Below are 144,179 nucleotides of genomic sequence, written 5' to 3' on the forward strand. Positions count from 1 at the left end.
TTGAAGTTAATATCAGCAAAGTCAGTGCTGGTTCACAAGGTGAAACATCTGTCTGTGCCCTACTATACTACTATGGCTGATCCTGTAAAACAACACATTTCATTGCACCTATCCAGTGTGTGACAATACAACATCTATTTTCATTTAGTAGGGAAAAGTGTTAGTTCTTGAAAGTAAAAAAAATACAATTGTGGGGGAGGGAGGGATACTGTTGGAGTTTTAAGATATTCTTTGAAGGGGTAGGGTTTCAGACGTTTTTGGAACATGGGAGGTAGCATAATACAGACATACATACACGTGTACATACAAAGCTTGGTACAATACAGCTGTCACTTTATTAATTAAACTTGTTACACAGAGTCTCTCTCCTTAATGGTGACTTTGAACATCACAACACAAAGATGTCATAATTCTGTCTTTTATATTCACAACAACAAAGTGCTACTCATCTGCTATAGTATGGAGTATGGATAATCTGATTGTCTGTTCTCCATTGCGAGCCCTCTGATTTTGTGTAATTGTGATGATTTCTGCTTTTTTCCCGAATTGGTTTGTAGTTTTCTGTGATGTCTTTTGAAATGCCAGAGTAATGAGGGGTAGAAAATAAAACAGCTTCTGTATTTCAGAGGCATTCGCACTATTTTCAGTCCAAAGAGTTTGCTGCTGGCGATATGTATATTTAATTGGGTGTCAGTTGGCTCCCTGAACACTCACTTGTATATTCTGGGGGCTCCTGGTCTTTAACGACAACAAAAAAAGGCATAAAATGTATCACTGGTTTGCTAAATAGCCCAACTGGGAAAAGATAATGATAATATCTATTTATGCTTTTATACAGGAACCATATTTGAAATAGAGATCCATGGGTTCCAGAGGAATGGAGGAGACTTAACTATTCTTTAAAGCTAGAATTTGTTTGTTGCTACATACATTTTGGGATTTATAAATGTATGATACACTGGTGAAAAAAGTACCCAATTTCTCATACTTAAGTAAAAGTACAAATACCTTTAATAGAAAATGAATCAAGTAAAAGTGAAAGTCACCCAGTAAAATACTACGTGAGTAAAAGTCTAAAAGTATTTGCTTTTAAATATACTTAAGTATCAAAAGTAAATGTATTTTATTGTTTTTTTTAAAGCAATCCAGAAATCACAATTCTCTTTTTATTTATTTATGAATAGCCAGGGTAACACTCCAACAATCAGACATACAAACAAAGCATTTGTGTTTAGTGAGTCCACCAGATCAGTGGGAGTAGGGATGACCAGGGATGTTCTCTTGATAAGTGTGCGAATTGGACCATTTTCTGTCCTGCTAAGCATTCAAAATGTAACAAGTAATTTTGGGCATCACAGAAAATGTATGGAGTAAAAAGTACATAATTATCTTTAGGTTTTGCAGTAAAGTAAAAGTTGTCAAAAATATAAATAGTAAAGTACAGATACTGCAAAAAACAACTTAAGTAGTACTTTAAATGTATTTTTACTTAAGTACTTTACACCACTGATACTGTATACCCATTGATTCTTGAAGAACATAACTTATAAATGCCTCAGGATCTTGGTTCAAATCACACACCCAATCAGAACCCAAAATATAAGATAGTTTTACTCCAATGTTTGTAAACAATGTAAATGTAAACAAACTCTGAATAGTCTCAAAAGTCCTTGCATCAAAAGCTCTGTCTACACATTTGAGAATGGTTACATTTCTCCAAGCCAATCCCACAGTTTTTTACCAAAACTAAGGCGGTGTGGGTGTGTTGTGCAAGACAAGAACAGCAACCTACATCAGTCAGTTGGCTCTATCTATAACTGCAGACTGGTGGGCCCTTACAGCATATCATAATGTTATAGGTACTGCAAGGCCCCATTTGTCAATAATTTCACAATGCTGTGTAAACTCCCCAGTGCCCATTTAAGTCAGTCATCCCCACAGTGCCTAACTCTGCAGATTTGTTTCAATGGAATGAGGGCACAAACACAGAAGGGCTTTACTAAAACATGTTAGTGTGCTAAGGTGTAAGAAGGATGCACTCTCCTAAATGAATGTTACAAATGTGCTATATCCATTTCCATCCTTGAGGAATGGAGATGGCTATAATGTAAAACATATATTATTGTGTATCTTTATCAACTAGGCCTTCCTCAATGTTAATGTCATTGGAAGAAGCCAGGTGATTAAGACAGAAGACTCAAGGTCCTATCAGGAAACAGATAAGTTATTACCCAAACTAGTCAATGCTCCGCCATCTGTCTAACCTTGGCAGACCCATGGCTGTTATAATTATCATTATATGAGGTCAAATATTACCAAATCTCTCAACTTCGTAAAGGTTGAGAGCAGGGCCTAGCCTTGTCGACTTGTCAAACACGAATAGGTCCATGACATTGATGCGTAGTGTACTTCAAGAGACGCGAAGTTGAAATGCCTCGAGGCATGACTCATGTAACTAATCAGACACCAGTTGTTCAATGTTTTTCTATAGATTAAACTTGAAGGCCAACGAGAAATACTTAATAATGTTGACTGACTTCTTTTGACAGAAGCGGCGCAGTAAGGTATGACAGTCTTCCCACTTGATTTCCCTCCGGTGAGACAGCGAGAACATGTTCTCTACAGTTTACACTCTGCCCAGTGTCCAGGCTTTCACCTCACCTTCTGTACAACGTGAGAGAAACCTGGAGCCGAGGCTTCCTTCGTAGAGATAGGTATATGTCATATGTTGTTTCCATGTAAACTAGTCCACTGTAGGCTTGCATCACATGTGCAGCAACATCACCTGGTCTTATAACCTATTGGTGTACCTATATCAACTTTCTTGGTAGGTAAGCCTTTGAACTATGGGTAGCATCATGTGTAGGTCTATACGTTAATTTGGCTAATGATGAATTGATAGGCCAACGGGCTACCTTTCACCCTGCGAAACAACTTTTTTAATTTGAACAAAATGCAGAGATGGCATCTCTGTTGCGCATGTATAGGCCTATCTGATGTGCACACTGTTGTGCCTGCAACTCTGAAACCGAGGGTCTAAATATTAAAAAGATTTCACAAATGTAATAATATGCACATTCTAAGTGGACTGAATAATGCGCCTTTTGTATCGCCTCCTCCCATTCTGCAACTGGCTAAATTCCTCTCCACTCTCTCATCGTGCGTCTGTCTCAGTCTCTGATACACGGCGCTGGGAGCACGAGCCTATCTTCGTTTGCTTGTGTTACAGAGGGAATATTTAACGGGTTAATTTTCTTTGCCTCATGGGCATATTGGATATTCTGAAATAAATGCAAACTCTTATGCCGAAAGTAGAAGTTATATTTCTTTGTAAATACTGGTAACCGTTGGCGTAATTGGGTGGTCCACCAAGGAACAGCAATATGACTGAGACGGTTTTTCAGGAGGCGGATCTTGGTGAAAACGAACTGTTTAATCTTTTTAAAGGCATTTTCGGCTCTATGTGATATGTGTTTCATGTGTTTACGCGCAACAGTGAGGTAGAATTCTCGTCCAAGTTGGACCGCATATCAGAGGGATCCGGAGCTGGGTGATTTATTTGGTGAATGCGGCGGCCAGGGTCGGTGTCTGAGCGCTGCTGGAGCAGCGAGTGGCAGGGCATGATTTCTCAAATGTTTCAGTTCGCGCGGCGCATTTGGATTATTTCTCCAGAGATGCTCCTGCTTCCCATGTTTTGGTTTTTATCTCAGGCTCTTGCAGCACCATCTCTGACGGCCGAACAGATGGATATGGGGGTGGTAAGTGCCTATATTCTTCCGACACTTTACACTGAATATTTGAACATAGGCAACTGCAGTGGACACATTTTTCTTGGCTACGTATAACTAAACTTTTATCCACATAGGCCGACAAAAGGCTGTTGAAATAGGTTCATTATCAGCATATCAAGACGATGCCAACTGTGGTGTGTGATAGTAGTGTAACTCCTGCGCATTCAGTGAACATTGAGAAATCATATAGGTTGCTTTTTATTGTAGCCTTGTGGCTTCAGTCGTTTAGAAACAGAAGACAAAAGGCAGAGTGAATAATTGGGAGTATTGTTTCTGTGCCCTGTAGTCTCCCAGGTGCATTTGCCTAATATATGAAGTTCAATTTTCAGTGAAATCAGTCTGACTTTCAGTAAATATTTTAATGGTAGGCTATCCATAATTATTTATTTGGACATCGGTCATGGGCTACTCTGCCATGTGAGCGACTGCTCCGTCCAACCTGGTCTCAGAGCATTTAGTATTATTCTGTATGAAAATCCGAGACACTCCATTTAGTTACGTTTCGTACAAGCTTGTATGAGAGAAAATACCTCTGCATGATCCTCGATATCACTGTGCAGACCATGTCAATATGTTGTCAGTATTGTATAACATTGTATTTACCATGATTTATCATTTTTCACATGCACAATATGATGTAGGCAACAATTCCCATGACATATTACACATACCGCGGCCACTTTACACGCATGGCACAGAACGATGAAGGAACGCTTTGAACTGTTTGTAAATGCAAATCAGAATCATGTCCGTCATTGCCATGTTCATTGCCATGTTCTTTAAGGGATAAATGAGGACCATTTAGAGAGGAAGAAATTGAAGAACGGTTGAAGAAATGCTACCAAAATGTAAGCAGATTTAAAACGCAATGTCGCTCAAGAGTGTAGGCTAATTGCCCTGTAGGCTATGGAGCTCATGGAGAAGTAACCCCTGAAGGCATGTTTCACTTTGAAATGGCATTTCTGAGTGCCTCAATATTTCTGCTCGCCACAGGAGTCACAGGGTGATGGTGATGCGATGGCAAGGATGCTCGCTCCTCTCAGCGAGTAGACAAAAATTGCTGCTTAAATCATCAGAGAGGTCATTTACACTTTACACAATCATCCAAGCATTAAATTAGTTGAAAGTCGAGAAATTCTATAAATGGTCCTCATTTATCCCTTAAAGAAGTTCTCCAACACCATTTAATTTAGACAGTACCATCAGAGTAAAATAGTTCATTTTTTATGCAGGCTTGCATTCAAGAACCAGTACCCAAGCTTTGTAATGATTTTCCCATTCTATAGAGAAGATTATTGTCCCCAAAATACTTTTGTACAGTATTAAAGTCATCTGTAAAATGAACAGCCCCTACCTTACCCTCCCCACCCAAACTCTCAACACACAATATGCAGATCTTCCTCCCTATGTTTTCAAAGTTCATTCTCTAGCATGAAGGCTATGAGGGTAGGGGGCAGAAGACGATCTTGTCTCACAGCTTGGCCCATAAACAAGGGTCACACAAATGCTTTTTCATGTGCTGACCTCTACATGGCCCCCCTGGAGCGAGTGGTGTAAGGTGCTGTAAGCGTGCACATTTAACGAAGCTGCATCATGTCTCTGTGGAGCTGACACATTCAACACAGTGGACACTCTAATTGCCCGGTGTTACTGTGTGGGCTAGGGCCTGTCTGGCACCATTACTGGGATGTGTCTGTAAAGACGTTGGCCAGCTTAACGGGGTAATAAGTTGGCCAATAACTGAACCTTATTAATGTGGCACAGCAAGGAGGCAGCAGGCTTAGGCGGGATTGTTCTGCACTAGTGGTGCGCAGGTCAGCTGTTCGTTCACCCGCACCCGCCCACAAATGCTAATAACCCATCTGCAACCGCCCTACTAGGCCTATTTTATCTGGTTGAAATGCTATCAGCTTTTATGATGCTGATAAAGATAGCACCTCTACAGACGGTATCTCACTGCACATTCGCATTCTCTCAAGATGTTGGAAGAAAGAAATAATATTTCTCCACTCTTGGTGGTGTATCATTTTGCTGCACGAAATGCTTAATTCTGCAGGGTTAATGTTAAGGCTATGTGAGACGTTAACTTACAATCAGTGTCCAGATGTCAGTTTCCATTTAGTTTCCATTTAACCCAACCCTATTTGAAGTCCCCTTCTTGTGACTGTCGAATTTGTATAGCGCTTCATAATCATCACACATCGTCTTTAGCACTGCAACAAATCTTTCCCAAACATGACTTTTCTGACTCTCCCTTCTCTTTATTTTCAACTCAACATTTTGCAGCTTTTCTGTATTTGAGTTAACCGCAGACATTGTTATTTTTGCCTCTGTGGATTGATGTTAGCTTTTTCTGCCCGTTCCCAAAAGTATTTGGCGATTGGCGTGTAGGCTATATGGCGCGTGTACAGTTAGGCTCTAAAGCTTAGGCTTGCGCACCAATACCAGATTGGTGCGTAAGAAAAACCTCAATGTAGCCTATACATTGTTTTTTCTTAATTTAACCCGCCCGCTCTTCATCCACACAATATTTATTGACCCTAAACTCGGCCGCCCCATGGATATAACCGCGGGGACTGCGGGTTATGAGTCAACCGGCGCATCATTAATCTGCACAATCAGCCCATCCACAACACAGGCTTTACAGCAGAGATGCGATCAGATGATTACAGAGACGATTCAATGCGTGTGCTGGTGCATGTCGGTGTGTACTGGTGCAAGTTGTGTGGGTGTGCATTTGGGTGTGTCCGGCTCAGCTGGGCAGGCTCAGGTGCGTAGAAGTTACCGCTGCGGGGGGCATTGGTCAATACTCAGACAGACAGATGTAAAGACTTCTATCCCCTGGAGTGCCACCCCATCTCACGCCCTTCTTCCCAGCTGGGACTAAAGTAAGGTTTACGTGGGGCAGGTGAGTGTGTTGCTCACTGATTAGGGTGGGAGGCCATTTCCCCTACTCAGCAGGACCATGTCGGAGACTGCTATTCACCAGGGGCTTGGGATAAGCCCCCTTTCAGACAGCCCACCAGAGACACACTAGACACTGTCTCGATGTCTGGGTTATTGTCATTGTACATCACATGCAAAGTCCGATTGGCAATTTTGTAACATTCTAGGAATTGGGATCAAATGGACACATGCAAGCTATAACCAGCACGATATGCTTTCTGCTCAATCATGTCATTTTTCCCCTGTGGATTTCAGTCTGCTGATACTGAGAGCCCTAACTCCCCCCAACTCTCACAGCTCTCAAGCATCTCTTTAGCTGTCATATAGACCAGTTGAGGAAGCACTGAGATTATGTTTTAATCAGCCAGCAAATCACTCCTGTAGAGGACGTGTAGTTGCAGTAGAGAGAAAACAGCATGTTGTGCAAAACTAGAGTTATTATCAGTATAGTATTGCAGTAACGTTAAAGTTTTCTGGCTAGTGTGAGCAAGCTGACTAGAAGGTAAGATGTTAACGTTAAACGGACCCTGACCTCAGCAGTAACAAAAGACAACTAAGTTCTCATCATAACTTTGCTTTACAGAGAGTACTAGCGAGAGAGACAGTGGTGAGGCTGAGGCAGGCTGCGATGCATGCAGGAATAGACAGAGGAGACAAAGAGAGAGAGAGGAAGCAAGCAGAGAAAGAGGATAGTACAGAGGTTCCCAAACTTGGTGTCGGAGCCCCATGTTGTAAAAACGGAACATTTGCTATCTAACAGAGTCTCCTCATTGAAAACATCTGAAGTTGTTCAAAGGTAAATTATTTTATTTGAATGCTTTTATGGTTTTTGTGGAAAATGTTGCATGCTGAATGCTAATGCTAAATGGTACGTTAGCCATCAATACTGTTACACAAATGCTTGTTTTGCAATGGTTGAGAAGCATATTTGAAAATCTGAGATGACAGTGTTGTTAACAAAAGGCTAAGCTTGAGAGCAAATAGATTCATTTAATTTCATTTGCGATTTTCATGAATAGTTAACATTGCGTTATGGTAATGAGCTTGAGGCTGTAGTCACGATACCGGATCCGGGATGGCTCGACGCAAGAAGTTAAAATGCAATCAAACTGCAAACCATACAGTTGTAAAAATGTTAGATGTCTTAGTTTATATCGGTGGTTGTTTGTCTTAACTCGATTGCCTACTGGAGTTTATGGTTTGCCCACTTCTTTTTACCACTACAACACTGGTTATTATCACACCCGAAATGTAGGCACAATGCTTATAAGAAACCGTGTGAAATGATTCCGGCTGAAATGTGTGTAGATACGATGTGCTACTATTTGAGTCCCCCCATTCTGTTTGGAGTCTGGCATGATGGTATCGATCTTACCAGCCCGTCTATATCCTAAAGCGGAGAATCTCATTTTGCTGTAATTTCTTTAATGAGAGCACCATCTGGTCCCATCTCCAGTGGAGTGGAGGCGAGAAGAGGATACCCCCCACACATACCCTTGAATTCGCACCACACAGTCCAGTCGTGTCACTTCCTCTCAGCTCATTCTGTCCCACCTATAGCATTTCTCCTCTGGAACTCTGTAGATAGGATGCATTCCTTCACCGACCGACCCCAGGCTGCTCCAATTACACAGAGAGGCGTCGGGAACAGGTAAATGAAAGAGAGCGGGATTGATTGACGGGGAAAGGGAAATGGGTAGGAGTTAGTGTAGCTCTGAAAGGAGAAATCAAACAGAGATGCACAAAAGAAGCGCACACCAAACAAAAAAAAGCTACCGCACCACTTAGACAAGTGGCAAACATGAAATCAATACCCTCTCTGCGGCTGGGATGGAACTGTCTCTTTGGGCTAATGCTCTGGGGAGAGATTTGCACCTGTGGAGAGGAGAGCGGATACATTTTTACTTAATTGTCCTCGTCAGCTGTAGTCGTGAGTCGTGACTCAATTGTGTCTGAGTTATGGTATGTTACTATGGGCTCTATCCAATCCGTATCGTGGAAGTTAAGCATTACAGCATAATTGAAACTTAAAGGAAATGTTAGCGGAGACTGCATTCATGGTAAACGCTGCATATATCGGCGCAATCGGAAAATACCTTTCCATCGCTTAATAAATCATACAGATTTGAGTAGAGCCCTAGATAAAAGGGACGTGGGATATTAATAATAATGCCATGTCTTCTCTTTCACACACTCCCCTGGTTCCTAGTCCATTTTTAGCACGTCTGTCCTACTTTCAGTTGGCACTTTGGACGCCTGTGACCATGCGTCCATTGCACGGCATGGTTGGGACAGATTCCGGGCAAGGAGATTATTTCAGGAACAATGTCTAGGGAGAGGAGGCCGCAGTGCAGGAGAGAATATATTACTGTACAGAGAAGGAGGGATACCCAGCTAACAACAAACGTTCCCACAGCTTTCTCTTAAGAGTCTCATTAGGTTATTACCTAATATTGTCATAGGAATGTTCCAGTGATGTGCAAGGACTGTTTCCAAGAGACCATTGACCTTATTATCAAACAGAATTTACCCAGAACTTGGTTGCCATGTTCTCCAAATATAATATATTCAGACATAATTCATTCTATACACGTATCATGGGAACGTTGCAAAAGCACCGTATCCAGTTTTCTGTGGGATAGGAGAATATTCCATCAACATCCCACAAACATACACAGAACACGGTTGCTATGTTCTCAGGACATAATATATTAATGTTCTGGACACGTTTCATGGGAACATTGCAAGAACATTTGTGTCCCAAAAATCTTCCTTACACATTATTACACATGAATGTTTCTTTGCCAATCAAGGCCCTGATTGGTGAATCACTTATCCATTCATAGCTCTTTGTCTGTTAGCAAGGTTAAGGATGCTCACACACACAGTTATTTTAACATACAATGTTTTCAACGTACTTATTTGGCATACAGTACCAATCAAATGTTTGAACACACCTACTCATTCCAGGGTTTTTCTATATTTGTATTATCTTCTATATTGTAGAATAGTGAGACATCAAAACTATGAAATAACACATGTAGAATCGTGTAGTAACCAAAAAAGTATTAAACTAAATATATTTTATATTTGAGATTTTTCAAAGTAGCCACCCTTTGCCTTGATGAGAGCTTTGCACACTCTGGGGCTGAGGTCGGGTGATTTTTCTTCGATTTTCGCCTTTATGATAGCCTATTGGAAACGAGCTAGCCTACAGCATGAATATCGTTACCATGAAACAAGGCTTAAAAATATATGCATGTTGGCATGCCTGCTCCCACTCCCCCTCGAGGGCGCCTGGCGGCCCATCATTAGGCCCATCTGTCACCATCGTTACGTGCATCAGAACTTCATGGGACCTACCTGGACTCTTTTACTTTATTGATTCCCTTCCTTATATCTGTCACTTCCTCAGTTTCTTCCCAGTGTCTGCATTAATATTGTTTTGTTCCCCCTGTCCAGACGCTGTTCTTGTTTTGTTGTAGGTCCATTTATCCATTAAATCTTCACTCCCTGTACTTGCTTCTAACCTGGCATCTGTACTCACATATATACAGTATTTGATAAACTACCAACCAGTAAGAATTCCGGCTCTCACAGACCTGTTCGTTTTTCTTTAAGAAGCCCTCCTGTTCTCCACTCATTACCTGTAATTAACTGCACCTGTTTGAACTCGTTACCTGTATAAAAGACCCCTGTCCACACACTCAATCAAACAGACTCCAACCTCTCCACAATGGCCAAGACCAGAGAGCTGTGTAAGGACATCAGGGATAAAATTGTAGACCTGCACAAGGCTGGAATGGGCTACAGGACAATAGGCAAGCAGCTTGGTGAGAAAGCAACAACTGTTGGTGCAATTATTAGAAAATGGAAGAAGTTCAAGATGACGGTCAATCACCCTCGGTCTGGGGCTCCATGCAAGATCTCACCTTGTGGGGCATCAATGATCATGAGGAAGGTGAGGGATAAGCCCAGAACTACACGGCAGGACCTGGTCAATGACCTGAAGAGAGCTGGGACCACAGTCTCAAAGAAAATAATTAGTAACACACTACGCCGTCATGGATTAAAATCCTGCAGCGCACGCAAGGTCCCCCTGCTCAAGCCAGCGCATGTCCAGGCCCGTCTGAAGTTTGCCAGTGACCATCTGGATGATCCAGAGGAGGAATGGGAGAAGGTCATGTGGTCTGATCAGACAAAAATACAGCTTTTTGTCTAAACTCCACTCGCCGTGTTTGGAGGAATAAGAAGGATGAGTACAACCCCAAGAACACCATCCCAACCGTGAGGCATGGAGGTGGAAACATCATTCTTTGGGGATGCTTTTCTGCAAAGGGGACAGGACGACTGCACCGTATTGAGGGGAGGATGGATGGGGCCATGTATCACGAGATCTTGGCCAACAACCTCTTTCCCTCAGTAAGAGCATTGAAGATGGGTCGTGACTGGGTCTTCCAGCATGACAACGACCCGAAACACACAGCCAGGACAACTAAGGAGTGGCTCCGTAAGAAGCATCTCAAGGTCCTGGAGTGGCCTAGCCAGTCCCCAGACCTGAACTCAATAGAAAATCTTTGGAGGGAGCTGAAAGTCCGTATTGCCCAGCGACAGCCCCGAAACCTGAAGTATCTGGAGAAGGTCTGTATGGAGGAGTGGGCCAAAATCCCTGCTGCAGTGTGTGCAAACCTGGTCAAGAACTACAGGAAAAGTATGATCGCTGTAATTGCAAACAAAGGTTTCTGTACCAAATAGTAAGTTCTGCTTTTCTGATGTATCAAATACTTATGTCATGCAATAAAATGCAAATTAATTACTTAAAAATCATACAATGTGATTTTCTGGATTTTTGTTTTAGATTCCGTCTCTCACAGTTGAAGTGTACCTATGATAAAAAAATTACAGACCTCTACATGCTTTGTAAGTAGGAAAACCTGCAAAATCGGCAGTGTATCAAATACTTGTTCTCCCCACTGTATATATAAAACATGCCTGTAGAGATATGCTTCTAAAAGTAATATACAGGTTATGTGAAAAAGTACTGTAAAAACTGTAATATTATTGCAATATTTGAAGAGAGTAAATCGTTAAATTACCACTGTAATACATTATTGTGCCTTCGGAAAGTATTCACACAACTTTACTTTTTACACATTTTATTGTGTTACAGGATAGAATTTAAATGGATCGAATTGTCATTTTTTTGTCAACGATCTAGACAAAATATTCTGTAATGTCAAAGTAGAAGAACAATGTGAACATTTAAAAAAATGTATGGAAAATAAAACAATAATATACACTACATAACCAAAAGTATGTGGACACCTGCTTGATCTCATTCTTAAACCATGGACATTAATATGGAGTTGGTCCCTCCTTTGCCGCTATAACAGCCTCCAATCTTGTGGGAAGGCTTTCCACTAGATGTTGGAACATTGCAGCAGGGACTTGCATCCATTCAGCCGCAAGAGCGTTAGTGAGGTCATCACCCACTGATGTTGGGTGATGAGGCCTGGCTCGCAGTCGGTGTTCCAATTCATCCCAAAGGTGTGCGATTGCGTTGAGGTCAGGGCGGTCCCGTTCTGTGAGCTTGTGTGGCCTACCACTTCGCGGCTGAGCCGTTGTTGCTCCTAGACCTTACCACTTCACAATAACAGCACTTACAGTTGACCGGGGCAGCTCTAGCAGGGCAGAAATTTGACAAACTCTTTCATTTATGTTAGTATATTTATCTAAGCCATTAAACTTTGTAACTGTCTTAAAGTCACCATTGGCCTCATGGTGAAATCGCTGAGCGGTTTCCTTCCTCTCCGGCAACTGAGTTAGGAAGGGTGCCTATATCTTTGTAGTGACTGGGTGTATTGATACCCCATCCAAAGTGTAATTAATAACTCCACCATGCTCAATGTCTGCTTTTAAAAAATGTTTTTTTTTTACTAATAGGTACAGTACCCTTCTTTGCAAACCATTGGAAAACCTCTTTGATCTCTGGTTGAATTTGTGCATAAAATTCACTGGTCGACTGAGGCACCGTACAGATAATTGTATGTCTGGGGTACAGAGATGAGGTAGTCATTTAAAAATCATGATAAACACCATTATTGCGTACAGAGGGAGTCCATGTAATTTATTATGTAACTTGTTACGTTTTTTAATTAATTGTGACCTGTTTCAAGAAGCGAGCAAATGTTCCGTATGTCACTACATCACAGGAGATGCATTTGAATGTTTTTGTTTTTTGGGGGCAGAAATGCCTTCTGGAACATGTGAACTTTTATGTGCCTTAATAACAAACTTGTATGCCATCTGTAAATATGAATACAATTGTTAAATTACAAGCCTAGTTGGTTTAGCCATGCTAGCCATGATTGGTCTAGATAATGTCTGGACTGGACATGCCGAAAGATGAGTTCATATTGATCTGTCATGTAGAATGCTTTTGTCTATAACATGAGCTGCTCAGCATGTGTAGTTAATCCTTTCTACTGCTACTTTTTTTTGAAAGATATCATGAAGAAGTAAAAAAGTTCTGCTACTGCTCTCAACATTGCCTCTCTGAAGTTATCAGGCGCTATCGACAGAGATCAGTGGGAATAAGTTGTGATCGACTATTTTCTGGAGGACGGTTTTGCCATTCTGACTCAGAAAATGAATCTGACAATGAGGAAATCCCTGATGTAGGTAAAACCATTTTCATTGAACCAGACATTGTACAGTAGTGGCCAAAAGTTTTGAGAATGACACAAATATTAATTTTCACAAAGTCTGCTGCCTCAGTTTGTATGATGGCAATTTGCATATACTCCAGCATGTTATGAAGAGTGATCAGATGAATTGCAATTAATTGCAAAGTCCCTCTTTGCCATGCAAATGAACTGAATCCCCCCAAAAAACATTTCCACTGCATTTCAGCCCTGCCACAAAAGGACCCACTGACATCATGTCAGTGATTCTCTCGTTAACACAGGTGTGAGTGTTGATGAGGACAAGGCTGGAGGTCACTCTGTCATGCTGATTGAGTTCGAATAACAGACTGGAAGCTTCAAAAGAAGGGTGGTGCTTGGAATCATTGTTCTTCCTCTGTCAAATATGGTTACATACAAGGAAACACATGCCGTCATCATTGCTATGCACAAAATGGCTTCACAGGCAGGAATATTGCTGCCAGTAAGATTGTACCTAAATCAACCATTTATCATATCATCAAGAACTTCAAGGAGAGCGGTTCAATTGTTGTGAAGAAGGCTTCAAGGTGCCCAAGAAAGTCCAGCAAGCGCCAGGACCGTCTCCTAAAGTTGATTCAGCTGCGGGATCGGGGCACCACCAGTACAGAGCTTGCTCAGGAATGGCAGCAGGCAGGTGTGAGTGCATCTACACGCACAGTGAGGTGAACACTTTTGGAGGATGGCCTGGTGTCAAGAAGGGCAGCAAGGAAGCCACTTCTCTCCAGGAAAAACATCATGGCAGTGGTTCTCAAACTTTTTCACTCGGGCCCACCTTCCATCAAACCTAGCTAAAACACCTTAGCTGACATTAACTAGTTGATCTAGACATTTCTGGCAAATTGTAAATAGCGCTCTAAGGTATGCAGTGACTAAAATGACAAGAGGAAAACTGCTAATGCTCTACCCAATTTCGAAAGTGTACCTTATGCAACTTGTCAGAATAACTATCGAGAGTAGAGTGGGTTCCTTAAAAAAAAATCTGCACCCTGGGGGGTGCACTAGTGATGCATGGGTTGACTCATAAGCCGCAGTCCCCACGGTTATATTCGCGGGGCGGCCGGGTTTAAGGTGATTAATGTGTCGATGAAGGGCAGGTGAGTGGTGGGCGAGTTGAATAAAGAGAAAACAATACCTTAAAGAAATCCATAAATGTATCATTCTTGTGCAATTTATATCTAAACATTTAGGTTTTTCTTTCATTCTTTTGGGCTATCTGGCATTAGTGCATAAGCCTAAGCTTTAGGGCCTAACTGTAAACGAGCCAAATAGCCATCACGCCAATCACCAAATGCTTTTGGGAACCAAAGAGGCAAAAAGGACAATGTCGGAGTTGAATTCAATAAGAGAAAAGCTGTGAAATGAAGAGCTGAAAATAAAGAGAAGGGAGGGCCAGAACAGTAATGTTTGGGAAATATTTGGTGAAGTGGTAAAAGAGGACGATAGCAGTGCCAGCTACTGTATGTTAAGTGTGATGATTGTGAGGCGCTGTACAAATTCGACAGTCACAAAACGGGAACTTCAAATAGGCCTATGGCACGTCAAGGGAACAGTAGTCTACTGTTCAGATGGGTTAAATTGAAACTGAAATCTGGACACTCATAGCCTTAATATTAACTCCTGCCAGTGGCGAGATGTCATTCAGGGCAGGTGGGGCAGAGCTTTAAACAAGTCAGCCATGTCAACTGTGTTTTTTAAAAAGGAAGTAAATTAGGCTGAATTAACTGTTTCCTTGCCAGACAAGGCTCCACCAGGTGTAGCGATGGTAGGGATTCACCCCATGGTGCTGAAAAGAAAGCCCTGCTGTTGGGACAGCTTTATGTAGGACCTAAAAGTTTGTGGGCACCGTTTGTCATCGTTATAATGCAATTCATGTATTTTTTTGTGTTTTATTGTGTTGTGTAGTGGCTTTCTGCCATGCATTAAAAAAAAAGATGTTGATTTTGCTCCACCAAAATGTACGTGCTAAAAGCGCCAATGGTTTCTGCAGAATTAAGCATTTGGTGCAGTAAAATCATTCACCAAATGTGGGCAATTCTTTTACTGGGGAACATAAAATGGAGAAATTAGATTTATTTTTTTCAGTATCTTAAGAGAATGCGAATGCACAGTGAGATACTATCTGTAGAGGTGCTATCTTTATCAGCATCATAAAAGCTGATAGTATTTCAACCACATAAAATATGCATCCAAGCCGAACTGAAATGATCAGACACAGGGTCATTTTCACATCTTTTTTATTTCCTTACAACAAACTGATGTCATATGGACATTTTGCACTGAACATCTTTCCATTATTTTATTTTATCCCTGATCCCTGATCCCTAATCATCTTTGCTCTGCGAAATAAGCTGACTAACAGTTGACTAACAAATAGCCTAATATTGGATATTATAAGCAGCAACATATCTATTTTTTTTTTACCCTTTTTTCTTGGTAGTGTTACGGTCTTGTCCCATCGCTGCAACTCCCGTATGGACTCGGGAGAGGCGAAGGTCGAAAAAATTTAAATTTGTTAGTTTTCTCCCAGACCTAAAAACAATGTCTTCTGATGTGATTTCTCCACGAACAACTGTCATTTTGTGAGTGAAAAAAAAGTATGGAAAAGTAAAACGTTGGTGTTAAAAAACTCAGATTTTATAGAGTTGTTTATTAACCATTATTTTACCAGGTATACTGACAGAAAACATAGTTCACTACTTTCTCTTGTACACTAAGGACCCGGGGAAGAGTTGCAGGGGAGAGGAGAAAAGAAGAATGTGTCCATTTGAAAGATAGAAAAAATGAGTAGCTCGCAACATGTTGCTTTATAACTCTTGTGCTAGAAAATATTGGAGACCCCTGAGTTAGGCCATGTCCAGAAGAAAACCTAACCCCTCCTCCCTAGGCACTTGATAGGTGTAAGCAATAGGGTGAACAAATTCAATCTCAGCTCTGTTAAAAGTAAATTCAATAACAACTTTTATTGATCATAGTGATTCAAGAGTATCATTAAAACAGGTTCATATGCCCCAACAACATTAAACAACTATACAGAAAGCTCTTAAATTGTTTAAATAGTCAAATCAAATCCAATTTTATTTGTCACATACACATGGTTAGCAGATGTTAATGCGAGTGTAGCGAAATGCTTGTGCTTCTAGTTCCGACAATGCAGTGATAACCAACAAGTAATCTAACTAACAATTCCAAAACTACTGTCTTATACACAGTGTAAGGGGATAAAGAATATGTACATAAGGATATATGAATGAGTGATGGTACAGGGCAGCATACAGTAGATGGTATCAATCAATGAGGAGAAATTAGTCAAATTAAGTGATAGCTGGGCCTCTCGGGTGGCGCATTGGTCTTATGCACTGTAGTGCTAGCTGTGCCACCAGAGATTCTGGGTTTGAGCCCAGGCTCTGTCGCAGCCGGTCGTGACCGGGAGGCCCATGGGGCGGTGCACAATTGTGTCGCGCCGGGCACAGTGCATGCTGACCAGGTCGCCAGGTGTAAAGAAGCAGTGCGGCTTGGTTGGGTTGTGTTTCAGAGGACGCACGGCTCTTGACCTTCGCCTCTCCTGAGTCCGTACGGGAGTTGCAGCGATGAGACAAGACTGTAACTACTACCAGTTGGATACCATGAAATTGGGGAGAAAAAAGGAGTAAAAAAAATCTAATCAAATATAACTGATAGCTGACACAGACATGGCGGCGTAGAAGGAAGCGCTGAATGCCGCAAACCGAAAGGTTGTGAGTTCAAATCACAAGTGAGGACATGTTGAATATGAATTACTGTATAAATGAACATGCACAATGTAATCAATTGTTTGGTGGGACATTGCTGGAATATTCTCCTGACCCTCAGAAAACTGGACACAAAAATGTTCTTGCAACATGTCTAGAACATTAATATGGTATATTCTGAGAACACGGCAACCATGTTCTGTGTATGTTGGTGGGCTGTTGATGGAATATTCTCTGATCCCTCAGAAAACTGGACCCATGAATGTTCTTGTAATGTCCCATAAAACTCACACAGAACATTAATGTTGTACTGTATATTCTGAAAACATTTGATCCACGTTCTAGATACGTTCTGCTTGACACTAAGGGAATGTTCTTCTAACTTCCACAACAAAACTAAAGGTTCTTCGGAGGATTTTGCTGACATAGATAGAGTGATCCCCAAACTAACGGGAAATGTTCTTGAGGAGATTGTCAGATTTCCTGAAGGGTTTAAGACAGCCTCAAAGGCCCGATCTGTGAGGTTTTGCAGATCTTGACACATTGGCAGCCGCAGCAGCTCTGCAGTCTGGGATTGCTGCACTGACCTCATCCAGACCCTATCGATCAGCACGAAGACAGGCATATTCAGACCGTTGATAGATCAAATACTCATACTTTGCAGTGAGGTATAAGATGACGAGATGAAGACGTTTGTTTTCCTGAAACAACCACACATGCAGAACAGCCACATAAGCATACATACATAAACTCACACACACCAAATGAGATTACCTCATAATATTCCAAGCAACATTGATTATGATCAGAGTGAAGCTATGGATCATAGCAATGGAACAGGAAACAATACTTCACTGGCCAGAAATCTGCATTTCCAATCTCTACACTTAATTCATGCCATTGTAATGTTGTGTACGTCGAAAAAAGATTCCAAATGCCAGAAAGTATGACTTAAAGTGGTAATGAATCAAATTGTGTGGAAGAGGGAGTGGGAATTATTGTCCTCCGCAACAGAGTTGCAAGCGATCTCCCTCTCTATTGGCTCACACTGATTCCTGCACTCAACTGTTGTTCATGAATGAAGCTGCCCCACTCCACGAAAACCCCAAATCAACTCTAGGTGCTCCCTCCCAGGTCTTATTTTAGCCAAGGAGTCCCCCCTCTCCCCATCTCATCCCAGATTATGAAATAGTCACCATTGCCATCCAAATGACCAAGGAGCTTTTGTAATTACTGTGGTTACTGGTATTTCCTGTCACATCACATCTCAATACAGAGTCCAGACAGCTAATCTGGCGATGCAAAAGCACCATTAAGGAAACCACAAAGCATCAACAGAGCTCTTCTTAAATTGCTTGCAGAAATTTGCGGAAGAATAAAGAAAAAATAGTGTGTGTGTGTGTGTCTGCATGTGATCAGGTTTGTGTGGTATGCATAAAGCATTCGTGTGAGGGCAAGTACGTCAGTAAGGGCAAGTACGTCAGTAAGCTGACAAGCAGTCAGCTCCCACTATGAGTAAGCAGGCAAAATGAATGTAGAAAGCCACCTTGTTACTGATGCAGGTGACAGGCCCCTTTGGCTTTTAGTAAGTTTGTTCATTTTCCAGGTTGTTCTAAGCCACGCAGCAGGTGATGCCGCCGTTTGTCTCTCATTAGCATTTGTCAGTTCTTAACAAGGAAAAAGGAGAGCGGAGCAGTGAAAAAAAATGGAAGCGAAAAAAGCTGCCTCAGAGAAATCATTATGGGGAATGAAGACGTTTGATGTGTAGTGTAGAATCAGCTTCAAGCCCGCCGTGTAATGTTCTCATGACGGGACCCTATTCCTCTGCTGGTCCTTATGGAAGGAAGTTGGAAAGAGAAGGAGCGGGTTGGGTTAGCTAGCAGCTTGTTTTCAAAGGCCTACTACTGCTAATTAGATAGGAGACTCTGATAGGATCAGGGAATGAGCTAATAGGTGAGAATAATCAGACTGTGATGAAAATCATCTTAACCACACATATTGGAGAGTCATCATTAGTGGAACAATTCGTTGTTGACAGGATTTTCTCTCAGCCGAGCCCACGGGAGAGAGAGAGAATCTATTCTAAGGATGGATGGATGTCTTAATAACAATTTAATTCATTAAAGTGCTCTGCAAAAGTACTTCAGAATGAAACAAGTTACTCCCTGATTGACACTGATTATCTATATTTCGGACAGCCCATACAAAGTCCAAGAACTACCAATTCACAGACCTGTATCAGTCTATAAAAAAAGTTATTGGTGTAGAAGGCAGGCAGGATACCTGTGTGGGCTGGGGTTGGCTCAGCAGGGAGCCCACTAAAGGTAATGCCCCTCACTGTGTCCTTGATATGGACTCCTCACCTCACCGGCTTCATTTCAAATGGATTTTCAGTAAATTGGTTACTGCCTCTGAGTTAACAACATTGTAAGTCACCCTGGGAAATTGTATCTGCTCAGAGAATACTGTGTATGAATGTAGCTAAGCGGGGATAGAAATGGGCTTTTCTCTGTCTATATGGTTTATGCTTTCACTTCTTTGACCCCTGTGGCTTCTGGGTATTCCAGTGCTCACATACCTTTCACTAGCTTTGCAGAAAAGTCCACAGATCGGCTGAAGAGCTCGAGCCTTCACATGGAAATGGATAGTTAGTCCCTCAAGCCAGAAGCAAAGCAGAAGATTAGCTTTTTCTGAGTGGCCAAAGTGCTGTTTTTACTGATTGGTTCATCCTCTGCTGATGTTGGGGGAACAGTGTTGCAGTAGATTCTAGGCCTTTACAGGGAGTCTGTTTAAATGCTTGACGTACACACTATGTTGTGTTGTAATGTAAGATACTCAATATCTTTACGATCTCTTTCTCCACTCCCTCCTATGGCTCTCATTTAAATAATCTGAACCTCCCCCCCTCTTCTCTTCCTCCATTCTTTAGCACAGACACTTGTCCCTGTGAAGATGCATAGTGCTGCAACTGGAGGCTGGTTGGCATTTAATAACCTAGCAAGTCGATATGACCTTAATCGTTGGCCGTTCATTTAGTTATGTGCCGGATCATCAGTTCCATAATTTTTTTATGCCCTTATTAATATGATTTCAGGCTGGCGTTGATCTGATTGGTCGTTATTGGCACACCAACCAGGAGTAATGGGCCGAGCCCAGCTAGAATGAAGCTGGTGCACTTTAAAACAGGGTCACAGTAGGGTGTCTTATATATTTATGTACAATACAGGAAAGAAAATATAACCACACTAATACATTGCCCTCCAAATGACTCAAAGAGATGCTCCAGGTCCTTACTTGCGATAAGACACCTTAAGAGCATGTAGCCCACAGAGATCCTACAAATTACTCATTTTTAATTCTATGATGTAGCCTATGTTCTGGGGGAGAAAACCTTGCCCTCTTCAACTCTGCCCTCCATCCAACATCTAACAAGAAGAGTTCGGCGAAAGAGAGATGTTGTTCTTCCCAGTCTTTTGTGGCACGACTGTTCCTTCCCCAGTCCATAAACAAGCGAGCCCAGCTGAATCCTCTCATTTTGTGTTGTCTCTCATTGTTAAGTAGCACCCTGTAATGGACTAAATCAGGATTTGCTGCATAAAGTGAAGATAATAAAGAACAGGCCTACTGTGCTCGGCACCGTGTTATTATCAATTTACCCGGATCAATTGTCTCCTCCATCTGTCTGTGGTTTGCATCCTGCCACTCTAACCGCCTTTCCCACTTTACGAATACACTGGTTTAATACAACTCTAATTCACCTTGGAATTAAATGGTTCTGTTTCACCAAGTGCCAATATGTCAGTCTATGAATAAATTAGACCGGAAGACAGCCCCCCCAAAAAATCGTATTTATTCACACCGACAAATATACGCATTTTTCCCCCTGTTTTTGTGAGACGATCCAAGGTTGATGAATATGCATTGCGATAACTCATAGAAGTGTGTAAACATGCTGTGTGAAGTGCTGTATTTATAATTTAGCTCATCATGAGATAGCATTCTTCACATACAGTATATGTGTGAATGGGATTAGTCTTTTGGTAGGCGATCTGCATTTTTTTTATAGAGCACCGCAGCCCACTGCTGTTGCCTGGCTGCCAGACTGTCATTAAGGTTACATTGATGTTTCCGTATTCTTGGATCTCCTTGCTCTGCCTAAGGGCAAGTGTCTGGGGCTGTGGTTTGACAGCAGCCCTGCGGTGAGGTGAGCCCCCTGATCCCAGTCTGGCATCACAAACTAATCTGGGTCATTCCACAAAATGAGTCCCTTTTGCGTCCCTTTCATATATTAAGTAGAAATTGTACACCAATATAGAATTTCAAAAGGCTGTTATATTAAATTAACTGGCTTTTAATATAGACCACATGGCAAATTATGTTATATGAATAAAGACTTGCTAATGTGTCAAAATTCAGCATTTTGGCATGTCGCTGTGCACTCGTAAGTTTTCACCAAAAGTCCTAGTTGTTCTGTTGTTTTGACAAAGTCATTTCTGGAGATGATTATTTATTTTAATGTGATCAGTGATTAATTTTAAGGTAAAAAAATGTTTTAAATAATAACTGTCCCTGATTTTAAGGTTGACCCTGTTAAGTGGACTGAACTGGGGGACTAATATGGAGAAACTATTCCTTTTTAAATATTTTTTTCAAAAGAAACATTGAACATCGAATAGTCAAATCATAGTGTAAAAGCAGGTGATCTGATTTGACTCTTTTTGGACATTTTCTGGTGTTTTGTGGTTGTAAACTAAGTGGTTCGAGCATAACAGGTCAAGAATAACACATGAAAAGCCATCTGACATTTACTCCTGAGGTACTGACCTGATGCACCCTCTACAACCACTGTGGTTATTATTTGACCCTGCTGGTCATCTATGAATGTTTGAACGTTTTGAAGAACGATCTGGCATTAATGTTCATGTACTCGTATAATCTCCACCCGGCACAGCCAGAACAGGACTGGCCACCCCTCAGAGCTTGGTTCCTCTCTAGGTTTCTTCCTAGGTTCCTGCCTTTCTAGGGAATTGTTCCTAGCCACAGTGCTTCAACACCTGCGTTGCTTACTCTTTGGGGTTTTATGCTGGCTTTATGCTGGTTTTATGCTGGCTTATGCTGATGTAAAAATGACTTTATAAATACATTTAATTGATTTATTGATATAGCAATGGTATTATTTAAAACATGTTTTTTATTAAGTTGAATATTTGCTCTTGATGAGATAATGTTAAAATTAGGTGAAATCAAAAAAACGATTAACCAAGTTACACTACCCAAAGAGACTAATTTTGTCGAATGACCCAGCTACATGACGGCTGGCGAATCAAAGAGAGAGGAGACGGAGTAGCTTATTAGCAGTCATTAGTGAGATGGCTACTGTGATCAGTTGGTGCTGCAGGGCACCCACTAAACCCCCTGTGCCCTGCGTGGGGTGGGTATCACTACCCACCCTGCTCTGTCAGCTAAACCCTGTATGGACACCCCTCCTCACCATTCAGCACGGCAAATGAGATCTAATTTAGCATGAGCTGAGTTACAGAAACTCACAGGCCACTGCATAAATTGGATCACTGACACACACACCCCAGCTAGCACATTTGGTTCCTTGTAAGTTGTGGGAAAGTACGTTTTTGGTTTCCCATTGGTTCTGGGAATGAAGCCATACTTTTCCTGAAGGGTAAAACATTATTTTTTTAACATTCTGAGAACGGAAGTGAAAATTTAACCTAATCTGGGAACGTACATTTTTAGGTTGCAGGGAGGTTCTGAGAAAAAGCTATTATGTTTCCCTAAAAGTTTTTCTGGGAGGTTATATTAATGGTCAAAATGAATGTTTCAAAAATGCTTCTAATAACACTGCAATCTTATTAGAAATTCATTTCCTTAGGCATTAATCATGCAGATATATTTCTTTTTTATTGTGACATGGCATCAGTGAGATTCAAACCTACAGTATAATCCCCTGTTTCCCATCCATGTAATTCGTCCAGTGAGCCACCAGGATGGAGCTAGCATGACATTTTTTTTACACATACAAAGCTGTTCATTTTAGTCTATTCAAACAGACCCCAAAACAAAGAAAACAATAATAATAATAATAAAACAAGCACTCATTAAGATCAAGTGTAGCCAATTAGTGGGTTGCGGCAAACACACCTCAACACACTTAACAAAACAGAGAATAAAATTAGTTTTGTTGATGCTGAGAACGGAATGTATATGTTTTTAAATAACATTCTTAGAACGTTCTCTGAACGTAGCTAAAGTTTTCGTGTGGTTTTTATGGAAAGTTTCTTAACGTTCTGAGGAAGTAATGTATGTTTTTAAATACAATTTTTAGAACATTCTCTGAACGTTAAGAAAGTTGGCTTGTTTTTTATGTAAAGTTTTCTTAACATTCTTGGAACATTTTGAGAACATGACTTGAAATAGAACCATGAGGAAACCTGTAGGAAAAGTTATGCTCCTCCCCTCCAGTGTTCAAAGTTGCCGGTCTACTAGCCACCAGTCCTGGCAACCCATTTTCACACATACCTGGCAACCACCATTACGCACTCCTGTGTCTCATCCTCAGTCACACCTGGACTTCATTACGCCCTAATTACTTACCCTTCATATAAAACTCTTTTGTTATCAGACATCAGGTAGTATTGTTTGTGTTTCCATGTCAGATGCTGTTCTTGGGTTGTTCCATGCTCATTGTTATTAAACTCACAAACTGCACCTGCTGTTGTGGAATGTTGTCCCACTCCTCGCCAATGGCTGTGCAAAGTTGCTGGATATTGGCGGGAACTGGAACACACTGTCGTACACGTCGATGCAGAGCATCCCAAACATGCTCAATGGTGAGTATGCAGGCAATAGAAGAACTAGGACATTTTCAGCTTCCAGGAATTGTGTACAGATCCTTGTGAGATGGGGCCGTGCATTATCATGCTGAAACCTGAGGTGATTGTAGTGGATGAATGGCACGACAATGGACCTCAGGATATTGTCATGGAATTTCTGTCCATTCAAATTGCCATTGATAAAATGCAATTGTGTCCGTTGTCCGTTGTCTTTCGCTTATGCCTGCCCATACCATAACCCCAGCACCAACATGGGGCACTCTGTTAACAACGTTAACATCAGCAAACCGCTCGCCCATATGACGCCATTGACAGTGTCTGCCATCTGCCTGGTATAGTTGAAACCGGGGATTCATCCATGAAGAGCACACTTCTCCACACTTCTCCAGCTGCCATCGAAGTTGAGCATTTGCCCACTAAAGTAGGTTACGATGCCGAACTGCAGTTATGTCATGACCTTGGAGAGGACGACGAGCACACACTGGGGCGGCAGCGTAGCCTAGTGGTTAGAGCGTTGGACTAGTAACTGGAAGGTTGCGAGTTCAAACCCCCGTTCTGCCCCTGAACAGGCAGTTAACCCACTGTTCCCAGGCCGTCATTGAAAATAAGAATGTGTTCTTAACTGACTTGCCTGGTTAAATAAAGGTAAAATTTAAAAAAAAAAACACAGATGAGCTTCCCTGAGAGGGTTTCCAACAGTTTGTGCAGAAATTATTTGTTTGTGCAAACCCACTGTCTGGTTGGTTGGTTTCAGGCGATCCCGCAGGTGACGAAGTCGGATGTGGAGGTCCTGGGCTGGCGTGATTATACGTGGTCTGTGGTTTTATTGTCCCCAACACAAAGTGCACCTGTGTAATGATCATGCTGTTTCATCAGCTTCTTGATATGCCACACCCGTCAGGTGGATGGAGTATCTTGGCAAAGGAGAACTGCTCCCAAACAGGGATGTAAACACATTTGTGCACAAAATTTGAGAGAAATAAGATTTTTGTGCTTATGGAAAATGTCTGTGAACTTTTATTTCAGCTCATGAAATATTGGACCAACAATTTACATGTTGCGTTTATATTTTTGTTCAGTATATTTGAGAACATTCCCAATGTCAAACCAGTTAGATAACGTTCCTAGAACATTACCAAAAGTTAAATTAAATGTAACCTTTGTTTGAACTTTTTGGAAACGTTCTGTTAAAGTAATGAAATACCAAGAAAATTCAATTTCTTTGTTAAGTTCCTTAAATGTGCTGAGAATATTCCAAAGCCAAGCAACTATCCTGCACCATTCCCAGAAAGTTGTGGGAAGGTTGTATGCAAAATAACCAGCTCTAAGAAACATATGGTTCTCAGAATGTGCTAGCATTTGGGCTATTTTATTCATGGGAGTGTTGTTGGAGTTTGAACATTGGCACCATTTCTAAGGACAATCCAGTCTAGGGGTGTTAGTTAGCAGCTAGTGTCCCCTCAGTCTCCAACCAATACACAACCTCCTGCTTTACCTTATTTCAACTGAATCAATTGTCTATTTTCAACTTAGGAGTTTTTAAAATTAGATTCAGCAGTACTTGTTTTCACTGTTCATTTGCTAGTCTTTACTGAAGTCTTTGCCTCTGAAAATAGCCTTTTTCTCCACCTTTGGTTGATGGTGATTCACAGTGGGACATTGTCGTGCTGTTTTATGGCTCTGGGTTCTGTGTGGTCTCCACTTCTCTCCATGAACAAGGCATGCAGTATCTAGGCTATGTACACTATCTCCAGCGGGCCATTCTAGTGGCCCCTGGCATTCCACCCACTCTCAAAGCTGCTGGCATGGTTCCCCGTACTCAGGTAACACATGAAAACTTTGTCACAGTAAGCGCTTGTCACCCAACACTGCTGCACTTTTCATCGCCGGTGGCTACTCTGAAATGTTGTTTTATTTGTGATGTGCTGTTTCACTTCCTACTTTTCCTAGGGAAATTGCTATTGTGTCTAATGTACAGTAGTAGTTTGTTGCAGCTAGGGGTTGTAATATCCCTGTATGTGAAGATAGCAGTAGAAACTCTCACACTGTCTACCTTGCAGGATTAAAAGTTTGTTTATCCTGTGGCGTTGATGGGGCTTGTCTGTGTTTTCCTTATTGCTTTGGTTTGAGTATGTGAGAGTTGTAGGCCAGTTGCTGCTGTTACTCAGTGTGTTGTCAATGGGGCTCGCGGCTTAGACTAGGAGGGCAAATCTGTCTTTATGACACTGGTCACATCTGGTCACATCTGCCCCACGGTTACTTTCCAGGCCATGAGTTACATACACATATTGTAGAGGCCTACGTAAATACTCCCACACATAGTTACACATAGACACACACACATTAATATACACGTACTGACACTCAACCTCATTCATAGAAATGGTAACAGTAACACTCAGACATATACAAATAAATGCATACTCATATGCATACTGTCACACTCGCACTGACTAAGAGTAATAACTCAGAGACAAACACAAACCACTCCCCCGCTCAAACAGCTCCAGCGTTTGCGTTCTCCCTTGCACAGACACACAATTTCATACTGTCCATGCACACATACACACACACTCAGGGATTCATCATAGCACTCGATGGCATATAACAGTTCTGCAGATTTTCCTTGGCAGGTCTCTGGTCGATGGCAGTCAGTCTGTGTGTGTGACTGTGCTTCTCTCTTTTCCCTCCGTGACATATGGACTAAATATCACAGTAGGGCACCAGGCCAGCTTTATTCAAGCCTTCTGTTTGTGGGCTTTGGCATGGTGCCATATTAGATCGTTGCCCAAAAGAGATCAGACATCAAACGGTTCTGGAAGTTTGGATCCACTTTGGCAGTTAAATAAAATGACTGTTATAGGGCGTCTCCAAATTGGCTCCGACATCACGGTTGGTTTATTTTCTAACTTGAGCTGACTTGTTTACTGTGTGTGTTTTCCCTGGCAAGGTTTAATTCATAAGCACACATATAAAACGCTGACTAACTGAGAGCCTCTGATGTGGGATTTGGTCTTTATTTTCACTGTAAATACTTGCCAAGGGGTGATGGGGGGGCAATTGTAGCGCACACCGCGATGGTGCCAGGAAGAGGCACTTCCACCACCACGGTGAAAAGCCAATGATGGGATGGCTGAGATACCTTTATCAGAGGCTGTTCTTAGCCACGCCATAGCCTCGATCACTGTTACGTTACTGCAGTGAATCAGCCTACAGTTACCCCTCTTTGGAAAAAACTGGGAGTCGGAACCATGTCTCCCCCCTACACACAATACACACTTTCTTTTTAAAAATGTATTTATGTATTTTATTTCACCTTTATTTAACCAGGTAGGCTCGTTGAGAACAAGTTCTCATTTACAACTGCGACCTGGCCACGATAAAGCAAAGCAGTGTGACACAGACAACAACACAGAGTTGTAAACAATAAACAAGTCAATAACACAATAAACAAGTCAATGACACAGTAGAAAAAAAAGAAAAAAAACTTGACCAATCTGATGCAGATCGCTCTCATCGAGCAGACGACCATAGTTACCATTAACTGGTCGTGGTTATCCCCGCAGAAGAAGGCCAGTGTGATGGATCTGCCATATTGATCCCCTCCCTCTGTCTACCGCCGTCCTTCTCTCGCTCTCCATCCCTCCCAGCAGATTTTAATGAATCACCTGTCCTGTGTCTATGAGGGGTGACCATACCTGTTCAATGTAGTCTGATACCCATTAGCCTCCTGTCACTGATGTACCTGATGGGACCACACTTACTGTCCTGTGATTTCCTTCTGTCTCTCTCGCTCTCTGTCTTTGTCTCTCCATTGCTCTCTCTCGTTCTAATTCTCTGTCTCTCCCACTCCCTCTCTCCCCCCTGCCACTGTCTCTCTTTCTTTCCTCCCTTTCTTTCTTTTTGTCAGCAGTTTGTCCCTCCTTAGGGACAGAAAGGAGCTCTCTCTCTTTTCCCTTACATCAAATGTCGAGATCCAGGGATTTAAGACTAACTTATCGGCTGCATTTTATACATGGGTCTCTGCCTATGTGTTGCACATACACATTCCACACCACACTGGGGATCGCACCCCGAGAATCACACTTTTATGTGCGCGCGCGCACATATACACACGCATGCACACAGACTCACTCTCAGAAGTGACGAGGTACACTCACAGACACACTCAGATACACCTTTTAGCATGTAAATCTTGGTGGGGCAAACTCAACATTACACATGGAAATCAGCGGAGCCGTGTCTGGCAGTTCATTCAGCCTTATTTACTGTCTTAAAAAAAACATAGCTGATATGGCTGACTTGCTTAAACAAATGTGGTTTCTACTGACAATTGAGATGTACAAACTATGGCATAAAGGAACAGTGAGTGGATAAGAGGCAATCTGTAATTTTGATGAAGATATTAATGAGCGAGCTAAGAAGGACGTAGTCAATAAACTATTTGTTCAGCACTTTTGAAATGTACAGTGACAGAATTCAGAACATGGGCCATTCTTACAGTATTCTCCCTGTACACCAAGTCAGAACTGTGGGATAAATAAAGGGGGCATATAAGCAGACAATGAAAGTTCTTCCAATATTTGATTATGACGTTTCTCGAAAACAGGCTATAGGCTACATGTGCACCACCAAGTCAGAATAGTAGGATCATTTATGAGGGGGAAAGGGACCAAATTATTAGGGTGAGGCACATGAGCTACTAACAGCTTACTACCCAACATACATTTAGTATTACTTTCTTAGCTACAGTATACATATCTCCCTGGCATATTACATAATTTATGCAGCAGCATATAAGACATTTTTGGACTGTTGTGTGCTGACTTGAATAGAAAGGTGTCGCAGTAGTCCTTCTTGTGGGCAACTTTTGTCATGAAACTTTGTCATCAAAGTCTGGCATTCTCTTGATTTATGGTGCATTCAAGACATCTGGGATCTCTGAAAAAACAAGGTTGATTCATGACATCAGTGATCTTCAGGTCAGAGCTCTAGAAAGATGCCCGAGTTCCCGACTTGTAATTCCAAGTTGGATGACCATTCAAAACATATTTTTTAAGAGTTCCCAGAGTTCCCAGTTGTCTTGAACTCACTGAAGTATGAGATTTCCTAGTTCCGAGTTTCCAGTTGTTTTTAATGCGGCAGAAGTCATGCTGTATTGACAGCATGGCCAGTGTATTCAACCTTTTCTGGCCCATGGTGTTGCCTGTGAATGTTTATCCTTTTAAGCTTGGAAAAGAGATCCTTAAACCTTCGACCGCAAACCCTCTCAACCAAATATCAGGCAGGGGAAGAAAAATAGTGATTGCTTTGCAATGCTTGCAGTTAGCCACTGATTCTTTCCGAACCACACTGTTGAATTTGCAATTCCAGAACATGTCCAACCCCTACACACAGTATTTTCCACTGACTGCCCCTCCACCACAGAAAGCACTGAGCTAGTCTGGAACACCTGCATTTTGGAGCTACCTTACTCAAGAAAGCAAAACAGAGACCATGTTTGTACGTGGCTTTATTAACTCAATTTCTTAAAAACATTTTTTTTTACATTGTTTGCAAACTGATGTGACACGTATTAATGCCAAAATAACATGTTACGCAGGCAACAATAACAGAAATGTTTTGTTTTTTTTAGCTAAACAGGTGACAGGTCGCCACTGTACAGCTTAGACACACAAGTAAAAGCATAATCTCAGACAAACATGCCAAATATTGTTCACTCACTCCATTTCATACACCTTCAAACACACATAAAATCATGTTACAGTGAACAAGACCGGCAGGTGTTGTTACCTTGCTTTGGTCTCTGTTTAAGGACGGGTTATGATGAAGCTGTTTCCTACTCGGGGTGTCAACCCACTAAGACACAAACACGTTCACACACACACGCCCAATTGAACACACACCTGCATCACCGAACGCCAAAACGCTGCAGGCCTAAGAGGATAAGTGCAGCGCCCTGTGTTGATATGCGCTTCCTCCAGCGAGCGCGTACGCGACAGGGTTATCGCTGTCAGATTGTGTGTGTCTGGAAAGGTTAGTGTCGATTCCACACTGCTCGCTCCCTGAAGGGGCTTCTGAGAGGCTGATGACAGACCAGACACAAGTGCGACCCAAGAGAGTATGTAACGGAAATACATGGTGACACTCAAACACACACAGTTACACAGCCACATATACACAGTGACACACACACACACAGTGACACACACACACACACACAGTGACACAGTGACACACACACACACACACACACACACACACACACACACACACACACACACACACACACACACACACACACACACACACACACACACACACACACACACACACACACACACACACATCGCCCTCCGTAGCTTAGTGCATCTGGCTCATTTGATTTTCAAGTGGCATTCTCTCTGACATTCACACCTCTTGGTGTGTGGACAGTGTGTGACTAAATAAACTCTCCCCGGTGTGTAGCGACCTCTCCCTCGTCACGTGAACGATACACTCCTGTGTCCTCTAGTATATGATTATAGAAGAGCTCTGAGACTACCCCCTGCGCCCCCTTTATCATGATGAACATCTCTACGTATACTAGATATACTGTGTAGTACCCTCTCCTGTGTGCACTTCTACAGTAGTACTCTAATAAAGGTGGTATGAAGACACAAGCTATTGCAGCAGAAACTAATTGAAGTAGTGCAAGTGTGTGTTTACTCTTCAGTGGTGGATGGCTTCCTTCTGGTCTATGACTGATCAGTCTCTTGAGGTGTGTATTAATGCAGCTCTGTGTTGAATGCTAAGAGTTTCCATTGTATCGATCGACCCATACCTGTTGTTTGTGCTGCTACCAGCAGCCTGAATATGGATGTACTGGAACAATGGGACCGGCAGCAAGGTTCTCTCTCTCTCTCTCTCTCTCTCTCTCTCTCTCTCTCTCTCTCTCTCTCTCTCTCTCTCTCTCTCTCTCTCTCTCTCTCTCTCTCTCTCTCTCTCTCTCTCTCTCTCTCTCTCTCTCTCTCTCTCTCCCTCTCTCTCTCTCTCTCTCTCTCTCTCTCTCTCTCTCTCTCTCTCTCTCTCTCTCTACTCAGTTGACACGTGACTGTTTTATCCATCATCCTGCATCTATCTTGGCTTGTGGTCCCCTAGAGAACATGGCAACTCCGGATGGAAGTTACACCCATAAAGCTCTACCCGTCAGCCATCTTTAATCTGTCTTTCCTCTGGCGTTAGATGGAGGTGTGTGTTTAGACTGTTCGCATGCTGGGTTTCCATTCCCTGCTTCACTTGTTTTGCTGGTTAAATCCCCTCTTTCCCTTTGGCTCTTGTAGCTGTGTTTGTGTGTGTGTGTGTGTGTGTGTGTGTGTGTGTGTGCGTGCGTGCGTGCGTGCGTGCGTGCGTGCGTGTGTGTGTGTGTACCTTTGTACCTTGCTCATCCTCTGGTGATCGTTATAACCCAGGGCCAACATGTGCTGTCAACATACTGCACACACAGCACAATATGGGAATGAACCAGCCCAGTCGGCCTATACGCTCCATAGCTTTAGTAAAGGTGAAACGTCATGCTGGTCCTTTCTTATTTAATCAGAACTTGACAGGACATGCATTGTTAAGATGAAACTGATAGGTTGGGGTGAGGGTAAGCTGATTTTAGATCAGTTTCCACCGGCAACTTGTAGCCAGAGCCGACAACCGCAGACAGCAGTGTTTAACTGTGTTTTCCAGTTATCCGTCTCGGAGACAATGACATTCATTATGGGAATTGGTCTCTGTTCTGTTCTACTGGATGTCATAAGGTGAATGCACCAATTTGTAAGTCGCTCTGGATAAGAGCGTCTGCTAAATGACTTAAATGTAATGTAAATGTCTCTGGGGAGTTCAACTGAGAGAGTTGTGTTTGTAAGGAAACTTTTGATTATGGCAGCATGTGAACAGAGAACATTGAATTGACGAGGAGAGGTGAGAAGAAAAAGCATAACAGATGCAAGATTGGATCAAGACAGGGATTCATTCTCACTTTTGCTTGTTTATAATCCACATGAAATCTGGTGTTGGATATTGGTGTCAGTAAGGCTCCGAACCCCCAAGAGTGTCGCCTGCATGTGCTCTCTCTTCTCCCTCTCTTTTTCTCCCCCCTCGCTCATCCATCACTAAACTCTGTTTACTCTCAAAGACAAACTGTGTTTTGCTGTTCGGCTCCTCTCCTCACGCAAGATCAGAGCACACAATTGTTCTGAATCCTCCCATCGATGTATCACAGACACATAAAAAAAAGCAGCTACATAAATTGTTTCTCTGAGATTATAGGGCTTTTGAGATGTAACGGCTTAGGGCAAACGATAATACGTTTTTGTCTGTAATGGAAAGGGATCTGGATGATTTTTGAAGACACCCAACTTCTTCCCCCTCAAAAAAAAATGTAAGCTGAGATTTAATCTTTGCATCAGAAACAAATAGCCTCTGAATATTCTGAACCAGAACAGTTGTGGGCATGTGCATGCATGTGTATGTGTGTCTCTGGGTTTGGCTGTGTTTGTTTCTCTGTCTGTGACTTTTTACACCTACAAAATATGCAAAGTAACCACCTGCCTTACTTCGCTATCAGATTTGCACATTTTCTGTTTACACGATCCTCACAATAACTTTGAATGGGGTGTGGCCAAACCCATGTTCACACTTTATGTAAACTTCATGCTACTTCAAGACTCATGCTTCATTAGACTTCATGTCGTGGAGGAACACGGTATCAGCTAGTCTGATCTGACCTGGCCTGACCCTATCGTGAAATAGCTGTGTAAACGCTATTTTTCCACAACTGATATGGAGGGCTAGAGAGGGGTCAGTATGTTAAGTCTGGCCGGATGATTCACTTCCTGTCACTAAGGCAGATAAAATAACCTTGGTCTGCAGCTGGTCCTGAGGGCCCCACAGAGAGGAGCATTGTGGAATGGAGAAGGTCATCATAAGGGAACACATGGCTGTTCATGGCGGTTGTGTGTGGCGGCATGGTGAGTAGAACCAGCTGACGAGTTACAGTCAGCGGAGCAGCGGTGGAAGAGGAAGGGTTGTGCACTTTGACCTCTTAGAGCTCAGTGTGAGAGTCCTCCCTTGTTGTCCAATTGAATCTCCCCATCTCATCAGATATCATGTGTTATGTGATCCTGTCAGTGTCCTAATCCACAACAGGAGGGATGAAGTGACTGGAACTACATTTTCTGCTTAGGACTGGTTCTCTCTTTTATCTCTCTCTCTCTCCTCCCCTCTTTCTATATGCTGTATCTCTCTGTCTCTCTCTCTTGCCCCCCCCTCGTCTCATTTATTCCAAGATGTACAGCTGGATATGATGCACCGCTGCATGTTTTTAGACCATTAGGATTACTGTTGGTAACTGCTGATACTTAGGGATTACACCGAGAAACGAGGGACGAGGTCGTTTTCTTACACTAGAGGAAAAACCTGTAACTCCCAATGTTACACAGAGTGGATACTAATCTGGTGACTCGCATGGGAGTGTGTGGGTGCAGGGATGTATATGGGGGGAACGTGTGTGTGTGTGTACATGCATGGCCTGTGTGAGTGTGTGTCTGTCCGTGTGCCCAGGCAGTGTGTGTGACAGGGACAGAGTGTTAGGGGATTACAGGGTGTGTGTATGTGTGCCCATATGCCGCCTGCCTGCTCTAAAGTCTGCTCTGACTCTGAACTGTGGTCTAAAGCATGTCCAAGGTCTCAGAACAACCCGGGGGAGTACAGTAGCCACCAGCATCCTCCACATACCTTTTGGGTGTCCCTTTTTTAAGCCCTAAACTCCCCCAATCTGTCCAACTCGGTTGTCAATTTGATCTGTGACCCTGGAAGTGATAGGGTCCAGTGGCGTACAGTCTGGCTCGCCCTCAAGGGGATTTATTTGTTTAGAGGAACAGGAGATGCAGGAGAATCAATGTGTTTTGATGACATCATGAATGAAACAGGCCAGTGCCGCATTTTGAGTTAGTTGCCACTAGGGATGTGACGAATGGAAGAATGTTCTTAACGTTTAAACAGAAACCTTTATTAAATTTGGGATTAAAAATAAATTAAATATAGGGCAGAATACAACAAAAGAGACAAAACAACACTACATAAAGAGACCTACGACAACAACATAGCAGCGACACAACACAGCATGGTAGCAAATCAAATCAAAGTTTATTTGTCACGTGTGCCGAATACAACAGGTGTAAACCTTACAGTGAAATGCTTACTTACAAGCTCTAACCAATGGTGTGGGGGGAAAAAATGTGTGTGTGTGTGTGTGTGTGTGTGTGTGTGTGTGTGTGTGTGTGTGCGTGTAGGTAAGTAAAGAAATAAAACAGTAAAAAGACATTTGAAGAAAGAGTAACAAGGCTATATACAGACACCTGTTGGTCAGGCTTATTGAGGTAGTATGTACATGTAGGTATCGTTAAAGTGACTATGCATATATGATGAACAGAGAGTAGCAGAAGCGTAAAAAGAGGGGTTGGCGGGTGGTGGGACACAATGCAGATAGCCTGGTAAGCCAATGTGCAGGAGCACTGGTTGGTCGGGCCAATTTAGGTAGTATGTATATGAATGTATAGTTAGTGACTATATAACATAAACAGAGTAGCAGCAGCGTAAACGAGAGGTTGGGGGGGGCACACAATTCTAATAGTCCAGGTAACCATTTGGTTACCTGTTCAGGAGTCTTATGGTCACGCCCTGGCCTTAGTTTATCTTTGTTTTCTTTATTATTTTGGTTAGGCCAGCGTTATTGTTGTCTCTGATTGGGAACCATATTTAGGCAGCCATATTCTTTGGGTATTTTGTGGGTGATTGTTTCCTGTCTTTGTGTTTTATGCACCAGTTAGGACTGTTACGGTTTTCACGTTTATTGTTTTGTAGTTTGTTCATGTTTGAGTTCTTAAAGAACCATGAACTTTAACCACGCTGTGTTTTGGTCCGCCTCACCTTCCCGTGTCATAAGTGACACTTATGGCTTGTGGGTAAAGACTGTTGAGAAGCCTTTTTGTCCTCGACTTGGCACTCCGGTACCGCTTGCCATGCGGTAATAGAGAGAACAGTCTATGACTGGGGTGGCTGGGATCTGACAATTTAGGGTCTTCCTCTGACACCACCTGGTGTAGAGGTCCTGGATGGCAGGCAGCTTTGCCTCCGTGATGTACTGGGCCGTACGCACTACCCTCTGTAGTGCCTTGCGGTCGGAGGCCGAGCAATTGCTGTACCAGGAAGTGATGCAACCGGTCAGGATGCCCTCGATGTTGCAGCTGTAGAAATCTTTTGTTTCCTGAGGGGTAATAGGCTTTGTCGTGCCCTCTTCACAACTGTCTTGGTGTGTTTGGACCAAACTAGTTTGTTGTTGATGTGGACACCAAGGAATTTGAAGCTCTCAACCTGCTCCACTACAGCCCCGTCGATGAGCAACACATGACAGCAGCACAACATGGTAGCAGCACAAAACAGGGTACAAACATTATTGGGCACAGACAACAGCACAAAGGGCAAGAAGGTAGACACAAAAATACATCACGCAAAGCAGACAACTGTCAGTAAGTGTCCATGATTGAGTCTTTGAATGAAGAGATGGAGATAAAACGGTCCAGTTTGAGTGTTTGTTGCAGCTCATTTTCCAGTTGCAGCGAACTGAAAAGACGAGAGACCCAGGGATGTGTGTGCTTTGGAGACCTTTTAACAGAATGTGACTGGCAGAACGGGTGTTGTATGTGGAGGATGAGGGCTGCAGTAGATCTCTCAGATAGGGGGGCGTGATGCCTAAGAGGGTTTTATAAATAAGCATCAACCAGTGGGTCTTGTGACGGGTTAACAGAGATGATCAGTTTACAGAGGAGTATCAAGTGCATTGATGTGTCCAATAAGGAGCATTGGTGGCAAATCTGATGGCCGAATGGTAAAGTACATTTAGCCGCTCGAGAGCACCCTTACCTGTCGATCTATACAGTAAATGATGTCTCCATAATCTAGCATGGGTAAGGACGGGCAAGGAGGCATAGCTGAGTCAAATAGGAATCCTGACTTAATGAAGTGGTGATTAAAGAGCTCAGCTATGTGCTTCGTGTCAGTAACAACCACATCAACTTTAAGGAGGGTTTATTCTCCAGGTCTTTAACCATTTTCCGGAACTTCTTGGATTTAGACCCACAGAGAAAACTGCTTCTTAAAGTAACTAACTTTGTCCTTCCGGATAGCCTGAGTGCACTTTTTTCTCATTTTCCTAAACGAGAGCCAGTCAGCATGAGTATGCGTGTGCTGAGCCTTTCGCCAAGTGCAATTCTTGAGGTGGAGTAGCTCTGCCAGATCACGGTCGAGCCAGGGTCTGAACCGGTTTTTAATTCTCATTTTCTTTATGGGGGCGTGTTTGTTAATGTTACGAATCCCTTTTTCTCTGCAGTCTAGGGGGGGGGGGGACAACAAGACCCGTAACATAACTCATGCAAATTATAACAGTGAAAAAGTAACAGTGAGAACAAAAACCACAGACAACTTAAATCTACCTTCAAACACTCAGGGTTTATTTTTAAACACACGGTAAAGGGGCGTGGGAAAAGGGGCTGAGCTGGACCCAAGTAAAGAAATAATAATAAACACCGATAAGCTAGTCTACCTGCTTCAACAACAGCTAGCTAACTAACCAAAAATACAGTGGGTGGTCTGCCCAGTTCTAACTAATGTATTTTGACAGTTTACCTACGGGTAGTGTATGCCCATGGGCAACTTGTCTTGGTACCCCCTTTCCCACCATCAAACAAAAAGTCAAACAACATAACAAAACAATACTCACAGGATAACGGACAAAGTGACATATAGTTGCAAAAACAAAAGAGAGAGCTCTGCATACAAAGAGAGCGAGAGAGAGAGTGAGAGAGTGACTGCGAGAGTCAGAGAGTTTTAAAGAAACTTTGGGAAAAAAAACTGAATGGGTTTTTAAACCAAGGGAAGGGGATGTGATTGGGTAATGGAAACAGGAGGGAGGTGCGTCTTCAGAGTGATGACTGATTGGGGAATGATGATTGCCACCTGTGAGGGGAGAAGGAGAGATAAGAAATACACACACACACAGGATACACACTCAGGATACCTGCATCCGTAACAGTTAACAATACCACTAAGATATCGAAAAAGAAGGTCCAAGCGTCTTCGACAGAGGGGATCAAGCTGATTCTATACCATTTTACAGAGGCCAGGTCATGAAGGAAGGCTCATTAAAGTTGTCATTTCACTGAGCAGCCATTACGAACACAGGCCGTTAAAACAGTGATCACTGAGGTCATTACAGAAAACACCAGACTGATACCTATCAGGATTATTTGTGAGGATAACGTCGAGGAGAGTAGCCTTTTCTGGGTGTTTTAGGGAGTACCATTGCATTAAGGGCTTAGTCAGTTGGTTTAAGTATGTCTCAGTTTAGGTCACCTAGCAGGACAAATTCAGACTTGGTGTAAGGGGCCTTACTTGGTGTAAGGGGCCAGCTTAGGGCAGGTAGGTGCTGATGGAGGACGATAACACACAGCAACAGTCAACAAAGAGCTATTTGAAAGTTTAATCCTTAAAACGAGCTAATCAAACAACAACTAACTTGCCCGCTCCATATATCAAGCTGCTCTATCTGCACCGATTGGTGAAGGATTCAAAAGGAACTATAGAAATCGTTACTTTTTTGCTGGTCAGAAGAGTGGAATAGAATGAAAGAAATTATGGTTTTGTTCAGAACAAAACAATTGGAAAATAATTTCAGTCCCAACCCCTGACATAAAGTAACTGGTGATCTTAAGTTTAAATGCAACAATGTTTTTAACTTTCGCACGCATTTTTAAAGAGAGCTAACGGCAAGCTAGCTGCAATAAAGAACAGTTTCACTTACCAGATGATCATTTGAAACGTCATTTATTGTTGAAAGTTTACCTTCAAAAGTCGATGACAACAAATTAGCAATATCCTCTGAGTCCTCGATAACACCGGCTGCTGCCGCAGCCACAACCGCACATAACAAAAGTTACCGTGGGAAAACTACTGCTGCTATTGTGCTCGCTCTCAGTACTGACGTCTCAGGGCCTTCGAGAATGTAGAGGTTTTTACCCCAAAATATGTAATAACTGTCCCACCCATTGCAAGTCTAAATCTAATTGGTTTTTCACTCTCACTCCAAATGTAACGGCCGTTGTCGGTTGAAGAAGGTGAGGAGGTTTGTGTTCATGATGTTAATATTTAATGAATCAAATTGAACACTGAAATACAAAACAACAAAGTGAACGAACGAAACAGGTCTGTCTGGTGCAGAATACAAACACTCAACAGAAAGTAATGGGTGAAAACAGGCTACCTAAGTATGGTTCTCAATCAGGGACAAGGGTTGACAGCTGCCTCTGATTGAGAACCATACCAGGCCAAACACAGAAATCCCAAATCATAGAAAAAAGATCATAGACTGCCAACGCCCTGACCATACTAAAACAAAGACAAAACAAAGGAACTAATGTCAGAACGTGACACCAAAATTCTGTCATAACACAGTTGAATGGCCGATGCCTTCTATCTAGCTTCAGAGGGCCTAGCCAATGGCTGAGCTAGTTAGCTAGATTTTTCTCCCCAGAGACCAGCAAAGAAAAATCCTGATTGGATCTTTTTTTTCTCTAATGTGTTAATCCTTCCCTTTCCTACACAAACTGAATAGATATAATAAGAATATAACTTAAATTATTGAACAAATGAAATATATAGTTAAAATAATTGTAAATACAAAAATAAAATACTAATTCTATAAATCGTTAGGGCTTCACTGAAGGACTAGAAGGCTCTAATAAGACACACTCTACCAGCACACACAGCACACAGCTCACTATACTGTTTGTCAGGACCTGTTTTTGAACCCTATAATACTTTCTCTGGTCTTGTATAACAAGGAACATGTACAAATAGTACGTAAAAACAAAAACATATTGCCCTAGGGGTTGGTAGAAGAACAACAAATAGATGATAGGCGTGCCCTGTACAGTTACATTATAGCATCAACTCATTCCAGGAACATGAAAGACATGGACAGGTTTCCCCAGAGGGCTGAGAATACAGAGCTTTCGGGAAGTATTCGGACCCCTTGACTTTTTCCCACATTTTGTTACGTTACAGCCGTATTCTAAAATTGATTCAAAGCTTTTTTCCTTCATCAATCTACACACAATACCCCATGATGACGAAGCAGAAACAGGTTTTCAGAAATGTTGGCTACTTTGTTGAAGCACCTTTGGCAATGATTACAGCCCGAGTCTTCTTCGGTATGAAGCTACAAGCTTGGCACACCTGTATTTGCGGAGTTTCTCCCACTCATCTCTGCAGATCCTCTCAAGCTCTGTCAGGTTGGATGGAGAGCGTTGCTGCACAGCTATTTTCAGGTCGATCGGGTTCAAGTCTGGGCTCTGGCTGGGCCACTCAAGGACATTCAGAGCCTTGTCCCGAAGCCACTCCTGCGTTGTCTTGGCTGTGTGCTTAGGGTTATTGTCCTGTTGGAATGTGAACCTTCGAGGTCCTGAGGGCTTTGGAGCATGTTTTCATCAAGGATCTCTCTATACTTTGCTCTATTAATTTTTGCCTCGATCCTGACTAGTCTCACAGTCCCTACCGCTGAAAAACATCCCCACAGCATGATGCTGCCACCACCATGCTTCACCGTAGGGATGGTGTCAGGATTCCTCCAGACGTGACGCTTGGCATTCAGACCAAAGAGTTCAATCTTGGTTTCATCAAACCAGAGAATCTTGTTTCTCATGGTCTGAGTCTTTGGGTGCCTTTTAGCTCTGTCAGGGTGACCATCGGGTCATCTAGGAAGAGTCTTGGTGGTTACAAGCTTCTTCCATTTAAGAATGATGGAGGCCACTGTGTTCTTGGGGACCTTCAATGCCCCAGATCTGTGCCTCGGCACAATCCTATCTCCTTCGACCTCATGACTTGGATTTTGCTCTGACATGCGCTGCCAACCGTGGGACCTTATATAGACAGGCGTGTGCCTTTCCAAATCATGTCCAATTAATTGAATCAAGGGGTCTGAATACTTTCCGAAGACACGGTATGTCCTTCCTCATCTGCCCTTCCTTCTCTCCTCCCCACTGCTCCTGTCGTGGCTGCTAGGCAGGTCTGCAGGTAAAGTGGGGAGCCAGGGGAAGGAGGAGGCGTAAGGGGTCAGGAAGGAGAAGCGGGGGCTGCTCAGGAAAGACTGACTGTTTCTGAGATAAGTGCAGGTGCCTATAGCCGGACTGACAGTCTTGCCGGCGGCAACAGACAGCAGGGAAAAAAGGAGCTCATCACCGATCTGCTTTGCTCCCACACTTTGCTCTGGATGGGATGAGATGCTGAGACGGAATTGCGGAATACTGGGCAGCGTCTCTCTCTCTCTCTCTCTCTCTCTCTCTCTCTCTCTCTCTCTCTCTCTCTCTCTCTCTCTCTCTCTCTCTCTCTCTCTCGCTCTCTCTCTCTCTCTCTGCGTTCTTCAATTATTATTATTTTTGGCCAGACAGACCTGAAAAAAAAAATCATTTAATTGTGTCTTTCAGAAGTGTTTCTGAAACCAAAACTTTGATTATTACTCTGAGACTGTAGCAGAGTTTGGTTTCGTTCGCCCCTCCTCCCTGTACCCATCGCCTGTCAACCCTCAGGGGTGCTCTTTAACTTTACATGCAATAGGCCTATGGATGAAGCCCCCTGTGTCTCTCCTCCCTATCCAATCTGCCTATTAACCTTTCACTGTATCCGGTGAGTGGCACAGAGCCAGACATCATGCCAGGTTAAACTGTCAGACAGAGAAGAGGGAGGGAAGAGAGAGAAGGAGGAAAGGTGAGAGGGGGGGTGACAGTGAGAGAAGGGGAAAAGGGATGTAAGGGAAATTGTAAGATAGTAGAAGACAGAGGCAGCAGGTAGGCAGAGAGAGAGAGAGAGAGAGAGAGAGAGAGAGAGAGAGAGAGAGAGAGAGAGAGAGAGAGAGAGAGAGAGAGAGAGAGAGAGAGAGAGAGAGAGAGAGAGAGAGAGAGAGAGAGAGAGAGAGAGAGAGAGAGAGAGGGGGAGGGAGAGAGAGACAGAGAGAAAATGTAATGGAAAGATAGTGGAAGACAAATGCTGCAGGTAGGACAGATTCAGGAGGATTGATGTGTCTGTTTTGTTTTGTCATTAAAGACCCCAAAGGTCAAGTGAGATTCCACACAGCAGCATGCCGCAGCAAGGTCTGAATAAAATACTGTACTCACAAGGACAAAGGCACACACACACTCAGCTTTTTGTTTTGCCTTACAGCTAAACAAACATCAACCTTGCTGTAGGTTTTCAATTTGTTGGAGGACGACATGTTGGAGGTGATCCAGACTGTTATTGCCCCTAGACTCTCTGGGTTTTTTTTTCATTGGGGGGTAGAGCAGATTTAATCTTGCAGATAGATTGTGGGTTCTATCAATATAAACTGTTTGCGTCATTTATAATTCCCCTTGTATTTTCCCCCAACCCTGCCATCCCTACCCTGATTGGAACAATCTAACAGACAACAATACTTCTACTGCTACATACAGCTACTTTCTCTCACATGTATGATGCATGTTATTAAATAATGATACATATATTCCTAATTTCCTCTTTCCTCAAGTACTGGCTTTTCACCTACAGCGGCCAATCCACCATTCAGTCTGATCTTAACTCCAGCTCTCCGATGTCCACAGATGAACTCATTTTTCCCAGTATAATGCCATTTTGCTATTTCCTTTTGCAATACATCCATTTTACTGTGATGTCTTATGAGGTTCTCTGTTTCTCTCTCTCTTTCTCTCTCTTTCTCTCTCTTTCTCTCTCTCTTTCTCACTTGATGTGTAGCCTAAACAAATTGGCTTTTTTGCTTGTTAGTGAGGACATACCCATCCCATTCCTGAGCTTTTGTGCACACAGACACACACCCACACACACAAACAAACAAACACACACATACACACACTTATAGTTCAGGTCTCTTACTGTAAGTAACTCAAGGAGAGGACAACGTGCCTGTCTGCATAGCTTTTTTGCTGGAAGCTGGTTTTCTCATTGCTAGAGTAGTGGACTGATTATGTAGGGTGAAATCATCTGCGCTGTGATTGAGTCAAATCCCATATGATTATATTGGTATTCCCTTTCTCCATCAGCCCAGTGGGGTATACCTCTGATTCTCAACGGTGTATGCTGGTTTTTGTCCTAGCCTTTTAATCAGAGGCTGGTTTAGAGTTGGGTAAGTAGATGAAAGGACTGTGGCAGTGTGGGTGTCCTGGTGTGGCTGTGTTGTGTTGTGTTGTTGCGGGTGATAGGAATCTCATCTCCCAGTGCTGAAGGAGCCCGCACTGTAGTTGATAACTGTGCCTGGTCAATGCCATGGAGGAGCTGTGTATTCTAACTTGTCATGCATCGATTTCCCAGCCTGCCAGAGGAGGAGAGCAGTCTCACTCACTCACTCACTCACTCACTCACTCACTCACTCACTCACTCACTCACTCACTCACTCACTCACGCACGCACGCACGCACGCACGCACGCACACACACACACACACACACACACACACACACAAACTCATGCACACACTCACACATACACAGACACAGACAGAAAGACAGAGGGAGAGAGAGAAACCGTCACACACACATAAACATAAACTCATGTACACACGCACGCACACACACACACACACACATGCACACACAGACACACACACAGAGAGAGACAGAGTGAGCCCTCTCTCCACAGAGAGACACAGCTGGATGCTTGGTCAACACACAAACAGTGTCAGCAGGGAGTGTAGCACACCACAGTCAACATGAGACTGGAATTTAGTGATAGAAAGAGGAGAAGAGCGGAGAGGAGAGGATATTACTTGTTGTCCTCCATAGGGGCTGTCCTTTCAGTACCGAGCACTGCCCTCTGTAATCTCTCTCTCTCTCTATGGGTATTAGGTGTGTCTCAGAGTCAGCATAGGGAATGCCCAAGCCAGTGTACAGTATGAAAAGCTTTAGATTTATACAATAAATAGTTTACCAAACACTTGCTCTACTGAATCTAATACATTAAAAACTGGAATTGTGTGGTGGCAGTTGGACTTTTGGGCAACACAGAACCTATAAGCTCAGCAGAATGGCCCAGTACCGCCCAAAACCCCTCGACTCACAAAACATCTCTCTCCATTCTCTCCACTCTCCAGTCAGCAGACGAGTGACATGCTGATGTCGTCATTCTTCTTATTCAGCTGCTATAGATGCCAACTTTTTCTATTTTCCTTCTTTCTCCAGTAGCCTTTGCAGCTATCAGATGTGTTAGATTGGCTTCCATAGGTCAGGCAATAGAATGAGGCTCTGGGCCAGTGGCTGTGTTTGAGTGTCCACATGTGGTATTGTGGTGATATAGTGAGCTGGCTGCTGAGTTAAGCAAGCAGGAAGTCAGAGTGCCCTGGTTTAGTTTGACAGCACTGCTGTTGTGCAAACACATTGCTCACAGAATCAACACTTTCAGAATGTCACTTTTTGCTTTCACACTCCAAGACTTGAGATGTCAAACACATGCTTGCGCACAGAGACACACACGCACACACACACTGATTAGTGTAGTCATGGTGACTAACTTTCTAGTTTTGTTCGTTAGCTGAAGTTATGAAGTGGTTTAAGTTAAATCAAATTATTTTTAAATGTATTTTATGAGGTAGAACGATTTGTACCTTTTAAATAGAAAACGTAACTTAATGTGCTTCCAAGTAAAAGTTAAGAGTCCTTAAACGTTGCACCAGAAACTTTTCCCAGTTTGCAGCCCTGAACTCTGCTAATACCATGGATGGGGAGGAACATATCATTGGTAGGATTGCGGTGTAAGCACAAAGCAATTTGGGTAATTTGTGGAGTGTTGTCAATAGAAGGGGGGTCCTGGCTATCGATGCAAGTGGTTCATCACTCAACGCTGATCAAAAGCCCATTTAAAACTAACCAACTCTGACTGCATGCTCAGAGATGGAGGAGAAAATGCTTGAGTGGTTAGAGAGGATGTCAGTACTTAACTTTCATTTTAGCCAGACATGATTAACTCTCAGATTAGTGCAGCTGACTAGGCTTCCCCTTTCCCTTCCCTTTCCCAATGTTCTTATCCCTCGCTTGCTAGCTAGACAACTTCGGCTAACACAGTCACATCAAACAGTGCAGCCAGAATAACAGAATACATCTATAACAATGAGCTAATGATGCACGATTTCGCCTGGCATAGGAAATTTGCTCTCCCGCCAGGACACTGTTCAGAGAAGCTAACCAACTAACTTAGACAGCAATCACTTCAAATTGAATCTGGAATGACAGTAAACTGTCTCCATTTTGTGTTTTTCTAATGGGATTTCTTTGTATATATCCACAAAACTGATGCTGATTCATGATTTCGACTAGCTGAGAAAAGCTACCAGACTGTCTTGTCCCAAATCCTGGCACGTTCATTACTATGGTACAGCTGGAGATTGAATTTCAATATTTAAACAATGTTGCAAATGTCAGAGAGACAGACAGCATACAAATCTCTGCTGTTGAAAACTAAATGTAAGTCTAAAATAAATCTGAGATAATGTCTAGAAGCTTTTTACAGTGGAGATTAAGTTTATAAATTGCCTGGCTGGGCTGATGAGACACTGTATTGCGCAGTCAGATGGAACAGAGTAAATAGGCATTTTAACGTCATAGATTTAGCCGGTGGTAACTTGTGGAATAGACACCATCTAGAATTAGACATACCCGTTGTATAACCTCAAATATTCTCATGCATTTGCTCAAACACACATAAAATATATACTGTAGATGTTTAAACACACACACCTACACATTCATAACACTGACACATTCACAGGGGTTTGGAATGGCTGCAATGGTCCTTAACACTTCCTGTTTTGTCTCCTCCAGGACTGGCTGAGTAAGTTTGGGTATCTCCCACCCCCTGACCCGGTGACTGGACAGCTCCAGACCAAGGAGGCCCTGACCAAAGCCATCAAAGCTATGCAGAAGTTTGGAGGACTGGAGGAGACCGGAGTGCTAGGTGTGTGTGTGTGTGTGTGTGTGTGTGTGTGTGTGTGTGTGTGTGTGTGTGTGTGTGTGTGTGTGTGTGTGTGTGTGTGTGTGTGTGTGTGTGTGTGTGTGTGTGTGTGTGTGTGTGTGTGTGTGTGTGTGTGTGTGTGTGTGTGTGTGTGTGTGTGTGTGTGGCACGTATGCACACACTGTCTTTGTCTTTGTCTTGTTATGTTCTGCTAAAACAATACAGCTTTAATTGATTAATGGGTCGACATGCTCACTAGTTTACTACTCAATATGAACGTGTACATCTGCGTATCTGTTCCCCTGCTCAGACCAAGCCACCCTGGGCCTGATGAAGACCCCGAGGTGTTCCCTCCCGGACCTGTCTGAGACCGAGGCGGTGGTGGGCCGCAGGAGACGAGCCCTGACGCCCCAGAACAAGTGGAGCAAGAGACACCTCTCCTGGAGGTACAGTACACTACAATAGAATAAACCCACCTGGCCACAACGTCAGTCTGTGTGCTACCAGTGTGAGGCTGACCGGGGAGATGTAGAGTGGACTGGGTATGGTAGAGAGTATGGTACCTGTGATGGTATGGAACACATAACCTGCTTTGCATGTACAATCTAGTCCATGGCTAATGATGCACATGGTGTTGAGCAGGCGTGTTGGATTTTAGGGAGGATCAGCGTTGGATGTGTGAGGTTACTTTATGAAATGGGTGAAACATTGTACAAACAGTCCCTGCATGCGGACCACTGTGCTGGACTGCAGATGGATGTGTGTGCAGGCCAGGGTCACGGGGAAGGGAAGCAAGGGGGAGGGAAGGGTGAAACCATTACTATACTGAGCAAAAATATAATTGCAACATGCAACAATTTCAACTATTTTACTGAGTTACAGTTCATATAAGGAAATTAGTACATTTAATTTAATTCATTAGGCCCTAATCTATGGATTTCACATGACAGGGGAGCAGCCATGGGCTGGGAGGGCATAGGCCCACACACTTGGGAGCCAGACCCACCTACTGGGGAGCCAGGCCCAGCAAATTCGAATATGTTTATCCCCACAAAAGGGCTATATTACAGACAGATATACTCCTCAGTTTCATCAGCTGTCCGGGTGGCTGGTCTCAGATGATCCCGCAGGTGAAGAAGCCAGGTGTGGAGGCCCTGGGCTGGCGTGGTTACACATGGTGTGAGGTTGTGAGGCCAGTTGGACGTGCTGCCAAATACTTTAAAATAACGTTGGTAGAGACATGAACATTCAATTCTCTGGCAACAGCTCTGGTGAACATTCCTGCAGTCAGTATACCAATTGCACACTCCCTCAAAACTTAAAACATCTGTGGCATTGTGTTGTTTGACAAAACTGCACATTCTAGAGTGCCATTTTATTGTCCCCCTTCGAAAGATGCACCTGTGTAATGCTCATATGCAGTTTAATCAGCTTCTTGATATGCCACAACTGTCAGGTGGATGGATTATCTTGGAAAAGGATAAATACTCACTAACAGGGATGTAAACACATTTGTGCACCAACTTTTAGAGAAATACGCTTTTTGTGCGTATGGAACATTTCTGTGTGCGTGCGTAAGTTGCTGACACCTACATAGCCTCTCTCACATGCACACGTACACACGTACACACACACACACATACACACACACACACACACACCTTTCTTCCCCCTCATTGACAGATCCTGCAGTTGTATCTATCTCTTTCCTTTTTTCCCTCTCTCGTGCTCTCTCTCTCTCTCGCTCTCTCTCCCTCTCTCCTTTCACCTGCATTCTAGTGCCAATCATATGCCTTGCTCCTGTCTGCTTGCTCCTGCTCTCCTCTCACCTCTACTGTCTGCTGGCAGCCTGACTGTCTGTTGAGACCAGGGAGAATGTGTTTGTATTAACACTAGTACTGATTTGTACAGAGTCCTGAAAACACTGTGCTCACTGGATGGAGAGCTGGAGTTTTCTCTCACAGATTTCTTGGTTTGGGCTGTAGAGCTCAGAGACCAAGCATATCTTCTATATGCTTCTTTACCTTGGGGTTTTGAAAGTAACACCCATTGATTATCTGTTGACTTAAACCCAGTCTTGCCTCACTGCACCGTGCAAATGAAAGCATCCCAGAAAAGAAGCTTGAATCCATGTTCCTCCAGTCATCTAAAGAGTCAACAGAAGTTCTTTAAACAGGTGAAGTTCTCTCTCAGTCAGTTCTACTTACTGCTCTTAGTCACAGACTGGCCTCGGGTCTACCAGCCCCAGTGAGAGTAAGGTCAGGGCTCAAACACTGTAATAATGTTCCTTACTGGTTTGTTTGAGAGCGCTGGTAATAAGGGGCTGGTGTAGAGCAGAGGGTCATGGGGCAGGGACTTGGCTGGGAGCTGTGTGGAGAGCGATACACACACAAACACACAAACACAAACACACACACACAAACACACTCAGGGAAGTTCAGTGGAGTCCACACTTCAATAGAGTTCCACATATAGATATGTAGGGAGCTATTTTCAGCTGGCGTTAAGGCGGCGCTAGTGTCAAATGCACATTAGTTTGCTATTTCATCATCTAAAAACTGTCATTTTCCAGCCCTAACGCCAGGTTCGGCAATTTACCTGTCTTATATCAGCACACTTGCGCTCAGATGGGAGGGGTGGAAATATGTTTGACTTGTCCTTTACAACATGATCCAAAGTTCTAATTTCAGGCAGCGATGGTAGGTATATTTAAGACCAAACAAAAACTGTTTTTAGAGGTAACGCAGTTGGTTATGACTTGAATATTGAGAGTGGAAACAGCCTATCCAGCCATGACGCACACTGTCCATATTCGCATGGATCAAGAGTAGACTAATGTGCCTTTGATGCATGCATACTTTGTATTTAGTTTAAATATCCAATGCAATCGCGAAATATTCAATACTGTCGATAAAGGGTTTGGCTCCTGAGACCGCTTGAAAATAAATCTTAAATCACCAAAGATTTATAAAATATCAAGTTTGAGAGGAGTAAAACAGTGAGTAGACATTCCATTTTTATCTCTGCATTGTAGGCAGGCCCACATTATTTTAGCCATGCAGGTCTCGTGCGTTAAACCCCCTCCATGATGTAATGTTACGCCCATCGTATTTAGAAGTTATCTGTAACCTGTAACAATTGCTTGTTTTCCGTTTAATATGTTCAAACCCCAAGCCCTCCCTACAATAACAAAAAGTCTTTGTATCCTGGCGACTTTATGATGTCGTTACATTTTACATTTATTTATTGTTGTTGTTCAAAAAAACTGATTGAAGGGGCGGAGCTAGCATGTTGGAGTGAACGGCTGTGTTTGTGAAACATTCTAACTTAACCTACTTTACTTTTTACAACATTCGTTTCTTTCTAGTACAATATTGTACATTTTATGTGAACATGCTGGGTAATAGGCGACTAAAGGACAATAAAATCCTCATCGGAGGCTTCTTCCCCACCAAACAACGAGACCGACATGGCGGAAGGCACCGGTAATATAACGTGACACTTTCAGAACTTATTCGGGCTCTGGGAGAACTAAATGTTTTAAGGCTACTATTGCTGAACTGGACACCATTTGAAAGGTTTCTTCGTAGGGCCAGAGTATTGTGGACCTTGAGAAGGCTTCTGAATTCAATCCTGGTAGGATCGACGACTTAGAGAAGCTATGCACATCCTTGCAGGAGAGTGTGCAGGGGCTTTCTGTGAAAGTGGTCGGCCTAGAGGTTTGTCCAGACGTCATAACCTTCACGTTGTTGGTCAGGCAGAGGGAGTGGAGGCTGGCTCTCGCCCCACCGACTTCTTCGCCAAGCTATTGAGGGATACAATGGGATCGGATGTTTTGGCTTCGGATCCGCTGCTGGACCGTTCACATCACGTTCTTGTCTCTGTGCCAGGGCCGGGCCAACGTCCTCGCCCAGTTATCATCTCTTGTCCCCGCCAACCGGGCCAACATCCTCGCCCATCCTCTGTTGTCACAGTTTCAAGACCAAGGATCTTATCTTGCTGAAGGCTCGAATGAGGGGTAACCTGTTACATAAAGGACATCCTTTCCGTGTCTATGAGGATTATGCGCCCGATGTAGCAAAGCATTGCGCCGGCTACAGAGATGTCATGACCAAACTCTACAAACTCCATCTTCGCCCAGCCTTGCTCTTCCCTGCCAGACTCAGAATTACCCCCCTTCTAGTGAGAAGATTTGGCTCTCCTCGGTTTTGGACGCAGAGAAGTTTATTCTGGAATATACAGCAATCCCCCGTACGGGTTAGAGCACCTTGTTTTGTGTGTTAGAGTCTGCTCATGGACTCAAATCCATACTGTGCCATAGCGGATGAAATCTTATTAAACTGTCTCAGCAAGGGCTGCCGACTGTAGTTTTATTGTTGCTCTCGGACATATTAGACACTTAGCCGAGCCAATGGAGGGCGGTCAGAGCTTTCATTTCACTTTCATTTCACCTTCATTCTGGCTGGACGACTGCCCTGTCGTTAGAGGATGCCTGTTCGAGTGGCTTGCCAGGTTCGATCAATGACAATTTCAGATGGATATTCTTCTAGTCCCCCATTTTTGTTTTGTTTCATTATTTATTTATTTATTTCTCAAGTCTTGCATTATCTATTTATTATTTATATATTTATTTTTATTATTATTTTTATTTATTTGTTTAAATCTTGCATTATTTATTTATTATTTATTGATTTATTTGTATTATTATTTGTATTTATTTGTTTAAATCTTGCATTATTATTATTACTATTATTATTATTATAAAGCATACCTTTTATTTATTGTTGGCAGAGGACTGGTGGTGATGGTTGGGGCGGGGCAGATGGGGTGGCATCAGACACCTGGATATCATGTTGGAGTTTTGTGCCATTCTGCTTCTGTCATTGCGTAGGCCCCTTCTACCCATTAGGTTCCACCCAGCCTCCTGTGGTGTTTGTGTATATATTTGTAGGTGTGTGTACATATCATTATAATCTATACTATATACTTTCTTTTTTTCTCTTAGCATTTTATTATTATTATTATGTGAATATTGGAATTTAGTTTTTGGTATAAATGTTTGTGTGTATATACAGTTGAAGTCTGAAGTTATATGTGAGGCGCTTATCCAAAGAAAAACCAACCAGAATAGTTATTTTGAGAGACCATGCTCTTACAATGGAAACTAAAGGGCATACTGAATTCTAGCTCCCAGGATGCAATTCCTATGGCTTCCACGGGGTGTCAGCAGCAGCTCAAGGTTTCAGGCTTGTAACTTCCCAAACGAATAAGAAATATGAGTTTTAGTACAGGACAACAGTCTTGGAAATTAGTGTTTGGGCTCGCGATGAAGTCAAGATTCACCTGCTAAGGCGCACCTGTTCCTATTGAACATACTGCTTTCCGTAAGAAATATTATAGTTTGATTACATTTTAGGGTATCTGAGGAGTAAATAGACATGTGTTTTGACTTGCATGTTGAACGAGAGGATTACTCAAATCGATGGCGCCAGCTAAACTGACTTTTTGGGATATAAAAGAAGGATTTTATCTAACAAAACGATGTTATACCTGGGACCCTTTGGATGACAAATCAGAGGAGGATTTTCAAATAGTAAGTGAATATTTAATCGCTATTTGTGAATTTATGCAACCTGTGCAGGTGGGAAAATATTTTGAAGTGGGCAGGCTTTCGCTGTAATGTACTGTAAATCGGACAGTGCAGTTAGATTAACAAGAATGTAAGCTTTCAACCGATATAAGACACTTGTATGTACCTAAATGTTTAATATCCATAATGTTTATGATTTATTATTTGAATTGCGTGCCCTCCAGTTTCACCAGAAGTAGGCTTATGAAGTTTTAAACTATTTAAAGGCAATGCTATCAAATTCTAATTGAGTGTATGTAAACTTCAGACCCACTGGGAATGTGATGAAAGAAATTAAAGCTGAAATAAATCATTCTATCTACTATTATTCTGACATTTCACATTCTTAAAATAAAGTGGTGATCCTAACTGACAGGGATATTTTACTAGGATTAAATCTCAGGAATTGTGAAAAACTGAGTTCAAATGTATTTGGCTAAAGTGTATGTAAACTTCCTACTTCAACTGAATGTATATATGTGTGTGTGTGTGTGTGTGTGTGTGTGTGTGTGTGTGTGTGTGTGTGTGTGTGTGTGTGTGTGTGTGTGTGTGTGTGTGTGTGTGTGTGTGTGTGTGTGTGTGTGTGTGTGTGTGTGTGTGTATATGTGTATGCGTATGTCTGTATATATATGTGTGTGTGTGTGTGCGCGCACGTATGTGCATGTGTACATGCGCACATGCAGTATATACACATGTAATATGTAATGTGTAAATGTACTAGTGTCTATATCGGTTGCAGATGGTTTATGTTTAGACCAGCATTGTTCACGCAATATAACCTTGAGATGTTATAGCTAGCTTATCTCATTGGTCGACCTAGGATGGCACTTACAGTGACTTGGCAATTCCCAATTTTTTGCCTTGTAACCTTGAATTAAAATGGATTTTGGGGGAGGTTTGTATATCATTTGATTTACACAACATGCCTACCACTTTGAAGATGCAACATATTTTTTATTGTGAAACAAACAAGAAATAGGACAAAAAAACAGAACGTGAGCGTGCATAACTATTCACCCCCCAAAAGTCATTACTTTGTAGAGCCACCTTTTGCAGCAATTACAGCTGCAAGTCTCTTGGGATATGTCTCTATAAGCTTGGCACAAAACTGCTCCAACTCCTTCAAGTTGGATCGGTTCCGCTGGTGTAGAGCAATCGTTCAGTCATACCACAGATTCTCAATTGGATTGAGGTCTGGGCTTTGACTAGGCCATTCCAAGACATTTAACTGTTTCCCCTTAAACCACTTGAGGGTTGCTTTAGCAGTATGCTTAAGGTCTTTGTCCTGCTGGAAGGTGAACCTCCATCCCAGTCTTAAATCTCTGGAAGACTGAAACAGGTTTCCCTCAAGAATTTCCCTGTATTTATTGGCATCCATCATTCCTTAAATTCTGACCAGTTTCCCAGCCCCTGTCGATGGTGTTCTCGGGGTGATGCAAGGTGTTGGGTTTGTGCCTGAAATAGCGTTTTCCTTGATGACCTTCTTCCATATGTTTGAGGAGTCTCCCACATATGCCTTTTGGCAAACACCAAACATGTTTGCTTATTTTTTTCTTTAAGCAATGGATTTTTTCTGGCCATTATTCTGTAAAGCCCAGCTCTGTGGAGAGTACGGCTTCAAGTGGTCCTACAGATACTCCAATCTCCGCTGTTGTCACGTCCTGATCTTAGTTCCTTTTTTATGTCTCTATTTTAGTTTGGTCAGGACGTGAGTTGGGGTGGGCATTCTATGTTTTTGTTCTATGTTTTTGTATTTCTGTGTCTGGCCCGGTATGGTTCCCAATCAGAGGCAGCGGTCTATCGTTGTCTCTGATTGATAACCATACTTAGGTAGCCTGTTCCCACCTGGTGTTTGTGGGTAGTTAATTTTTGTTTAGTGTGTGGTTGCACCTGACTGAGCTGTTTCAGTTCTCTCTTTGTTGTTTTTGCATTTTAGTGTTCAGTTTTGAATAAACATGACGAACACGTACCACGCTGTGCTTTGGTCCTCACATTCTTCCACCAACAGCCGTTACAGAACTACCCACCACCAAAGGACCAAGCAGCGTGGTGAGGAGCAGAAGCACTATCTGGAGAAATGGACATGGGAGGAAATACTGGAAGGCAAGGGACCCTGGGCACAGGCTGGGGAGTATCGCCGTCCACAGGAGGAACTGGAGGCAGCTAAGGCTGAGCGGAGACACTACGAGGAGTTGGCACGGCTGGCAAGGAAGTCCGAGAGGCAGCCCCAAAAATGTATTGGGAGGAGGCACACGGGGAGTGTGGCAGAGTCAGGAGTCAGACCTGAGCCAACTCCCCGTGCTTATCGTAAAGGAGCCAAGGATGGAACCAGAGCCGGTGAGGGCGAAATTGGAGGTGAGCGAAGGGAGCGAAGCAGAGACAGTGAAGGAGTTAATGGAGAGATTGGAGGAGAGAGTAATGAGGGCGTTGCTGTGTTGGTACATGAGGCACGATATCCGCATCATGTCACCTGAGTCAGCTCTCCATACTCGTCCTGAGGTGCGTGCCAGGCCTCCTGTGCGCCTCCCTAGCCCTGCACGTCCTGTGCCAGCTCGGTGCTACAGCTCTCCAAGACGTGCTTACCATACTGGTCAGGCACCGTGTTATGTAGTGGAGCGTACTGTATCTCCAGTACGCGTTCTTAGCCCGGTGCGCTACATCCCAGCTCCCCACATCTGCCGGGCTAGGGTGAGGATCCAGCCAGGACGGATGGTGCAAGCCCTGCTCTCCAAACCTCCAGTGCGTCTCCTCGGGCCAGGATATCCTGCGCCAGCCCTGCTCACTGTGTCTCCAGTGCGTCTGCACAGCCCAGTGCGACCTGTGCCTGCGCCCTGCACGTGCCGGGGTGAAATCACCATCCAGCCAGGACGGGTTGTGCAGGCCCTTAATTCGAGACCTCCAGTGCGCCTCCACGGCCCGGTCTATCCTGTGCCTCCTCCAAGGACCAGGCTGTCTCTCCGTCTCCTCCTTCCTGAGTCTCCCTCTAGCCCGGAGCTGCCAGTCTCTCCCACTAGCCCAGAGCTGCCAGTCTACCTCCAGCCCGGAGCTGCCAGAGTCTCCCTCCTGTCCGGCGCTGCCAGAGTCTCCTGCCTGTACGGCGCTGCCAGAGTCGCCCGCCTGTCCGGAGCTGCCAGAGCCGCCTGTCAGTCAGGAGCTGCCAGAGCCGCCCTTCACTCCGGCCCTGCCAGAGCCACCCTTCACTCCGGCGCTGCCAGAGCTGCCCTTCACTCCTGTACCTCTGTACTGTCACGTCCTGACCTTAGTTCCTTTTGTCTCTATTTTAGTTTGGTCAGGGCGTGAGTTGGGGTGGGCATTCTATGTTTTTGTATTTCTGTGTCTGGCCTGGTATGGTTCCCAATCAGAGGCAGCTGTCTATCGTTGTCTCTGATTGAGAACCATACTTAGGTACCCTGTTCCCACCTGGTGTTTGTGGGTAGTTGATTTCCGTTTAGTGTGTGTTGTACCTGACGGAGCTGTTTCGGTCGTCACTTTGTTGTTTTTGCATTTTAGTGTTCAGTTTCGAATAAACATGACGAACACGTACAACGCTGCGCTTTGGTCCTCACAAGTATTTTTTTTTCACTTCACCAATTTGGACTATTTTGTGTATGTCCATTACATGAAATCCAAATAAAAATCTATTTAAATGACAGGTTGTAATGCAACAAAATAGGAAAAACGCCAAGGGGGATGAATACTTTTGCATGGCACTGTACTAATGACAACACAGAGACTAACTCCAGCATTATTGTGGGAAACAGTGAAGGATTATTTGAGAGGCTGTATCATCTCCATTCAGGCTTCCAGGAGTAGGCAAAACAGAGGAAAACTGGAAGAACTGGAGGGACAAATTCACTTACTGGATAGGGAGAATGCTAGCCATCCATCTATGGAGAAACATTTTTTAAAAATGAACACTTTGAAATTTGAATATAATCAGATTCTCTCAACTAAAATTGCTTAATATTTTCTCTATGCCAAGCAAAAATATTTTGAGTTTGGTAACAAACCACACAAATTACTTGCGAGACAACTTCGAAAAACTAAGAGTGACCGAATGATCACAAAGTTAAATCTGTAACTGGGGAATTACTCTCTTCCCACAAGGACATCAATGACAGATTTCGTCAGTTTTACAAGACATCTAAAGCAGATCCTAATCCCTTAATTATGCTAAACGTTTTGGAGGACTGTAATCTCCCTGCCCTGAACCAGGAAGATTCCAACTTCCTGAATAAGGTAATATCTCTTGGAGAAATTCGAGAAACAATTACATCTCTAAAGAGTGGCAAGACCCCGGGCCCAGATGGATTCCCTATAAAACATTCAGCAATATTCTCCCTACCTGCACAAAATGTTGGTTCAGGCCATTGAGGATGGAGATCTCCCACCTACTTTCGATGAGGCGTTCATTACAGTTGTTCATAGAAAGGGTAAAGATACGGAAGTGGTAGGGTCATACAGACCAATATCTCTCCTTTAATACAGACCAAAAGATTTGCGCAAAAACTCTGGCTAATAGGCTTAGTACTTTATTGGGAAAATTGGTCCATTCGGACCAGACTGGCTTTATCCCTAACAGAAACTCATTTTTCAGTCTCAGGCGCCTCTTCAACATTATGTATTCTCAGAGGTTACCCAACGTGAACCTTGCCGTTATATCTCTGGACGCCGAAAAGGGCTTTGACCAAATTGAGTGGTCCTATCTATTCACAGTCCAACTGAAATGTAATATTGGAGATGGGATCACAAAATGAATCCAGCTTTTATATAGGAACCCCTGTGCGAGAATACTCACTAACCAATCATTGTCGCCCTGATTTAACCTTTATAGAGGGGGAAGGTTGTGCGCTGTTGCCTCTGCTTTTTGCTCTAATTATTGAACCTCTCGCTCAGGCGATCAGATCTCATGCAGCAATACACGGCTATAATACTGAAGATACTCTAAATAAGATTTCTCTATACACAGATGACATTCTCCTCTATGTAACAGAAACCCAGTCTATAGTATTCCAGCTATTCTTGATTTGATTAATTTGTTTGGTACATTCTCAGGATATAGAATCAATTCTCAGGAAGGAAATTAATGTCCACTTTGACCCTACACCAATATCATTCCTGCTCCCTGTTGCCAGGATTCCCTCCTTTTCCCCCTCTAACCTTGATAACACCTTTGAGCAATGGGGAGAACTAGAGATCAATACCACAGGGGATCTACAATATATATAGAAGGGACCTTTGCCTCTGATTTGTTGAAGGAAATCTATAATCTTCCCAGAAGTAACTTTTTCAGATACTTACAGATTAGAGACTATGTTAGAAAACATCTTCCTACATTTAGAAATGCTAAACCTTCCATGTTTGACGGATGCATGAACATTTGTCCCACCTCAGGCAAACTAATATCTCGTCTATATGATGCTTTTCAATCTGTTAGCACACCATCTACAGATGCCATTAAGGCAAAATGGGAAGAAAAGCTAGGCACTAACATTTCTGTAGCAGACTGGGAAGAGAGCTTGGGAGTATATCCACACCTGCTCCATTAACTCCAGATACCGTCTCATACAATTCAAGATCTTACACAGATTACACTATTCCAAAACCTAAGCTGCATAGGATATTTCCTGATACCTCCCCTATGTGTGATAAATGTCATGCTGTGCAGGGTACACTATTCCACTGCTTTGCCCTTAGCTCTAACTTGTATGGTTATTGGTGTGGAATTGTTAGGATAGTCTCTGAAGTTCTAGAGACTTCAATTGACCCCAGACACGCTTCTGATCTTCCTGTGAGTGTCTGAAAGTGTCAGCCTCTCCTCTCTTACTTGGACCATTAAGTGCTGTGGGGAGGTAAGAGGGGGGGGGGGGTGACATCTGCCCTCTTTCTGTTTACATGTCCTTGTTTTGTATTATTTACTTTGGACCCAGAACTCTGGGTCTTGTTGTTTCTGTCTTCTCTTTTATGTTTAGATAAGAATTTCATCCTTGTCTTTTCTACAAAATACCTATACACCATTTGTGTGTGTGTTCAATGAAACATATTTGAACAGAGAATGTATTTGTATTTTTATAAACAGATTACTTGTTTTTAATTTTTCGTTTTATCAATCTTATTAGAATGATTCACCTTCCTGATTTTATGCGCCGCGCGCATTCAATGCAACTTCTGGAGATTTTTTTTATTTTTTATTTAACCTTTATTTAACCAGGCAAGTCAGTTAAGAACATATTCTTATTTTCAATGACGGCCTGGGAACAGTGGGTTAACTGCCTGTTCAGGGGCAGAACGACAGATTTGTACCTTGTCGGCTCGGGGGTTTGAACTCGCAACCTTCCGGTTACTAGTCCAACGCTCTAACCACTAGGCTACGCTGCCGCCAAATCAAACAAAATCAAACAAAAGATGTGTGAATTGCGATGTGATCTGTGAGATGGGTTCCGATTATGTTCAGAAAACGTAGGCCTGAGGGATGGTAGGGGACGCCATGTGCGACTGACGTGTTTTCCGTTTGCTCCCGTGGTATTCTTAAAGTTTACGTGAAATTCTGCAGCACAACCGTATTTATTTTCAAATATTAATTTGGTGATCCTTTTCCGTAAAAAAACAAGTCTACTTTGCTTCCGAATGTCAGCATTTCGACCAAACATAAGGCCAAAAGCATGACTTTGAGAAAACCCGGCCTACAAGACCCGCTCTCATCACCGTCCTCTCCTGAGTCTGAGGGCCCGGGGACGCACACTTTAACCGGGTTGGCCTGGCGTGGCTTGGCCTGGCGGCGCTGAAATGAACATTCTCGAGGCCATCAAACTACTACGCTCTGAGATAGTTGAAATGAAAACACAGGTGGTTGCTACGATTGAGGCCAGAATACAGGAGGTTTCTGATACTTTAAAAGCAGATTTAACCATCCTGCGGAACAAGACTGTGCCAGCAATCACAATACTCAAAACAACAACTGCGTCACACACTACAACGATTGCGGCACTGGAGGCCTCCGCTACTAATGTCTCCGATTTAACTACATCCCTGGAGGCTGAAGTTAAACGCCTAGCTGCGGATTTGAAAAAGGTGAAGGAGAGCTGCGTGAGTCTAGAGGGATTCTCTCGCCGCAATAATCTGAGACTTGTATCGGTCCCAGAGTCCGCCGAAATGCATCGCGCCACGGATTTCGTTTCGGGGCTGCTGAAGGATGTTCTAGCCTTAGATGAAAAGCTCCTGATTGATCGAGCCCACCGGTTGCTGCGTCCAAAGCCCTGGGATGGGGAGAGGCCCCGTGACATAATTCTTCGAGTGCACTTTTTTCATGAGAAGATGGAGATCCTCCGACGAGCCCGCAATACCACTCTGAGCTTTCAAGGACAGAGCTTTTCCATCTACCAGGACTACTCCCCCACTGTTACCAGGCAGCGCGCAGCTTTCGGACAGGCCAAACGAGTACTTCGGGACCATCCAAGTGTGAAGTATGGACTGCAATTCCCGGCCCGTTTATGGATATCTCACGAGGGTAAAGACTACACATTTGAATCTCCGGATGAGGCTATGGCTCACATTCAACGTCACATCAAGAAGTCTTGAATATGCTCACAGTTCAGCAATTGTTGCTTGCGTACTGTGGATAGTAAGTAACCCACTTGTGGTACAATTATGCTTAGACATAACAGGCTAGTCTTGTATAGTTGGTGAAACTATTCAGGCTTATTTGAGGTGATCTAATGTTTTGATCGTCTAGTGTGCGTGCCTTATCTCGCTCACCTATTCAGTTTGTTTACACATTGTCTCGGTGACTCAAAATATTTTTGGTTATTTGTTTGCTGCATCCGTTTGCATTAACCCAGTTAACAGTAAATGTCTCCCGAGGCTACAAGGTTTTTGGGGCCTCACTTTAATAAGTTTTGAGCGTTGAGGTTGAATTGTTCAGTTCTAATGTTGTCATTCTGTCTTTTTAGTTTTTTTATCAGTTTTTTTCTGTACTTTTTCCAAACATTTACCACTGTACATTATTACTCTGAGATAAGTTATTCTGGGGGTTTTGGGCACTCATTGCTTTTCCATTCTATGCTCTAATGACAGGGTTGAATAACGGGAATGCCCAGAGGGGCCAAAATAATACGATCAAGTACATTTCTTGGAATACCAAAGGGGTTAACAACCCGGTGAAGCGTAAGAGGGTGTTGACACACTTAAAGGGTTTGAATGCAAATATTGCATTTCCACAAGAGACTCACTTGAGGACTGGTGAGCATTTTAGGATGCGTAAGGACTGGGTTGGTCAAGTGTTCCACTCAAACTTTCATAGTAAATCAAGAGGTGCTGCTATTCTGGTTGATAAAGCTACTCCCTTTGTAGCTTCTGAGGTTATTGCTGATCCTAAGGGATGATACGTCATAGTAACCGGTGAACTGTTTTCTACCCCTCTTGTTTTGGCTAGTGTTTATGCTCCCAATTGGATGACACAAGTTTCATTTCTTCCTTTCTGTCTGCTATTCCCAATTTAGATTCTCATTTGTTGATTTTAGGGGGGGATTTAAACTGTAAAATGTCCCCAGTTCTTGACAAGTCCTCACAAACAAATACAGGCCCATCTAAATGTGCCCTACTTATTCAATCCTTTCTTCAGAAATATGCTATGTTTGAGGCCTGGCGTTTCGTACATCCTACAGATAGACAATATTCCTTTTATTCTCATGTTCATCAAACATACTCCCGGATTGATTACTTCTTTTTGGACCAAAAACTTCTGCCTAACCTTCGGCAGTGTACTTACGAGAGTATTGTTATCTCTGACCATTCACCATTAGTGCTTGAACTAGAGTTTCCCCAGTGACCTCCTATGTGTTATCAATGGCGTCTCAACCCCATTTTACTCTCAGATAAGGAGTTTGTCAATTTCATCTCTTCTGAAATCACCTTATTCCTAGAAACTAATTCAACACCAGGTATGTCCTGCTCTACCATATGGGAGTCTCTCAAAGCATACCTACGTGGCCAAATCATTTCTTATACAGCCAACGAAAACAGAGTTCGCTCCCAGCGACTTCGGGACCTGAGCGAGTCCATAGCCATACTGGATGAGAAGTATGCTACGGATCCTTCCTCTGATCTGCATAAAGAGCGCCAACTACTCCAATCTGAATTTGATGAGCTTTCTACCAGGCAAGCTGAACAGTTACTCTTGCGAGCTCGATACAAAGTCTATGAACAAGGCGACAAGGCCAGCAAACTCCTTGCGCATCAGATCCGTAAATCTGAGGCCTCACGTTTAATCCCACAAATAAGGACCCCGTCTGGTGCCACCACAGTTATACATAAAGAGATCAATGATCAATTTAAACAATTTTACTCTGCGCTATACACCTCTGAATCCCCTCAAGACCCCTTGCTGATTGACTCCTTCTTTAATGGCTTGAATATGCCTTCAATTGATACAGACTCCCATGACTATCTAGAAGAAGATTTTATGCTTGAGGAGATTGCAACAGCAGTGTCCGCAATGAAAAGTGGTAAATCACCGGGTCCGGACGGTTTTCCAACCGAATTTTACAGGACGTTTTCTGGTCTGCTTTGCCCATTCTTGTCTCGACTATTTGCAGAGTGCCTCAATACTTCAAAGCTACCGCCTAGTCTTTATCAGGCTTCAATTTCATTACTACTATAGAAAAACAAAGACCCCCTGGAATGTGGATCCTATCGCCCAATCTCGCTTTTAAACTGTGATTACAAAATCCTAGCTAAGCTTTTAGCCATCCGTATGGAAGGATTGCTGCACCAAGTAATACACTCTGACCAGACTGGCTTTGTGAGAAATAGGCATTTATTTTTCAATATTAGGCGCCTTATGAATATACTGTACTCCCAAGCATCGGAGGACCCGGAGGTGGTGGTCTCACTTGATGCCGAAAAAGCGTTTGACCGCGTTGAGTGGGATTACCTAACAGCTGCCCTTTATAGATTTGGCTTTGGCCCCAAATTCATTGCGTGGATAAAGATCCTTTATTTTTCCCCCATGGCTTTGGTACGGACTAATAACTTGTCCTCTGACTATTTTCCCTTGCACCGCGGATCCAGACAGGGTTGCCCACTCTCCCCCTTGTTGTTTGCTTTGGCAATTGAGCCACTCGCCATTGCACTACGCTCTAATGATGCCATTCAAGGCATAATCAGGGCGGGCTGGGAGCAGAAAGTCTCGCTATATGCTGACGACCTCCTTTTGTTTATCTCCAACCCCGATACCTCATTTCCACGTGCCCTATCTGTTCTTAAAAAGTTTGGATCAATCTCAGGGTACAAGCTGAATCTAGGCAAGAGTGAGCTTTTTCCGGTAAACAAGGCTGCTTTAAAGTGCTCTTTTACAAGTTCTCAGTTTAGGATTGTCTGGGATCAATTCACTTACTTGGGAGTAAAAGTGATAAGGAAATATTCAAATTTGTTTCAGGAAAACTTTGTTGCTCTAGCAGACAGATTGAAACAATCTTTTACTTTTTGGAATTTGCTACCCCTTTCTCTTATCGGAAGGATTAATGTCATTAAAATGAATGTGTAGCCCAAATTTTTATATTTATTTCAATGTTTACCCATTTTTATTCCAAAATCTTTTTTTAGTTCACTGGATCAAACATTCATGCATTTAATTTGGGATGGCAAGGTACCACGGATTGGTAGAAAACATTTACAGAAGCCTAGGTCATTGGGGGGGTTTAGCTCTCCCAAATTTTCAGACATACTACTGGGCTGCAAATTTCAGAGCCGTTCTGTACTGGCTGCAGACTGATCCTACTGGCCCTAGACCACTCTGGGTCCAGATGGAGTCTGAATCGTGTAAACCTGCAGCACTTTCCTCTGTGATGTGCTCGTCTCTCCCAGTGTCCCTAGGCAAAAGGTGTGTCAACCCAATTGTAAAGCAGTCTCTTAAAATTTGGAATCAGTTCCGTTTAGCCTTTAACCTCTGAGGCTTTTCTCTATCAGGCCCAATCAATCAGAACATTTTATTTCCTCCATCTTTGAATGATGGGGCTTTTGGCATTTGGCACTCACTAGGCCTCTCCTCGCTAGCCCAATTATTCTTTGATGATACATTTGCCTCTTTTTCTCAGCTGCAGGAAAAGTTCAATCTCCCCCAATCCCACTTTTTCCGCTATCTCCAGACTAGAAACTTTGTCAGGGCTAACACTGGATTTCCCAATAGGCCTGCGAATACAGCTATAGAGAACATCTTGGAGCTGAACAAGCTTCCTAGGGGCGCAATTTCAGATGTATATGCAATCATTCATGACTTACAGAACCCTTCTTTGGTGCCTTTAAAGACTCGATGGGAAAAGGATTTGGGGGAGGAACTTGGGGAAGACGCCTGGGAATCTGTGCTGCACAGGGTGCACTCGTCCTCTTTTAGCACTAGACACAGCCTCATTCAATTCAAGGTGGTTCACCGTATCCACTGGTCCCGGCCAAACTTGGAAGAATATTCTCTGATTTTGATCCTACCTTTGTCAGATGTAAAGTGGAACCAGCCACACTGTTGCATATGTTTTGGGGCTGTCATAAACTGTCAGGTTTCTGGGAATTAATATTTAAATGTTTCTCTGATATATATGACACTGTTATAGATCCGTCTCCCCTTACAGCCCTTTTTGGAGTACTGGGGTATGGGTACCCCCCTATCAAGAATCCAGTCAGACACTGTTGCTTATACAACTATTTTAGCTATACGGCTAATACTACAGAACTGGAAGATGGCAGCTCCCCCATCTTATAAATATTGGGTGAGGGATGTGTTGTGCTCTCTGAAACTAGAAAAAATCAAATTCAATTCATGTGGGAACCCCAAACTGTTTGATGAGGCTTGGGCTCCATTCCGGTCTTACTTTAAACAGTCCATCCTCTGATGGCATTCCAATTAATACTAAAACAAGTCTGTGACTTAAGGGTTGGAGGAGCCTCTCTCTGTGTTTTTGCTGGGGGGGGCATTAAGGTCCATGTGCTTATTGATTGTGATCCGCAGATGCCTTGTTCATCTTGCTCGGGCAGAGACTAAAGTGTGAGCTTGTTTTTCAGAGGTATTTTTACACTTTGTTCACGCCTACATGAATAATCATTTTATTTTTTTTATTTTAAAGCATTGTAAAGAAAAACCTGTCCAGTGGATGGTCGATCTGTGGCCATGACTCTCTGTGAGTGGTTGCATTTATCCACCCTTATCCCTTGACTGTTTACAGGAACAATGGTGAGGTGTTTGCTCTGTCCCTGTACTATAGATTGCCCTTTAACCTCTGTAGCCTTCTGCCTGGTATGTTTAATAATAATAATAATAATAATAATAACTTGTTTAAAGCTATTTTTTTATTTGTATTTTTATTTGTATTTTTTTCTAGTTGAGTATATTATTTATATTGCTTTGTCTTGTCTATGTGTGTGTGTGTGTGTGTGTGTGTGTGTGTGTGTGTGTGTGTGTGTGTGTGTGTGTGTGTGTGTGTGTGTGTGTGTGTGTGTGTGTGTGTGTGTGTGTGTGTGTGTGTGTGTGTAAAACTTAATAAACAGAGTTAAAAAAAAAAAGATAAAAAATAAATAAAACGTAGGCCTTTTTGGGAGCAGTACAATGGTGAGTGGACATTCTCCCTTGCTCTTTATATTGTATCTTTTTTTCAGCTACTGTGAGAAGTTTGGATGTGAGTAAAACACTCCATAGTCTGCTTTGTTTTTAATATTATATGCCTACGTGCCGAAGTTATGGTGCCTGTAAGTGTGACACAGCATATTTAAAACAAAAAATGTCGTTTCGCTTTGTTTAGGCTTTATCAAGAATGCATTTAATCTTGCTTATTGACAATGTTTGGCATGTCCATGCTCAGACATAATTTAATGTACAGTAGGCCTAGCCTCTATATCAGTGTGAATGCTATTGAAGACATGCAATTACTTCGAACAATGTGGACTGCAAATGGGTTCAAGTTAACGTATTTAGCAAAGATAGGTCTATATTTTTTGAATGTAAACCTGTAAACCATGTGTTTGATGTATTTGTTACCATTCCACATATTCCTCCCCAGTCATTACCACGAGCCAGTTAAGGTGCCACCAACCTCCTGTGGCCTTTAGTATTGTTAGTGAGCTAGCAGCCTAAGCCTGTCAGCGAAGGTTATTCTCTATTGGGCTGGATTACCATATCGACTCATTGAAGGAAGGGGTAACATAATCAATAGCAGAGGCAGAGCTCACAGCCAGTCCAAAACAGGCTCTATTTTAGGAACAAGCAAACATATAATACCGTATCTTAAACTCCAAAATAAGGATTGATCTTGTGTTGTTTTTTTTAAAGTATGAGACTGGTTACCTGTGAGTCACCTGTGAGACAACACTTAACCTCTTCAACCTATGGGGGCGCTATATGTCATTATTGGATAAAAAGACGTGCCCGTTTTAAGTTCAATATTTTGTCACGAAAAGATGCTCGACTATGCATGGAATTGACAGCCTTGGAAAGACAAAACTCTGACGTTTCCAAAACTGCAAATATATTATCTGTGAGTGCCCCAGAACTAATGCTACAGGCGAAACCAAGATGAAGTTTCATACAGGAAATGCCCCAGATTCTGAAGGCGCTGTGTTCCAATGTCTCCTTATATGGCTGTGAATGCGCCAGGAATGAGCCTGCCCTTTCTGTCGTTTCCCCAAGGTGTCTGCAGCATTGTGACGTGTTTGTAGGCATATCATTGGAAGATTGACCATAAGAGACTACATTTACCTGGTGTCCCGCCCGGTGTTCTGTGTCGAAATTATTGCTTAATCTGTAAATTCCATTTCTTCAGAAGAGAAAGTCAACTGCCACGATGGATTTTATCGTCGATAGATATGTGAAAAACACCTTGAGGATTGATTCTAAACATCGGTTTGCCATGTTTCTGTCGATATTATGGAGTTAATTTGGAAAAAAGTTTGCGTTTTAATGACTTAATATATATATTTTTTTTTTCCTTACCCAAACGTGATGAACAAAACGGAGCGATTAGTCGACACAAATAATATTTTTTGTAAAAACTGAACATTTGCTATCTAACTGAGAGTCTCCTCATTGAAAACATCTGAAGTTCTTCAAAGGTAAATGATTTTATTTGAATTATTTTCTGGTTTATGTGAAAATGTTGCATGCTGAATGAGAGGCATAATCCTATGCTAGGCTATTAATACTGTTACACAAATGCTTGTTTAGCTATGGTTCAAAAGCATATTTTGAAAATCTGAGATGAGCTTGAGAGCAAATAGCTTGAGAGCAAATAGATTAATTTCATTTCATTTGCGATTTTCATGAATAGTTAACGTTGTGTTATGCTAATGAGCTTGCGGATAGATTTACACAATCCTGGTTACAGATTTTTTTTCGTAGCTAAACGTGACGCAGAAAACAGAGCGATTTGTCCTAACAAATAATCTTTCAGGAAAAACTGAACATTTGCTATCTGAGAGTCTCCTCATTGAAAACATCCAAAGTTCTTCAAAGGTAAATGATTTTATTTAAATGCTTTTCTGTTTTTTGTGAAAATGTTGCCTGCTGAATGCTAACGCTAAATGCTACGTTAGCTATCAATACTGTTACACAAATGCTTGTTTTGCAATGGTTGAGAAGCATATTTTGAAAATCTGAGATGACAGTGTTGTTAACAAAAGGCTAAGCTTGAGAGCAAATAGATTCATTTCATTTCATTTGCGATTTTCATGAATAGTTAACGTTGCGTTATGGTAATGAGCTTGAGGCTGTAGTCACGATACCAGATCCGGGATAGCTCGATGCAAGAAGTTAAAGGAATATTTCAGGATTTTGGCATTGAGGCCCTTTATCTGCATGCTAGCAGATACCCATATACTTCCAGTCATTGCACTAACGGTAGTCAGAATTGGCTTGCGAAACTACCTCTAACTTCCTTCATACTGGACACAGAGACATAAAAATTGTATTCACTAGATCATCTGACTGTGGAAGTAAAATCCCAAAGTATCCCTTTAACAGTGAGAAGTATGGAACAATGATCATGGTAAATCCAGTAATAATGCCTTTTGGTCATGAGACTCGCTATCGTTGACTGGAGTAATGTATAGGACACCATTATAGGCTGATTTCAGAACTAACTAGTGTGAGGATGAAGATTAATTGGTTGGGGAGAGCGGAGGTTGGTGGACCTAGCTGTTGCGACATGAACCCGGAACAGTCCCAGTATTAGAGCCGGTTTATGATCAATCCACCATCTGCAGTGGCCTACAGCGTTTATGGCGATTCAGCCTCCACAGAAGTCAGAGCATTAATACTTCTTGCGCTTCGGGGAGCAGAAGATAGCGGAGTGAGTCATACACATCCAATAAATTGGTCTGCACCTCTTAAAACGCACCACTCGTAGTGATTCAGGGCTAAGAACACTGTTCTGTACCCAAGAACACTAAGATAACCTGCCTAAATGACTACTGACCCGTAGCACTCACGTCTGTATTATAGCCAGAAACCCTAGACTCACATACCGTCCTAACAGATCCCCAGATCTATTGTACTCCACACTGCCCTTTCCCACCTGGACAAAAATAACACGTATGTGAGAATGCTATTCATTGACTACAGTTCCGTGTTCAACACCATAGTGCCCTCAAAGCTCATCAATAAGCTTAGGCGCTGGGACTAAACACCTCCTTCTGCAACTGGATCCTGGACTTCCTGATGGCCGTCCCCAGGTGGTAAGGGTAGGTAACAACACATCCGCCACGCTGATCCTCAACACATGGCCCCTCAGGGGTGCGTGCTCAGGCCCCTCCTGTACTCCCTGTTCACTCATGACTGCCACGGCCAGGCACGACTCCAACACCATCATTAAGTTTGCAGACGACACAACAGTGGTAGGCCTGATCACCGACAACAACGAAACAGCCTATAGGGAGGAGGTCAGAGACCTGGCCGTGTGGTGCCAGGACAACAACCTCTCCCTCAACGTGATCAAGACAAAGGATATGATTGTGGACTACAGGAAAAGGAGAGCCGAGCATGCCCCCATTCTCATCGACAGGACTGTAGTGGAGCAGGTTGAGAGCTTCAAGTTCCTTGGTGTCCACATCACCAACAAACGAATGGTCCAAGCACACCAAGACAGTCGTGAAGAGGGCACGACAACGCCTATTCCCCCTCAGGAGACTGAAAAGATTTGGCATGGGTCCTCAGGTCCTCAAAAGGTTCTACAGCTGCACCGTCAAGAGCATCCGGACTGGTTGCATCACTGGCTGGTATGGCAACTGCCCGGCCTCCATCCGCAAGGCACTAGAGGGTAGTGCGTACGGCCCAGTACATCACTGGGGCCAAGCTTCCTGCCAAGACTCCAGCCGCCCTAGTCATAGACTGTTCTCTCTGCTACCGCAAGGCAAGCTGTACCGGAGCGCCATGTCTAAGTCCAAGAGGCTTCTAAACAGCTTCTAGCCCCAAGCCTGAAGACTCCTGAACATCTAATCAAATGGCTACCCAGACTATTTGCATTTTCATGTCTTTCAAATCCCTACACGAGGTATCCTAAATATATTTATATTTGTGAATGCCTTTCATCAAACTTCTCCATGTTTGTTGTGAAAAATTGTCAAAGTTGTCAAAGTTGTCAAGAATGTGAGTGTGTACAGGATGTACCGCCCCCACCTACCATCAACAAAATTTGGGAGGCGCACGGCATCGCCGTACTGAGCTCAATTTGGCCTCTGCTAGGTTTCGGAGGATCTGCATTAGCGTCCTCCGCACAGAGCCTGCTGAATCAAGCATAAATCACATTATTGTTAGACAGAAGACATGGCCTCCTAATGACACACAAAAGCACATACCTACACACAAACACACACACACAGTCCAGTTCATCACACACTGTTAGCCCATTATCCCCCAGCAGACAGCCTCCTGCTCGTTAGCGCATGTATTAATCACCTGTACAGATAGGTGGGGAAAGCAGAGCAGCCTCCCTCCCTCCCTCAATCTCTCTCTCTCTCTCTCTCTCTCGCTCTCTGTCAGTCTGTCTACTGCTCTCATTCACGTCCATTTCTATCTGTCTGTCTTTCTGTCTACTGCTCTAATTCATGTTCCTGTCTGTCTGTCTGTCGGTCTCAAGCTCTGATTCACTTCCCTGTACTGTCTGTCTAGTCCAGCTGGCTGGCTGGCCGGGGTTAACATGCTGCAGTGGAGGAAGGAGACAGTCATTATAAGCATCAGTCACTCTGTCACCATGACCTTAGTGTACCCTCTGGTTCCTATTTGGATTTGAGCGACTTGATGCATACAATGGATCAGAGAAAGAGCATGGATAAGAGTGATAAGTTGGATACAGTATAGGTTGTCACATATGTTCAGTGGTGTACACACACACAAGTGTTAAGGAAATATATATTTTAGGGATACAGTAGGGGAGGAGAGAGTCGGGTGTATGCGAACCAAAGGACAGACCCAAGGAACCTAAGGAAGCCCCATCACATCGTCATTGTACCATAGCTGGGTGATCTAATGATGAGGGTGTTACCATAAAGTGATACTAATAATGAGGGGACACCACATCAATTCCACCCTTCTCCCTGTGCTGTCATCATTATAGCCGTGATTGACGGCTGGGATAGCCACTCTGACAAGGGAGATGGAGGAAGATGGGACTCACTCCTGACAAAGGATTTATCGAGGGACGGGAGTATTATCCTGCTGAAGGACACTATATCTTTAAACCTCACAAGTTCACTGCATTTTAACTTAGCGATGATCTTTTTTAACTCTCATTTATTACTCAGCCCAGTGAGTGAAAGTTAAAGGATAGAGTTACTGTTAAGTCCCTGTGTCAGCGATAAGTCCTATTATTTTCTCACAGCCCTAGACAGTTTTGCAGGACAGGGGTGGCAGTCCCTTTCAGAGGAACAAAGAGAAGAAGACTTGTCTCGGTCAGGGCTGACAGAGACTCACTCGGGAATCTCTCTGGAGCAGGGGTCTCCAACCTTTTCTAGCATGAGAGCTACTTTTAATTAAACATGTCGCGAGCTGCAATTTCTTTTCTAGCCTTCAAATTGGCACATTCTTCAAATAGTACTCCTGCAACTCTTCCCCAGGTCCTTAGTGTACAAGAGCACAGTGTGTGTGTGTGTGTGTGTGTGTGTGTGTGTGTGTGTGTGTGTGTGTGTGTGTGTGTGTGTGTGTGTGTGTGTGTGTGTGTGTGTGTGTGTGTGTGTGTGTGTGTGTGTGTGTGTGTGTGTGTGTGTGTGTGTGTGGCACATGGGGATGTGTCCCCACTTGCGCCACCGAATAGCCGATCAGCTAGCTTTTTGTGTGGCGCAACTGATAAGAATGGCAAGAGGCTCTGGGAGGGTGGTCACATGTGCTTTTAAAGCAGAGGTCCTGGGTTTGAGCCTTGGTGTGAGCCGAATCAGGAGGAAGAGGTACTTGTTAAGCAAGAATCTGTGACATCCTTTAAACGCACCTGCGTGTGTCTATGTGTGTCTGCATATGTCTGTCAGTAGAGAGAATCTGTATGTTTGCATATATACGTTTCCATGAAGAGAGAAAGACAGCTCATTTCATATCAGGGCTAGGGAGGTTAATCCTGCTGAGAGATTTAAGTGAGAAAGAGAAAAATTACTTTGTTTCAACGTTCAATGTTTTTTTCCCCACTCTTATTCTGAGTCATCAGACTATGGAAGCGCAGAGGAGCTGTGACTGGACTTGCAAACGAAGAGTCAACATTTGAGTTGCGCCTGGGAGACTTGATTTACCATTTATTTCTATTGGGCACAAAATAATGAGAAACACAACCAGAACAAACAGCAAGCATCCAACAAGTGTGTAGAGTGAGAAGCTTGATGTAATCATTGTGTGCTGGGAATATGGGCCCAAATACTTATCTTTTGACTACTTTAATACACATATAAGTGAATCTTCCCCAAAACTGTTGGTCCCCTAAAATGGGGGGGAATCTATGTACAAAAAGTGATGTAATTTCTAAACGGTTCACCCGATGTGGATGAAAATACCCTCAAACTAAAGCTGACAGTCTGCATATGATACATAAACATGCTACATAGTCATTTTATCTGGTCAAATTCAAAGTGCTTGAGTACAGAGCCAAAACAACAAAAAATTATCTATTTACAGTGGGGTCCAAAATGTATTTATTTTTTTTTTTTAATTTTACCTTTATTTAACCAGGCAAGTCAGTTAAGAACATATTCTTATTTTCAATGACGGCCTGGGAACAGTGGGTTAACTGCCTGTTCAGGGGCAGAACGACAGATTTGACAGAAATGATCGACACATCAACAATGACTGTACAATAACACTGAGCCATATTGAATGCTCAAAGAAATTGGAGACATCACATAACACGCTTGTCAGATCTAGACTCTGTACATAGGGAAGCAGTCTCTAAGGTGCATCTGTGATGCAGGGGAGTCTGCCTCTGACCTTGGCTAGCAAGCTGCTATTCCTACACTATGGCTGACCAAGCACCTTGAGCTTGAGCTTGTGTTTGGTCTGGGGTTGTTGCTGGGGAATGTGATAGTTCTGGTCTTAGTAGATAGAGAATGGAGGATGGCTAGCTAAGTGAATCCCACTCTGGGGGTCTTGTGTGTCTGTGTGTGTGCAGGGGGTCTGTGTGTGGGTCTGTGTGTGTGTCTGTGTATGTGGGTCTGTGTGTGTGTGGGTCTGTGTGTGTGGGGGACTCCTAGCGGGCCTCAAGCTTTAACAGGTGAACTTTACATACATTTCCTACCGATCTGGTCTGGGGTGGAGAGGCCAAATGGCCCTCGCAGGAGAGTGGATGTGTGTGTGTGGGAGTGGCACAGTGGGTTCCCAATCACTCTCTGTACGGTTTGGACAAACACACACAGAGGAGAGTGAGAGAAGAGGGGTAGGAAATAGAGAGAGGGGATAGAGAGGGCGAGAGTATGACTGCCCCACTGTTTATTCAAATCCTATTACTGCTGCAGCAGAGGCAGAGAGAGATGGGGGAGATAGGGAGACAGAGAGCGTGAGTGAGTGAGTGAGAGAGAGAGAGAGAGAGAGAGAGAGAGAGAGAGAGAGAGAGAGAGAGAGAGAGAGAGAGAGAGAGAGAGAGAGAGAGAGAGAGAGAGAGGGAGAGGGAGTACCTCAAAAGTTATTCCTAAAAAATCTAATTTTTTGTCTTTCTCCTCTCTCTCCGCAACTCAGTTCAAAGATGTTGATGTATTCTAACACTATGGTCAATGTGTTTCCAGCTGCGAGGGCTCACCAAGCCATGAAATGGAAAAGGAGATACAATCAGTGGGTATCTGCAAACAAGCCCTGTAGTCATGCATGAACTGGCAATATTTTGGCATCAGCTAACATTTTGTTGAACAGTGAATGCTGCTCTGCCAGTGTACTTGTACTGTATTCTAATTTTGAATTTTGACCTCTCACACTCTCTCTCCTCTCCTCCAATCTTTTTTCTCCTCTCTTGCCTGGCCCTCCTCTCTCCCTGTTCCTACTTCCATCTGCTTCCACTCTCCTCTCATCCTCTCCTCTTCTCCTCTCTTCTTCTCCCACCTGGTACCCTCTCCCTCTTCTCTTCCTCTCCATCTCCAGGATTCGTACCTTTCCTAAGGAGTCTCCTCTGTTGGGTCGAGATACGGTACGAGCTCTCATGTACTACGCCCTCAAGGTCTGGAGTGACATCTCCCCCCTCAACTTCCATGAAGTTGCTGGCAACGACGCAGACATCCAGATCGACTTCACCAAGGCCGACCACAACGACGGGTACCCTTTTGATGGGCCGGGAGGCACCGTGGCACACGCCTTCTTCCCCGGAGAGAGGTTCACGGCCGGGGACACCCACTTTGATGATGATGAGGCCTGGACCTTCAGATCACCAGGTGAGTGGTTGGTGGTTTACTGTACCTTCAGTGACTAGTGTGTATTGTGCATGTATTGTATATGTGATATCATGTTAATTTGTTAATTATATTTATGTGTATGTGCATTTCCAGGAGTTTGCACGTGGTTGCATGTGTGTGATGCCCAGTGACACCTTGTGACACCTTGCAGCTCCAGCGTTTGGTCGGTCAGCCATGGGTCGTTCAGATCTACTAAATGCTCCCAGACACAGGGATGCTCTCATTAATCATTAAGTCAGCTTGCTGCTGTTCGGCTGAGGACTGCCCCCCCTCCCATTCTCATTAGACTGAGTGGACTCAATGTGGCTTCCCATCGCTCCCTCCCTGTCCATCTCTGATGGAGAAAGTCATGCCTTCTCTGTTATGACCTTACCTCTCCTTCCTTCCCGAGACAGACGGAGGAAGAGGGTGGCAGGCGAGTGCAGACAGTTTTGGAAAATGTTTGTCTCTTTTTCTCAAGAATGAGCTCCACCTACGTCTCTGCCTCAGAGATCACCCAGTCCTCTGGGTCGGTGACCGCCTTCACTCCCAGCTCATTGTTGTTGTCAAAGCATGCATAAAATGAAGCATATCCTTGAATATCCTCATATCCTCGCATATCCTCTGATTTTAGTGACCATTTCCCAACGAAGCGAATCGCAGGTACTTCCTGTTTCAGCTTTTGCTTTTAAACAGGAAGCAAGAGTACGGAGTCATGATCTGATTTGCCGAATGGAGGACGAGGAAGGGCCTTGTATGCTTGCTTGTGGGACCCAGACCTCAGTGTAGGGGGTAGGAGGTGGGGGTAGGAGAGAAGCGATGCTGCGTGATGCAGACTGGCCCAGCTTGTATGCCTGGTGATGGCGCCAGGCTGCCAGGCCGTGCCCTGGTCTCCCGCTGTCCTGCTGGAGGCCTGGGGGCCATATGCTCCTGGACAGTGGCTCATTCTGCTCCAATTAGGGCTCCCACCAGGCCAGGCCAGGCCGGGCAGGCAGGCAGCAGCTGGCAGGTGGAGCAGACAGGGGGAGGGAGGGAGGGAGGGAGGGAGGGAGGGAGGGAGGGAGGGAGGGAGGGAGGGAGGGAGGGAGGGAGGGAGGGAGGCGGTGGGGGTCAAGGGAATACACTGAGAGGGTTGGCGGATGGAGGGTTAGATTTAATGAAGTGGGAGAAAGTGAAGGAAGATGATTGGAAAATCCAGCCTCTCTCCAAGCCATCTCACATCACTGCATGAATAAATGATGATGATGAGGAGGTGGAAGTGAAGGATAATGATGATGATAAATATTATGATTTACCCTTCTCAACCCACACAGGGAATGAGATCGCTCCAGTATTTGCTTATGATATGAACCCTTTTACTGAAACGAATGAACACCCCAAACCACCATCTTGATTTCTTGTATAATTTCCTAGTCCTTCAGCACTTGGATTTATTTGTGTTTGTTTGCTTTTCGTGTTATCCTTGACTTTCTGGTGGCAGACGTGAGTCAACCGAGGTGCAGGAAATACAGTTAATTAATCATCTCTTAACTTCTTCTCAACATCACAGTCCGTCGGGTCAACACCGCGACTCTTAGTCCCCCCCACACAGTAGGATACTAATCTCAAAGATCACTTACTAAAACTGATACCAATACCTTACCTTGACTAACGTTATGTACATGTATGTGTGATATGGTTGTTGTTGTGTTTTAAGACACTGAAGGATTGTGTTCTTTGACATGTGTAATGAAAACGTTGTTGGTGCTTTGGGTTTTCTGTCATAACAGCGAGCCATACAGGTGCTTCTTTCATTAAGGTCCTTTTCAGTCAGTCTGAAACAGGATTCAAAGCCTGGCCCTGGCCCTGGCTTCCCCCAATATCCTAGACATTGGAGTGGGTTGTTGTTGCTGCAACTTTCCAACAAGAGGATCATCTTTGGAGAGGTTGGAAAACTTGTAAGGTTAAGAGCTAGCAGTGAAACGCGGTGGTTCTGTAGACTTCCTGGGCCCTAATCTTCTTAAGAAGGATGGATGTTACCAGAGGAATAAGGACTTGAGCAATTGCTTTTCCTCTCACCCTTTTTCTTCTCTCGCCCCTTGCCTATTCTCTAATCTCCCATTGTATTGTTCTTGTCAGGACCTTACAACTTTCCACCCTTTGAGGGCCATCTGCTAATGTATGTAATTACCACTGAATTTAAAATGGGCATTTGAAGAACAGCGGAGCTAGAAGAATGCTGAAAGCTCCATTTAAGTTCGCTAGCATTCTGCTCCCCACTGGTTGATTGTAAGGGGTGACATTAAATGTGGTGGCCAGGGTAGGCTCTTGGGGCCGGAGTCACATAAATGGAACGCTGTTTTTGTTTTGACAGCAGACAGATTGCTTTTATTCATAATCTCGCTGCTGATTGCTCGCTAATGCAGACAGCTTACGGTGGCCGAAACAAAAGGCTCATTAAGCAGGTATGTTTTCAATTTGGCTTTGGTTCATGCCTGTGTGCGTGTGCACACTTGAGTGTGTTCATGTTTGTGTGAAACTGGGAGAGAGAAAGAGAGACAGAGAGATAGAGAGACAGAGAAGAGAATGATATGGGAGAAGGTAGAAATTGCTCCACCCTGCTCATCCACATTATCAAGCTGTCAGCCAGTCATTTAGTCTCCCTGCTCTGGCTGACTGGCTCCTCAGAGACCAGGGTGCACCCCATGGCTATCAGGCTGTACGCCATCACCACCATCACAGATGAACAGCAGCCCTCTCCTGAGGATTGGAGAGAGACATCGAAATGGAGCCCTAGTCATATTTGGAGATGGTCACAGGGGCATGGAGTCAGGTTCCACAAAGCTGAACGTATTTTGGCTGAGTAAACAGCCACAAGGCTGAACCTGCTGTAGTCAGTGAACAAAGGACTCTAAAAGGGAATAGGGGGTTGTTCCTCTCATCCTCCACAGACTCCTAATGTTTTCCCAGCAGCACCCTTTTCTGGCCACCTGTGGCTTGCTTTTAGAAAATGTTCCCATCCCTAAATCTAATGGGACAGACAGACTCCATCTGGCCTGTACTCTCTCTCTCTCTCTCTCTCTCTCTCTCTCTCTCTCTCTCTCTCTCTCTCTCTCTCTCTCTCTCTCTCTCTCTCTCTCTCTCTCTTTGTACCTACTGCTGCCACCCATCCCAGCCCAGATGCTTCCTCTTCCACCCTGCATACTCCTTGTAAAGGAAATGGCACCATGGTACCATAACCTCTCTCCCTACTTTTATCCCTTCCTCCATTTCTCCATTCCATTTCTGCACAATGTGCTCCCTTAGATTACAACATGAATTGGGCTTTCCTCGCCCTGGTGGCTACACTAACCAGGAGTGAATCTATCACCAACTCTCTCATTTGTCTGTGTTTCAGCATGACCCTGAGATGCAGCCAAGCCTGTGCTAATCTAAAGCAAGCCACACACAAAGCACCAGGGAACCTAGCTAGCTGTGGCACACTAACACACACCACACCGAGTTTGGTGGATGATAGAGCCGCAATCGAAATCTCTTAGCCACAGGTTAGAACTCTTGGTCTCGCTTAGCAGAGCCAGACGAACAGGTTTTCCTTCTTTTTTTTTAAAGCAAATTCAGCCGTGGAGGAGTGGAACGGTATTTCTAGCATGCTGCCCTCGCTCCAGGTGTCCCTCCATGCTCGTCTGTGACTGACAGCTCGTGGATCAGGCTGCATTTCCATAACTATCTCTCTGCACCACTACCCTAAAAGCATTAAAAGCCTCTGTGCCTGTCTGCCAGTCTCCTTAACTGTAACTATATGAAGATGAGTTTAGAAGTAAGAGAAAAACACTGTGTCCCCCTGAGATTGAAAAGTTGGGAGTTTGATTCTCGGCTGAGTCATACCAAAGACTGTAAAAACTCTTTGCTTTTTGCTTGACACTCAACATGAAGGAGATCAATGGGGGTTAAGGCCCTGCAATAGACTAGCGTCCTGTCCAGGTGGTGTACTTGTGCATCAAGCTGCCTCACGCTACAGAAACAGGAGATTGGCGTCATGGTTCCACCTGTCAGAAGAGGGCGGCAGAGACCGCCCTAGAGACTATTATGACACTCAGGTGTTTTCTATTACTAATTATGATTCCCTTTTAAGAGATGTGTGTTTTCTGTTACCCTTTGCAGATGTTTGATTTGTTTGCTGTGTGTGTTTGTCTCCTGAGTAGGTTTTCGAGTCCTAGTGTTTATTGTTGTCCCAGTTTTACTATGTAGCTACTGTTGAACTTTTTCCAAGTAAAGTATTTAAGTTTTTTCTAAACCACTGGTTCCTCGTCTGGTTCTCTTCTCTGCTCCTGGGTCTTACCTCATGTCACAGCAAGCATCTGCCTCCAGCATGGTGTCACACCCTGACCATAGTTTGCTTTGTATGTTTCTATGTTTTGGTTGGTCAGGGTGTGAGCTGGGTGGGCATTCTATGTTACATGTCTAGTTTGTCTAGTTCTATGTTTGGCCTGACATGGTTCTCAATCAGAGGCAGGTGTTCGTCATTGTCTCTGATTGGGAACCATATTTAGGTAGCCTGTTTGGTGTTGGGTTTTGTGGGTGATTGTCCTTAGTGTCTTGATGTCCTTGTTCTGTGTGTATGTGCACCAGTATTAGGCTGATTCGGTTTTCGTTACGTTTATTGTTTTGTAGTGTTTGTATTTAGATTCGTGTTGCTTCAGTTGAATAAACATGGATCGCAATCTACACGCCGCATTTTGGTCCGACTCTCTTTCCCATACAGAAAACCGTTACAGAATCACCCACCACAACAGGACCAAGCGGCGTGGTAACGGGCAACGGAAAAAGCAGCAGCAGGAGAAGCAAAAGGAGCAGCAGCAGCAGTGGGAGAGGCTGCACTACTTGGAAAAATGGACATGGGAGGACGAATTGGATGGTAAAGGACCCTGGGCTCAGCCAGGAGAATATCGCCGCCCCAAGGAAGAACTGGAAGCGTCGAAAGCGGAGAGGCGCTGGTATGAGGAGGCAGCGCGGCGTCGTGGATGGAAGCCTGAGAGTCAGCCCCAAAAATGTCTTGGGGGGGTGACTCACAGGGAGTATGGCTACGCCAGGTAGGAGACCTGAGCCAACTTCCTGTGGTTACCGGGGGACGAGAGAGACCGGGCAGGTACCGTGTTATGCTGTGAAGCGTACGGTGTCCCCAGTGCATAGCCCGGTGCGGTACATTCCAGCTCCGCGTATCGGCCGGGCTAGAGTGGGCATCGAGCCAAGTGCCATGAAGCCGGCTCTACGCATCTGGTCTCCAGTGCGTCTCCTTGGGCCGGCTTACATGGCACCAACCTTTCGCACGGTGTCCCCGGTTCGCCTGCATAGCCCAGTGCGGGCTATTCCACCTCGCCGCACTGGCAGGGCGACCGGGACCATTCAACCGGTTAAGGTTGGGCAGGCTCGGTGCTCAAGAGCTCCAGTGCGCCTGCACGGCCCGGTCTATCCGTCACCACCTCCACGCACCAGCCCTCCGGTGGCAGCCCCCCGCACCAGGCTGTCTCTCCGGTCCATCCTTACAGGGGCTCCCTCATCTCCAGCGCTGCCGGAGTCTCTCGCCTCTCCGGCGCTACCAGAGCCTTCCTCCTCTCCAGCGCTGTCGGAGTCTCCCGCCTCTCCGGTGCTACCAGAGCCTTCCTCCTCTCCAGCGCCGCCAGTGCCGCCCATCTGCCCAGCGCCGCCAGTGCCGCCAGTCAGCCAGGGGCTGCCAGTGCCGCCAGTCAGCCAGGGGCCGCCAGTGCCACCAGTCAGCCAGGGGCCGCCAGAGCCCCTCTGTCCCGAGCAGCCGCCAATCTGTCCCGAGCAGCCGCCCCTCTGTCCCGAGCAGCCGCCCCTCTGTCCCGAGCTGCCGCCCCTCTGTCCATTGAGAAGAGTTGCCATGGTGAGGAGGCCACGGAAGCGGACAAGGTGGGGGACTAAGACTACGGTGAAGTGGGGGCCACGTCCAGCACCAGAGCCGCAACCGCGGACAGATGCCCGCCCAGACCCTCCCCTATAGGTTCAGGTTTTGCGGCCGGAGTCCGCACCTTGGGGGGAGGGTACTGTCACACCCTGACCATAGTTTGCTTTGTATGTTTCTATGTTTTGGTTGGTCAGGGTGTGAGCTGGGTGGGCATTCTATGTTTACATGTCTAGTTTGTCTAGTTCTATGTTTGGCCTGATATGGTTCTCAATCAGAGGCAGGTGTTCGTCATTGTCTCTTATTAGGAACCATATTTAGGTAGCCTGTTTGGTGTTGGGTTTTGTGGGTGATTGTCCTTAGTGTCTTGATGTCCTTGTTCTGTGTGTATGTGCACCAGTATGAGGCTGTTTCGGTTTTCATTACGTTTATTGTTTTATAGTGTTTGTATTTAGATTTGTGTTGCTTCAGTTGAATAAACATGGATCGCAATCTACACGCCGCATTTTGGTCCGACTCTCTTTCCCATACAGAAAACCGTTACACATGGACCCAGCAGAGATCGGCCAGATCAAGAATGTTATAACCCACCAAGGAGCACTGCTGGGGTGATAGCAAGAACAACTTTCCCAAATATCAGAGACTCTCCAGCCACTTACCGACTCCCTCCAACCAATGCACACCCACAACCCAGGAGGAACAACTGCCTGTCTCAGCGCCCAGTGCTCCAGTCGTCACCGTAGATTTCCCAGGGAACCTGCACCGGGAACCGAAGATCCCAGCCTCCGAGTAGCATGACGGCCACCCGGGAAGATGCAAGGGGTTCCTAACACAGTACTCTCTGGTGTTTGAGCTACACTCCTTTTTGTTCCACACCGATCGGGCCAAGAACACCTATATCCTCTCTCTACTCTCGGGTAAAGTCATGGCATGGGGCAACAGTGGTGTGGGAACAGCAGCCACCATCTTGCAGCTCCATAGCATTTCTCTACACCCACAATAACATCTGCTAAATATGTGTATGTGACCAATAAAATTTGATTTGATATCAGCCTTCATTTCCCAGTTGCAACGAGTCTTCGACCACCCAATCGGCAGACGAGAAGCGGCGAGCCGGCTCTTCAACCTCCGCGAGCAGTGGCTGACTTCACTATTGAGTTCTGTACCCTCGCTGCCGAGAGTGGGTGGAATACTGAGGCACTGGTCACCGACTTCCACCAGGGTCAGTCTAACTTTATCAAGGATGAACTGGCCTCTCAGAAACGGGGAGAGAAACTTGAGTCCCTGATAACGCTTGTATTCAAGATCAACAACCGCATCCAAGAATGAGTGAGACAGCGTACCTTTGATACCATCCCAGTATCCTGGTTTCCCCAGTACTGAGGAACTCATGCAGCTGGGATGCACACGTCTGAGCCCACAGGAAGGCGACATGCGCATGTGCAAAAGCTGCTGCCTCTACTGCGGAGGTCTCGGCCATCTCTGTCTGTTCTACTTGCCCAGAGCTTACGGGAAACACAGGGGCTCACCGGGACAGGGGGAGACCCTGACAAGCTGTGTAGTCACTCCCAGGCTACCCAGTCACCGACTGTCACTACCGGTGACCCTACACTGGGACAACCATCAGCACCATATTCAAGCCTTCGTGAACTCCGGGGCTGCGGATCATTTCATTGATCAGGACCTTGCCAGAGAATTACAAATCCCTGTGTGAAATGCCCCATCCCTCTTCAGATTCTTTACTCCCTCTCGGCCCCTGAAGCAGCATCCATGGACGACTACATCCGGGAGTCGCTGGAGGCAGGCTTCATTCGTTCCTCAACATCCCCAGCTGGCGCAAGCTTATTCTTCGTGGGAAAGAAGGATGGGGATCTGTATCCCTGCATCGATTACCGAGGGCTGAACAGGATTATGATTAAGAACCGTTACCCCCTATCCCTGATGTCCTCCGACTTGGAGCTTGCCCAAGGGCCCCAATTCTTCACCAAACTGGACCTCCGCAATGCTTACAATCTGGTGAGAATCAGGGAGGGAGATGAATGGAAAACTACCTTTAACACCCCGAGTGGCCACTATGATTCATGCCATTCGGATTATTGAATTTACCGGCATTGGTCAATGACACTCTTAGGGACATGTTGAATCGTTTTGTCTTTATTTACCCCGACGACATCCTGATCTTCTCCAAGACCCTTCCAGAACACATCCTGCATGTCCGCCAAGTCCCGAGACGCCTCCTGCAGAGTCAGCTATATGTCAAAATAGAGAAGTGTAAGTTCCACTTATCCCAAGTCTCATTCCTGGGCTATATTATCTCTCATATTATCTCTCCTGCCAGCATCTAGATGGACCCCGTAAAGGTTACGGTGGTCACCGACTGGCCCCATCCCGCCTCACTCAAACAAGGCCAGGGTTTTCCAATTTTTACAGACGTACACAACTTTGGTGTGGTGGCAGCGCCTCTCACAGCCCTAACCCATCAGTTCCAGACCCGGTTTTGCTGGACCCCCGAGGCTGATAGGGCATTCAAGGAGCTCAAGGGACATTTCACCTCCGGACCCATCCTTGTTCATCCTGATCCTGCTCGTCCCTTCATGGTAGAGGTGGATGCCTCGGATACCAGAGCAGGGGCGGTCCTTTCACAGCGGAATGAGGGGAGCAGGAAGCTGCACCCATGTGCCTTTCTCTCCAAGCGGCTCTCAAAGGTGGAATGCAATTACGATGCTGGCAACCGGGAGCTCTTGGCAGTTAAGTGGGGACTTGACGAGTGGAGACACCGGTTGGTGGGGGCACCTCATTCCTTCGTAATCTGGACGGACCACAAGAACATGGTCTCCATTCAAGAAGCGAAGAGGTTGAACACTCGCTAGGCTCGGTGGGCTCTGTTTTTTAACAGGTTCAACTTCACACTGCCTGGATTCCAAGAACCAGAAAGCAGACGCCCTGTCCCAACAACATGTCTCTAACGAGGAGAAAGACCCCAAGCCCATCATCGCCAGCTCCCGCATTGTGGCCCCTGTAGTATGGAGTATTGAGATCATGGACCGACAAGTCCGGACTGAGAACCTGACCCCGGCGGGGGTCCGACTAACAGACTTTATGTTCCACGCTCAGCCCATTCTCAAGTACTACAATTGGGACACTCCTCTCCATGAACAGGGCATCCAGGGGTTAATCGGACACTGGAGTTCCTGAGGCGGAAATTCTGGTGGCCCAACATGATTGAGAATCTCAGATCCTTCGCTACAGCTTGCTTCATCTGTGCCGAAAGCATGTCCTCATGACAGCAACGGGCTGGGTTGCTCCAACCTCTGCTCATCCCCAACCGGCCCTGGTTCCCACCTGTCCCTAGACTATCATGGGGTTACCTCCATCCCAAGGGCTTACCACTATCCTGGTGGTCGCCCATTTCATCACCCTATGCAAGTTGCCCTCGACCAAAGAGACAACTGATCTCATGATTAGCCATGTCTTTCGACTACAAGGACTCACACAGGACATTGTCTTGGACCGTCGCCGCCAGTTCATCATACGGTATTGGAAAGCCTGCTCCCTGTTGGGGGCGTCGGGAGTCTCTCCTCTGGGTTCCACCCACAGACGAATGGGCAGACTGAGCGGGTCAAACGAGCTGGAGAAGTTCCTCCGCTGTTTTGTCTCCACTCAAGTCACCAACTGGGGCAAGTTCCTCATCTGGGCCGAATATGCTCTCAACACACTGCTGAACTGTCACCTTTCGAGTGTCAGATTGGGTTCACACCCCCTCCCGTTTCCTGAACAGGAGGCCGAAGCGGGGGTGCCCTCAGCAGAGGCGTTCATTTGACAAATTTGCAGCACCTGGACCAGAGCGCAATCCTCCTTGTTCCGCTCCTCTGTTTGATAACAACACTAGACAAACCGACAACGAAGGCCCCTTCGGCTCCTCCAACCTGGTCAGCGGGAGTGGCTGTCCACCAGTGATCTCCGCTTAAAAGAGTACTCTCGGAGTCTCGCCCTGCGCTATGTAGGACCATTCAAGATCCTGAGTCGCATCAACTCGGTCACCTATCGTCTGATTCTCTTCTCGGCTCCTGGGGCCTACCTCCTCATAGGCTCCTGCTCCTATTAGCCATTCCAGTTCACTCAAGCCAAGGCTTTCTAGGGCAGTCCAACACAACATTCTTCTGACTTTTCTTGTCTATCAGTGAGGGGTGTGTTCATGATACAAAAGCTTTATTAAAGCATTTCTCTGCTCCAATGGATGGAGAAATCTCACCGTTATCTCTCTCACTTCTATCCTTTCGCTCTCTCTCCTCAGACTCTCACGGGATGGATCTGTTTGCGGTAGCAGTGCATGAGTTTGGTCATGCTATTGGCCTGGCCCACACCTCAGCAATAGAGTCCATCATGAGGCCGTACTACCAGGGTCCTGTGGGGGACCCACTCAAGTACGACCTCCCTTATGAGGACAAGGTCCGCGTCTGGCAGCTCTACGGTACGTTCTCCAGCCCACGCCTCTCTCCTATAACCAACACTTCTCTTTCTCTCCTCCCCCTCTCCATCTCACATATTCCAGTCATCTCCCTCCACTCTCCTCCTATCTTTCCTATTTCAGTCATCTTTATCCTTCGGCCCACACATCTGAACACCTCTTGCCTAGCTACTCCTCCATAACTCTTCTATACCTGCCCCCACCTACCTCACCTACCTCACTTACACAGATCACTGGACTGGCATCCTGCCAACCCTTCTATGTACACGCTGTGCAGAAAATCCTACCTACCAACACCCCTCAACCACTCACTGCAAATGTCTCCTACTGCAAATGTCTCCTATGATTCCTAGCGGGATGTGGCCGCCCATCCCTCAGCGCGACATGGGCGGTGCTGAGCAGAAAACCCAAGGCCTCGGCACAGGAAGCAGAATTGATGTGTTTATATGCAAGGAGCGAAGAGAGGGCTTTAATTGGTCATCCCTGTGGCACAGGCCCTGCTTATCACTGTGTGCCATGCTACTGAGAGAGGTAGAAGAGGAGGAGAGTAGAGGAAGACAGATACTTGAGGGGCAAAGAGAGAGGGAGGATAGGAAGACTGATAGGTGAGAGGGGATAAGTGGCTGGGGGAGAAGGGAAGAGACTCGAGTTAGCGGGCAAGGTAGGACAAAGAAGAAAGGGAGGGTGAGAGAGAGATGGAAGGAGGGAGGGAGAGACCATGTTGAGTCATGCTGGGGCTGTATGTCTGCGTTTACACAGGCAGCCCAATTCTCATCTTTTGCCCAATTATGGGCAAAAGAGCTGATCTGTTTGGTTAAAAGACAAATAAGTGAAAAAAATATACAAATTGGGCTGCCTGTGTAAACGCAGCCTATGTGTTGAATATCTCTATCTGAATGTGGGGTTGCGTGTCAAAGTGCTGTTGACTTGACCTTTGCCCTCTCATCTTTCCCAGGGGTGAGAGATTCAGTGTCTCATACGGCGCGTCCTGATGATCCCTCCCAGACCGCTGACCCACCTGTACTACTGGACCTCCCTGAGAACAGATCTACTGTCCCGTAAGTCACACACACACACACACACACACACACACACACACACACACACTCAAATGGACGCACAAGCAGACACATTAAATCTACACACCCCTGTATACCTCCAAACTGAAGCTCAGAAACTTCCAGACCCATTTTCTCTCCCTCAGTCATCCATCTGTCCTGGAGGTCAGCGAGTTTGGACATTGTCACAACGCTGCCGCAGTGAGAGATAGCAGTCCTTACTTCACCTTGTTCTCGAGTCACAGTAAAGTACAGCCGAGAGTGTGCTAACAGTACAAAATGAGTCCATTTATACCAAATCCAGTCTCCAGATGACACAGCACTCATCTAATGTAATAGATTTTCATACAAAGCGGAGACTTTGTCCTCTTTTCTGTAGCTTTCCCTTCTCATTTCTCCTCCACTTCATCTTGCTGGATAATGTGTGGAGAAGGGGGATTTAGCCCGACAAAGGTCACTAATATAGTAGTCTCTTCGCAGCTCCTCTGTTAATAAGCCCTGAATGGAGATCTTTGTTAATAAGGATCTACGCGAGTAGCGTCTCACAAAAGCAGCCCTGTCGTTGTAATTGCCTCGTCATTTGCAGCCAGGACACGTCAAGCACTTTACTCAGTCATTAGCACGGGGATAATGCGTGTGAGGACCTCGGTCTCCTGCGTCAGGACGATAACATCTCCTCTGATGTTTGGCTCGTTTTTTTAATTGACACGCATACGCAGAAAATAAACACAAATATAGATCGCATGGGCGCTTTGCATACATGAAACAAACAGAGACACGCACACATTGGTTTAAGATGAGAAGACACTGATTTAGACTGGCATAGTAACACATACACACATTACAGTACGTCTGACTGGGGATAGAGAAGTGGTTTGGTGTACAGAACATTCTGTCTTAGTTTCTTCAATTAATTATATTATTCACTTTTGTCTCTCGCTCCCCCTCTCTCTCATTCTCTCCCCTCCCCCTCTCTCCCTTTCTTTCTTCTCTTAGGCCGGCACGAGATGCCCCTAACAGGTGCACAAGTCACTTCGATGCAGTGGCCCAGATTCGTGGAGAGGCCTTCTTTTTCAAAGGTACAGAGAGAGGCCAGAAAGGAGAAAAAACAGAGTGTGGCGCTGCCTGCGATCAATATAGAACCCAGCCAAGCATATCTCTCTGAGTTCCACACACACCTTCACACCAAAACAGGGGATAGCCCTAGAGGGGCCCCCAGTTCCATCTGACTCACACAATCAATTGGATACATTTTACTGTCCAGTTATAAGGTTTTATGAGACAGGTCTCTCTTGCAACAAAAAAATCTTAATTAACATCGGTTAACCTCAAGAGAACTGGTAATAATTAAAGTTAAGTATGTATGGACGCTGTTAATACCCTGTAGAGCTGCAGATTACAAAGTAATAATGCACAGGCTGTGACTAAACTCAGGCAAACTTAGACTAAGGCAGTCCGACACAGATACTGGGAGCTAGGCTGAATCTGCTTCTCCCTGTTCGCTTGGTTGGTTCCGCCAGCTGTGTGCCTGCCTGGGTACAATATGCCCTGAGGTGTCCACACATGTTTTCCCTGTGGACCATTTATCTTATTTTACAATTAACACACATACAATGCATACAAACACACACACACTCCACATACAGTCCTGTACAGACACACACAAACACTTAAACAGAGAGAGAAGGACTTTGTATTCTCTCTTCCACTTCCTTCCTACTTTTATTTTACCTTCTCTCTCTTCCTCCTCCTAGGGAAGTATTTCTGGCGTCTGACGCGGGAGAAGCACCTGGTGTCTCTGCGTCCGGCTCAGACCCACAGGTTCTGGAGAGGCCTGCCTACCAACCTGGACAGTGTGGATGCTGTCTACGAGAGACCTGGGGACCACAAGATCGTCTTCTTCAAAGGTACATATTTTTTTATTTTTTTATTTTTTTTATAACTGAAACTCTGCCGTGGCCGTGGTTGAGGCAAGGAGGTCAGCTATGATCCCAATGATGGGCTGGTCAATGGAAGGTGAATGTGTTCTGAGAAACACATGAAAAGAGGTCTATCAGTTGCTACTTCCATTTGTGAACTTATAAATGTATGATCGGTGCCCATTGATTCTTGAAAGATATAACTTAGCTTATTAGTTCAACTGTCACACCCCATCAGAACACAAAATATAAGCTAGTTTTACTCCGATGTTTGTAAATAAAGCAAATGTAAACAAACACTATATAGCCACAAACATGGTTAAAACTATAATTTTATATCATGGATGATCATAGCTCTGTCAATGAATTTCAGAGTGGTTACATTTCTCCGGCTGCATCCCTCAGCCTTTTACCAAAACACTGGTGGGGAAACACTTTGTTATTGTGTAACTGCTGCTTTCATGTGTCATCATTGATGGACGTGTCTCATCATTGGCCTTGGAGGGTGTTTTTGACGGTTTTGTGGATAACAGAGAGTTTAAAATACAATCAAGATTACCAAAGCACAAAAACAAGAACACCTCTTGGTTAAACCTGTATCTTGGTAAAACATGAATCTTTATATTTCAGTCAATTGAATAGTTGAATCACAAAACACATTTAATCACAAGTCACTTTCATTCAGTTGAGTTATTAAATTAAACAAGTTATCCAGTTCACTCTCGTTGATTGATGTTCCTTTGTCCCGCCTCCTCAGGACTAAAGTATTGGATATTCAAGGACAACAACGTGGAGGAGGGTTATCCTCGGCCAATCAGCGACTTCGGCTTGCCTATGGAGGGTGTAGACGCGGCCTTTGTGTGGCTCCACAATGACAAGACCTACTTCTTCAAGGACAACCGCTACTGGCGCTATGACGACCATCTACGGCGTATGGATCAGGGCTACCCAAAAGACAGCACACTGTGGAAGGGGATCCCGTCCCCACTAGACGACGCCATGCGATGGTCTGACAGTGAGTATTAGACACACACAGATCAACATACTAAACACACACATTTACTCACTACATATACACATATCGCTCACTTCGTAAAACTAAATACAAGCTGAAAAAACATTCAGTACACTGCACTTGACAGTACACAAAAATAATGGAAGCATTAGTAAAAAAGAATGGAGTACCTGAGTGTATGTCATTCATGCCTGCCCTCAGGGTCCTGACAGGTCTACTTCTACAGTATATCCACTACTAACCCACACTGGGTCCTTTTCCTCTCCAGCCCCTTGCCCTCTAACTCTCAGACTGGAGACTAAGGGCATCATGTCCCAGCTATTGCACAGTACTTTCAGCAGTGAGCTCCTTACTCATGCCTATCTCAGTCAGACCCTAACCAGTCTAACAGTAATTAAAGTACAATCAGTCGGTAAGTCATTGGTAAGTCATATCACACCAAAGCACACATGCAGTATACAGCCCTCACCTCTCTATCTGTCTCACAGAAACTCAAGCGCACACACACACACACACACACACACACACACACACACACACACACACACACACACAAGCATATAATGTAGCTACAAATACATAAAATAGCTTATCAAACATATTCATACAGTATAGTGACCAAAAGTTATCAAAACCCCTTCTTCAGTAACACACACAGCCATTTTACGCACTCACTCTACAGTGATGGCAAGCTCCAGCCGAGTCTCCACATGAGCCAGTTAGATCCTTTCTCCCCTGTAGCGACTCCTGTGGCTGAGTGTATGTAAGCGCTTGCCTCCATGTGCTGGGCTCTGTACCGTTGCCAACTCTAGAGGTCCTGCTCGGAGCTGTTTGATGTCGGTGAGCACAGGACACACGGAAAAATGACAGTCTGAGCCACCAGAGGATTCATACATACACACGTGGACCCTGGGGGCCTGGGAACTGGAAGCACATCAAAGACCTCAGGGAGAGAGGTGGATGTGGTGGCAGGGATGGAAAGAGTGGGAGAGAGTGCTAGGGAGGATAAGAGCGAGGAAGGGGGAGAGAGAGAGAGAGAGAGGAAGAGAACTGCTTTTAGAGACAGATGAGGGGGGGGAATTATATTTGAGAGAGAGGAAGAGAATGAGAGTTTGTTGTGGGAATACGAACTGGTGTAGGAAAACAAACTGGGTGAATAGAGAGAGGGACTGGACGAAAAACAGCGAGACAGAATCAAGTGACTGATGTATTACCATAGCAAAATCAATCGTCACACCCTCTTTTTCACTTATGCAGCCTCTTTGTCTTCTTCCTCTTTTCATTAAGGCTCCTCATACTTCTTCAAGGGGAAGGAGTACTGGCGTGTGGTGGGCAGCGATATGGAGGTGGAGGCTGGGTACCCACGGTCCATAGGTAAGGACTGGCTGGTGTGTACAGAGATGCAGTCGGACTCCCCAGCCACAGAGGCCAATAACACGGCTAACACGCGGCTACACGGGCAGCACCACGCCGACCACGCCGAAAACGGCTACGAGGTGTGCTCCTGCACATCCAACTCTGCCTCGCCCTTGGGAGCCCAGCCCTCCCCCTCCCCCCTCTGGCTACTTGCCCTCTTGACTGTCTCTGGGGTACTATCCTACCTCCCTCTATGATGTAAGCAGAGGGGAGCGGCCTCACTCTGTGACAGGAAGTACAGCAGCCAATCTGCTGAGAGCGGGGGAGTGGCTTAAGGGGCTTTTTGCCTGGGTTCTGCCAGACCAGCTACACCATCGAATCAAAACAATGACTGGAGGATTTTTTTGTTATTGTTATCTTATTTGGGATCCTCATTGTTAATTTGTTTTATTTATTATACCAAATCTTTCTCAATGTATCAATATGCTTTCAAATGAATGATGTTTAAATTATGATACTGGATTGAATTAGAAATGTGATAACATGACGATAATGGAAATAGTATATCAACTTGATGATGATAATGATAACAACTTTATAGCAAAATGTCCCTCCGTGACTAAGCAGTCTAGAAGGAGAGTGGTCCTCTGGGATGCTGTGCTCCCTGTCCCCTTGTTCGTGCAATCACTATAAGAGCTTTAAAGTAACTCTCCAGTGTTTTGGGGTTTCTGTGAAATATGACCTATTATTAATTACAATATTAGTGAAAGTTTTCCTTCCCCCCAAAAATGTATTCTGTTAAAAAGCAGCTTTTCTTTGTTGGAATGTTGTGGGGCGTGCCCCAACAACAGAATGGTGTTGGCGTATACCGGTCATTAAAAATATTCACACGACTAGACCACTGAATGGCTAGCTCATCCTCCTCAGGAAGATGACCATCCTCTCTGAGGAAATAACCAAGCATTTTTTTTAACCGTTTGAGTTTGGGTTTTTCAAGTGTTTTGTCTCCAATTTATGCTTTGGCCACAAATACTAGTATAGGATGAGTCAACAGCATTATTTGCGTATGAGTTAGCAGAATTTTAACTTTTAAATGTTTTTTTTTACTGGAAAGTTACTTTAAGAACCCTCACACACACACACACAGACCACTCCATGTGCGTTTTTTACAGTCTGAGCTAGCTGGACAAATGTATCTGTCTCCTCTCACTCATTCAACTGGTAATGTGTGGGCTGGTCGGATGAACACTCCACTATAATTGGACAGCTTGTTCTCTCACTGAGTTTCTAATGTCAGGGCTATCTGGATGGAATGGACACTACTTCCTGTAATGACACTGACTCTCTCTCCTTGACTAGACTCGCGTGCCCTTTTGAGACCTTTGCCCCTGTATCTTTCTTTTTGTTCTCAGCTGAGATACAGTCGCACCTCCTGCCGTTATCAGAGCGGGTAACCCGTTAGCATTGATTATTAGGATGTATTTTTGTAATAAGCACAGAGGGATTGTGGTCGAGCCCTACTCGGGGATGTGCTTGATGGGGTTTTCATGATGCCTTGGTCTGGTCAGGCCAGTGGCCACTGCAGCTGTCAGCGATACCCAGCGGTCACCCAGCTGCGCCATTCTCCTTCTCCATTGTCTCTCCTAACATGAACTATCTCTAAGGATAGTCACCCACTCAAAACACAACTAGATTTATTAATATTGCTAAGATATATTTACTTACAGTCTATATATACAGATCTATTTGAGGTGAAAAGTTCTACGGCAGTTACAACAACAAAAAACATGTACATTTCTCAGCCGTCTTTTCTAAGGTGAAATATTTTTGTAGAAAAATAAAGAGGGGGTAAGACAGAGTGTACTGGGTCGTGTAATGATTTTGTGTCACAGGGAGCCCAGGCTGAACAGAAAGAGGAGGACAATGCGTCGGCAGCCCGTCACAGGCTGACAGTTACTTTCTTGTCTGTGTTGTTGGGAGCCATGTTTCTTATGTACAGGCGCAGGTTATTGTTTCCTCGTTGCAAAACAAACCATGCCAATCAAACTATGCCAATATCCTCCTGGTAACAAGCCATCTGCTACATTCATTCCTTGTTTCAGATCTGTTTATTCAGGATTATGTGTAGTGCATGTGTTTTGTGACAGAATTCAGTGACTTTTGAGAATAAGTCTGAACAATGTTGATTCAGTGACTAGAGCCAATAACACTCCAGATACTGTGTTATTGACTCAAGGAGAAGTAAATGTGAGGCAGACACACAATGGCATGAGGATTGAAACAAACCGTTTTCCAGCAGAGGCTGATTAGGGGAGAACGGCTCATAATAATGGCTGGACTGGAGTCAATGGAATGGCATCAACCATATACCATTCCATTCACTCCATTCCATCCGTTACACTCCATTCCAGACATTATTATGAGCCGTCCTCCCCTCAGCAGCCTCCACTGTTTTCTAGCATTAAGAAATGAGCACGCAGAGAAAGCAGCAGTACGTGCCATGTGTATTTTGCAGGTCAGAGGCTGCAACAGTTGAACTTGGGAAGAAACAGTCTGACTAATTTCATGGGTTACTACATAAGCAGCACAATGCCAGGTCAAAATAAAGAAACTGAGTTATTGCCAATTGACTCCATTTAAAGTAGCAAAATACTCTTGAGGGGTCGTTGTACAGGGCAAAAGATCATTATGTTCAAAGAGATTCCAATTTCAAGGAAGCTCATGACAAGTTGTTTCAACCAGAAAGATCACAATGGACCTCATCTCAGTGGTTGGAGTTGACCTCTGCACAACCCTGCTACACTACATTCAACCCTTCTTACATCCACGCACAGCTGTGCTCTGACCTGCAGGCGACACTGGGATCTAAACTCAGACACTAGCAGCAATGCCAGGTGTGCACGATAGGACACGTGTGTGTGTGTGTGTGTGTGTGTGTGTGTGTGTGTGTGTGTGTGTGTGTGTGTGTGTGTGTGTGTGTGTGTGTGTGTGTGTGTGTGTGTGTGTGTGTGTGTGTGTGTGTGTGCGCGCGTGCGCGCGCACGCACCAGTGGCAGTCGGTGCCGTTTAAGATTAGGGAGGACGTTTTTTGTTGTTGATAGGTTTAGGCCATAGGTTTAGGCCTATACCCATCACAAATGAAAGTTTATAATACAGGTGCGTAGGTCGAGAGACAAATTGGAGTAATCAAGGTGACACATTCAATACTGCTTTGCAGTCTTGCCTGCATCGAGCTGATCTGGCAGGAATCATTAGTCCAAACAGTTAGTCCAAACATTGCAAGTTCATACTAAAACAAGGGTTTCAATTAGAGAAATTCAGGTAGGTCCCTCCCGGTTTCGTTCCGTTTGCTTCTATTTAAGAAATGTTTTGCAACAGAACCTGCGGAATGAATACAGCCTGATCACTTTCATAGCAGCCACACACCATTTGTCTACACCATGGTGCTACCTTCATGTGTTTTAATCAGTTACTCGTCGTTTAGTATAGTTTTATCTAAAAAGGATCATTATTTCATTTTTCGTATTTGATTAAATTCACTGAGTAAGATGATCCTCCCCTTACCCCTCTGAGGAGACCCTCCACTGGTCTCCACCTGTGTGTGTAATGTATGCGTTTGTGCATGTGTGTACGTGTGAGAACCTCAATCCCTTCACTCAGACTGACAGAACTGAGACCGCGAGGCTTTGGACCGAGCCGCAGCAGGGTATCCTCCAGATGGGCCAGGGAGAGCCGATCAATCACCCCTGGGCTGCACGATGCCGCTCCACAAGACCAGGGAAAACACTTACAGAGCATATGTGGTGATATTGATAGCAATGACAGGAGATGGTGTTCCTTCCGACAGGTTTACACCACCTGCACTGCTGGAAGGTTCTGACATGAAAATACACACCGGATCTGAGAACAGAACAACCGCTGTATTTGCACATCTCAGTACTGTCTACATTGTATAAAGCATTATTTATATGAGCCATAAGCCAGCACATATCGCATTTGTCAGTCTGATTTTTGGATGGAAATATCCTTGGATCTTAGTTCTTCTGCAGATGGGATATTTGACACACACACCTCCTCTGTAATAACCCTTTCTGATGTGCCTCCACATGGCGCTGTACAACCACTACTGCAATAATACATGACGCATGGTGCCCAACACTGACTACCTGAATGGTAAGAGTTAAAAACGTTGCACTGGCTCTTGGATCGAAATGTCCCAAACTGCTCCTTGCTCTACACCCAACCTTTAAGGCAGTCTACAGAGGCTGCATTGCTATTGTGTCTCTGTGAGTCTGTCGCGCTGGGGTTTGCTGAGCAGGAACGCAGCAGTGGATGTTTCATGTGACATCCTGGTTATCATTTAGGCTACTACTGGGGGGGAGGTTGAGGTGTTCTACTACTAGGCTACAACTGTAGTGATGCATTTCCTTCCACCTAACACACCGGGGTGTCTGTCTCCAGTGTTGTATGTTACCGTCAGCTCTAGTGTAATAGTGTGTCCATCAGCAGTGTGACACTAAAGACTTGGGTAGTAGAATCAACAACCTCTGCATTATGAAGACAGTTGCTTTGTGAGAAGGTTTTCAAGTTCACAGTTATCCATTGTTATATATATGCCTGATGAAAAGTACCAGTGGCCTGTCTATGGCCCCTAGTAAGAGCAGGTCTGCAGGAGCCATGGCCCAGTGAGTCATGGGTGCCGGCCTGCGTAGATAGAAACAGAAAAGTCTGAGCCTTTTCGGTAAAAACACTTTGGTATACCTCAGATGGAAACTCGACATACTGTTTCGCTCATTTACAGTACCTCACCTCAAGCTCCCCTGTCTTCACTTTAGTAGACCTGCACTGTCCCCTGGTGGTGGAAAAAAATCAACTACTCGTGATAACGTGCAAAAACGTATTTTTATTAAGTAAGCACTTGCAAAAAAACTTGACAAATGACAATAATAGAAAGATAAAGGTGTATGGATGATGAACCAATCCAAGGGATGAATGTAGCATATGGAACTCAGGTGGAGAAGGCAGGAAAGAAGCTCTGGCGTCTGAGAGGGAGGCCAGTGTCTAAATAGGAAAGCAAAGAATACATGAATTGAGAGGGTAAAGTGTGGTGGAGCAGCATATATGCCAAGTCAGTTGAAATCATTCAATCTGAGAAACAGAGCAGAAAGATTAGAAGTTAGAGTTTCACACATTAGTAGAATTACATACTGTTGACATTTGACAAGCAACTATGGAAAAATATACATATTAGTAGAAAAATGTAAGTTACTCTCAGATAATGTACATACTGTACCTCAACTGCCTTTTCTGCCATATGCTCATGCATACTCTGTGAAGTCGTCTGTGACATACTCTGCGAAGTCCTCTGTGACATACTCTGTGAAGTCCTCTGTGACATACTCTGTGAAGTCCTCTGTGACGTACTCTGTGAAGTCCTCTGGGAAGTCCTCTGTGACATACTCTGTGAAGTCCTCTGTGACATACTCGGTGAAGTCCTCTGTGACATACTCTGTGAAGTCCTCTGTGACATACTCTGTGAAGTCCTCTGTGACGTACTCTGTGAAGTCCTCTGTGACGTACTCTTGCTGTTGGTCTTCACACACCTAGCCAATCTCTCAGACCATATTGTTATCTTTTGGCATCCCACCTCTCCTCTCCTCCTCTCCTACCTCTCCTCCCTGCTCAGTTCGTTTTGGTCTTTCTTTCTGTCCTTCTCCTCAGCTTTCTCCCGCTGAAGTTTTTTGCCAGGCCTCTTCCCATTTCTGCCTCTTCTCCTCCTCCCTTATATGCTGCTTCCTCTTCTCCCTCTTTTGTTCCACTCTTGTTTTTCTGTTGATTCCTGACAGAGGAAAGAAACGGTTGGTATACAGTACCAGTCAAAAGTTGGGATACAAATCAAATCAAATTGTATTAGTCACATGCGCCGAATACAACAGGTGTGAAATGCTTACTTATGAGCCCCTAACCTACAATGCAATTTCCAAAAAATGCAGATAAGAATAAGAGATAAAAGTCACAAGTAATTAAATAGCAGTGAAATAACAATAGCGAGATACAGGGGGGTACCGATACAGAGTCAATGTGTGGGGACACCGGTTATTTGAGGTAGTATGTACATGTAGGTAGAGTTATTAAAGTGACTATGCATAGATGACAACAGAGTAGCAGTGGTGTAAGAGGGGGTGGGGGGGGGGGCACTGCAAATAGTCTGGGTAGACATTTAACTAGATGTTTAGGAGTCTTACGGCTTAGGGGAAGAAGCTGTTTAGAAGCCTCTTGGACCTAGACTTGGTGCTCCGGTACCGCATGCCGTGCGGTAGCAGAGAGAACAGTCTATGACTAGGGTGGCTGGAGTCTTTGACACGTTTTAGGGCCTTCCTCTGACACCGCCTGGTATAGAGGTCCTGGATGGCAGAAAGCTTGGCCCCAGTGATGTACTGGGCAGTTCGCACTACCCTCTGTAGTGTCTTGCGGTCGGAGGCCGAGCAGTTGCCATACCAGGCAGTGATACAACCAGTCAGGATGCTCTCAACGGTGCAGCTGTAGAACCTTTTGAGGATCTGAGGACCGTTGCCAAATCTTTTCAGTCTCCTGGGGGGGGAATAGATTTTCTTGTGCCCTCTTCACGACTGTCTTGGTGTGTTTGGGCCATGTTAGTTTGTTGGTGATGTGGACACCAAGGAACTTGAAGCTCTCAACCTGCTCCAATAAAGCCCTGTCGATGAGAATGGGGGCGTGCTCGGTCCTCTTTTTCCCTGCAGTCCACAATCAACTCCTTTGTGTTGAGGGAGAGGTTGTTGTCCTGGCACCACACGGTCCTACATCTACACATTCAAGGGTTTTTCTTTATTTTTACTATTTTCTACATTGTAGAATAATAAGTGAAGACATAAAAAATATGAAATAACACATATGGAATTATGGAGTAACCAAAAAAGTGTGGCCATCCTTTGCCTTGATGACAGCTTTATACACTGTTGGCATTTTCTCAACCAGCTTCAGCTTCAACCTGCAATGCATTTCAATTAACAGGTGTGCCTTGATAAAACATTCATTTGAGGAATTTCTTTCCTTCTTATTACGTTTGAGCCAATCAGTTGTGTTGTGACAAGGTAGGGTTGGTATACATAAGATTGCACTATTTGGTAAAAGACAAAGTCCATATTATGGCAAGAACGGCTCAAATAAGCAAAGAGAAACAACAGACCGTCATTACTTTAAGACATGAAGGTTTTTATTTATTTATTTTAACTTTATTTAACTAGTCAAGTCAGTTAAGAACAAATTCTTACTTCAATGATGGCCTAGGAACAGGTTTTTAACTGCCTGTTCAAGGGCAGAATGACAGATTTGTACCTTGTCAGCTCGGGGATTTGCAACCTTCCGGTTACGCTCCTAGGCTACCCTGCAGCCCCAAAGTTAGTCAATCAGGAACATTTCAAACTTGAAAGTTTCTTCAAGTGCAATCGCAAAAGCCATCAAGGGCTATGATGAAACTGGCTCTCATGATGACTGCAACAGGAAAGGAAGGCCCAGAGTTACTTTTGCTGCAGAGGATAAGTTCATTAAAGTTACCAGCCTCAGAAATCGGCAATTAACTGCACCTGAGATTGTAAAGCTTATTCGGGCTGCAGAGTTCAAGTAACAGACACATCTCAACAACTGTTCCTGATGAGACTGCGTGAAACAGGCCTTCATGGTCTAATTGCTGCAAAGAAACCACCACAAAAGGACACCGATAAGAAGAGTCTTGCTTGGGCCAAGAAACACGAGCAATGGAAATCTGTCCTTTGGTATGATGAGTCCAAATTTGAGATTTTTGGTTCCCAACCGCCGTGTCTTTGTGAGACGCAGAGTAGGTGAATGGATGATCTCTGCATGTGTGGTTCCCACCGTGAAGCATGAAGGAGGAGGCGTGATGGTGTGGGGGTGCTTTGCTGGTGACATTGTCTGTGATTTATTTAGAATGCATACTTAACCAGCATGGCTACCACAGCATTCTGCAGCGATACGCCATCCCATCTGGTTTGGGCTTTGTGGGGCTATCATTTGTTTTTCAACCGGACTGTCACGTTCGTCGTAAGGCGCAGTGTGGTATGCGTACATATTCCTTTTAATAAATATACACCGAGCAAACCAACTAAATAAAACAAACGAAACGCTATACAAAATAGTGCTGACAGGCAACTAAACATAGACAAGATCCCACACCAGAAAGTGGGAAAAAGGGCTGAAAATGATCAGAGACAACGATCAGAGACAACGATAAACAGCTGTCTCTGATTGGGAACCATATCAGGCCAACATAGAAATACAAAAGCTAGAATACCCACCCTAGTCACACCCTGACCTAACCAAAATATATAGAAAAACAGGGATATCAAAGGTCAGGGCATAGCAAGGACAATAACCCAAAACACACCTCCAGGCTGTGTAAGGGCTATTTGACCAAGAAGGAGAGTGATGGAGTGCTGCATCAAATGACCAATTGAGATGGTTTGGGATGAGTTGGACTGCAGAGTGAAGGAAAAGCAGCCAACAAGTGCTCAGCGTATGTGGGAACTCCTTCAAGACTGTTGGAAAAGTATTACAGGTAAAGCTGGTTGAGAGAATGCCAAGAGTGTGCAAAGCTGTCATCAAGGCAAAGGGTGGCTACTTTGAAGAATATCAAATATAAAATCTATTTTGATTTGTTTAACACTTTTTTGATTCCACATGTATTATTTCATAGTTTTGATGTCTTCATTACTATTTTACAATGTAGGAATAGAAAAACTGTAACGCTCCGGGTGTCGTGGGTGTGGAGTCAGACGCAGGAAACAGAGAGTGCGATCGGTTCTTCCTGTGTACGCATATTATCTTCTCCTTTGCTGATGTCCTCTTCTCGTTTGCTGCTGTCTTATTGTCTTGTGCTGATATTCTCTTCTCTTGTGCCGATATCCTCTTCTCTTGTGCTGACTTGTGCAGTTTTAGCCTGCCCCCTCAGTCCGAGGGTTCAGCCGTTGTCCGTTACCTACCTGTGTCCTCTGCACGATCTTCTCTTGTCTTGTGCTGATATTCTCTTCTCTTGTGCTGATATCCTCTTCTCTCATGTGCTGACTTGTGCAGTTTCAGCCTGCCCCCTCAGTCCGAGGGTTCAGCCGTTGTCCGTTACCTACCTGTGTCCTCTGTGCGATCTCCTCTTGTCTTGTGCTGATATTCTCTTCTCTTGTGCTGATATCGTCTTCTCTTGTGCTGACTTGTGCAGTTTCAGCCTGCCCCCTCAGTCCGAGGGTTCAGCCGTTGTCCGTTACCTACCTGTGTCCTCTGCACTATCTCCTCTTGTCTTGTGCTGATATTCTCTTCTCTTGTGCTGATATCCTCTTCTCTTGTGCTGACTTGTGCAGTTTCAGCCTGCCCCCTCAGTCCGAGGGTTCAGCCGTTGTCCGTTACCTACCTGTGTCCTATGCGCAATCTCCTCTTGTCTTGTGCTGATATTCTCTTCTCTTGTGCTGATATCCTCTTCTCTTGTGCTGACTTGTGCAGTTTCAGCCTGCCCCATCAGTCCGAGGGTTCAGCCATTGTCCGTTACCTACCTGTGTCCTCTGTGCGATCTCCTCTTGTCTTTTGTCTTGTGCTGATATTCTCTTCTCTTGTGCTGATATCCTCTTCTCTTGTGCTGACTTGTGCAGTTTCAGCCTGCCCCCTCAGTCCGAGGGTTCAGCCGTTGTCCGTTACCTACCTGTGTCCTCTGCGCAATCTCCTCTTGTCTTGTGCTGATATTCTCTTCTCTTGTGCTGATATCCTCTTCTCTTGTGCTGACTTGTGCAGTTTCAGCCTGCCCCCTCAGTCCGAGGGTTCAGCCGTTGACCGTTACCTACCTGTGTCCTCTACGTGATCTATTCTTGTCTTGTGCTGATATTCTCTTCTCTTGTGCTGATATCCTCTTCTCTTGTGCTGACTTGTGCAGTTTCAGCCTGCCCCCTCAGTCCGAGGGTTCAGCCGTTGTCCGTTACCTACCTGTGTCCTCTGCGCGATCTCCTCTTCTCTTGTGCTGGTATCCTCTTCTCTTGTGCTGACTTGTGCAGTTTAAGCATGCCCCCTCAGTCCGAGGGTTCAGCCGTTGTCCGTTACCGACCTGTGTCCTCTGCGTGATCTCCTCTTGTCTTGTGCTGACATTCTCTTCTCTTGTGCTGATATTCTCTTCTCTTGTGCTGATATCCTCTTCTCTTGTGCTGACTTGTGCAGTTTCAGCCTGCCCCCTCAGTCCGAGGGTTCAGCCATTGTCCGTTACCTACCTGTGTCCTATGCGCAATCTCCTCTTGTCTTGTGCTGATATTCTCTTCTCTTGTGCTGATATCCTCTTCTCATGTGCTGACTTATGCAGTTTCAGCCTGCCCCCTCAGTCTGAGGGTTCAGCCGTTGACCGTTACCTACCTGTGTCCTCTGCACGATCTCCTCTTGTCTTGTGCTGATATTCTCTTCTCTTGTGCTGACTTGTGCAGTTTCAGCCTGCCCTCTCAGTCCGAGGGTTCAGCCATTGTCCATTACCTTCCTGTGTCCTCTGCGCGATCTCCTCTTGTCTTGTGCTGATAATCTCCTCTCTTGTGCTGATATCCTCTTCTCTTGTGCTGACTTGTGCAGTTTCAGCCTGCCCCCTCAGTCCGATGGTTCAGCCGTTAACCGTTACCTACCTGTGTCCTCTGCGCGATCTATTCTTGTCTTGTGCTGATATTATCTTCTCTTGTGCTGATATCCTCTTCTCTTGTGCTGACTTGTGCAGTTTCAGCCTGCCCCCTCAGTCCGAGGGTTCAGCCGTTGTCCGTTACCTTACTGTGTCCTCTGCGCGATCTCCTCTTCTCTTGTGCTGATATCCTCTTCTCTTGTGCTGACTTGTGCAGTTTCAGCCTGCCCCATCAGTCCGAGGGTTCAGCCATTGTCCGTTACCTACCTGTGTCCTCTGTGCGATCTCCTCTTGTCTTTTGTCTTGTGCTGATATTATCTTCTCTTGTGCTGATATCCTCTTCTCTTGTGCTGACTTGTGCAGTTTCAGCCTGCCCCCTCAGTCCGAGGGTTCAGCCGTTGACCGTTACCTACCTGTGTCCTCTGCGCGATCTATTCTTGTCTTGTGCTGATATTCTCTTCTCTTGTGCTGATATCCTCTTCTCTTGTGCTGACTTGTGCAGTTTCAGCCTGCCCCCTCATTCCGAGGGTTCAGCCGTTGTCCATTACCTACCTGTGTCCTCTGCGCGATCTACTCTTGTCTTGTGCTGATATTCTCTTCTCTTGTGCTGATATCCTCTTCTCTTGTGCTGACTTGTGCAGTTTCAGCCTGCCCCCTCAGTCCGAGGGTTCAGCCGTTGTCCGTTACCTACCTGTGTCCTCTGCGCGATCTCCTCTTCTCTTGTGCTGGTATCCTCTTCTCTTGTGCTGACTTGTGCAGTTTAAGCATGCCCCCTCAGTCCGAGGGTTCAGCCGTTGTCCGTTACCGACCTGTGTCCTCTGCGCGATCTCCTCTTGTCTTGTGCTGATATTCTCTTCTCTTGTGCTGATATTCTCTTCTCTTGTGCTGATATCCTCTTCTCTTGTGCTGACTTGTGCAGTTTTACCCTGCCCCCTCAGTCCGAGGGTTCAGCCATTGTCCGTTACCTACCTGTGTCCTATGCGCAATCTCCTCTTGTCTTGTGCTGATATTCTCTTCTCTTGTGCTGATATCCTCTTCTCATGTGCTGACTTATGCAGTTTCAGCCTGCCCCATCAGTCCGAGGGTTCAGCCGTTGTCCGTTGCCTACCTGTGTCCTCTGCGCGATCTCCTCTTGTCTTGTGCTGATATTCTCTTCTCTTGTGCTGATATCCTCTTCTCTTGTGCTGACTTGTGCAGTTTCAGCCTGCCCCTCAGTCCGAGGGTTCAGCCGTTGTCCGTTACCTACCTGTGTCCTCTGCACTATCTCCTCTTGTCTTGTGCTGATATTCTCTTCTCTTGTGCTGATATCCTCTTCTCTTGTGCTGACTTGTGCAGTTTCAGCCTGCCCCCTCAGTCCGAGGGTTCAGCCGTTGTCCGTTACCTACCTGTGTCCTCTGCGCGATCTCCTCTTCTCTTGTGCTGGTATCCTCTTCTCTTGTGCTGACTTGTGCAGTTTAAGCATGCCCCCTCAGTCCGAGGGTTCAGCCGTTGTCCGTTACCGACCTGTGTCCTCTGCGCGATCTCCTCTTGTCTTGTGCTGACATTCTCTTCTCTTGTGCTGATATTCTCTTCTCTTGTGCTGATATCCTCTTCTCTTGTGCTGACTTGTGCAGTTTCAGCCTGCCCCCTCAGTCCGAGGGTTCAGCCATTGTCCGTTACCTACCTGTGTCCTATGCGCAATCTCCTCTTGTCTTGTGCTGATATTCTCTTCTCTTGTGCTGATATCCTCTTCTCATGTGCTGACTTATGCAGTTTCAGCCTGCCCCCTCAGTCTGAGGGTTCAGCCGTTGACCGTTACCTACCTGTGTCCTCTGCACGATCTCCTCTTGTCTTGTGCTGATATTCTCTTCTCTTGTGCTGACTTGTGCAGTTTCAGCCTGCCCTCTCAGTCCGAGGGTTCATCCATTGTCCATTACCTTCCTGTGTCCTCTGCGCGATCTCCTCTTGTCTTGTGCTGATAATCTCCTCTCTTGTGCTGATATCCTCTTCTCTTGTGCTGACTTGTGCAGTTTCAGCCTGCCCCCTCAGTCCGATGGTTCAGCCGTTAACCGTTACCTACCTGTGTCCTCTGCGCGATCTATTCTTGTCTTGTGCTGATATTATCTTCTCTTGTGCTGATATCCTCTTCTCTTGTGCTGACTTGTGCAGTTTCAGCCTGCCCCCTCAGTCCGAGGGTTCAGCCGTTGTCCGTTACCTTACTGTGTCCTCTGCGCGATCTCCTCTTCTCTTGTGCTGGTATCCTCTTCTCTTGTGCTGACTTGTGCAGTTTAAGCATGCCCCCTCAGTCCGAGGGTTCAGCCGTTGTCCGTTACCGACCTGTGTCCTCTGAGCGATCTCCTCTTGTCTTGTGCTGATATTCTCTTCTCTTGTGCTGATATTCTCTTCTCTTGTGCTGATATCCTCTTCTCTTGTGCTGACTTGTGCAGTTTTACCCTGCCCCCTCAGTCCGAGGGTTCAGCCATTGTCCGTTACCTACCTGTGTCCTATGCGCAATCTCCTCTTGTCTTGTGCTGATATTCTCTTCTCTTGTGCTGATATCCTCTTCTCATGTGCTGACTTATGCAGTTTCAGCCTGCCCCCTCAGTCTGAGGGTTCAGCCGTTGACCGTTACCTACCTGTGTCCTCTGTGCGATCTCCTCTTGTCTTGTGCTGATATTCTCTTCTCTTGTGCTGATATCCTCTTCTCTTGTGCTGACTTGTGCAGTTTCAGCCTGCCCCCTCAGTCCGAGGGTTCAGCCGTTGTCCGTTACCTACCTGTGTCCTCTGCGCGATCTCCTCGTCTTGTGCTGATATTCTCTTCTCTTGTGCTGATATCCTCTTCTCTTGTGCTGACTTGTGCAGTTTCAGCCTGCCCCATCAGTCCGAGGGTTCAGCCATTGTCCGTTACCTACCTGTGTCCTCTGTGCGATCTCCTCTTGTCTTTTGTCTTGTGCTGATATTATCTTCTCTTGTGCTGATATCCTCTTCTCTTGTGCTGACTTGTGCAGTTTCAGCCTGCCCCCTCAGTCCGAGGGTTCAGCCGTTGACCGTTACCTACCTGTGTCCTCTGCGCGATCTATTCTTGTCTTGTGCTGATATTCTCTTCTCTTGTGCTGATATCCTCTTCTCTTGTGCTGACTTGTGCAGTTTCAGCCTGCCCCCTCATTCCGAGGGTTCAGCCGTTGTCCATTACCTACCTGTGTCCTCTGCGCGATCTACTCTTGTCTTGTGCTGATATTCTCTTCTCTTGTGCTGATATCCTCTTCTCTTGTGCTGACTTGTGCAGTTTCAGCCTGCCCCCTCAGTCCGAGGGTTCAGCCGTTGTCCGTTACCTACCTGTGTCCTCTGCGCGATCTCCTCTTCTCTTGTGCTGGTATCCTCTTCTCTTGTGCTGACTTGTGCAGTTTAAGCATGCCCCCTCAGTCCGAGGGTTCAGCCGTTGTCCGTTACCGACCTGTGTCCTCTGCGCGATCTCCTCTTGTCTTGTGCTGATATTCTCTTCTCTTGTGCTGATATTCTCTTCTCTTGTGCTGATATCCTCTTCTCTTGTGCTGACTTGTGCAGTTTTACCCTGCCCCCTCAGTCCGAGGGTTCAGCCATTGTCCGTTACCTACCTGTGTCCTATGCGCAATCTCCTCTTGTCTTGTGCTGATATTCTCTTCTCTTGTGCTGATATCCTCTTCTCATGTGCTGACTTATGCAGTTTCAGCCTGCCCCATCAGTCCGAGGGTTCAGCCGTTGTCCGTTGCCTACCTGTGTCCTCTGCGCGATCTCCTCTTGTCTTGTGCTGATATTCTCTTCTCTTGTGCTGATATCCTCTTCTCTTGTGCTGACTTGTGCAGTTTCAGCCTGCCCCCTCAGTCCGAGGGTTCAGCCGTTGTCCGTTACCTACCTGTGTCCTCTGCACTATCTCCTCTTGTCTTGTGCTGATATTCTCTTCTCTTGTGCTGATATCCTCTTCTCTTGTGCTGACTTGTGCAGTTTCACCCTGCCCCCTCAGTCCGAGGGTTCAGCCGTTGTCCGTTACCTACCTGTGTCCTCTGCGCGATCTCCTCTTGTCTTGTGCTGATATTCTCTTCTCTTGTGCTGATATCCTCTTCTCTTGTGCTGACTTGTGCAGTTTCAGCCTGCCCCATCAGTCCGAGGGTTCAGCCGTTGTCCATTACCTACCTGTGTCCTCTGCGCGATCTACTCTTGTCTTGTGCTGATATTCTCTTCTCTTGTGCTGATATCCTCTTCTCTTGTGCTGACTTGTGCAGTTTTAGCCTGCCCCCTCAGTCCGAGGGTTCAGCCGTTGTCCGTTACCTACCTGTGTCCTCTGCGCGATCTCCTCTTCTCTTGTGCTGGTATCCTCTTCTCTTGTGCTGACTTGTGCAGTTTAAGCATGCCCCCTCAGTCCGAGGGTTCAGCCGTTGTCCGTTACCGACCTGTGTCCTCTGCGCGATCTCCTCTTGTCTTGTGCTGACATTCTCTTCTCTTGTGCTGATATTCTCTTCTCTTGTGCTGATATCCTCTTCTCTTGTGCTGACTTGTGCAGTTTCAGCCTGCCCCCTCAGTCCGAGGGTTCAGCCATTGTCCGTTACCTACCTGTGTCCTATGCGCAATCTCCTCTTGTCTTGTGCTGATATTCTCTTCTCTTGTGCTGATATCCTCTTCTCATGTGCTGACTTATGCAGTTTCAGCCTGCCCCCTCAGTCTGAGGGTTCAGCCGTTGACCGTTACCTACCTGTGTCCTCTGCACGATCTCCTCTTGTCTTGTGCTGATATTCTCTTCTCTTGTGCTGACTTGTGCAGTTTAAGCATGCCCCCTCAGTCCGAGGGTTCAGCCGTTGTCCGTTACCGACCTGTGTCCTCTGCGCGATCTCCTCTTGTCTTGTGCTGACATTCTCTTCTCTTGTGCTGATATTCTCTTCTCTTGTGCTGATATCCTCTTCTCTTGTGCTGACTTGTGCAGTTTCAGCCTGCCCCCTCAGTCCGAGGGTTCAGCCATTGTCCGTTACCTACCTGTGTCCTATGCGCAATCTCCTCTTGTCTTGTGCTGATATCCTCTTCTCTTGTGCTGACTTGTGCAGTTTCAGCCTGCCCCCTCAGTCCGAGGGTTCAGCCGTTGACCGTTACCTACCTGTGTCCTCTGCGCGATCTCCTCTTGTCTTGTGCTGATATTCTCTTCTCTTGTGCTGATATCCTCTTCTCTTGTGCTGACTTGTGCAGTTTCAGCCTGCCCCCTCAGTCCGAGGGTTCAGCCGTTGTCCGTTACCGACCTGTGTCCTCTGCGCAATCTCCTCTTGTCTTGTGCTGATATCCTCTTCTCTTGTGCTGATATCCTCTTCTCTTGTGCTGACTTGTGCAGTTTCAGCCTGCTCCCTCAGTCCGAGGGTTCAGCCGTTGACCGTTACCGACCTGTGTCCTCTGCGCGATCTCCTCTTGTCTTGTGCTGATATTCTCTTCTCTTGTGCTGATATCCTCTTCTCTTGTGCTGACTTGTGCAGTTTTAGCCTGCCCCCTCAGTCCGAGGGTTCAGCCGTTGTCCGTTACCTGCCTGTGTCCTATGCGCAATCTCCTCTTGTCTTGTGCTGATATCCTCTTCTCTTGTGCTGATATCCTCTTCTCTTGTGCTGACTTGTGCAGTTTCAGCCTGCCCCCTCAGTCCGAGGGTTCAGCCGTTGTCCGTTACCTACCTGTGTCCTCTGCGCGATCTCCTCTTCTCTTGTGCTGGTATCCTCTTCTCTTGTGCTGACTTGTGCAGTTTAAGCATGCCCCCTCAGTCCGAGGGTTCAGCCGTTGTCCGTTACCGACCTGTGTCCTCTGCGCGATCTCCTCTTGTCTTGTGCTGATATTCTCTTCTCTTGTGCTGATATCCTCTTCTCTTGTGCTGACTTGTGCAGTTTCAGCCTGCCCCCTCAGTCCGAGGGTTCAGCCGTTGTCCGTTACCTACCTGTGTCCTCTGCGCGATCTCCTCTTCTCTTGTGCTGGTATCCTCTTCTCTTGTGCTGACTTGTGCAGTTTCAGCCTGCCCCCTCAGTCCGAGGGTTCAGCCGTTGTCCGTTACCTACCTGTGTCCTCTGCGCGATCTCCTCTTCTCTTGTGCTGGTATCCTCTTCTCTTGTGCTGACTTGTGCAGTTTAAGCATGCCCCCTCAGTCCGAGGGTTCAGCCGTTGTCCGTTACCGACCTGTGTCCTCTGCGCGATCTCCTCTTGTCTTGTGCTGATATTCTCTTCTCTTGTGCTGATATTCTCTTCTCTTGTGCTGATATCCTCTTCTCTTGTGCTGACTTGTGCAGTTTTACCCTGCCCCCTCAGTCCGAGGGTTCAGCCATTGTCCGTTACCTACCTGTGTCCTATGCGCAATCTCCTCTTGTCTTGTGCTGATATTCTCTTCTCTTGTGCTGATATCCTCTTCTCATGTGCTGACTTATGCAGTTTCAGCCTGCCCCCTCAGTCTGAGGGTTCAGCCGTAGACCGTTACCTACCTGTGTCCTCTACACGATCTCCTCTTCTCTTGTGCTGATATCCTCTTCTCTTGTGCTGACTTGTGCAGTTTCAGCCTGCCCCCTCAGTCCGAGGGTTCAGCCGTTGTCCGTTACCTACCTGTGTCCTCTGCGCGATCTCCTCTTCTCTTGTGCTGGTATCCTCTTCTCTTGTGCTGACTTGTGCAGTTTAAGCATGCCCCCTCAGTCCGAGGGTTCAGCCGTTGTCCGTTACCGACCTGTGTCCTCTGCGCGATCTCCTCTTGTCTTGTGCTGACATTCTCTTCTCTTGTGCTGATATCCTCTTCTCTTGTGCTGACTTGTGCAGTTTCAGCCTGCCCCCTCAGTCCGAGGGTTCAGCCATTGTCCGTTACCTACCTGTGTCCTATGCGCAATCTCCTCTTGTCTTGTGCTGATATTCTCTTCTCTTGTGCTGATATCCTCTTCTCATTTGCTGACTTATGCAGTTTCAGCCTGCCCCCTCAGTCTGAGGGTTCAGCCGTTGACCGTTACCTACCTGTGTCCTCTGCACGATCTCCTCTTGTCTTGTGCTGATATTCTCTTCTCTTGTGCTGACTTGTGCAGTTTCAGCCTGCCCTCTCAGTCCGAGGGTTCAGCCCTTGTCCATTACCTTCCTGTGTCCTCTGCGCGATCTCCTCTTGTCTTGTGCTGATAATCTCCTCTCTTGTGCTGATATCCTCTTCTCTTGTGCTGACTTGTGCAGTTTCAGCCTGCCCCCTCAGTCCGAGGGTTCAGCCGTTAACCGTTACCTACCTGTGTCCTCTGCGCGATCTATTCTTGTCTTGTGCTGATATTATCTTCTCTTGTGCTGATATCCTCTTCTCTTGTGCTGACTTGTGCAGTTTCAGCCTGCCCCCTCAGTCCGAGGGTTCAGCCGTTGTCCGTTACCTACCTGTGTCCTCTGCGCGATCTCCTCTTCTCTTGTGCTGGTATCCTCTTCTCTTGTGCTGACTTGTGCAGTTTCAGCCTGCTCCCTCAGTCCGAGGGTTCAGCCGTTGACCGTTACCGACCTGTGTCCTCTGCGCGATCTCCTCTTGTCTTGTGCTGATATTCTCTTCTCTTGTGCTGATATCCTCTTCTCTTGTGCTGACTTGTGCAGTTTTAGCCTGCCCCCTCAGTCCGAGGGTTCAGCCGTTGTCCGTTACCTGCCTGTGTCCTATGCGCAATCTCCTCTTGTCTTGTGCTGATATCCTCTTCTCTTGTGCTGATATCCTCTTCTCTTGTGCTGACTTGTGCAGTTTCAGCCTGCCCCCTCAGTCCGAGGGTTCAGCCGTTGTCCGTTACCTACCTGTGTCCTCTGCGCGATCTCCTCTTCTCTTGTGCTGGTATCCTCTTCTCTTGTGCTGACTTGTGCAGTTTAAGCATGCCCCCTCAGTCCGAGGGTTCAGCCGTTGTCCGTTACCGACCTGTGTCCTCTGCGCGATCTCCTCTTGTCTTGTGCTGATATTCTCTTCTCTTGTGCTGATATCCTCTTCTCTTGTGCTGACTTGTGCAGTTTCAGCCTGCCCCCTCAGTCCGAGGGTTCAGCCGTTGTCCGTTACCTACCTGTGTCCTCTGCGCGATCTCCTCTTCTCTTGTGCTGGTATCCTCTTCTCTTGTGCTGACTTGTGCAGTTTCAGCCTGCCCCCTCAGTCCGAGGGTTCAGCCGTTGTCCGTTACCTACCTGTGTCCTCTGCGCGATCTCCTCTTCTCTTGTGCTGGTATCCTCTTCTCTTGTGCTGACTTGTGCAGTTTAAGCATGCCCCCTCAGTCCGAGGGTTCAGCCGTTGTCCGTTACCGACCTGTGTCCTCTGCGCGATCTCCTCTTGTCTTGTGCTGATATTCTCTTCTCTTGTGCTGATATTCTCTTCTCTTGTGCTGATATCCTCTTCTCTTGTGCTGACTTGTGCAGTTTTACCCTGCCCCCTCAGTCCGAGGGTTCAGCCATTGTCCGTTACCTACCTGTGTCCTATGCGCAATCTCCTCTTGTCTTGTGCTGATATTCTCTTCTCTTGTGCTGATATCCTCTTCTCATGTGCTGACTTATGCAGTTTCAGCCTGCCCCCTCAGTCTGAGGGTTCAGCCGTAGACCGTTACCTACCTGTGTCCTCTACACGATCTCCTCTTCTCTTGTGCTGATATCCTCTTCTCTTGTGCTGACTTGTGCAGTTTCAGCCTGCCCCCTCAGTCCGAGGGTTCAGCCGTTGTCCGTTACCTACCTGTGTCCTCTGCGCGATCTCCTCTTCTCTTGTGTTGGTATCCTCTTCTCTTGTGCTGACTTGTGCAGTTTAAGCATGCCCCCTCAGTCCGAGGGTTCAGCCGTTGTCCGTTACCGACCTGTGTCCTCTGCGCGATCTCCTCTTGTCTTGTGCTGACATTCTCTTCTCTTGTGCTGATATTCTCTTCTCTTGTGCTGATATCCTCTTCTCTTGTGCTGACTTGTGCAGTTTCAGCCTGCCCCCTCAGTCCGAGGGTTCAGCCATTGTCCGTTACCTACCTGTGTCCTATGCGCAATCTCCTCTTGTCTTGTGCTGATATTCTCTTCTCTTGTGCTGATATCCTCTTCTCATTTGCTGACTTATGCAGTTTCAGCCTGCCCCCTCAGTCTGAGGGTTCAGCCGTTGACCGTTACCTACCTGTGTCCTCTGCACGATCTCCTCTTGTCTTGTGCTGATATTCTCTTCTCTTGTGCTGACTTGTGCAGTTTCAGCCTGCCCTCTCAGTCCGAGGGTTCAGCCCTTGTCCATTACCTTCCTGTGTCCTCTGCGCGATCTCCTCTTGTCTTGTGCTGATAATCTCCTCTCTTGTGCTGATATCCTCTTCTCTTGTGCTGACTTGTGCAGTTTCAGCCTGCCCCCTCAGTCCGAGGGTTCAGCCGTTAACCGTTACCTACCTGTGTCCTCTGCGCGATCTATTCTTGTCTTGTGCTGATATTATCTTCTCTTGTGCTGATATCCTCTTCTCTTGTGCTGACTTGTGCAGTTTCAGCCTGCCCCCTCAGTCCGAGGGTTCAGCCGTTGTCCGTTACCTACCTGTGTCCTCTGCGCGATCTCCTCTTCTCTTGTGCTGGTATCCTCTTCTCTTGTGCTGACTTGTGCAGTTTAAGCATGCCCCCTCAGTCCGAGGGTTCAGCCGTTGTCCGTTACCGACCTGTGTCCTCTGCGCGATCTCCTCTTGTCTTCTGCTGATATTCTCTTCTCTTGTGCTGATATTCTCTTCTCTTGTGCTGATATCCTCTTCTCTTGTGCTGACTTGTGCAGTTTTAGCCTGCCCCCTTAGTCCGAGGGTTCAGCCATTGTCCGTTACCTACCTGTGTCCTATGCGCAATCTCCTCTTGTCTTGTGCTGATATCCTCTTCTCTTGTGCTGACTTGTGCAGTTTCAGCCTGCCCCCTCAGTCCGAGGGTTCAGCCGTTGACCGTTACCTACCTGTGTCCTCTGCGCGATCTCCTCTTGTCTTGTGCTGATATTCTCTTCTCTTGTGCTGATATCCTCTTCTCTTGTGCTGACTTGTGCAGTTTCAGCCTGCCCCCTCAGTCCGAGGGTTCAGCCGTTGTCCGTTACCGACCTGTGTCCTCTGCGCAATCTCCTCTTGTCTTGTGCTGATATCCTCTTCTCTTGTGCTGATATCCTCTTCTCTTGTGCTGACTTGTGCAGTTTCAGCCTGCTCCCTCAGTCCGAGGGTTCAGCCGTTGACCGTTACCGACCTGTGTCCTCTGCGCGATCTCCTCTTGTCTTGTGCTGATATTCTCTTCTCTTGTGCTGATATCCTCTTCTCTTGTGCTGACTTGTGCAGTTTTAGCCTGCCCCCTCAGTCCGAGGGTTCAGCCGTTGTCCGTTACCTGCCTGTGTCCTATGCGCAATCTCCTCTTGTCTTGTGCTGATATCCTCTTCTCTTGTGCTGATATCCTCTTCTCTTGTGCTGACTTGTGCAGTTTCAGCCTGCCCCCTCAGTCCGAGGGTTCAGCCGTTGTCCGTTACCGACCTGTGTCCTCTGCGCAATCTCCTCTTGTCTTGTGCTGATATCCTCTTCTCTTGTGCTGATATCCTCTTCTCTTGTGCTGACTTGTGCAGTTTCAGCCTGCTCCCTCAGTCCGAGGGTTCAGCCGTTGACCGTTACCTACCTGTGTCCTCTGCACGATCTCCTCTTGTCTTGTGCTGATATTCTCTTCTCTTGTGCTGACTTGTGCAGTTTCAGCCTGCCCTCTCAGTCCGAGGGTTCAGCCGTTGTCCATTACCTTCCTGTGTCCTCTGCGCGATCTCCTCTTGTCTTGTGCTGATATTCTCTTCTCTTGTGCTGATATCCTCTTCTCTTGTGCTGACTTGTGCAGTTTCAGCCTGCCCCCTCAGTCCGAAGGTTCAGCCGTTGTCCGTTACCTACCTGTGTCCTCTGCGCGATCTCCTCTTCTCTTGTGCTGGTATCCTCTTCTCTTGTGCTGACTTGTGCAGTTTAAGCATGCCCCCTCAGTCCGAGGGTTCAGCCGTTGTCCGTTACCGACCTGTGTCCTCTGCGCGATCTCCTCTTGTCTTGTGCTGATATTCTCTTCTCTTGTGCTGATATTCTCTTCTCTTGTGCTGATATCCTCTTCTCTTGTGCTGACTTGTGCAGTTTTACCCTGCCCCCTCAGTCCGAGGGTTCAGCCATTGTCCGTTACCTACCTGTGTCCTATGCGCAATCTCCTCTTGTCTTGTGCTGATATTCTCTTCTCTTGTGCTGATATCCTCTTCTCATGTGCTGACTTATGCAGTTTCAGCCTGCCCCCTCAGTCTGAGGGTTCAGCCGTAGACCGTTACCTACCTGTGTCCTCTACACGATCTCCTCTTCTCTTGTGCTGATATCCTCTTCTCTTGTGCTGACTTGTGCAGTTTCAGCCTGCCCCCTCAGTCCGAGGGTTCAGCCGTTGTCCGTGACCTACCTGTGTCCTCTGCGCGATCTCCTCTTCTCTTGTGCTGACATTCTCTTCTCTTGTGCTGATATTCTCTTCTCTTGTGCTGATATCCTCTTCTCTTGTGCTGACTTGTGCAGTTTCAGCCTGCCCCCTCAGTCCGAGGGTTCAGCCATTGTCCGTTACCTACCTGTGTCCTATGCGCAATCTCCTCTTGTCTTGTGCTGATATTCTCTTCTCTTGTGCTGATATCCTCTTCTCATGTGCTGACTTATGCAGTTTCAGCCTGCCCCCTCAGTCTGAGGGTTCAGCCGTTGACCGTTACCTACCTGTGTCCTCTGCACGATCTCCTCTTGTCTTGTGCTGATATTCTCTTCTCTTGTGCTGACTTGTGCAGTTTCAGCCTGCCCTCTCAGTCCGAGGGTTCAGCCGTTGTCCATTACCTTCCTGTGTCCTCTGCGCGATCTCCTCTTGTCTTGTGCTGATAATCTCCTCTCTTGTGCTGATATCCTCTTCTCTTGTGCTGACTTGTGCAGTTTCAGCCTGCCCCCTCAGTCCGAGGGTTCAGCCGTTAACCGTTACCTACCTGTGTCCTCTGCGCGATCTATTCTTGTCTTGTGCTGATATTATCTTCTCTTGTGCTGATATCCTCTTCTCTTGTGCTAACTTGTGCAGTTTCAGCCTGCCCCCTCAGTCCGAGGGTTCAGCCGTTGTCCGTTACCTACCTGTGTCCTCTGCGCGATCTCCTCTTCTCTTGTGCTGGTATCCTCTTCTCTTGTGCTGACTTGTGCAGTTTAAGCATGCCCCCTCAGTCCGAGGGTTCAGCCGTTGTCCGTTACCGACCTGTGTCCTCTGCGCGATCTCCTCTTGTCTTCTGCTGATATTCTCTTCTCTTGTGCTGATATTCTCTTCTCTTGTGCTGATATCCTCTTCTCTTGTGCTGACTTGTGCAGTTTTAGCCTGCCCCCTCAGTCCGAGGGTTCAGCCATTGTCCGTTACCTACCTGTGTCCTATGCGCAATCTCCTCTTGTCTTGTGCTGATATCCTGTTCTCTTGTGCTGACTTGTGCAGTTTCAGCCTGCCCCCTCAGTCCGAGGGTTCAGCCGTTGACCGTTACCTACCTGTGTCCTCTGCGCGATCTCCTCTTGTCTTGTGCTGATATTCTCTTCTCTTGTGCTGATATCCTCTTCTCTTGTGCTGACTTGTGCAGTTTCAGCCTGCCCCCTCAGTCCGAGGGTTCAGCCGTTGTCCGTTACCGACCTGTGTCCTCTGCGCAATCTCCTCTTGTCTTGTGCTGATATCCTCTTCTCTTGTGCTGATATCCTCTTCTCTTGTGCTGACTTGTGCAGTTTCAGCCTGCTCCCTCAGTCCGAGGGTTCAGCCGTTGACCGTTACCGACCTGTGTCCTCTGCGCGATCTCCTCTTGTCTTGTGCTGATATTCTCTTCTCTTGTGCTGATATCCTCTTCTCTTGTGCTGACTTGTGCACTTTTAGCCTGCCCCCTCAGTCCGAGGGTTCAACCGTTGTCCGTTACCTGCCTGTGTCCTATGCGCAATCTCCTCTTGTCTTGTGCTGATATCCTCTTCTCTTGTGCTGATATCCTCTTCTCTTGTGCTGACTTGTGCAGTTTCAGCCTGCCCCCTCAGTCCGAGGGTTCAGCCGTTGTCCGTTACCGACCTGTGTCCTCTGCGCAATCTCCTCTTGTCTTGTGCTGATATCCTCTTCTCTTGTGCTGATATCCTCTTCTCTTGTGCTGACTTGTGCAGTTTCAGCCTGCTCCCTCAGTCCGAGGGTTCAGCCGTTGACCGTTACCTACCTGTGTCCTCTGCACGATCTCCTCTTGTCTTGTGCTGATATTCTCTTCTCTTGTGCTGACTTGTGCAGTTTCAGCCTGCCCTCTCAGTCCGAGGGTTCAGCCGTTGTCCGTTACCGACCTGTGTCCTCTGCGCGATCTCCTCTTGTCTTCTGCTGATATTCTCTTCTCTTGTGCTGATATTCTCTTCTCTTGTGCTGATATCCTCTTCTCTTGTGCTGACTTGTGCAGTTTTAGCCTGCCCCCTCAGTCCGAGGGTTCAGCCATTGTCCGTTACCTACCTGTGTCCTATGCGCAATCTCCTCTTGTCTTGTGCTGATATCCTGTTCTCTTGTGCTGACTTGTGCAGTTTCAGCCTGCCCCCTCAGTCCGAGGGTTCAGCCGTTGACCGTTACCTACCTGTGTCCTCTGCGCGATCTCCTCTTGTCTTGTGCTGATATTCTCTTCTCTTGTGCTGATATCCTCTTCTCTTGTGCTGACTTGTGCAGTTTCAGCCTGCCCCCTCAGTCCGAGGGTTCAGCCGTTGACCGTTACCTACCTGTGTCCTCTGCGCGATCTCCTCTTGTCTTGTGCTGATATTCTCTTCTCTTGTGCTGATATCCTCTTCTCTTGTGCTGACTTGTGCAGTTTCAGCCTGCCCCCTCAGTCCGAGGGTTCAGCCGTTGTCCGTTACCGACCTGTGTCCTCTGCGCAATCTCCTCTTGTCTTGTGCTGATATCCTCTTCTCTTGTGCTGATATCCTCTTCTCTTGTGCTGACTTGTGCAGTTTCAGCCTGCTCCCTCAGTCCGAGGGTTCAGCCGTTGACCGTTACCGACCTGTGTCCTCTGCGCGATCTCCTCTTGTCTTGTGCTGATATTCTCTTCTCTTGTGCTGATATCCTCTTCTCTTGTGCTGACTTGTGCACTTTTAGCCTGCCCCCTCAGTCCGAGGGTTCAACCGTTGTCCGTTACCTGCCTGTGTCCTATGCGCAATCTCCTCTTGTCTTGTGCTGATATCCTCTTCTCTTGTGCTGATATCCTCTTCTCTTGTGCTGACTTGTGCAGTTTCAGCCTGCCCCCTCAGTCCGAGGGTTCAGCCGTTGTCCGTTACCGACCTGTGTCCTCTGCGCAATCTCCTCTTGTCTTGTGCTGATATCCTCTTCTCTTGTGCTGATATCCTCTTCTCTTGTGCTGACTTGTGCAGTTTCAGCCTGCTCCCTCAGTCCGAGGGTTCAGCCGTTGACCGTTACCTACCTGTGTCCTCTGCACGATCTCCTCTTGTCTTGTGCTGATATTCTCTTCTCTTGTGCTGACTTGTGCAGTTTCAGCCTGCCCTCTCAGTCCGAGGGTTCAGCCGTTGTCCGTTACCGACCTGTGTCCTCTGCGCGATCTCCTCTTGTCTTCTGCTGATATTCTCTTCTCTTGTGCTGATATTCTCTTCTCTTGTGCTGATATCCTCTTCTCTTGTGCTGACTTGTGCAGTTTTAGCCTGCCCCCTCAGTCCGAGGGTTCAGCCATTGTCCGTTACCTACCTGTGTCCTATGCGCAATCTCCTCTTGTCTTGTGCTGATATCCTGTTCTCTTGTGCTGACTTGTGCAGTTTCAGCCTGCCCCTCAGTCCGAGGGTTCAGCCGTTGACCGTTACCTACCTGTGTCCTCTGCGCGATCTCCTCTTGTCTTGTGCTGATATTCTCTTCTCTTGTGCTGATATCCTCTTCTCTTGTGCTGACTTGTGCAGTTTCAGCCTGCCCCCTCAGTCCGAGGGTTCAGCCGTTGTCCGTTACCGACCTGTGTCCTCTGCGCAATCTCCTCTTGTCTTGTGCTGATATCCTCTTCTCTTGTGCTGATATCCTCTTCTCTTGTGCTGACTTGTGCAGTTTCAGCCTGCTCCCTCAGTCCGAGGGTTCAGCCGTTGACCGTTACCGACCTGTGTCCTCTGCGCGATCTCCTCTTGTCTTGTGCTGATATTCTCTTCTCTTGTGCTGATATCCTCTTCTCTTGTGCTGACTTGTGCACTTTTAGCCTGCCCCCTCAGTCCGAGGGTTCAGCCGTTGTCCGTTACCTGCCTGTGTCCTATGCGCAATCTCCTCTTGTCTTGTGCTGATATCCTCTTCTCTTGTGCTGATATCCTCTTCTCTTGTGCTGACTTGTGCAGTTTCAGCCTGCCCCCTCAGTCCGAGGGTTCAGCCGTTGTCCGTTTACCGACCTGTGTCCTCTGCGCAATCTCCTCTTGTCTTGTGCTGATATCCTCTTCTCTTGTGCTGATATCCTCTTCTCTTGTGCTGACTTGTGCAGTTTCAGCCTGCTCCCTCAGTCCGAGGGTTCAGCTCGTTGACCGTTACCTACCTGTGTCCTCTGCACGATCTCCTCTTGTCTTGTGCTGATATTCTCTTCTCTTGTGCTGACTTGTGCAGTTTCAGCCTGCCCTCTCAGTCCGAGGGTTCAGCCGTTGTCCATTACCTTCCTGTGTCCTCTGCGCGATCTCCTCTTGTCTTGTGCTGATAATCTCCTCTCTTGTGCTGATATCCTCTTCTCTTGTGCTGACTTGTGCAGTTTCAGCCTGCCCCCTCAGTCCGAGGGTTCAGCCGTTAACCGTTACCTACCTGTGTCCTCTGCGCGATCTATTCTTGTCTTGTGCTGATATTATCTTCTCTTGTGCTGATATCCTCTTCTCTTGTGCTGACTTGTGCAGTTTCAGCCTGCCCCCTCAGTCCGAGGGTTCAGCCGTTGTCCGTTACCTACCTGTGTCCTCTGCGCGATCTCCTCTTCTCTTGTGCTGGTATCCTCTTCTCTTGTGCTGACTTGTGCAGTTTAAGCATGCCCCCTCAGTCCGAGGGTTCAGCCGTTGTCCGTTACCGACCTGTGTCCTCTGCGCGATCTCCTCTTGTCTTGTGCTGATATTCTCTTCTCTTGTGCTGATATTCTCTTCTCTTGTGCTGATATCCTCTTCTCTTGTGCTGACTTGTGCAGTTTTAGCCTGCCCCCTCAGTCCGAGGGTTCAGCCATTGTCCGTTACCTACCTGTGTCCTATGCGCAATCTCCTCTTGTCTTGTGCTGATATCCTCTTCTCTTGTGCTGACTTGTGCAGTTTCAGCCTGCCCCCTCAGTCCGAGGGTTCAGCCGTTGACCGTTACCTACCTGTGTCCTCTGCGCGATCTCCTCTTGTCTTGTGCTGATATTCTCTTCTCTTGTGCTGATATCCTCTTCTCTTGTGCTGACTTGTGCAGTTTCAGCCTGCCCCCTCAGTCCGAGGGTTCAGCCGTTGTCCGTTACCGACCTGTGTCCTCTGCGCAATCTCCTCTTGTCTTGTGCTGATATCCTCTTCTCTTGTGCTGATATCCTCTTCTCTTGTGCTGACTTGTGCAGTTTCAGCCTGCTCCCTCAGTCCGAGGGTTCAGCCGTTGACCGTTACCGACCTGTGTCCTCTGCGCGATCTCCTCTTGTCTTGTGCTGATATTCTCTTCTCTTGTGCTGATATCCTCTTCTCTTGTGCTGACTTGTGCAGTTTTAGCCTGCCCCCTCAGTCCGAGGGTTCAGCCGTTGTCCGTTACCTGCCTGTGTCCTCTGCACGATCTTCTCTTGTCTTGTGCTGATATTCTCTTTTCTTGTGCTGATATCCTCTTCTCTTGTGCTGACTTGTGCAGTTTCAGCATGCCCCCTCAGTCCGAGGGTTCAGCAATTGTCCGTTACCTACCTGTGTCCTATGCGCAATCTCCTCTTGTCTTGTGCTGATATCCTCTTCTCTTGTGCTGATATCCTCTTCTCTTGTGCTGACTTGTGCAGTTTCAGCCTGCTCCCTCAGTCCGAGGGTTCAGCCGTTGACCGTTACCTGCCTGTGTCCTCTGCACGATCTTCTCTTGTCTTGTGCTGATATTCTCTTCTCTTGTGCTGATATCCTCTTCTCTTGTGCTGACTTGTGCAGTTTCTGCATGCCCCCTCAGTCCGAGGGTTCAGCAATTGTCCGTTACCTACCTGTGTCCTATGCGCAATCTCCTCTTGTCTTGTGCTGATATTCTCTTCTCTTGTGCTGATATCCTCTTCTCTTGTGCTGACTTGTGCAGTTTCAGCCTGCCCCCTCAGTCCGAGGGTTCAGCCGTTGTCCTACCTACCTGTGTCCTCTGCGCGATCTCCTCTTGTCTTGTGCTGATATTCTCTTCTCTTGTGCTGATATCCTCTTTTCTTGTGCTGACTTGTGCAGTTTTAGCCTGCCCCCTCAGTCCGAGGGTTCAGCCGTTGTCCGTTACCTACCTGTGTCCTCTGCACGATCTTCTCTTGTCTTGTGCTGATATTCTCTTCTCTTGTGCTGGTATCCTCTTCTCTTGTGCTGACTTGTGCAGTTTCAGCATGCCCCCTCAGTCTGAGGGTTCAGCCATTGTCCGTTACCTACCTGTGTCCTATGCGCAATCTCCTCTTGTCTTGTGCTGATAATCTCTTCTCTTGTGCTGATATCCTCTTCTCTTGTGCTGACTTGTGCAGTTTCAGCCTGCCCCCTCAGTCCGAGGGTTCAGCCATTGTCCGTTACCTACCTGTGTCCTCTGCGCGATCTCCTCTTGTCTTGTGCTGATATTCTCTTCTCTTGTGCTGATATCCTCTTCTCTTGTGCTGACTTGTGCAGTTTCAGCCTGCCCCCTCAGTCCGAGGGTTCAGCCCTTGTCCGTTACCTACCTGTGTACTCTGCGCGATCTCCTCTTGTCTTGTGCTGATATTCTCTTCTCTTGTGCTGATATCCTCTTCTCTTGTGCTGACTTGTGCAGTTTCAGCCTGCCCCCTCAGTCCGAGGGTTCAGCCGTTGTCCGTTACCTACCTGTGTCCTCTGCGCGATCTCCTCTTGTCTTGTGCTGATATTCTCTTCTCTTGTGCTGATATCCTCTTTTCTTGTGCTGACTTGTGCAGTTTTAGCCTGCCCCCTCAGTCCGAGGGTTCAGCCGTTGTCCGTTACCTACCTGTGTCCTCTGCACGATCTTCTCTTGTCTTGTGCTGATATTCTCTTCTCTTGTGCTGGTATCCTCTTCTCTTGTGCTGACTTGTGCAGTTTCAGCATGCCCCCTCAGTCTGAGGGTTCAGCCATTGTCCGTTACCTACCTGTGTCCTATGCGCAATCTCCTCTTGTCTTGTGCTGATAATCTCTTCTCTTGTGCTGATATCCTCTTCTCTTGTGCTGACTTGTGCAGTTTCAGCCTGCCCCCTCAGTCCGAGGGTTCAGCTATTGTCCGTTACCTACCTGTGTCCTCTGTGCGATCTCCTCTTGTCTTGTGCTGATATTCTCTTCTCTTGTGCTGATATCCTCTTCTCTTGTGCTGACTTGTGCAGTTTTAGCCTGCCCCCTCAGTCTGAGGGTTCAGCCATTGTCCGTTACCTTCCTGTGTCCTATGCGCAATCTCCTCTTGTCTTGTGCTGATAATCTCTTCTCTTGTGCTGATATCCTCTTCTCTTGTGCTGACTTGTGCAATTTCAGCCTGCCCCCTCAGTCCGAGGGTTCAGCCGTTGTCCGTTACCTACCTGTGTCCTCTGCGCGATCTCCTCTTGTCTTGTGCTGATATTCTCTTCTCTTGTGCTGATATCCTCTTTTCTTGTGCTGACTTGTGCAGTTTCAGCCTGCCCCCTCAGTCCGAGGGTTCAGCCGTTGACCGTTACCTACCTGTGTCCTCTGCGCGATCTCCTCTTGTCTTGTGCTGATATTCTCTTCTCTTGTGCTGATATCCTCTTCTCTTGTGCTGACTTGTGCAGTTTCAACCTGCCCCCTCAGTCCGAGGGTTCAGCCGTTGTCCGTTACCGACCTGTGTCCTCTGCGCAATCTCCTCTTGTCTTGTGCTGATATCCTCTTCTCTTGTGCTGATATCCTCTTCTCTTGTGCTGACTTGTGCAGTTTCAGCCTGCTCCCTCAGTCCGAGGGTTCAGCCGTTGACCGTTACCGACCTGGGTCCTCTGCGCGATGTCCTCTTGTCTTGTGCTGATATTCTCTTCTCTTGTGCTGATATCCTCTTCTCTTGTGCTGACTTGTGCAGTTTCAGCCTGCCCCCTCAGTCCGAGGGTTCAGCCATTGTCCGTTACCTACCTGTGTCCTCTGTGCGATCTCCTCTGGTCTTGTGCTGATATTCTCTTCTCTTGTGCTGATATCCTCTTCTCTTGTGCTGACTTGTGCAGTTTTAGCCTGCCCCCTCAGTCCGAGGGTTCAGCCATTGTCCGTTACCTTCCTGTGTCCTATGCGCAATCTCCTCTTGTCTTGTGCTGATAATCTCTTCTCTTGTGCTGATATCCTCTTCTCTTGTGCTGACTTGTGCAGTTTCAGCCTGCCCCCTCAGTCCGAGGGTTCAGCCGTTGTCCGTTACCTACCTGTGTCCTCTGCGCGATCTCCTCTTGTCTTGTGCTGATATTCTCTTCTCTTGTGCTGATATCCTCTTCTCTTGTGCTGACTTGTGCAGTTTCAGCCTGCCCCCTCAGTCCGAGGGTTCAGCCCTTGTCCGTTACCTACCTGTGTACTCTGCGCGATCTCCTCTTGTCTTGTGCTGATATTCTCTTCTCTTGTGCTGATATCCTCTTCTCTTGTGCTGACTTGTGCAGTTTCAGCCTGCTCCCTCAGTCCGAGGGTTCAGCCGTTGACCGTTTACCGACCTGTGTCCTCTGCGCGATCTCCTCTTGTCTTGTGCTGATATTCTCTTCTCTTGTGCTGATATCCTCTTCTCTTGTGCTGACTTGTGCAGTTTCAGCCTGCCCCCTCAGTCCGAGGGTTCAGCCATTGTCCGTTACCTACCTGTGTCCTCTGCGCGATCTCCTCTTGTCTTGTGCTGATATTCTCTTCTCTTGTGCTGATATCCTCTTCTCTTGTGCTGACTTGTGCAGTTTTAGCCTGCCCCCTCAGTCCGAGGGTTCAGCCATTGTCCGTTACCTTCCTGTGTCCTATGCGCAATCTCCTCTTGTCTTGTGCTGATAATCTCTTCTCTTGTGCTGATATCCTCTTCTCTTGTGCTGACTTGTGCAGTTTCAGCCTGCCCCCTCAGTCCGAGGGTTCAGCCCTTGTCCGTTACCTACCTGTGTACTCTGCGCGATCTCCTCTTGTCTTGTGCTGATATTCTCTTCTCTTGTGCTGATATCCTCTTCTCTTGTGCTGACTTGTGCAGTTTCAGCCTGCCCCCTCAGTCCGAGGGTTCAGCCGTTGTCCGTTACCTACCTGTGTCCTCTGCGCGATCTCCTCTTGTCTTGTGCTGATATTCTCTTCTCTTGTGCTGATATCCTCTTTTCTTGTGCTGACTTGTGCAGTTTTAGCCTGCCCCCTCAGTCCGAGGGTTCAGCCCTTGTCCGTTACCTACCTGTGTACTCTGCGCGATCTCCTCTTGTCTTGTGCTGATATTCTCTTCTCTTGTGCTGATATCCTCTTCTCTTGTGCTGACTTGTGCAGTGTCAGCCTGCCCCCTCAGTCCGAGGGTTCAGCCGTTGTCCGTTACCTACCTGTGTCCTCTGTGCGATCTCCTCTTGTCTTGTGCTGATATTCTCTTCTCTTGTGCTGATATCCTCTTTTCTTGTTCTGACTTGTGCAGTTTCAGCATGCCCCCTCAGTCCGAGGGTTCAGCAATTGTCCGTTACCTACCTGTGTCCTATGCGCAATCTCCTCTTGTCTTGTGCTGATATTCTCTTCTCTTGTGCTGATATCCTCTTCTCTTGTGCTGACTTGTGCAGTTTCAGCCTGCCCCCTCAGTCCGAGGGTTCAGCCGTTGTCCGTTACCGACCTGTGTCCTCTGCGCAATCTCCTCTTGTCTTGTGCTGATATCCTCTTCTCTTGTGCTGATATCCTCTTCTCTTGTGCTGACTTGTGCAGTTTCAGCCTGCTCCCTCAGTCCGAGGGTTCAGCCGTTGACCGTTACCGACCTGTGTCCTCTGCGCGATCTCCTCTTGTCTTGTGCTGATATTCTCTTCTCTTGTGCTGATATCCTCTTCTCTTGTGCTGACTTGTGCAGTTTTAGCCTGCCCCCTCAGTCCGAGGGTTCAGCCGTTGTCCGTTACCTGCCTGTGTCCTCTGCACGATCTTCTCTTGTCTTGTGCTGATATCCTCTTCTCTTGTGCTGACTTGTGCAGTTTCAGCATGCCCCCTCAGTCCGAGGGTTCAGCAATTGTCCGTTACCTACCTGTGTCCTATGCGCAATCTCCTCTTGTCTTGTGCTGATATTCTCTTCTCTTGTGCTGATATCCTCTTCTCTTGTGCTGACTTGTGCAGTTTCAGCCTGCCCCCTCAGTCCGAGGGTTCAGCCCTTGTCCGTTACCTACCTGTGTACTCTGCGCGATCTCCTCTTGTCTTGTGCTGATATTCTCTTCTCTTGTGCTGATATCCTCTTCTCTTGTGCTGACTTGTGCAGTTTCAGCCTGCCCCCTCAGTCCGAGGGTTCAGCCGTTGTCCGTTACCTACCTGTGTCCTCTGCGCGATCTCCTCTTGTCTTGTGCTGATATTCTCTTCTCTTGTGCTGATATCCTCTTTTCTTGTGCTGACTTGTGCAGTTTTAGCCTGCCCCCTCAGTCCGAGGGTTCAGCCGTTGTCCGTTACCTACCTGTGTCCTCTGCACGATCTTCTCTTGTCTTGTGCTGATATTCTCTTCTCTTGTGCTGATATCCTCTTCTCTTGTGCTGACTTGTGCAGTTTCAGCCTGCCCCCTCAGTCCGAGGGTTCAGCCGTTGTCCGTTACCTACCTGTGTCCTCTGCGCGATCTCCTCTTGTCTTGTGCTGATATTCTCTTCTCTTGTGCTGATATCCTCTTTTCTTGTGCTGACTTGTGCAGTTTTAGCCTGCCCCCTCAGTCCGAGGGTTCAGCCGTTGTCCGTTACCTACCTGTGTCCTCTGCACGATCTTCTCTTGTCTTGTGCTGATATTCTCTTCTCTTGTGCTGGTATCCTCTTCTCTTGTGCTGACTTGTGCAGTTTCAGCATGCCCCCTCAGTCTGAGGGTTCAGCCATTGTCCGTTACCTACCTGTGTCCTATGCGCAATCTCCTCTTGTCTTGTGCTGATATTCTCTTCTCTTGTGCTGGTATCCTCTTCTCTTGTGCTGACTTGTGCAGTTTCAGCCTGCCCCCTCAGTCCGAGGGTTCATCTCCTTGTTCGAGGAGCTTCTCCTTCTCGAGGTCTGTGCCTCACGATGGTTCGACAAAAAGTTTTGGCTAAGGTTGCCTGCTTTCTTGTTTATTTTTCGGTTTTTGTTTTCATTGATCGGTCATTACCGACCTTAGTTGATTCCACTCCTCGGAGTGATGTCCTCTCATATGCTGGATGATTCCCTAGGTTGGACTTTTCAGGTTGGACGTTTCATTAGTTCTAGGCTTCGCGGTTGGAACTTTTCAATTTGGACGTTTCATTAGTTCTGTGCTGGAGTTTCTCCTACACGAAGCCGAGCCACCCAGGGTCTTGCCTAAGCGTTGACGTTTCATCCGTTGGCCATTACCTACCTGTGTCTATTCCTATCCTCGCCGCGATGTCCTCTTATATGCTAGCCGATTGTCCTCAGTCGGCCGCTCCCTTTACCGAGTTTGCAAGAGAAGCACTTGGTGTGCCAGTTGGGCCCTTGTTATACTTACATGGCTAGAATGTGTGGGATCGTGACTAGTCAGGCATCACATCAAACTTAGCGTATCGGGACAGAACAGAGAGTAGGACAGAACAGAGTAGGAAAGGACAGAGTAGGAAAGGACAGAGTAGGAAATAACAGAGTGGGAAATGATATGGTTTTTGCCCTTTGCCCGTTGAGAGCTATCTACAGTTATACTCACGTCGTTACTGGATGACAAGAAGTGAGCAAAGGACGATCCCTTGTAAGCGGGGCCAAGCTTCTCAAGGAGAGCGTGTTGGAGAGTTGCCAAACTGTCTAATGGTAACACCCAAAACCACTCCCCTGAAGAGCTCTATCTGAAACGGTTCCATTCTCATAACTTTGACTTGGAAATATTCGAACACCCTATCTATCAGACTTTCAAATCGCTACATTATCCTCTATCCGCTTGTCGTTTACGCATCGTAAAGCTGTAAGTCGTACATCCTAGCTTTGGCACGCTCCACTCCGAGCTCCTTTATTAGCGCCGCTTGTGCAAAGTGGTCTTTTATCAGTCGATTGTACTCTGTCATTCTATCGTTATTCATCCGCTTCCTTTCTCTGTTGCTGTCGTCCTTGGAGAGCCTGACCCTCACGCAGTCGACAGCAACCCCGACAGGAGCAGACCTAGTGATGTCGATGGGGTCTCTCACCAACTCGATGAGTCACCACGATGTCTCGTCCAGGTTTGAGGACAGCACTCGGTGGCGCGATCGCAACCCTGTTGATGTGTTACACCCAGAACTTAGCTGCAGCTCAGGTGAATCGGAGAGTGTCATACTGTGCCCCAGTGAATGCATCAGGGACAGCATGTCCATGTGTCACACAGGTAAGGAGCAATCGAATCCCTCGAAATGGACCCTGATAGTGTTTGTATTACCGATGAAAATCCACTTCAGATACTGTTGGCTTTTCTCGGGTTCGCCCTGCCCACACCACAAAGCGCCTGTGGAACAGAACGGAACCGTTAACCGATAAAGAACTGCTCTGGGTTAACCGTACGCTGATGACAGACGAAGAACCCGAGCTGTGCAGCCAGGTGTGTTGTTAAAAGCTCACCTCCCAGCAGGAGGTCAAATCGTTCTGGTTGACGACCGATGGCAGACTGGTCTACATGGAGCCTCAGACTGCAGAACCTTCGAGTGGCATTGTCCCTGTGGATTACCAACCCAGAGCTGTGTGGGCAAGCGATGAGGGCTTCAGGGTTGGCTCACGGTAACCTATTCAAAATATGCGGAGAGGCAGCCCGCATAAGCAAAGGTAACTTCTACAACCTGTACACAAAGTACCCTCTCCCAATTAACAGGGACGGTGAACAGAACCTTTCAATACAGTTACCGCTTGCAACGAACTGAGGGAGAGAGTGTTGTGCTTGGGTGCTGAGTGGTTGATGCAGCAGGACTGTTCGGAGGTTGCGTCGTCGATGAACCTCAGAAGGAACTGGGTTACAAGGATTGTCATTCGATTGGCTCTCTTTCTGGCTATGCCATGAACAAGGAGCAACTGGGACACAAAGTACGGTTGGACACAAAGCCTAACGCCACAGAGGTGCAGCCCGAAAGGTTCCCGGTCAGACAGATATCTTCCAGCCAGAATAAATCAACAGTGCTTTATCTAGGCATGTGGAGAGTACTCATATTAGGAACCTGACTAGCTACGGACAATAGGGTATACCTGTTAGAGATAGGGGGCAGTATTTCCCCTTTGGATGAATTGCGTGCCCATAGTGAACTGCATCAAAATATGTCCTAAATTACTAATATATGCATATTATTATTAATATTGGATAGAAAACACTCTGAAGTTTCTAAAAACGTTTGAATTATGTCTGTGAGTATAACAGAACTCACAGGGCAGGCAATCTTCCAAACGAGTTTTGAAATCCTGAAAGTTGGGGCAATTTTGACGTCATCGCACCCTCCCTTCCCAACAAGTTATGGATCTGGAAACACTTCCTATGTCTTCCACTAGATGTCCTCATTCGGTAGATTTGCTGTGAACTTTGACCTAATGGGAAGGAAAGTAGTAGGTGTCGCAAAAGATTTCCATTTTGTTGAGGCGCGTTTGCGTTTGAGTGCTTCGGCTGTTCCAATCAGCCCCAGATGAAAACGAATGATCCGGTTATAATGCTATTGGATATATATGATTATAACATCCTGAAGATTGATTCTGCACTTTGTTTGACCAGTTTCGTCGACCTGTAACATGTAATTTGGAAGTTTTGATGCAAAGTTATCCTGGACCAAAAGTCATTTTTTGGGCATTTGAGCTGAAAGTGGTCGCAAATGCTGCTACTTGGACACTAGAATTGAACATTTAAAACAAAACGATTTATTGTTGAACTAGGACTCCTTGCACTACATTCTGATGAAAGATCATCAAAGGTAAGGGAATATCTATGTTGTAATTTGGTATTTCTGTTGACTCCAACATGGCGGAGAAATATTGTTACGTCTGAGCGCCGTCTCAGATTATTGCAATGTTAGGCTTTTTCCTTAACGTTAAAAAAAATGTGACACAGCGGTTGCATTAAGAACCAGTGTATCTTTTTAATTATATGTAGAACATGTATCTTTAGTCAAATGATATTTTGGAGAATGTTCTGAACATGGCGTCAATGTAAACCGAGATTTATGGATATAAAATGCATATTATCGAATAAAACATAAATGTACTGTGTAACATGTCATATGACTGTCATCTGATGAAGATTTTCAAGAGGTTAGTGATAGATTTGTTTTTACTCCTGCTTTTGTCATTTTATCTTTTGCTGGAAAAAATGGCTCCGTTTTTTCTTTGGTTTGGTGGTGGTCTAACATAAATATATGTTGTGTTTTCGCCGTAAAGCATTTCAAGAATCTGACGCTGGGTAGATGAACAAGCTGTTTATCTTTCATTTGAGGTATTGGACTTATTAATATGTGGAGGTTAAATATTTCTATGAATATTTTTGCATTCCCTGCGCCACCTTTTCAGCTGAACGGGGGGTGGAGTTCCTGTAGGGGAACCCATAGCCTCAAGAAATATTAATTAACTATCTAAATAGAATGTCAACACTGGGGCCGATTGAATTCAGAACCATCAGAGCTGAACCAAGTACGATAATGTTTCGCAACCGGGTCAGGGGAGGCATCAGGAGAAAGATACCTGGCTACGACGCTGGAAAGAAAGACCTGGCTAACACCTGGGCTGCACAGATGCTCTCACAGAGGTTTGTCAGTAAGCAGAATATGAATGAAGCCCTCGCGGAAATGTGTGACAAACCTGACGGTTATTACATTTTCATAAGGCCTGACAATATGGAAAAATACAAGTTTGCGGTGTTGCTGCGCCAAGGTAAGAGTGTTCGCTACAACATTCTTCCAAATGAAGACTACAGCGCCTACATCATGGCCACCCTGGACGACGGAGATGTACGGTACAATAGTATATCAGAGCTTGTACAACAATGGGATGACAGCGGCGACGACTACGAAATGATCAGAAAGATGGAGCTGGACGAGATGTCTTCTGGAGCAAAGATCAGTGGTGACATGGCCGCCTCCGAAGGTGCACAGGCTGTAAATACTGGGTCAGGAGAGCCTGGGCGAAGTGTGCAATGTGATAGGGAACGTCAAACAGTACGATCGGACCAGACCCCCAAAGATCTACAGAAACCGTAAGCTGCAATACTACCGGAACACTGCTCCTGGGGGCAAGGATGAACCCAGCGCTATGACGGTGGAATCAAAGGGTCCCAGAGTAGGATTACCAGAGTCATGGCAGACTAGACGACGTGTACATTTTGCTAGGGAACGTGAAACTGTCTGACCGTAGCACACGGCCCAGTATCCACAGAAGTCGTAAGGTGCGTCAGCCCCAGCAGCACAGTGCTCCTCAGGTTGAAAAGGAACATGTGAACCTCGTACAGCAAGACTACGAGCAGGTTGAGGGCACGAACACAGATGCTGGTGATGAATCAGTCACCCAGGTTAAGGTTGATTTTGGAGCAATGGGTAGAATTAGACGAGGTACAATATTTCAATAGCCATGTCTTTGGCTCCACTTGATAGAGGACAACTTGTATAATTTGACAGACAATGTGTTATGTGTACAATAATGTGTGTACCTATGTGTGTGCAGAATAAAGACTGGAATCGTAATATATTTGCTGCCTCGTGTGCTTTATTATCAACAGGGTTGTTGTACAACACATGGAGTAGGACTTTGATGATGGCAGGAGATGTGATAAATGTCAAGTCTTTATCATGCCCCGTAGTGTATTTGTCCTCTCCTATGCCTAGTCCAACAGTGGCGTGGTGGTCTTCCTCGGCACGATGGACAATCATTCACATTGTATGCAGCTAGTTGGATTAGGGCCTCTTCGCTCAGAGCGTTCAATGCTTTCACGGCCTCTTCAGCTAGGATCATCAGCCTGTTATCATCTTGCTGTAATGTATAATCTATTAAGTCTGCTTTGTCCATAGGTGGCATTTCCTCATGGGTCTGGGTTAGGATGGCCTCCATGGTCTTGAGACGATTTCCAGGTTGCGTGCTATGTCTTCTAACGGTTGATCATCAGCAAACACTTGACACTTGTATCTTCAGGGCACACTGTCAAAGGGTACAACACAGCAATGATTAGGACTAGGCTGGTCATGGCAATTGCAGCGTCACAATTGTGAACCTGCACATTTAGTTTAATTAATAATGTCAAAGTAGTTTTGAGTCGGCCAACCCCATGCAAAGTTTGGTCTATCAGTGAGTGTAGAGTGTGAGGAGCTACCCTGTGTCTCGACACGGGATGTTCTCCACCTGGGCTGTTAATCCTAACACAACTGGTTACTCGCAACACTACTCTTTTTATGGAGCCACATCTGGTGCTCTCTCCCCGCTTGTCCCTACCACCTAGGGTCTGTCAGAACTGCAGTGGAGAAGTAGGCTGCTCTTCCCTGACACTGTTATATGGCACTCATTGTTTCACACAAGAGTCTAAACGATGTTGGGGAGGTCGCAGTAGGACTCAGCTATTAACTAATATCTGCATAGACAAAGAGTAGTTGAGACAATAATGACGAGCATGGTTGTAGCGGTATTTATTAGAGGGGTAAAGAAAGATTTTGTTCGGGCGCCAGGCAGGTATTAACCATGCCAAAAGGAAAAGAGTAGAATAGAGAGAGTACCACTACCAGACCCACACACATCAGCAGAAGAGATAGCCAGTGGAGAGAAAAGAGAATACACACCATATAAAACCCACATCACAGCACAGGGGTAACCCAAACAAGAATACCTCATACAATAATACTAATACTAATAATGGCAGAGCAATTCAACAGCAACTTCATACAAGAATGAACCCAGTCATCAACATAGGATTTCCAATAATCTGTATTATTTTCTAGTGGATGAGTGCAGAGGGTATGAATGTGGGGGGTGTTCATCGACACAACAAAGGCCTTAAAAATGTCCATAGTCTTCTCGGCCACATGTCATTAGTACACCCCACCTCAATACAGTTCACATAATATACAACTTGCAAGCAACCTACTAAAATGTCCATCTGGCAGGGAAATAATAGTCCAGCTCTAATGAACTTCAATGGGAAGTGCATTTAACAAATAGAGAGTCTGTTGCAGGGTAAAGCACTGGAATGAGAGCGAAGAGAAGAGAGAGAAAAAGATAAATCTTAGCTGTGGTCTTCAGGCCTGCCGGTGTCTGACTGTCCGATGGTTTGTTGGTTTGTTTGTTTGTTAAAGCTTCGCAACATTGTTGCTACTAATCCATGCGATCCATAACGGGCGCGGTCCCAAACAAAAACAACCACAATCTAAAGCGATCACACCGATGATTGAGTTAAATACTTTATAAACTACAAACGCTGAAAACAAACAAAACTTCTGCAGCACAGCACACACAATCAAACTGTCGCGCCACCCAAGAGTTCCTCCCCAAAGAGCTGAACGAGCTCTCCTTATTTCCTCCTTCCTTACTGCTCATGCGCTCTTAAAGTGGCAGCGCACGGTGAAGGCTCCGAGCAGATTTCGCCACATGGTTAACAGTGTAGTTGAGCAGGGCACGAGGAAATACACTGGGCACATAAGGGATGTCAACGTGAAACGTTTGGTTCAAGCTTGGATAGGGCACACCCCTGCCAAACTGGACATGTCTTTTGAGGAGTTTCTGCTCATGCCATCAGGGGAAACTGAACGTGTTGGTTTTGGGTTCGCTACAAAGCACAGACAACTGATCAGGACGATTCTCATTAAGTATGCTGACTCAGTCAATATCATAAATGTCATGCCTGGAGTAGGGGACACTAGACATCACAGTCCACTCAGACGCAACCCATACAACTGCCACTTGGACCGAGACGGTGCTAGTGGGTATGAATACAGGGACCAGGATAGACTGCACGCACAGGAGTTTGAGGTGGACAATGATTTCGCGGCATACATCATGGAGATGAGGCTTCAAGAGGAGTTGAACCGCAGCCATGTACCTCATAGCACAACACACCAAAGAACTTAGTTTGTAGTAGCCTAGTGTCATGGGTACTGTTGTTTAACGGGAGTAGTGAATTAACCGTTTACACAAGCCGATTGTTTTCTCTTATTAACTACGTGCAAGCCGAAAGGGACCAGTACAACCGTTTGTTATACATAGCACAAGGGAAGGACTCGAGATGGAGAAAATTAACACCAGTTTGAAAGCGTTCCTAGATCAGTACGATCATACGGAGGACAGTTTCAAGTTCCTGGAGATGAACTTTATCGTTTTTTACGCCTTGCCGGTGAACGCTCTACGAGCCATGGGTGTCACGGAGAGGTTCATATGTGAGCATAAACAACTGGTGAAGAAGACCACTCAGAGGTGGCTGTGGCGGATGCTGCAAGATCAGCAGGTAGAGCAAGTACAACAAGGCGAGAAGGAAGCTACACCATGGTTTTCAGGAGCACAATAATGTCACCGCACGCTCCACAATCCCAGATTTTGTTTATCACACACCAGTTGTGCCCGCTGATACGGTATATGCCACCTATCATTACAAGCTCAGGGACAGTTGCTGCAGACACTCTGCGAGAGCCGACCGTGTACGAGATCAGAGCCCAGAAGCGAGGTGTGCAAAGCCATCTCAAAGCCAACAGCAGCTGTGCTCCGAATTGAGAAGGGATATGAGGCTGAGGTCCGATGTTAGAAAGGACATGGGCCGGATGAGGTCCACTGCGGAACGGTGGGAGTTAGAGTAGCAGTCCGTAGGAATATTGAACCAAGAAGTGCGGAAGCATCCAGATGAAAAGAGACACGGTTAATCGGAACAGAGGGGGTCGGCCGAACAACCATAGTGTTAGATTTGACTAAAGGGTGGATGTCTCACCAAACGGTTTAGATAAAAGGCATTTGGGTTAAAAAAATCAGACCTGTACTAATAGGTTTCCCTTGTTCCATATCTAATATAAGACCGGACTCAACTTCCAATAGACCATATCCTGATTGTTTGGTTCAGACTCACCCTTCAGCCAAACTGTCTATCTATCTGATCCGAGTTAAAGACTATCCAGAGGCGCCGCTCACACCCAGCCGTGACTGATAGACGACTCGGATACCTGCAGCTGTAATGGACTATACCACAGCCCCAGTCTCAGCCCTAACCCATCCGCCGACCAGCGCCTCCACCACAGGGACCACTACTACCCTTACCTCTTCACGAACTGAGAAGGAGTCTACACCTCTCACTATACCAAGTCACCGCCCGAACACGTACAGCCACCACACTTTGCAGTTGTGTGATAACCCAGGCCATTGCAACCCGTTCCTAAAGGACTTAATCGACATTGAGGCTGCGGATGAACAGCTTCGAATCTACAAAAAAAGTGACCAGATACTGACGAAGACACAGATTCCGAGGATTTGTACGAGGACGACGCTGACACTAGGGACGAGGGCCCCTTAATCGAAGAAGAAGAAGAGTGTTATTGGTCAGACCCAGACTATGATCCCGCTCTCAGATACTACCACGAAGATGAGGTTGCGTATCGACGTGCTATTGGCCTAGACTTCTACGACCACGGTGATGGTGGTGTTTGGTACAACCCGGGTGGATAGATCAAGGTCGACGAAAGAGCAACAGGGGTTGTCTTCGAAGATGAATAACACCATTGTATTGCCAACCTTGTGCTTATATATTATAACCAGACTTGTTTTATAATAGAATATCTATGTGTACCTGTCTATGCCTTGCTCTTACTGTAACCTCCGCTTGAGAATAATAAAAAGAGTCTTCATATAATTTGTGGGACATGTCCATTGGTTATTGAATCACTTTGGGATAAGTCTTTGAAGATGAATAAAACCATTGAATTTGCCAACCCTCTGATTATATACTATACCCAGATGCCTTGATTTTACTTTAACCTCAGAATGAAAATAATAAAAAGATTCTCCATATAAGTTGTGCATAGTTTATTGAATCACTTTGCAACAAGGTTAAACATAGATAGATACGTGCTGCTTGTAATATACCTCCCCACCGAGGCTGATAGACGTTTCACCACTGTATATCTTGTCTCTGGTGTGGCGTAGAAGTATGCTGAGAGCATATCGTCTCTGGTGTACTCTCCCTGTACAGACTTTTTGCCACCTGTAATCACGGTGCTACCTTTCACGGACTCAGTGATAGTTACCATGGACATTTCTTCTCTCAATTTTCCCAGTAGCATTTTTCCTTGCTCAGCGTGAGCCTTGTCAGTGAGCCTATCCCCAGGTAGGGCTATGATGTCTCGTGTCTCGAATACACTCTCCGTAATATCTGTGGCCACATTGACTCCCTTTCGCGAGCGCCTGTACATGAACAAGTTCATGTTGGAGCCCATCGAGTGCATCTCTAGATGTAACTGGAAGGGGTACGGTGATATGGTTCTTGCAGTGTTCGCCTCGGCCGGCACCATTCGCAGCGGACCCCTTAAGTACTTGGCCATTATCAAGGAGAGCCGAAGGGAAAGACGATCTCTTCACACCATCATATCTCTAGCGGTCACCGGGTGGATGGTGAACCTGTCAGACTCCAAATGCACATGCGGCACCTGGGGCCAGCCCTGGAACTGATCTCCTGCTTCGTACCCAATGCCGAGACCACGTTGATGATCCAGGACGAGGCTTGCATAAGAGCTTACATTTGCACCCTGTTTAGACCTGAGCCCTCCTCCGAACACATCGTGTCGTGGCGGGGAACACAAAAGATTAGATTACGGATACATGTTTAGAGACCTTCTGGTGTCGGTCTTTGACAACGTGACAACTCACCACTAGCTTTCCACTTGCCAACTCCACAGCACAGCACGCACCGGCACAGGACCTAGAGACACCTCCGAATGTTGGGTCGAGACACAGGTACGCTCTGACCACAGACGCACGACTCATATTCCAGGGTGACACTGTTATTTGACAGGAACTTGTTTATGACCGAGGGCTCGAAGGGAGTGGTGTTGTCAGTCTTGGTATCAGTGGACGAAGTGCTGCTGCTACCCGTGACTTTGCTCTCGAATCCTTTCGGAGTGACCATGTTCATCAGCTCCTTCAGATGGTTGTCTACAGATATATGTTGTGGACAGTAGACTCCGAGGCAGAAGCAGGTCGGTCCCGGCTCCCTTTCGTGATACTTACACTTGAAGCTCTACGACACTACATGGTATGCGGGCTCCCCGTCATCCCGGTGGATATCAGCCACTTTGGTCAGCCGCGGAGTGTTGTTGACATGACTTGTAATGTGCACTTGCTTTCGTCCTCTGAACGCAATGTTTGGCAGCACAGCCAGTAGCACCTTTGAATTAACAAAGCCCACTTCGTCCACCAGAATGAGATTGGCGCTCTGCCCTCTGCTAGCTTGGGAAGACACAACATACAGAGAGATGGGAGTGGTTAGGCTACACTGTTCTTATGTCATTCAAGATAATAACACTGGTGATTGTACGGTTCATAGTCTCAAGAAGGACAGCGGAGAGCAAGGTGCTATTAGGGGAAGTGGATAGACAGAAGAAGAGCAACAGCAAGAAGATAAAGAAAGCAGCGGAGCCCGCTACGCAGCGGACCCGGGATGAACCATTCACACATAGAGTTAATAGACGATCCAAAATGGGTTTCCTACTGTGTTGAGAATTAATGCTCTTTCAGAGATCACAGTCAGGGGTACGTGTGCAGAACACACTGCAGCAGACACGTGTGCTCAGGTTCTAGTTGCTCCTTGATACAGACTATGGTAACTCAAACCCGATATCAGACTGGCTCATTTGAGTCTTCATGTCCCGTTGCGTCTCTGCTCGTGTTTCACAAACCTCAGTTGGAGTTCAGAGGTCCGTATACATACCCGATAAAGGGGATCCTGTGGAAATGGGTTATGGTGAGAAAGAATACCAACCAGGGTATTACCAAACATATAATAGTGCTGCTCGGAGGGGGACGGTAAACATATAATAGTGAAAGCAAGCTTGTCTGTCATGATCGCATTGTTCTCAACAGCGCTAACCGAAGGATTCCGTAGTCAATATGATATCATCGACAAGAATCAGAGTGTGAACACCTCGTCAGGTACCCCGTCCTTGTCATGGATGGCTAAGATATTCGAGCTGGCTGAGGAAATAGAGCTTAAGACCAAACTCGAGCTGCCTTGCTCACTAGAGATGTCCTCGGTTGTAAAGGAGGCTGTGTTGAAGAGCGCCGTGTCCATATCTACCCTGTTCGACTCTCGCAGAGACAAGATCAAGCGTTTCATGAAGAGAGTGACATGCAGGTACAACGACAAACACGCAACGAGAGCTGACTTCTATACCATGGTGGTAATGTTGGCGTTATGTTTCTTCCCATATTTAAAGCATCGGGTACTGTGTGACCTATTTAACAACAGGACTCTGGTGCTTATGTGCTTTGACAAGACTCATACCAGATACAACCAGTGGTCTACACTCTCAACTCATATCCACCTGCACGTCAACCAGCCAGAGTTTGCAACCAGGGTGCTGTCCAAAATCCATCTCCACAAGGGGCTATCGATTGTGGTTACTGTAACCTTGCACAGGTACATGGCCGACGCTAGCTACTCTAACAGAGAGGGTTCTATGGCTCACACATAGACTCCCCGTGACCACAGCGACTCGGACGGTGCAGGGTTACAGATGCTCCCGAGACCGCAGAGGTCTCGTCACTACAACGAATAAATCCTAAGCGACTCATCGGGAAAAGTACCTTAAGGGAAGAATTCGGCAGTACCTGTATGGTTAGTGAGAAAGTCCATATTGCAAATGTACGGTCCCTTACTAGACGTCCGAAATCGTTTGTAAAATTCGCGGACGGCGTCGGGCCGAGCGGCAGGGCCGGACCTACCAGGAAGTCATCAAATGAACGTTGTCGGACATTCGGTTTCCGTTTTACAAAAATAATAAGATTTATGTCATTTTTCCCATGTCCCGGAAATTCCCACAAGAGGGCATAAGCAATCATATGGCTATTGCTACAAAACATCACGATTCACGACGGGGCCTTATCTCGAAAACTGAAAATATTTAGAAGCCGAAACTCGGTGAGCGTAGGGGCGGCATAATGGGCAGTTGGCCCCGAACAAGATGGCGTCTAGGCCTCAACGGTTTTTGAGTTATGGCCATTTATCTGGGATTAAAGGTCCAAAATGAAAATAGAGAAATTATTTTTCCACTTCACGTCAAAGTCAAGGAGCCTCCGGTGTCAATAAAAAAGAACCAGCCATTTATCTATCGTCATTTAAGAGAAATCGTACAACGACACCTTGGTGATGTTCACGGATAGGTGTTTTTTTTTTCAACGGTTACAGATCCAGTTGCAGGTTGTTCTTACGAATCTTTTTAAAGTGTGCTGCGGAGCTCTGCGAGATTTCTGTGATTTTCTATGATTTTCTGAAATAACACACACTCACTAAACCCTCCGTAAATAACTCAGTTCTTAACGTAAAGACTTAAAACTCGGGATTCTGTAAAGGCATACCCCAATCATGATATGAGTTTATTTATAGCTTCCTGTGCCAACCGGAAGTGCCTTTAATGGTGTCACAGTGGCAGTTTCCATGGGTTAAAAAGGTCAGATCTTTTCAAAACTTCATATGTGTGACTAGGTAACCCTCATGAACTGTAAATCAGTCATTTCTCCCAGCAGATGTCAAAGAAAAGCTCTCACACGCACACACAGCAAGGATGGAGTGAAAAAGTGTGGTTCTTAAAGACACAGAGAGCAGGCAATGGCATAAACATAATGTCTAGGCCGTGCCGAGTTCAACGAGATATCCCGCTTGACCGTAGCTCGCTCGGTCTGAGCGCAGCGACCATTAGAAAAGTAGGCCCAAAATGAAGCCTGCCCCACAACGTCATTTGCTTTTGGGTGACAGTGAGAGAACCGTTAGGGTGAGAAGCACAATTCGACCTCAGGTATGTTCCTAAGGTCCTTCCGATCCGTGCAAGCCTAACGTTGACAGTGTGGCATTAACCCTTAATAGTTAAAAGATGGTGTTTACTTCAAAAAGTTTGCATTGATTTCTCTCCCCATAGGAATACATTGCCTTTACCCCTAAATTCAACCTGAAGTCTATATGGGTTATGAATGCCGTATGAACCTGTCTTTGGTAACAGTCCATCAGGCCAGTATGAGGTCTACCTGTGTTGATTCTAAGCTTCCTGGACCAACCGGAAGTGGTTAAAATCACCCTAAAAGTGTTTTTCCATTACCTGCCTGCAGTTTGATAGACATAGTGCATTCAACCCTGTGTAAATCAGTCAATTCTTAACGTAAGGACTTAAAACTCAGGATTCTGTAAAAGCATAGCCCAGTGAGGATATGTGTTGACTTATAGCTTCCTGTGACAACCGGAAGTGCCTTAATTGGTGTCTCAGGGGCTGTTTCGAGGGGTTAAAAAAGTCAGATCTGTCCAAAACTTCATATGTGTGATTAGGCAACCCCCATGAACTGTAAATCAGTCATTTTTCCCATAAAATTTCAAAGGAAAACTAAATCACACAGACACACAACTTGGAAGGAGGGACGTATTGGGGTTTGTAGAGACAGACAGTGCCTCCAATAGTTAGCTTTGTTCGAGCTAAAAAAGAACCGTCAGACCTAGAGTTCCGAAACTTTAGAAACCTGTTCTAGACCTCGGGTCGATAGTGCGTGGTGAGTTAGGTGGCTCTAGAAGGTTCTCGGACCGAGAAATAGCCTCGTACATTTGCAATGATTTCAATTCATTTTGACCATTACGAAAATGGCGACATTTAGAAAAGTCTCAGAGACACAAGACTAGGTGCATTGGAACCGGCTCGGCCCATAGAGACGGACCCCAACGTTTCGGTCCGATAGCTCATTCAAGGACCCCATAGCAAGGCATGGAAAAAGTGGATTTTCAGCACCAATTAGGGTTTTACTCGGGCACCGAAGGACCTATCGAGCCGAAACTCGGGATTCGGGGTCGCCTCACATAGGCCTTCACATAATGTCTGACCTGGACCCGCAGCTAGAACGTAACTATGTGTTTTACGTTTTTATTATGTTTTAAACTAATGGCGCTGTGAATTATGGGCCTGCTCTGACATATGTGATAGTTGGCTTCTAAATGAGTTGGAAAAAGTGGGTTTGGTGTCAATTGGTATCAGTTTGGTGTCAGAATGACATCTAATTGACTGGTGGACACTGACTTGCTAGTTGACTTTTGTACATTAGCAATATGTTTAAACGGAGAGGGACCATCACCAAAATGGCATTCTGAAATCAACACAAAAAATGGCATCACCATAGTCTCCAGGCTGTGCAGAGTTCAACGAGACGCCCCGCTTGACCGTAGCTCGCTCTGAGTGCAGCGACCTTGAAAAAAAGAAGGCGCAAAGGAAGCCTGGCCCTCAATGTCATTTGCTTTTGGGTGACAGTGAGAGAACCGTTAGGGTGAGAAGCACAATTCGACCTCAGGTACGTTCCTAAGGTCCTTCCGATCCGTGCAAGCCTAACCTTGACCGTGTGGCATTAACCCTTAATAGTTAAAAGAAGGTGTTTACTTCAAAGAGTTTGCATTGACTTCTCTCCCCATAGGAATACATTGCCTTTACCCCTAAATTCAACCTGAAGTCTATATGGGTTATGAATGCCGTATGAACCTGTCTTTGGTAACAGTCCATCAGGCCAGTATGAGGTCTACCTGTGTTGATTCTAAGCTTCCTGGACCAACCGGAAGTGGTTAAAATCACCCTAAAAGTGTTTTTCCATTACCTGCCTGCAGTTTGATAGACATAGTGCATTCAACCCTGTGTAAATCAGTCAATTCTTAACGTAAGGACTTAAAACTCAGGATTCTGTAAAAGCATAGCCCAGTGAGGATATATGTTGACTTATAGCTTCCTGTGACAACCGGAAGTGCCTTAATTGGTGTCTCAGGGGCTGTTTCGAGGGGTTAAAAAAGTCAGATCTTTTCAAAACTTCATATGTGTGACTAGGTAACCCTCATGAACTGTAAATCAGTCATCTCTCCCAACAGATGTCAAAGAAAAGCTCTCACACGCACACACAGCAAGGATGGAGTGAAAAAGTGTGGTTCTCAAAGACACAGAGAGCAGGCAATGGCATAAACATAATGTCTAGGCCGTGCCGAGTTCAACGAGATATCCCGCTTGACCGTAGCTCGCTCGGTCTGAGCGCAGCGACCATTAGAAAAGTAGGCCCAAAATGAAGCCTGCCCCACAACGTCATTTGCTTTTGGGTGACAGTGAGAGAACCGTTAGGGTGAGAAGCACAATTCGACCTCAGGTACGTTCCTAAGGTCCTTCCGATCCGTGCAAGCCTAACCTTGACCGTGTGGCATTAACCCTTAATAGTTAAAAGAAGGTGTTTACTTCAAATAGTTTGCATTGATTTCTCTCCCCATAGGAATACATTGCCTGCACCCCTAAATTCAACCTGAAGTCTATATGGGTTATGAATGCCGTATGAACCTGTCTTTGGTAACAGTCCATCAGGCCAGTATGAGGTCTACCTGTGTTGATTCTAGGCTTCCTGGACCAACCGGAAGTGGTTAAAATCACCCTAAAATTGTTTTTCCATTACCTGCCTGCAGTTTGATAGACATAGTGCATTCAACCCTGTGTAAATCAGTCAATTCTTAACGTAAGGACTTAAAACTCAGGATTCTGTAAGTTTCTATGTCAATCAAGACATGGGTTTACTTATAGCTTCCTGTGCCAACCGGAAGTGCCTTTAATGATGTCACAGTGGCAGTTTCCAAGGGTTAAAAAGGTCAGATCTTTTCAAAACTTCATATGTGTGACTAGGTAACCCTCATGAACTGTAAATCAGTCATTTCTCCCAACAGATGTCAAAGAAAAGCTCTCACACGCACACACAGCAAGGCTGGAGTGAAAAAGTGCGGTTCTCAAAGACACAGAGAGCAGGCAATGGCATAAACATAATCTCTAGGCCGTGCCGAGTTCAACGAGATATCCCGCTTGACCGTAGCTCGCTCGGTCTGAGCGCAGCGACCATTAGAAAAGTAGGCCCAAAATGAAGCCTGCCCCACAACGTCATTTGCTTTTGGGTGACAGTGAGAGAACCGTTAGGGTGAGAAGCACAATTCGACCTCAGGTACGTTCCTAAGGTCCTTCCGATCCGTGCAAGCCTAACGTTGACCGTGTGGCATTAACCCTTAATAGTTAAAAGAAGGTGTTTACTTCAAATAGTTTGCATTGACTTCTCTCCCCATAGGAATACATTGCCTGCACCCCTAAATTCAACCTGAAGTCTATATGGGTTATGAATGCCGTATGAACCTGTCTTTGATAACAGTCCATCAGGCCAGTATGAGGTCTACCTGTGTTGATTCTAGGCTTCCTGGACCAACCGGAAGTGGTTAAAATCACCCTAAAAGTGTTTTTCCATTACCTGCCTGCAGTTTGATAGACATAGTGCATTCAACCCTGTGTAAATCAGTCAATTCTTAACGTAAGGACTTAAAACACAGGATTCTGTAAAAGCATAGCCCAGTGAGGATATGTGTTGACTTATAGCTTCCTGTGCCAACCGGAAGTGCCTTAATTGGTGTCTCAGGGGCTGTTTCGAGGGGTTAAAAAAGTCAGATCTGTCCAAAACTTCATATGTGTGATTAGGCAACCCCCATGAACTGTAAATCAGTCATTTTTCCCATAAAATTTCAAAGGAAAACTAAATCACACAGACACACAACTTGGAAGGAGGGACGTATTGGGGGTTGTAGAGACAGACAGTGCCTCCAATAGTTAGCTTTGTTCGAGCTAAAAAAGAACCGTCAGACCTAGAGTTCCGAAACTTTAGAAACCTGTTCTAGACCTCGGGTCGATAGTGCGTGGTGAGTTAGGTGGCTCTAGAAGGTTCTCGGACCGAGAAATAGCCTCGTACATTTGCAATGATTTCAATTCATTTTGACCATTACGAAAATGGCGACATTTAGAAAAGTCTCAGAGACACAAGACTAGGTGCATTGGAACCGGCTCGGCCCATAGAGACGGACCCCAACGTTTCGGTCCGATAGCTCATTCAAGGACCCCATAGCAAGGCATGGAAAAAAGTGGATTTTCAGCACCAATTAGGGTTTTACTCGGGCACCGAAGGACCTATCGAGCCGAAACTCGGGATTCGGGGTCGCCTCACATAGGCCTTCACATAATGTCTGACCTGGACCCGCAGCTAGAACGTAACTATGTGTTTTACGTTTTTATTATGTTTTAAACTAAAGGCGCTGTGAATTATGGGCCTGCTCTGACATATATGATAGTTGGCTTCTAAATGAGTTGGAAAAAGTGGGTTTGGTGTCAATTGGTATCAGTTTGGTGTCAAAATGACATCTAATTGACTGATGGACACTGACTTGCTAGTTGACTTTTGTACATTAGCAATATGTTTAAACGGAGAGGGACCATCACCAAAAGTGACATTCTGAAATCAACCCTAACGAGCCATGGAGATGAACCAGAATCACTGCCCAGCTATCCCGAGTTCATCGGGCCAGTCAATTTCACATTCCTGCAGGATTTTTATAGCATGACAAATTCGTGATGGTACCTGCCCATTGAACCATATTGCAAATGCACAGTGACTTTGCAAAAGTGAGAAAACATAAACAAATGGACATGATGAAATCAACACAACGAGTGATGGAAATGTACAACTATCACTGCTCAGCCATCCTGTGTTCATCAGACCAGTCAATTTTGCATTTTTGAGCATGTCAAATTTCATATGGTAAATGCACATTGAAACATATTGCAAATGCGCGCGCACTTGCAATATGATTCTATAGTGTAAAAACATCACCTAATGGACATGATGAAATCAACACAACGAGTGATGGAAATGTACAACTATCACTGCTCGGCCATCCTGTGTCCATCAGACCAGTCAATTTTGCATTTTTGAGCATGTCAAATTTCATATGGTAAATGCACATTGAAACATATTGCAAATGCGCGCGCACTTGCAATATGATTCTATAGTGTAAAAACATCACCTAATGGACATGATGAAATCAACACAACGAGTGATGGAAATGTACAACTATCACTGCTCGGCCATCCTGTGTCCATCAGACCAGTCAATTTTGCATTTTTGAGCATGTCAAATTTCATATGGTAAATGCACATTGAAACATATTGCAAATGCGCGCACTTGCAATATGATTCTATAGTGTAAAAACATCACCTAATGGACATGATGAAATCAACACAACGAGTGATGGAAATGTACAACTATCACTGCCCGGCCATCCTGTGTTCCCATAGCGAGCATTAATATCAGAATTTAAATGCATTTACAACCATATTTTTATTTTTGGGTTACCAGTTGCACAACAATGCACGTGCATTTGCAATATGATTCTATAGTGAAAAACATCACCTAATGGACATGATGAAATCAACACAACGAGTGATGGAAATGTACAACTATCACTGCTCGGCCATCCTGTGTCCATCAGACCAGTCAATTTTGCATTTTTGAGCATGTCAAATTTCATATGGTAAATGCACATTGAAACATATTGCAAATGCGCGCGCACTTGCAATATGATTCTATAGTGAAAAACATCACCTAATGGACATGATGAAATCAACACAACGAGTGATGGAAATGTACAACTATCACTGCTCGGCCATCCTGTGTCCATCAGACCAGTCAATTTTGCATTTTTGAGCATGTCAAATTTCATATGGTAAATGCACATTGAAACATATTGCAAATGCGCGCGCACTTGCAATATGATTCTATAGTGTAAAAACATCACCTAATGGACATGATGAAATCAACACAACGAGTGATGGAAATGTACAACTATCACTGCCCGGCCATCCTGTGTTCCCATAGCGAGCATTAATATCAGAATGACCGGTAAATGCATTTACAACCATATTTTTATTTTGGGTTACCAGTTGCACAACAATGCACGTGCATTTGCAATATGATTCTATAGTGAAAAACATCACCTAATGGACATGATGAAATCAACACAACGAGTGATGGAAATGTACAACTATCACTGCTCGGCCATCCTGTGTCCATCAGACCAGTCAATTTTGCATTTTTGAGCATGTCAAATTTCATATGGTAAATGCACATTGAAACATATTGCAAATGCGCGCGCACTTGCAATATGATTCTATAGTGTAAAAACATCACCTAATGGACATGATGAAATCAACACAACGAGTGATGGAAATGTACAACTATCACTGCCCGGCCATCCTGTGTTCCCATAGCCAGCATTAATATCAGAATGACATTTAAATGCATTTACAACCATATTTTTATTTTTGGTTACCAGTTGCACAACAATGCACGTGCATTTGCAATATGATTCTATAGTGAAAAACATCACCTAATGGACATGATGAAATCAACACAACGAGTGATGGAAATGTACAACTATCACTGCTCGGCCATCCTGTGTCCATCAGACCAGTCAATTTTGCATTTTTGAGCATGTCAAATTTCATATGGTAAATGCACATTGAAACATATTGCAAATGCGCGCGCACTTGCAATATGATTCTATAGTGAAAAAACATCACCTAATGGACATGATGAAATCAACACAACGAGTGATGGAAATGTACAACTATCACTGCTCGGCCATCCTGTGTCCATCAGACCAGTCAATTTTGCATTTTTGAGCATGTCAAATTTCATATGGTAAATGCACATTGAAACATATTGCAAATGCACGCGCACTTGCAATATGATTCTATAGTGTAAAAACATCACCTAATGGACATGATGAAATCAACACAACGAGTGATGGAAATGTACAACTATCACTGCCCGGCCATCCTGTGTTCCCATCAGACCAGCATTAATTCAGAATTTTAAATGCATTTACAACCATATTTTTATTTTGGGTTACCAGTTGCACAACAATGCACGTGCATTTGCAATATGATTCTATAGTGAAAAAACATCACCTAATGGACATGATGAAATCAACACAACGAGTGATGGAAATGTACAACTATCACTGCTCGGCCATCCTGTGTCCATCAGACCAGTCAATTTTGCATTTTTGAGCATTTCAAATTTCATATGGTAAATGCACATTGAAACATATTGCAAATGCGCGCGCACTTGCAATATGATTCTATAGTGTAAAAACATCACCTAATGGACATGATGAAATCAACACAACGAGTGATGGAAATGTACAACTATCACTGCTCGGCCATCCTGTGTTCCCATAGCGGGCATTAATATCAGAATGACCGGTAAATGCATTCACAACCATATTTTCATTTTTGGGTTACCAGGTGCCTATTTTCAATCACCAGTTGCACAACATGCGTATCCATCAGAATATTTTAAACAGTCCATAAAGCACTCAGGACTGCCCCCATAGATAGAGGGCCGTAGTAGGGTACTCCCATAGCGGGCATGGATAATAGGAGTCCCGGTAAATGCATTTACAACCATATTTTAATTTTTGGGTTACCAGTTGCACAACAATGCACGTGCATTTGCAATATGATTCTATAGTGAAAAAACATCACCTAATGGACATGATGAAATCAACACAACAAGTGATGGAAATGTACAACTATCACTGCTCGGCCATCCTGTGTTCATCAGACCAGTCAATTTCACATTCCTGCAGGATTTTTATAGCATGACAAATTCGTGATGGTACCTGCCCATTGAACCATATTGCAAATGCACAGTGACTTTGCAAAAGTGAGAAAACATAAACAAATGGACATGATGAAATCAACACAACAGGTGATGGAAATGTACAACTATCACTGCTCAGCCATCCTGTGTTCATCAGACCAGTCAATTTTGCATTTTTGAGCATGTCAAATTTCATATGGTAAATGCACATTGAAACATATTGCAAATGCGCGTGCACTTGCAATATGATTCTATAGTGAAAAAACATCACCTAATGGACATGATGAAATCAACACAACGAGTGATGGAAATGTACAACTATCACTGCTCGGCCATCCTGTGTCCATCAGACCAGTCAATTTTGCATTTTTGAGCATGTCAAATTTCATATGGTAAATGCACATTGAAACATATTGCAAATGCGCGCGCACTTGCAATATGATTCTATAGTGTAAAAACATCACCTAATGGACATGATGAAATCAACACAACGAGTGATGGAAATGTACAACTATCACTGCCCGGCCATCCTGTGTTCCCATAGCGAGCATTAATATCAGAATGACCGGTAAATGCATTTACAACCATATTTTTATTTTTGGGTTACCAGTTGCACAACAATGCACGTGCATTTGCAATATGATTCTATAGTGTAAAAACATCACCTAACGGAGATGATGAAATCAACACAACGAGTGATGGAAATGTACAACTATCACTGCTCGGCCATCCTGTGTTCATCAGACCAGTCAATTTTGCATTTTTGAGCAAGGTCAAATTTCATATGGTAAATGCACATTGAAACATATTGCAAATGCACGTGCACTTGCAATATGATTATATAGTGAAAAACATCACAAAATGGACATGATGAAGTCAACACAACGAGTGATGGAAAGGAACAACTATCACTGCCCGGCCATCCCGAGTTCATCAGGCCAGTCAATTTTGCATTTCTGCAGGATTTTTGAGCATGTCAAATTTCTTACGTCATTTGGCCCAAAAAAATCCTTATGCACAATTTAAAAAATATAAAAAAATATGATAATAAAATTGGACAAAAGTATATTCATACAGTTCTTACACATGTGTAATTGACAAAAAATTGAAAGAATTTCAAAAACGGTCCAGAAAGCACTTTTTTAAGGGTGTGTGAAGTTTTTTACAAAATTTTGACATTTTTGACTTTTGACTTTTGACTTCCTATGAAATCATATTGGAATTGGACAAAACATATTCCTTATGCGCATGTAAAAAAAAAAAAATTATGATAATAAAATTGGACAAAAGTATATTCATACAGTTCTTACACATGTGTAATTGACAAAAATCGAAAGAATTTCGAAAACGGTCCAGAAAGCACTTTTTTATGGGTGTGTGAAGTTTTTACAAAATTTTGACATTTTTGACTTTTGACTTTTGACTTCCTATGAAATCATATTGGAATTGACAAAACATATTCCTTATGCGCATATAAAAAAAAAAAAAAATTCATGACAAATTCTGATAATAAAATTGGACAAAAGTATATTCATACAGTTCTTACACATGTGTAATTGACAAAAAAATCGAAAGAATTTCGAAAAACGGTCCAGAAAGCACTTTTTTAAGGGGTGATAAGTTTTTGAAAAAATTTTTATTTTTTCAAAATTTTACTTTTGGACATTAATTAACAGCAGTAAGGGAATACCCCCCTGTATTGGACAAAAATGAATGGCATGTCATTGGCATCGGACAAACCATATACACATTGGCCAATACCACCCAATTCGGCGTTGATTCATCCAAAGTGTATTGCAAATGCCATATGGTAATTGCCAGTTGTAACACTTTAAAAATTCAACAGGGGGCAAATGCGCTCCACCGGGGTTTTTCATATTGGATATGTAACCCAAATTAATGTCCAAAAGTAAAATTTTGAAAAAATGAACTTTTTTCAAAAACTTATCACCCCTTAAAAAGTGCTTTCTGGACCGTTTTTCGAAATTCTTTCGATTTTTTTGTCAATTACACATGTGTAAGAACTGTATGAATATACTTTTGTCCAATTTTATTATCATAATTTTTTAATTTTTTTTTATATGCGCATAAGGAATATGTTTTGTCCAATTCCAATATGATTTCATAGGAAGTCAAAAAGTCAAAAGTCAAAAATGTCAAAATTTTGTAAAAACTTCACACACCCATAAAAAGTGCTTTCTGGACCGTTTTTCGAAATTCTTTCGATTTTTTGTCAATTACACATGTGTAAGAACTGTATGAATATACTTTTGTCCAATTTTATTATCATAATTTTTTTTTTTTTTTTTACATGCGCATAAGGAATATGTTTTGTCCAATTCCAATATGATTTCATAGGAAGTCAAAAGTCAAAAGTCAAAAATGTCAAAATTTTGTAAAAACTTCACACACCCTTAAAAAGTGCTTTCTGGACCGTTTTTGAAATTCTTTCAATTTTTTTGTCAATTACACATGTGTAAGAACTGTATGAATATACTTTTGTCCAATTTTATTATCATATTTTTTTATATATTTTTTTAAATTGTGCATAAGGATTTTTTTGTGGGCCAAATGACGTAAGAAATTTGACATGCTCAAAAATCCTGCAGAAATGCAAAATTGACTGGCCTGATGAACTCGGGATGGCCGGGCAGTGATAGTTGTTCCTTTCCATCACACGTTGTGTTGACTTCATCATGTCCATTTTGTGATGTTTTTTCACTATATAATCATATTGCAAGTGCACGTGCATTTGCAATATGTTTCAATGTGCATTTACCATATGAAATTTGACCTTGCTCAAAAATGCAAAATTGACTGGTCTGATGAACACAGGATGGCCGAGCAGTGATAGTTGTACATTTCCATCACTCGTTGTGTTGATTTCATCATCTCCGTTAGGTGATGTTTTTACACTATAGAATCATATTGCAAATGCACGTGCATTGTTGTGCAACTGGTAACCCAAAAATAAAAATATGGTTGTAAATGCATTTACCGGTCATTCTGATATTAATGCTCTGATGGGAACACAGGATGGCCGGGCAGTGATAGTTGTACATTTCCATCACTCGTTGTGTTGATTTCATCATGTCCATTAGGTGATGTTTTTACACTATAGAATCATATTGCAAGTGCGCGCGCATTTGCAATATGTTTCAATGTGCATTTACCATATGAAATTTGACATGCTCAAAAATGCAAAATTGACTGGTCTGATGGACACAGGATGGCCGAGCAGTGATAGTTGTACATTTCCATCACTCGTTGTGTTGATTTCATCATGTCCATTAGGTGATGTTTTTTCACTATAGAATCATATTGCAAGTGCGCGCATTTGCAATATGTTTCAATGTG

General features: G+C 45.2%; 1 protein-coding gene across 1 annotated transcript; it reads left to right on the forward strand.

Annotated features, from left to right (window-relative positions):
• Positions 1–3,176: 3,176 nt before the first annotated feature.
• On the forward strand, positions 3,177–89,178 carry LOC118384875 (matrix metalloproteinase-17-like). The gene is made up of 10 exons (XM_052515328.1): positions 3,177–3,758; positions 44,981–45,113; positions 45,421–45,556; positions 71,315–71,601; positions 81,798–81,974; positions 82,927–83,029; positions 84,026–84,108; positions 84,784–84,936; positions 85,706–85,963; positions 87,251–89,178. The coding sequence occupies exons 1-10, from the start codon at positions 3,567–3,569 to the stop codon at positions 87,574–87,576; spliced, it is 1,848 nt and encodes a 615-aa protein (XP_052371288.1). The 5' UTR covers positions 3,177–3,566; the 3' UTR covers positions 87,577–89,178.
• Positions 89,179–144,179: the final 55,001 nt, after the last annotated feature.

Source organism: Oncorhynchus keta, unplaced genomic scaffold (genome assembly GCF_023373465.1).
Source record: "Oncorhynchus keta strain PuntledgeMale-10-30-2019 unplaced genomic scaffold, Oket_V2 Un_scaffold_22955_pilon_pilon, whole genome shotgun sequence".
In the NCBI taxonomy this organism is placed as follows: domain Eukaryota; kingdom Metazoa; phylum Chordata; class Actinopteri; order Salmoniformes; family Salmonidae; genus Oncorhynchus; species Oncorhynchus keta.

Coding starts and splice junctions, on each gene's coding strand:
- LOC118384875 (XM_052515328.1), top strand. CDS start 3,567: ATGCGGCGGCCAGGGTCGGTGTCTGAGCGCTGCTGGAGCAGCGAGTGG. Junction 83,030..84,025: donor GAGAACAGATCTACTGTCCC/GTAAGTCACACA, acceptor TTCTTCTCTTAG/GCCGGCACGAGATGCCCCTA. Junction 84,109..84,783: donor AGAGGCCTTCTTTTTCAAAG/GTACAGAGAGAG, acceptor TCCTCCTCCTAG/GGAAGTATTTCTGGCGTCTG.